Here is a 144,179-nt window from a genome sequence, read left to right on the forward strand (position 1 = left end):
CTACACCCCCACAACCGACACCACCATGCCAAACACCAGAACCCCCAAAGCTCTAAGGTGCATCCTTCTCAGTGTGCTCCCTGCACAGACACGCCATAGAGATCTGGGACCTCCTCAACACCACCTCGCCTGACGACGCCTTCTTCACTGAAACCTGGACCAACTCCACCTCTGCCCTTGACATCGCCACCGCCATTCCCGATGGATACAAGATCCAGAGGAAATACCACCTAACCGCCCAGGAGGAGGACTCTCCATTGCACACAAGTGCTCCCTCGGACTCACTACCTGCACCACGAGCGACTCCCTGTCCACCACCGAGCACCCCCAGTCCACCACCGAGCACCCCCATTTCCTGATACAGACTGGCCCCAAGTCCACCCTACGCGGCATGCTCGCCTACATAACCCGGGACCTTGAACTGCATTCCCCACTATCAACGCCGACCTCGTCGCCCCACACACCATCGCCTCCACGGACTACATAATCATCGGAGACCTCAACTTCCACTTCGACAACCTCAACGACCCCAACTCCTCCACCCTCCTGGACAACCTCGCCAACCTCGGACTAAAACAGTTCATCACCACCCCCACCCACAAGGGAGGACACACCCTCAACTCCATCTTCGCAGAAGGTAACAACATTCACTTTCAGCCCCACCACTCAACCCCTCTGGATGGACCACCACTGTGTAGACTTCCAATTCAACAAACCCACCTCCCCCAATCTGCACCACACCCACTGCGAAGGAACTGGAGCAAGGTCACCGAGGAGCACCTGTAGGAGAGTGGCATCGACTGCATAGTTACCCCCAACTTTTTGCTGATGTTTTGACTGTTTTCTGACTCTAGCCAGGCTGTGGCCCTGCTATCCAGGACCCCAGCCTATCTGCTTCCGCTCTAAACTGATGTAAGTACCCTAGGTACATCCCAATTGGATACTGAGGACACCCTATCAGCCCCTTGTAGATGGTACCCTAGGTACCCCGGGCATGGGTCCCTCAGAGGCCTACCAAGGGCTGCAGCACTTATTGTGCCACCCCTGGGACAGCCATACAAACTGACACCACCAGACCACTACTGTAGTCTGGGTAAGGTGGTGCTTGCACCCCTTACAGGGATATAGGTATCCTGTATCCCACTTAATACAACACATATATCCTCATAGGTCTCCCCTAAGGCAGGCCTTGCTAATCCTACAAGGCAGGGTGCTGAGATATGTGTGAGGGTGAACCCCTACCTGAGTAGGGCCCCTCTGGAACCTTCGTAAAACTACTGCTGGGTTGTTTGTAGTGCAGCCATACCATATACTCTTTACCGCATTATAAGTAATCGCGATAACGTGATAACTTGAGAGTGGCTGCACAGAACCATGACGTGTTTGGTGTCAAACATGTAGGAATCATACCCCCAATCCAACCATGGCAGTGAGGGCATGATTCCCCCCTGCTAGAGGGGCGATATGGTAAAAGCGGCAGATTTTAGACACCAATTTAAAAGTGCACACGTAGTACAAAATGGATGCTACCCGCCACCCACACGACTCTGGCTGCCTGTTGCTGGGCAGAACTCCAGCCACGGCAGCTGGACAATAGGGATCTTGTTGCAGGGAGGTGCTCCCACCTCCCCAGACAGACTATGTGGATTGGAACTGGGTGGGTGCACCATAGGATGTCTTTCAGACCTGCACGTAGGCTTCTCCAGTGCCTACTTCTGCATACAACGCCTCAAACCGGTTCAGGGGCATCCTGTCCCCTGCCCAGGCGGGAAACCACACAAAGGGGAGAGGGTGTAGCCACCCTTTCCCGCCTGACCTCTCATTGGTGGGCTCTGATCTGGACACTCCCCTAATCTTTGGATAAAGGTGAATACAGGGTCCCCAGAGCCTCAGATTATTCTTGGACTTTACAGACTTGAACTTCGACTTGCTGCCGCACAGCTGAATGAAGAAATCTCCCTTGGGGTAAAGGAGTTACCCCCCTGCTTGGCAGGCACCTGAAACACTGCAAGTGGCCCGGTTGGAACTTTGCTGCTCCTACGGACATCAATGACTCCTACCTACCTTGAGGTGAGTTTCCAAGCATCCCAGAGGCCAGTGAGCGTGCACATCAAAGCTTAGCACCGTGGACTGCGTGGGTGCCGAGATCCCCAATCCCCAGGACACCAGCCACCTCTTGCACAGAACACGACCCCGACAAGTGGGGAAGTTGTGCTTATTGAGCCAACCTCTCAGCATCATCTGTGCCAAAGATCGACGCCCTAGCTCGCTCTGGCGTCCCGTGGGCGCATCTTTACTCACGCCAAATTGCTGCCTCCCGCGGTTCCTTGTCTTTCGACTGGTGGGCCCTAGCGGAGGTCAATCTTCACTTTAAAGGGCTCCCCTGGTTGCTCCAGGCCTGCTCTACAGTCTCCTTGCTGGAGACCCCGCTCAGACCTTGTGGGTCTGCACCAGTAGCTGTTTTGTGATTCTTGCATGGGTTGCGGTTGCCAAGGCTTAGTGGATCCAATCCGGACACTAACACTGCAGCGACCCACATCCAGTTGCCCTCTAGAAGCTGGCCTTTCTTGAAGCCTCCTGGAGCCCGTGGCTGCTGAGTCAAGCTACCCATCTTCCACCTGGAAGCACCCGACATTGAAGGGCTCTTTCTGCTGAGCCCCCTGGTCACTGTGCCGTGACCCAAACTCTGTCCCCTCTGCTTTCAGGTCCTTCTCTTCAAGATCTACATCTTCAATCTTCACAACATCGACGACCCTTTTTGCTAGCAGCAGTTCTTCACGTTTTGCCATTGAAAATCAGCCCGCGACCCGACATCGAAAAAAGACCTATGCACCCGGCTTCCCTGGGGCAGGTAACAGTGGTACCTCGGTACTCTCGTGGGTGTGGGCCCTTCAAAAGCTTAACTCTAAAAACTCTTGAACTTGAACTCCTGCTAGAAGTGTTTTTATCTTGTAAAATTCAACCGCAACATTCTCCATAGGCTTTAATAGAGATCCCGACAGTAACTTATACCACTGCACGCGACTCCCGTGGGTCCCCTTCCTCACTACCTTGGGTGGTTTCACAAGGGGCCAGCGACCCTAAATGCCCTAGGCATTGTCTGTAGAATTGTCGTGGTTCTTATACCACTTTTATAATATATGGTTTGATCCCCCCCTGGGGCCCTATGATTCCAGTGCTATTTATTGTAACTATCAATGCTTGTTTGAATTGTATCTTTACCTCCAGCCTCATAAAGAGACTAGTGGGATTATTCTTAGAATAAATACATATATTTTGTATATATACCTGTGTGGACTACTCTTTCATTTGGTTATTCAAGAGGTTATCTATGGTAAAACAATAAGCTTAACACTCCTTCAAGACTTAGCCTGAAGGCTGCTCTCCACAGTTACCACTAGGATAGCTTTCTTTAAAGGTTGTCTTTTAACCTATCACCATAAGAGTCGAATTGGACTGGTGCAAGGTGTCCCCTATAACTAGTGGACAGCATATGCCAGGCCAACTTCTCACAGCACCTCAACCCCACCCTCAACTCTGATGCCCCCTCCACGTCGACTGATGCAAACATTGCAGTCAAAGAACTACACAGATGGATCCCGAACTGCGCTGACGAACTTGCAACCCCAACAGACAATGTCCCAGGAAAGCCACCTGGTTCACCGCCGATCTCCAAGAATCCAGGCGCACCTGCAGACGTCTTGAGAAAAAGCGGTGAAACAGTAAAACGTCAGTAGACCGCACCACATACAAGAACGCAATGACAGAACACCACTGTCTCATCAGATCAACCAAACGAACCTCCATAAAGAAGAAGATCACCGCCAGCAACTGGAAGGAATTCTTCAGCATCATCCCATAATTCACCAAACCCCCCTGCGAGGCCACAGCATTACCCCTTCCCAAGACCTCTGCCCCAATCTCAGCTTCTACTTCCATCTGAAAATCAAGTCCCTCTACAACAACTTCAACGAACGGACTCCGAAACCACTCCCCGTCCAACGCCGCCAGCCAACTCACCATCTCCGCTAGGACCCCAGCCACCACCAAAGACACCGAATCGACCATGAAAGGCATCCACTCAGAAGCACCCATGGACCCCTGCCCTCCGACCATCTTCCACAGATCCGCCGCCGCCATTGCACCTGAACTACGATGCTCCATCAACGCCACCTTTGAAACCAGCACCTTCCCCGGCAACTGGAAATGTGCAGAAGTCAAACCCCAGCTCAAGAAGCCCTCGGCAGACCCTTCGGACCTCAAAAACTACAGACCCAACTCCCTCCTCCACTTCCGGCCAAAGTCACAGAGAACACCGTCAATGCCCAACTATCAAAATTCATCGAAGAGAACTCCATCCTCGACCCCTCCCAATCTGGATTCCGCAGCAACCACAGCACCAAGACCGCCCTACTCACCACCACAGATGACATCTGCACCCTCCTCAACCAAGGCCACACCGTGGCCCTGATCCTACTTGACCTCTCCGCAGCCTTCGACACCCTCTGCAACCACACCCTCACCACCAGACTCCACAATGCCGGCATACGGGGAACCGCCCTCGAATGGCTCCGCTCCTTCCTCACCGGCAGGACCCAAAGAATAAGACTGCCACCTTTCCTCTCCGAACCCACAGAGATCAACTGCAGAGTATCTCAGGGATTGTCACTTAGCCCTATGCTCTTCAACATCTACATGGCCCCCCTCGCCGCCATAGTCAGACAACACAGACTCAACATAGTCTCCTAAGCCGACGACACCCAGCTCATCCTCTCCCTCAATAAGGATCCCATCACCACCAGACTCAGCTTCCAGGAAGGAATGAAGGACGTCACATACTGGATGCGCAAACGCTGCCTGAAGCTTTACTCGGAGAAGACAGAGGTCCTCGGACCCTCCCCCACCGCTTGGGACAACACCTGGTGGCCCACTGTGCTCGGCAGCCCGCCCACCCCCAGGGACCACGCCCGGAACCTCAGTTTCGTACTCGACTCCTCCCTCTCCATGACCCATCAGGTCAACGCTGTCACCTCCACCTGCTTCAACCCCCTCTGCATCCTTCGCAAGACATTCAAATAGATCCCCCGAATCAAGAAAAACCATCACCCACGCACTCATAACCAGCAGACAGGACTCCAGAAATGCCCTCCACGCTGGAATCAACGAGTCTCTGCTTTGCAAACTCCAGACCTTACAGAACACCGCAGCTAGACTCGTCCTCGTCATCCCTTGACAAGAACACATCACCTAACACCTGCAATACCTCCACTGGCTCCCCGTCGAGAAGAGAGTAACATTCAAGAAACTCACCCACGCCTTCAAATGCCTCCACAACACCATACCCCAATACCTCAACAAGAGAATCTCCTTTCACGCACCCAAGAGAAACTTCTGATCCTCCAACTTCACCCTCGCCAAAACTCTGCGCTTCTGCAGAGCCAGAATGGGCCGAATAGCCCTCTCCTACATCATGGCCAAGACCTGGATTGAGCTCCCGATCAACATTGGATGCACCCCCTCTCTGAACATCTTCAGGAAGACTCTCAAGACCTGGCTGTTCAACTAAACGCAGCTGCTAACTCCCCCACCAGCGACTTGAGACCCTCACGGGTGAGTAGCGCATTTTACAATTCCCTGATTGATTGCTCTTCTGGGCGATGCCCCCCCTCCTGGCCTATGGTGGGTAAAGACCCTGGAGACAACCCTACCAGTTTACTTTGCAATGGGTGACAACCCAAACAGTCTCAGTGGCCTCCCACTGGCATGCAGGGTTACAGACAGGGGCTACAGCACCAATGAGATCAGTGACACCAGGCAATGGCAGTGCTTAATTTGTGATGGTGTTTGCTGGGGCTTGGCACGTCACTTATTTCTTAACACAGTGCCTTTTTAGCTTCCTCCACATGGGTGGGCTGTCTGTCAATTTTTTAACAGAGCACTGCAGTACCATTCGGTTCAATAAACATTAAACAATACCAGTTATTTGCATGAGTTTGCTAGTAAGCAGGTAACCTAGCAGTAGTGACCACCTGAGAAACATCTTGGGCCCTGGCACTTATTTTCTTACAACTTAGGTACGGTGCAATGGGCCTCAACCATATATAGCAGGCCTGATTGGGGTTATCGAATTTCAAGAAAGAACAGAGCGCTTTCTCGCAGCAGCGGTTACAACTGACCAGGCACTTCCCACTATGCTCACCAGGAACCACTTACCAGGATCCTTGCTGGGCTTTGCTCCCTCCAGGCTCTTTCCACCTCCAAACAGGTCACACTGGTCTTGGCTGGCAGGCAGAAGGCTGGTGTTCAAGGAACAGGGCTTTATCTTTGATGGCCCCTCACCCAGCTGGATGGCCAGCAGACCTTGATCCCCAGTCCTGGTTGCAGCAGCTCAAAGTCTTGAAGACCTTCTTTCTCCTGATGAACAATGCTGTTGAAAAGTCTAGGACTCATGCGCCCAACTTTATAGTCCAAATCCAGACACAAATGTGATTTAGGCCCTGAGCCTTTAGAATTCGTATTGTGGGCATCAGCTCCTTTGAAGTGCTTTCTCCTCTGCACTGCCCTTTGTCTAAGAGACAGTGGCTACAATTTGATTTACCCAAAACACAGGCCAACGGTGTCACAGAGATCACGACGGGTGTCACCCTTAACTGAAATATGGTCTTATAAAGGTTCAAAGACCTAAGTCTCCCTCTCCATCAAAATTTCCTGTTTCAAAGTGCTTAACCTATCAGTCCCACCCTCTCTTTGACAATGAGCCCAGGACCCACTGAACAGTAACCTTCCTTAAATCAGAGATCTTTGAAGAGCACAGAGGATGCTCTGCTCCCCTCTCCTCAAGGGCGTATGTTCCCAGCCCTCAGAAATGCCAGCAATGCATGGCTCCTGCTTGGGGGTTTGCAGTCCTCACCTCCACAAGCCTCTTCAGGCCCTGGGCTTACAAAATGGAACCCACAGGCCTCCTGGTCATGTACCATACTTAGTAATCAAAGGAGGAATGGATGACTTGTAACTGTAATATCAGGGTCAGGTGTGGTAACCAACATAAAAACCCTCAATCATGTACAGGAGCGAAAGGCAGTAGATCTTGATTCTCCGCCTCTAGAAACGTGAAAGCATCATCATTGGGTTTTTTCATGAAATGCTTCCCTCCACCTAGAGGTTGGACCACTGGTTTTAACAGTAGTGACCAGGAATAGGGTAGAAAAAGTGAAGTGAAAAAAGGCAAAAGTGAGTTAAAAGTGCCTCGCTCTCTTTCCTAAACAAACTTTATTCGGAAGGAGTGGTGGCAAGGTTAAAAACAAGTTGGTGCTTCTATAGAAATGTTACTGCTCCATAGCACTGTGCAGTTCTAGTAAAAGTCAAACGGTTGACATGTTTCAGCCCCGTATTTTTGCCCAGGAGGGGCCGGAGGGCTTTCTTCAGGGCCTACGTGAAACTATAGGGTCTCAAATATTATAAGCACCCTGAAGGGGTGGTTTACTGACTCACCCTTCTTCTTAGTCACAGGTCAACGGTACATGTGACTGACAAAAACAAACAAAACACAGACTTTCAGATGCATTTTGCACCATAAACATTAATAAGGAGGAATATGGTGTTGAGCCAGGTGAAGAGTCAGAAAGGCCAAGGGAACTGTCCTTGACTGAGTCACACCGTCATGAAATAACAAAAAAATTACAAAAAAATAAAAATGAGAGAAGATGTGGTACCAGTACAGTTAGCACTATGGCGAAAGGATGACAAGTTCTACATTGAGATGCAAGATTGACAGTGTGGGTATTTACATTTAACATAGCGTTTGAAAATTCACTGAAACGTATGGTGACATTAACATTTATGCTGGCGATGTAGTAAATAGTACACGCCCTCCTGCTAATTAATGACTTAATTTACATTTAACATAGCCCGTGAAAAGTCACTGAAACGTACAGTGACAATAACATTCGGGCAATGAATCACATCGCAGGCCGATGGGGGTTAAAAGGCCGCTTTTATTTAGCAACAAACCAAAATAATCATAATGCAAACAATGACTTTCAATGAAAAATTACCCCGCCCCCGCCACCCCTCAATGATCTCCCAAGAAAAATCCCAAAACCGATCCCCCAATGAAATTTCCCCCATATCGATCCCCCAATAAACATTTCCCCCATATCGATCCCCCAATGAAATTTCCCCTATATCGATCCCCCATGAGATTTTCCCCATGAATTTTTCCCCCACATAGATCCCAATTCTACCCGACCTGGAATCTCTACCCCAGCCCCTTATCTCTGTTTCCCTTCTGTCCTAAGCTATTCTGCCTGACCCAACCCTTCCTACCTGCCTCAATCTGCCACCAGGAAAAAACCCTGTAAAGGTGTTTTTCCTGTCCCCCCCCCCCGTTCCCCTTTTTTTTTATGATAATCAGATATTGTGTTAAAGCACTTTCCCCAAATGATAGAAAATCATCATTGCAAGAATAACCAGAATTTCTTTAATATGATATATTTTCCCCAAACAAGAAGGAAAGCCGCTAATGCAAACCTTCAACCCCACGGATGCAATCCCAAAATATAAGATAACTTATCTTTGATATTTACAATGTACAATTCATTTGCAATGAACGTTAAATGTACACCATCCGTTCTGAAAAATTGAAAGTCATCTTTACTGATGTCCTCATGTGCCAACCAAGAAATGTCATTGATGAGGCAGAACTGGCGTTGTTCGCTGTTAAATTTACGCCGGGCACTGTCGATGGCAGAAAACATCTCGGCACCCCTCCAAACCCGCCTTGGCACAAGTGCAGTAAAAACAATTTTCGTATTAGACTATGAAAGCACTATTTTGGCTAAGTCAGCTTTAACCTCCAGAAGGAGTCCCAGGCCAGACAACTGTACTAAATCATTTTCGCCCAAATGAATTAATAACACCTTAGGTAGTGGCTTTGAAGAAGCCAACTCGTTTAAACTGGGTAACAGTTGACCCCACTGCATTCCCCTCTTACCAAACCATAAAATGTCTGTATCTTCAAAACTAAAGCCTAAATTTACACCATAGTGGCTGCTGTCTGCTTGTTTGGCTGCCCATCTGACGAAAGAGTGTCCTACAATCCACACATTCGCCATGGAAGTTGATGAAGGTAAGCGGGGACCTAGAAAGAGATACATATTAGCAACAGCGAAATGGATGTTTAACAATGATTAACATTTCTAACATATTTCAAACAACAATTAGATGACCAAGGGCCGAGCCTACGCAGCTGTTGTAAAGAGAAACCCCTTCTGGCAGCCTCCGAAGCAGCTCCTATGCGAAACGAATGCGTTCCAAAATCTAACGGATTTAGCTCTAATGACAACAAAGATTTCCTCAGTACTGCCAAAAGCTGAGAAGCAGTCAGCTCAGAGCCATCCTGGTGTTGAAAAATGCAGTTGCTGTTAGGATAATGAGGAAATTCTTGAAATTTTAACCAGGTGAACCATGGGCATAGAGGACCGCTATGTTTCCACAATACCACAGTAGCCCCCTTACCTCTTTGATCTGTTTTGGATGACTCTAAATAAATTTTCAGTGAATCTGCAGACGTAGATACATTTGAATATCTAAGACCCAGAATAAAAGGCTTACCCAAAAGTTCAGATACTCTAAAGGCACCAAAAAATAACCATAACATGCAAAGTGTAAAGAGCGCAACTTCAAACTTGGAAAAACAAAGTGTGGGGAACGTTGTTATAATCCCTTCAAAAAAATTAAGAGATATAGGCTTACGCAGTATTGTACCACGTTTATTTACCTTGGACCAACCTAACAAAATTCTTCTACCCAACTCTCCCAAGGACGGGTCATAACCCCAAAAACATTTTCCGTAAAAGGATATTCCTGATAGCTTTCCTGCAATGGTGGCAGCTGTTATGCCCCTATCAATGTTGCTCAGCACAAAACGTAGAATGTCATCATTGCGTAGTAAAAAGCCTGTATGATCATTGTTATGATAAGCCGCACCTGACTGTAGAAATTCCGCCCATGCCCTCCTGTAAGCTAAGCGTGTGCTGATAGCCAGAGAGTGCTCCACCAACATCCTAATCGTCAGTCCGCTAGAAGCCATAGCTCCTGAGGAATTGGAGTCTTTTCTGTATCCACTGTGGGTGCCAAACCACGGAATCTCAGCCACTGGGAACGAGATAACGCATCTGCTATATTATTGTCCATACCAGGAATATGCTTCACTCTAAAAGTTATATTCAACAACAAGCAACTCAGCATGAACTTCTGCAATAACAGAAGCAGGTGTTTGTCCCTTGCTTTCTGACCACTGACCACGGTCCTGTTATCAACATGAAAAAGCACAGATTTGCTAGCTAGGAACTTACCCCAGACTGACAAAGCTACTATTAAGGGAACAAATAAAAAAAAAACGCAATACTGCACTTTTCCATGACCCAGTGCTGAGGCCAAGGTTCAGCACGCCATTTCCCATCCCAGAAAAGTCCAAAACCGTTAGATCCTGAAGCATCAGAAAATATCTGTATAGACCACAAAAATTGCTCGTCCATGGACCTAATAGGAATACCATTAAAACTGTCCAGGAAAATCAACCAGACCTCAAAATCTGCTCTCATGTGAAGAGATACTTTGACCCTATGATGAGGTAATGACACACCCACCATAACAAAACCCAACCTCCTACAGAATGATCTCCCAGCTTTTACTACTCTGCAGGCAAAATTCAAATGACCCAACAACCGTTGCATCTCAAATAGAGTCAGTTTTCGTGCTGCCTTAGCATAATTGAGCAACTGCACAATTTCTTGCACCTTGGCGTTTGGTAACCTAGCTTCCATTTTTTCAGTATCAATTTCTATGCCTAGAAATATTAAACAAGTCTCTGGTCCCTCTGTTTTCTCTGCCGCCAAAGAAACACCTAATTCCTGCATCACAGATTAGAAAAATTGGAGGGATTTACCACATGAACGTGAGCCCTTTTTACCCACAAAAAGAAAATCATCCAAATAATGCGACACTTGCATGCAGCCGGACCTGAATGAAAAAAGCCATTGTAGGAAAGAACTGAAATCTTCAAAAAGTTGGCAGGAAACTGCACATCCCATAGGTAACACTTTGTCAACAAAGAAATAACCTTGAAAATGAATACCTAGTAACTCAAAGTCTTGAGGATGCACTGGAAGCAATCTAAAAGCTGATTTTATATCACACTTTGCCAACTCCGCTCTTGAGCCGGCCTTTTGAACTAAATCCAGAGCTACGTCCACTGAAGCAAACTGCACTACAGTATCTTCTTTAGCTATGAAATCATTTACTGATAGTCCTTGAGGCCAAGACAAATGTTGAATCATACGGAATTCTCCCTGCGTCTTCTTGGGAACCACTCCTAAAGGAGAAACAATAAGATTGGGAAGGGGCCAAGAAAAGAAGGGGCCGGCTATCCTACCTTCAGCAATTTCAGAGTCTAATTTGTTAGCAATAACTTGTGGAAACTGCTTTGAAGATTTTAAATTTTGCGCAATCCTACTTTGCCTAGGACCTTGATAACAGAGTTTAAAACCTTCCTTAAACTCCCACTCCAATTTTAAAGCTTTCTCCCTGAGAGGGTAAAATTTTAGCCACTTACATAAGTTGGGAATATCAATTGGTGTAACCGCCTTTGAAAGGAGGCTGGACAGGGGCGCCTCTTCCTCTGCCCTGACCTGAATAAAAGTTTTGTTCACTAAAACATTGCAACACGGAATGCTTACCGCCGCATTTTGAACATTCGTGCCTATATTTGCATGGATACTTTTGACAGAAACCCCTGTTGAAATTCCAGCACGCACCCGTGGCGAAAGCTGCGTTCTTAGCCCATGACCCCACCCCTCCCGGAGTGGGTCTATAAAGAAAGGGCCGTGGGGTAGTAGCCAAACCGCGGGCTGTATGTAATGCAGGAGGAGGCCTTTGGGGATACATCCACTGAACCCACAACTCGTTATCTACCTCACCCCAGGGTTTTTCGGGAATTAACACTAAACGAGCTCAGAACTCCTCGTCATAGTGTAACCATACGAAGCCCCCAAATTCTGGATGAGCCTTTCTAATAGTATCCAAATATTTTAAAAGAGAGACCGAATGGTCTGGAAACTTTTCACTGTAAATGCTTGCAAAAATCAAAAAGGCAGAGGTCCAGGAATCAATGTTAGTGGGAACCCTGGGTCTCCTCGCTAGCTCCCATGCCTCCTCCTTTGAGCCTTCTTTTAGATTGAAGCTCCCTATGTAGTGGTTTAAAAACATCTACAAATTCCCCGCTCCAAATCTTATCCTTAGTATGCTTATTTAAATGTGAACCCAAGGGCATGGACAACCCCATATAAGGCAACCTCTTCAAACCTGTAGTTTTGTCTTTGGTATCCTTTTCTTCTTGCGAAATTGAAACTGGCACTTTAGCTGCAACTGTATCTGCTTTAGGGGATACCTGTTCCTGTGAACTCGCAAATTTACAATGACAACAGACCTTATCGCCTGTGATTGACTCAGGAACTGCTACTTCCTTATGTTTTTTAACATTAAATAAAGAACAAGCATCACCAACTTGCCCACCTGTTTGAAGGGGCTTGTCCAAAGCTGCACGCTTCCTTGTCTGGATTCCTTCCGAGGCCTTGGAAAAACGCTCTAGCCGCTTCCAGCTCCTCTCGGATTCTTGTGTCTGTAAAAGATCAGCTCGAGAAAACTGGTTAACAAGCCCCCCCTGTTTGGAAGGAAAACAGTCATTAGAAACGTTCTCTTGATTGGGGATCTCACCCTCCTCCAGTTCAGATAAGTCATCATCATCATTGTCATAAGAGCTCTGCGCGACACCACTACCTGAAGGCCTAGCCCCATCCCCAACACCACCATCGAAAACCCTCCAGTTCACTGCTTTTTTAAACTGTGAAAGCCTATAATCAGGTAAGGAATTTGGAAAAATCTCTTTAACAGCTTTTTCCTGCGTGGAAAAAGGCGAGCAAGACGCATGAAACTTGCTCAATGGCTGTCCGCTGCACCTGCTGCTCTTTTGCAGGCTTGTAGAAGTGTCAGCCTGCGAGCCGCTACTACTTGCAGACTGAGGGGGTCCTTGAAAATTTCCAGGCACCGCGTGAAAAGGTGAGCAAGACGCTGGAAACTCGCTGCACCTGATGCCCTTCTGCAATCTGTACGCAGAGTTGGCCTGCAAGTCGCTACTACTTGCAGACAGGTGAGGTTCAGGCACCGCAAGACTGCCTTTATTTCCCCCCCCCCACCCAAACCCATCCCCCTGCACCAGGAGGCTCACTCGCTGACCTAAAGCGGCTAACGTCTGCTCTGCCAACAACAGAAGTAGACAAAACATCTTTATTTAATTCCCTGACCGGAAAATCCAAAGAAGGCAAACCAGAAGATACTACAGGAGCAATACTCTCTTCAACCCTTGCAATGGGAACATTTGGCAAACTTGGACACTTCGCTGACAAATTAATGGTATCTGAAGACATAACAGGAGAAAGAGACCGGTCACCAGAAACAGAATTCTTAACTGTTGAATATAACATTTTCGTGTTAAAAATAGGAATATCGCGTTTTACAGGCAATTTACCAGAAACATATTTCACCACATTGCCAGAATCGCAAAACTGCACTACGCCGCTAGATGGCGCCAACGCCTCATTACTAACAGTTTCCACAACATCAGACACCTTGGATATCCCTTTAAGAAAAGCTGGTTTCCTTGCCCCTCTACCCCTCACTGAGCGTGTGCGAGCCCTCCCCCTGCCTTTCACCACAACAGTAGGAGCTGAATGCTGAAAAGAGGTAAGCAGGGGAGCCTCCCTAGATAATTTATTCAAAGACTTTATATTTTCTTCAGGAAACACTTCAGGGGAGCTGTCTGATAATGTGCAGGCAATAACTGCAGCAGACACACCCTCAGAGAAAGCCCTCTTCTTGAGGGTTAACCCAGTCCAAGCCTGATTCAACACACCAGGGGCCAATAAATCCTCCCTCCCTGCTTGGCACAATGCTCTAAGCGCCTCACTGACTTTCTCAGCTGCTTCAGCCATCGCAAAATGCTGACAAACAGCCTACCAGAGCCCTATAAATCAAAACGAGAGGTTCAAAAGCCACGTTCTAAAGCAGGCGCCCTGCCTGCACGCACTCGGCCCTGGGCGATACCATGCACCGAAGCTGCCCGGGGGTGGACATTCTTCGAATGCCACCCCCAAGCCCCCATTAAGCTGGTTATGTAGGTAAATAGTACACGCGTTCCTGCTAATTGATTACTTAACAGAGTGCTCTACGTAAATGCAGCTAGATGTCGCACATCTGGTGATGTTTGTATCGTACGTGTGTCAAATAAACTAAGGCCCAAGTGGGTGAAGCGCTTCACAAAAATATATAGTTCCTCGTAAAGATGTGTTAAACAAGGCCAAAGCGTCCCGTTAATGTCAATTAGGTTACCCTGCTGGGCTGCTATATACCGGCGTGTTCCTATAAACGTCCGTGAAATGCATCTTAGTGTCAAAAGGCTTAGTGGAAAGAAATGCCCCTTCGCAAATATCGCTGCTTCAACGTACCTTAATTATGCCGAAGTGCGGCTTCCTCGGGGGACCGGTGGGTGCAGAGTCCTGCATGCCGGTGTAAAAAGAGGGGATTTAGCAAGTGCGGTGGCATAAAAAGGTCTCCCCATCTAGAGAGGGTCTGTATGCTCACCTGTAGCTGCAGGCCTTCGCCTTCTTGCCCGCTCCTGTGACGGAGCCCCGGTGATGCAGGCCAGTCAGGGGATGGCTTTAAAGGCCATTAACATGCATAGTAATGAGAATACGCGTAAAGCACACTGGGCTATTTTTACTAAAGTAAAAAGATGTTTATACAGGGCACAAGTCCTAAAAAAAGAAGTGTGGGGACACTGACGTCACGAAAGGAAGTGACGTCACGAAAGGTGGCTTGCACCATCAGACTTATTGCCTCCCCTCGCTCACCCCTTAGATGCGATTGCATCAGAGAAGCCAGTGCGTGAGCAGAGCAGCGTTCTGAATGAGCTCTGATCTCGCCCCAGAGAGGCCAAAGAGTGAATGTGTGGCTCCATTTGCTCCAGTTATCGAGCTCCTGGTAAAATAAGTGCGGGGTATATCCAATGAGTATAGTGCGTGCACTGCTATGGTTGTTTTAAGTTTTCTGTGTTTTTTGCTTGAAGGTTGTTCCGTGCGCCTGGGTGTCACTTCTCTGAACAAGGAGTGCATGTATTGGTTATTTTTGGTAGCAAACCCTTTGGAACTAGGGTGTGTCCCCGGGGCACTGGTATATCGGTGTTTGTGACAAAACAGGACCAACAGCTGACCAAGGTCAAGCACTTAAAGTTTCATTACGTGAGATGCATTTTCATCCTTTATTCATTTTCTTCAATAAGAGGATAGGCACACAGCCAACGCGTTTCGTTCCCTACAAGCCTTGGGAACTTCGTCAGGGCTTCCAACGGGTATAGGATAACGTCAATAAGACCCAAAAAAGGTAATACCATCAGAGTGGAAAATCACAATCTCGAAAGGTAAATCAAAAGAAACCAATATCAACGAATTCTTAAAGAGTAATTGCGTGAAGTTATATTCCGATCAACAAAGTAACGCTTCAAAGTCGTGGCCTTTATAGGGCTTTAAGAGATCATATAAGATATCTGAGATGTTCTGTCATGAAGAGGCGCAGTATAATAGCTGGTAACCCCAGGTTCAGTAAAGAAAACCATGGTGTTTTTAAAGCTTTTGCTCATTGTGGAGTATTTAGACACCACAGTCATTCGATTTTGTGTAGTTTTTTCTCTTGGTAATAGAGCTGTGGTTCTGCTGATGGTGTTGCTTCTCATTTCTGCTTGATGTAGAATATGTTCTGGGTATCCCCTTGTTTTAAAGCTTTAAAAACACCATCAGAAGACATTGGCCAATATTGCGTCTAGAACCAAACTTAAACAAAATCTTTGAAAACGAACCCATCTTTGCATATACCAGAGCCAAAAACTTGGGAGAGATCATAAAAAATCCCACCAATCAAGACCAACACACCCGATATAAAGGAACTATAGCATGCTGGAATTGCAATAATTGTAACAACATCATGCCTGGCTCATACATCACACATCCCATGAAAGGACATACCATCAAGTTAAAAGTAACAGCTACATGCGACACTACCAACACCATATATGCGTTAAAATGCCCCTGCGGCAAGATCTACGTGGGACAGACAGAAAGAAAAATTAAAACACGCATAAATGAACATAAAAGCAACATCATAACCCGGAATTTAAGTTTGAAATTGAAAATAAAGGCACAAACACCGATATACCAGTGCCCCGGGGACACACCCTAGTTCCAAAGGGTTTGCTACCAAAAATAACCAATACATGCACTCCTTGTTCAGAGAAGTGACACCCAGGCGCACGGAACAACCTTCAAGCAAAAAACACAGAAAACTTAAAACAACCATAGCAGTGCACGCACTATACTCATTGGATATATTCAACTTTCTGAACCAAAGTACGGAGCACGCCATTGAGAACCATGGCATATGAACAGATAACGAACTTAACGGACATCAGAGCAGATACGTTCGCTTTCTCAGAAGATGCAGCAAACAAGATCTACGCTCTTATACAGGAAGACACCACCGAATCTACATCAACGAGAACAAAAGAACAAAACATACGCCAACTACTTTACCTCTCAAGAAAGGCAATCAACCAGAGACTACACGCAAGCACCATGATTAAGTATCATAAAGCTCAAAGAATCCCTAGAGGACTCAGAATCCCACTAAAACCATCATTATGCAAAAATAATCAACCGTTCAATGACCGCTGCTTTGCGATATTGAACAAATGTTCATTAGACTTAATCCTTCTAATCATAGAAGAGTTATCCAATATATTAGAAGAACTCACCAAAGAAATAGAAATGGTGAAAACTGAACTACAAGCCAACTTACCCACAGAAGACTGGAATAAAATACTAGAAGACATCAACATGCAACTATCTAAACATACTCAAGAAATCAATGAAAGGAAAATCCGAAAATATAGAAGAGACACTATAGATTATAAGTTAGGAGAAGTTTACACCTGGGCGGACATATACGCCAAAAGGAGACAAAACAAACCTTACAATGCAAACACCGATACATCCTCATCAGAAAGCGATGTTCCAAACTTATAGAAAAAACCCACAGAACAAACCATCTCAACGACCTCACAGCACGAAACATCTGCATCTGTCTCTTTTTTAGAGGCAGGTATCATCAACGGGGAAGACCCAGGAGGAGCCAAAGAAAAAACAAAAGAATTACCTCAAACGCGCATGACAACATCCAAACAGAACAAACAGAAGAAGGGGGGGACCAAAAACGACTTAGTAATCAACATTTCAGATTACCAGCTAACCAACATTGAATCCAAAGTATTACAAAAGGGTACTTCTTTTGTCCCCACGTCACACACCAACAGCTTAGAAATGGAAATAAGTTTCTTCAAACTTATGAGAAAATTGCGCCTTTGACATTATTTCGAGAACGTAGTAGAACATACAGTTTCCACTACTGAAGACCCCCTCAAAGGATTGAAGACAAAAAGTACATATATGGCCCCAATCAGTCACAAAAGTCTAGACACATTTGAATCTCTTTTGAAACAAGATCTCCAGAAATTCAACTTTCAGAAACGACAAAAATTCAAGAACCTCACACAAAAAGAATGGGGGATCCTAAAAGCACTAGCCAATAAGACCAACATCACCTGCCAAAAAGCAGACAAAGGCGGAGCACCGGTAATTCTCAACACCAGTTTCTATGAAGAACAAGTGGAAGCTCAACTATCAGATGAAGAAACGTACATGAAATTGGATTCCAACCCCACTGAACAAATCCTAGAAGTTCTCACCAACATAGTCCAGAAAGCAACAGACATGGGCACAATCAATGAAAAAGTAAAGAAATACTTGATTCAAACAAATCCCAAAAGTCCCACCATTTATATGGTACCTAAAATACATAAACATTTGACCAAACCACCATTTCGACCAATTGTATCTACAGGAAACAGTCTTCACGAACCAGTAGGACAAACACTTGCAACATAGCGTCATCAAACTACCTACTTATATCAAAGACACCACAGACTTCTTAATTAAATTTCATGAGACCACCAAAGATATAAATCAACCCATGATAATGTGCACAGTAGACGTTAAATCTCTCTACACATCCATACCTCATCAACTAGGAATAGAAGCAATAGAACAAGCCCTCCTACAAAGTGAGTACAATCAAGATCTACAAATTTTTCTTATGGAACTGCTGGTATTCACACTACAACACAGCTACTTCAAATGGAAAACCGACTGGTATCTACAAAAAGACCGGTACTTCAATGGGAAACTGCTGCCCCATCGTACGCCAATATCTTCATGGGAAACTACGAAGAACAATACATCTTAATGAACCCAGAATGGCAAACTCATCTGAAAATGTTTGTACGTTTTATAGAGGACATATTCATCCTATGGCAGGGATCCACAACAACACTCATGAAACTACTAGAAGAACTCAACACAATAGATCAAAGAATACAATTCACCTCCGAGATCCAAGAACATATCATCAATTTCCTGGACGTCACCATCATACAAACCAATCAAGGTTTTCAAACAGATCTCCACAGGAAAATCACTGACAAAAACAACACGCTGTCATATGACAGCTTCCATCTCAACGCCTTAAAAAACCATTTACCCTTCACCCAAATCTAAAGAGTAAAAAGAATCGTATCCGATCCTGACACCAGGACATCACGTACAAAAGAAATGCTAAACTGCTTCAAAACAAGGGGATACCCAGAACATATTCCACATCAAGCAGAAATGAGAAGCAACACCATCAGCAGAACCACAGCTCTATTACCAAGAGAAAAAACTACACAAAATCAAATGACTGTGGTGTCTAAATACTCCACAATGAGCAAAAGCTTTAAAAATACCATCAGAAGACATTGGCCAATATTGCGTCTAGAACCAGACTTCAACAAAATCTTTGAAAACGAACCCATCTTTGCATATACCAGAGCCAAAAACTTGGGAGAGATCATAAAAAATCCCACCAATCAAGACCAACACACCCGATATAAAGGAACTATAGAATGCTGGAATTGCAATAATTGTAACAACATCATGCCTGGCTCATACATCACACATCCCATGAAAGGACATACCATCAAGTTAAAAGTAACAGCTACATGCGACACTACCAACACCATATATGCGTTAAAATGCCCCTGCGGCAAGGTCTACGTGGGACAGACAGAAAGAAAAATTAAAACACGCATAAATGAACATAAAAGCAACATCAGAACCCGGAATTCAAAATCCACAGTGGCAAACCACTTTCTTGAAGCCGGACACAACATTAGCCAACTCAAATTCAATGTCTTAGAAATAGTCACCAAAGTTGAAGGCAAAGACAACCACAGAGCATTATTACAGCGCGAAAACTACTGGATACGCACATTGAACTCAATGACACCACACGGGATGAATGATCGGATGGAATTTACGTGTTATCTCTAATTGATTGCTCTATTCTATATGTCTAATGATTTTTTTAAAATGTCAAATGAATAACATTTATCATAGCCATATTATCATTTCACACAGTCAGCTTCACCTTAACATAGTCCTCTTTTACTATCCATCGCCCGTAACTAGTCCTACTTCGATTTTCACATACACCCGTACACTTAATATGACACACCCACCCTGACGTCTTTACACTCTACGGAGCACCGAGCACGTCAACACACCGAACGCGCTAGGAAGTTTTCGAACACCGTCCACATCTTAAGTAAGTAATCACATCCTATGGGATCGTTTTCTCCTTTTCTGTTTAGCTTTCTCCTTTACCTCAGGTATCACGCGGTTTTCATAGAACCCCCATCACTTTCATATGCTTGAACCCATCTAGCACGTAAACTCTAAGACGCACGTCTTTAACCGAAACGCGAACCATTTTGTTACACATTCACGCTCACTACCTTTCTTTTAACAACCACATGTATAACGAACATCATAATCACCAACTACTAAGTCGCACTAACCACCACAGGTTTGAAACACTGTTGGTAGTTCATACAATTTGGTGATATCAAGACTGTACATATATTGTTTTTTCTCCAGATAAACCCCTGACGAAGGCTAAATATGCCGAAATGCATTGGGATTTGTAAGATCGTGGCACTTGTTTAAATCCATGCATCTTTTAAAAAAGATGAAGATAAACGTCGTGATGAAATAAACGAACGTTACTAATTGAAAGTCTATGCAACTTTATTGAAATTGAAAATAAAGGCACAAACACCGATGTACCAGTGCCCCGAAAATAAGTGTGGGGGACACCGTCCACCCGCGTGGTACCCCGACTCGAGCCCTGTGTTTATATTTCGATGTTGTAAAGACTCATAAAAGCCAATGGGAACCATATTGACAACACACCGACTATAGGTACTCATAAACAATAAGTGAGTTGTTGAGTAAAGGCAGTAGTCGGCATGGTAGAGAGACTACCTGCGTGATGTCGTTTTGGGTGCGAGATTCGCACGGTAAAGAGATTACGTGCCTGTCATTGGTGATGGGACTGAAAACCTTTCTAAACAATACCTTTCTTCGTATTTGGACCATCTGGTGTGTTTAGGGCAGATGTTGGTGTTGCCAGCGCCTGATTGAATTACAGTTCATAGCAATCCTGGCAGTTATACATGCTCATGGGAGGGTTATTGGTTATGTAGGCACATACCAACATGGGTCTCTCCAGTTTCTAGAGGCAAGGTAGTTCAGCTTAACCAGATGCCCTATGGGTATCATATAGGGGTGTGGGACTCTGTCTGATCACACCGCATCACAGGAAAAGACGGCACCTACGGTTGTGACTGTGTAGGGTGTCTATAGTGATTACAGATGAGGTAACTCACTGTGTGAATGCGTGCCAGGGAATGTCATCGTTCAGGCCTGTTAGGTGTATCTAAAGACAGTGAACCCAGCGTTGTTCTTTTTCATATAAAACTCGTTCTGCATTGTGATCTTTGATCAGTAGTGTTTCAAGAATGACCCATTGGAGCTCCTCAATTGTATGGTTTGCCTCAATTAAGTGGTTGCTCATTTTGGTTGGCACGTTATATTGCTCCTATGCTCGCAGATCCTTTGTTTGATTTTGCGGCAAGTCATTCCAATGTACCTCATGCCACATGGGCAAGTTATCATGTAGATTACATGTGTTGTTTTGCAGTTAGTGTGGTGCCGGATTGTCCAGGTCAGGTTAGGTGTTAGTTGTATGGTGTTGGTTGGTTGGATCAGTTTGCACACCGAGCAGGAGCCACATGGGAAGTGGCCTGTTACGGGGGTCATGTTCCAGGCTGAAGTTAGTGTTTCTCTTCTCGGTAGTAGTTTCTGTGGTCAGGTATGAACAAGAATATCTTTGATATTTCGGGTTCTCCTGTTCGCAAACCTAGGCTTGGGCCAATCGTAGCTTCTGGAAGTGAGAATTCTCCAAATCTTGTTCACTATCTTTTTGACTGTGTTGGATGCTACACTATATGTTGTGACACAGGTAAGGATGTCAGTGGTGGTCTTAGGTGTTACATCAGTAGGGACTTTCTAGGCTGGTTCCTTGCCTTTTTCTGACACTTGTGTATAGTTCTAAGAGGGTAATCTCTATTTTTCAGTTTAAGACAGAGATTGGCAGCTTGATCCTTGTAATCCTCGAGTCTGCTACAGTTCCTCCTAATGCATAGGAATTGGCTGTAAGGCAGGTTGTCTCCGAGGGGTCGTAGGTGGAAGCTCTTGTAGGATAAAAGGCTGTTCTTAGATGTTGGTTTGTAATATGTCTTTGGTGTTCAAGGTGTTGTCCTCCACAAAGATTGTGATGTCTAGGAAGTCTAGTTTTCGGTTGTCAGCTGTGTAGGTGAACTTCAGGAACTTGTCCCTGATATTAATCCATTCCTGGAATTCCGGTACGCTTTCTACAGTGTCATTCCATATCATGATGGTATCCTCTATGTAGTGCCTCCAGAACAGAATCTTCTTGCTGAATGGGTTGCTATTATTTAGAATGTGGGTTTTCTCGAAGTTGCTCATGTATAATCCTGCTACACTAGGGGCGAATGTGCTGCCCATGGAAGTCCCGTGGCATTGTAGGTAGGGACTCTCCTCATATTCAAAAAGGTTTTCTGTCGTCAAGGCCATGCGACAGCACTCCAGTACAAAGTGCCGTGGAGTTTTGTGTGCCCACTCTTGAGAGAAGAGTATGTCTTCAATGGTCGCCAAGGTTTTTACTTGGGGAGGCTCGTATACAGACTCTCGAAATTGAGGCCTACAAGGCACATCGAGTCCTCTTGGTATGGTTAGTCTTTTTAATAGATTCAGTAGGTCTCTAATGTCCTTGTGGTAAATAGGAGTTTTCTGCACCAACGGTTTAAGAAAGTAGTCTGCAAATTGGGAAAGGAGCTCTAACACTGAGCCGATGCCGGAGACAATAGGTCGCCCTGGTGGAGGTATCCTGTTCTTATGTACCTTAGGCGGAGAGTAAAAGTATGGTATTCTTGGTGATTTGGTCTTAAGGAAATCAGCTTCGGTTTTGAAAACCCAAGAGTTCATTTCAGCCTCATCTGCCTTCAATTCTATGGTGTGCCTCAACTTGTCCGTCGGGTTTCCTTGGAGTATTTTGTAGAACTTTGTGTCTCACAGGAGATCTACAGACTGTCTGTTGTATCCTTCCTTGGTAAGAATCGCGTTCCCCCTCCTTTATCCGCCGTTTTTATGACCAGGTCTTCGTGTTTGCGTAATTCTTCTAGGGCTTGTCGTTCAAGTTTGGTAAGGTTCACAAACGGTTTCTTCACTGTGTGTTGAACCTCTTCTGCCTCCTTCATTATGGCTTGTTCATATGCTTGTATCTTGACAGGTACAAGGTGGTGTGGGCGTTTGAATGTTGACTTATTACGTAAGTTGGTTCCCTCGTTGTTGCACTGATCCTCTTTGTTTGCAAAGAAAGCTTTCAATTTAATCTTTCTGCAGAATTCTGCCAGTTCACTTTTGAGTTTAAAAGGTGTCCATTGGTGGGGTAGGTACGAATCCTAATCCTTTGTTTAGAACTTTTAGTTGATCCTCTGTCAGAGTATGGTTTGTTAAGTTAAACACTGACGTGTCGCTGTGCTTGGTCCTGGTCTTTCCTTGGACATGCTGCGGGTCAGTACTTGTCATTCCTGCTCCGTCCATGAGACTCCTTTCCTCCTCCCTCTGTGGTTGTTCTGGCCTCTCCCTAAAAAAGGGGGCCATTATGTTTGTAGTGGACCCATCATCGGTCCCATAGGTAGTGGGCCTTTTAGATAAGGGTTCATCCACCCTTGAAAGTTTGATACGTACAGTTGGAACATAGGTGGAGGATGGTCCCCAAATTGTGGAATATGCAAATTGTTTTGCCACCGGCGATGTTGGCATATGTTCTGTCCTCTGTTGCGCCGAGGGCGCAATGTGTCTTCTCCGCTCCAATTCGAGGTGTTTGAAGAGTTATCGCCTGATGTATCTTTGTCACTCTGTTGATCCGGTGCTGTATAATCATCTCTAGTGTAGGGATGCATTTTTTTTTGTGAAAACCGTTTAAGATCTTTTCCCAGCTTTTGGATTTTGTTCTGTGTGATGTATTCCTTGGTTTCATTCATTTCTCGGTTGATCTATTCCAGTCTCTTCTTATAAACTGAAATTACTACTGTTGTCTTTAGCTTGGCTTCACTAAGTTGGATTTTGATAGCCAGGGAGTCTGGTTGCTGTCTTGATAATCAAGACTAAATAGTCTTTGGTGCACTTCCAAGAGATCGCTGACCAATCTTTATGAAACGCCATATCTTGTAGAAAGATTCATGGGGCGTTGTGAATCCATAGTCCCCTGGGTGCTGCGTTTGCGCGGAGATACTCTTATTAGGCCATGAATGGCTGTCCTGACTTGTTCCTGCTTTGTCTCTGATAGTTCGTCCCATTCATTAGTTTGTGATAGAGTTTGAGTCAATTCGTTATCTTGTAGTAGTGAGGGTGCTACAAGTATCGTGCTAATATCTTCGTCAGTATAACTGAGACCTTGGTGCTCGGCCATCTTCTCTTGGGTTAGATTTGTGTCTTCTATGCCTATTCTAAATCGGTGGTGTAGGAAGTTCTTCAGCCACGATAATTGTCCGAGGCGAAGTCACATTGTCAATTGGGAAAGAAAGCTCCCACAGCTGCACGCTGCTTTAATACTATATAATCAAAGGAGGGAGGAAGAATCTTTGATCCATTCAGCTTCCTGTCAAAGGCCAGTAATCAAAGGAGTAATGGATAACTTGTACCTGTAATACCAGAGTCAGGTGTGGTAACCAACATAAAACCCCTCAATCACGTACAGGAGCGAAAGGCGGTATATCTTGATTCTCTGCCTCTAGAAACATGAAAGCATCATCATTGGGTTTGCTTTCCTCCACCTAGAGGTTGGACCACTGGTTTTAACAGTAGTGACCAGGAATAGGGTGGAAAAAGTGAAGTGAAAAAAGGCAAAAGTGAGTTAAAATTGATTTGCTCTCTTTCCTAAACAAACTTTATTCGGAAGGAGTGGTGGCAAGGTTAAAAACAAGTTGGTGTTTCTATAGAAATGTTACTGTTCTATAGCACCATGCAGTTCTAGTGAATGTCAAACGGTCAACATGTTTCAGCCCCGTATTTTTGCCCAGGAGGGGTCGGAGGGCTTTCTTCAGGGCCTACGTGAAACTATAGGGTCGCAAATATTATAAGCACCCTGAAGGGGTGGTTTACTGACTCACCCTTCTTCTTAGCCACAGGTCAATGGTACCTGTAACTTACAAAAACAAACATAACACAGACTTTCAGATGCCTGTTGCGCCATAAACATTAATAAGGAGGAAAGTGGTGTTGAGCCAGGTGAAGAGTCAGAAAGGCCAAAGGAACTATCCTTGACTGAGTCACACCGTCATGAAATAACAAAAAACAACAAACAAATAAAAATGAGAGAAGATGTGGTACCAGTACAGTTAGCACTATGGTGAAAGGGTGACAAGTTCTACATTGAGATGCAAGATTGACAGTGTGGATATTTACATTTAACATAGCGCCTGAAAATTCACTGAACTGTATGGTGACATTAACATTTATGCTGGTGATGTAGTTAAATAGTACACACGTTCCTGCTAATTAATTACTTAATTTACATTTAACATAGCCCGTGAAAAGTCACTGAAATGTATGGTGACAATAACATTTAAGCTGGTGAGGTTGTTAAATAGTACACGCGTTCCTGCTAATTGATTACTTAACAGAGTGCTCTACGTAAATGCAGCTATATGGCGTGCATCAGGTGATGATTGTATCGTACGTGTGTCAAATAAACTAAGGCCCAAGTGGGTGAAGCGCTTCAAAAAAATATAAACTGGTAAGCCAATAGTTCCTTGTAAAGATGTGTTACCCAAGGCCAAAGCGGCCCGTTAATGTCAATTAGGTTACCCTGCTGGGCTGCTATATACCAGCGTGTTCATATGTTTCTGTAAAGTTTAAATATGTTTTATATATATATAGTCCAACGTGTATTTAAGAATGAGTGGGTGTATGACTGTCTGAATGGATGATTTAATAGTGTGTGACTGACTGTATAAGTGAGTGATTAAACGTGTCTTACTGAATGCTTGGGTTAGTTACTAAACTGTGTGAATGTCTGTATCAGTCTGTTAGTTGGTGTGTAAGCAGCTGCATGGGTTGGTGAGTAGCTACATGAGTGTCTATAGGGGTTATTGATCGGTTGTCTGAGTATCTGTATGGGTGCCTGAGTGTCTGTGTGGGTGGGTGGGGGGGGTGTGACTGTGCGTAGATGTGTGAGTTGGTAATTCACTGGGTGTATGGGTTCAAGAGTGTATCTGTGAAGGGCTGCAGGGGTGGGTGAGTGTGTGTATGGGTGTGTTGGTGAGTGAATGGTTATTTCAGTGGTACATGTGTGAGTAACTATATATGTGAAAGGCAGTATATGTGAGTGTTGGGGTATATAGATCACTATATGTGAGAGTGAGTGATTGTGAGAGTGGCTGTATGGATGAGTGTGTGCTTGTATCAGTGATTGTATAAGAGAGTAAGTATGTGTTAGTATCTGTATGAATAAGTGAGGTGGTGTGTGTATAATTGTATAGGTGAGTAAATGGGAGTGTGAATGATTCTTTGCATGATTGACTTGGTGTGTGAATAACTCTATAGATGAGTGGCGATGTGTGAGTGTCTGTATAGGTGTATGAGTGCAAATGATAGTGCTGTATTGATAAGTGACTGCATGTATGAGTGAATGTATGGGTGAATGAGTGGACGTGTGTGTAGACCTAGGAATCAGTGAGTGGGTATGTAGTAACTGGTATTGGTGTGTCTATGGTTTCGAAAATGGTAGTCTGTATTTTAGAGTGAGTGTATCAAAGGTTATATTAGGGTGTGAGGAGGTGCATCAGATTATCACGTGGATGATGTCATCCGTGATGTTATCAGTGATGTCACTGACCATGTCATGAATGATGTAATATGTGACATCGTCAGCAGTGCATTGCGGGGTAGCGAGTTATAGTTAGCTCAACTAACTATAACTGCCAAATTGCTCAGATTTTGGAAGAGTGAAATGTCCAACGAACCATAACGTCCCTGAAACCTATGGTTTTTTCAGTGAATTTCTATGGTTTTTTAAATGCTAATCCTAACTATAACGTCCCTGAAACCTATGTTTTTTTCAGTGAATTTCAAAGGTTTTTTAAATGCAAATTTCTAACTATAACGCCCCTGAAACCTGTGTGTTTTTCAGTGAATTTCAAAGGTTTTTTAAATGATAATTTCTAACTATCACGTCCCTGAAACCTATGTTTTTTTCAGTGAATTGCAAAGGTTTTTTAAATGCTAATTTCTAACTATGCCTACAGAGGTAGGACATGTGAAGAAAGAGGAAGAAAGGCGCAGAAAGAAGCAGGAGAAATGCAGAAAGAGGCAACAAAAGTCCAGAAAGACGAAGAAAAGTGCAGGAAGAAGTGAGAGATATGCAGAAACAACCAACAGAGGTGCAGAAAAAGGACTTGTTGCAAAGTCATCCGGTGCCCCCAACTTTTTGCTGACGGGTACTGGTGGTAACTGACTGTGCCTAACCGGGGCTAGTGCCAGTCCTATGCTAAAAGACACTTAGAATACAGTGAAAACACCTACATACACTAGGGTACACTATGGGTTGGGGTACCCCTATGCTTTCCAACAGCAACGTCAAGCACTTTGTTCTGCACCAGTATTAGGAACTCCAGACTACACTAAGGCCTTCACACTCTATGTTCACGAGAGGGACGGTTGCGCTCTCTCAGTTTTAACACAGACACACGGTGATAAGCAGCGCCCTTGTGCATATTTCTTAGCTGTCCTTGATCCAGTCGCTCGTGCGTTGCCTGGGTGTTTTCGAGCAGTGGCGGCAACGGCTGTGTCCATACGTCAAAGTGAGGAAACAGTTTTGCCACATAGTTTGCTTGTGCTAGTCCCTATGTCGTAAATAAAGTATTACGCACTCAGAATTTCTATATATATCAATATGATCATGCATAAAGCAAGAGGCTGAGTCTGTGGTATCAGGTTCAAAAGGGCTTTATTCCAATAACTCGAGTCATAGGGAGAATAGTTCCATCACCACAAGGGATCAGGAAGGGTCTTTGCTCAAAATATTCTCAGAATATTCTCAAACTTTATTCACAGAGTACAGTATATATACATTGTAATAATATACGTAAGCAGGAGTGCTTCAGGCGGAGCAAGAGAGAATGAGATAAGAGCATGTGGGTGTGTAGGTAGGCGTGAAGGTGGGCGTCCACTTGATGATAATAGGTGAGTGTCATAGGTGGGTGGATGCCTGGAGGGGGTTGCGTGATCAGCTGGAATTTTACTGGAACTTTGCCTTACTTGTGCTCAACTCGAGCATGACGTGTAAATGACGTGGGGAAGGGTTGCTGTGCAACCGGGGAGTCTGGAAGTGAGGCCTTCAGTGTCAGGACGACCAGCACATCTTGTATTATCTGATATCTAAAGTCTGGAGCAGGGACTGATTTGTGACATAGGTTGCCCATCACCAAGAGCAAATGTGGCATCTATTTCTTCATTTACTGCGTAGGCCTTACATGGGGGCTATGGGCTTTTCACTGACGTGAGCTTTGCAATCACACAAAAAGAGACAGAAAGGCTAGGCTCTCTCCTTTGCTTGACGGGTCGTGTTTATTCCTCCTTCTCCAGGCAGGAATGTGGTTTAGTAGGAGTAAGCAGATAACCGTGCTCAATACTGTCTCGGCACCTCGGACAGGGCCCCTTTGGCTGAGGCCCAAGTGTGCAAGGCCAAGGATACGCAGCTGCAGCTCTCAGAGTGTCTGAGGCCTGAAACCTCTTTTCGGCTCTGGCTGAGCCACAAACATGGGTTTTCATGAAAATGCAGGAAAACATGATGCAAAACGTGTAGGCCTCAGTGCAGATTTGTCGTTTCTCTCATGGGAGACTGGATGATGGCAAGCCACGTTATAGCATAGGCATCATGATAGACAGGCCATGGAGGGGAAATGCATAGGATACATGCATGTATACAGAAAGCGTTGAGGGGCACATAGGGGACATATAGGTCTCACAATTTTTATTTCCTCACCTATTCAGTTGATGCTCTTTTAAATCAAACAAAAACACATTTGACTAGTGCCCGCTTGACAGGATATGAATTGACACTTTTGGCCCCTCATATCACACTGAAAAGATGTTCGACTCTGAACCCTGCTACGTTATTGCCATTTCCAGCCACTCAGTCCCAGTCACAAGAGTTACATGACTGTATATCCCTTACTGAAGAACAAACAAAGGGTCGTATTGACCTACAAGATACGCCCCTTTCTAGTGTTGATGGGGAACTCTGGGTTGATGGGTCCTGCTTGAAGTTGCCTGATGGTACAACATATGCTGCTTATGCAATTACAACACTTCAGACAGTAGTTGAGACAGCTCGCATTCCACAGAAGTCAGCTCAAGCAGCCGAGTTGATAGCACTGAGTGAGCTTAGTACAGAGCTACTTGTTAACATCTACGCCAATAGCCGATATGCTTCTGGAGTTGCTCATGATTTTGGGCAACTCTGGAAGGAAAGAGGCTTTCTTACTTCACAGGGGACACAAATAGTGCATGGGGAATTTGTACACAATCTCCTTACTGCCTTGACATATCCTAAGAAAGTGGCAATTGTTAAGTGTAGTGCACACAAGAAAGTGACTGATAAAATAGGAAACTGCAATGTCTTCGCAGATTGTACAGCTCGTGAGACTGCAATGCAGCTAAGTAATACACCCATGTATGTAGTTAAGTCACATGCTGAACGTTGGCATGATGCCAGGTAAGAAGTACTGGATATGCAACAATCTGCTTCTGTTGATGAATTAGACCAATGGTCTAAGGAGGGAACACTGGATGATGAGGGCTGTTGGAGGAAAAAAGAAATGACTAAATGGAAGTTACCCACAGCCTATTTACATCCTATGATTTATGTGGCACATGGGCCAGAACATGTTGGAGCATCCTCAATGGCAAAGCAACTTATGCAAGTTTGGGATAATCCAGATATTGCTGGCACAGCTAAAAAGATAGTCCAGTCTTGTCTGATCTGTCTCCAATATAATCCTGGAAAGGTAACAGGAACTCCAGCAGGTAGGTTTGCCATACCTACTGCACCTTTTGAAGTCCTGCAAATGGATTATATCCAGCATGAACGCTGTAATAATCTGAAGTATGTTCTGGTAGTGGTTTGTGCCTTTAGTAAATGGGTGGGGGCATACGCCACAAAAGATAATACATCTCTTACTACAGAAAAGGTGCTCCTAAAGGAGTTCATTCCCCGATTCGGCATTTGTCGAGTTTTGTGAAATGACAACGGACCCCATTTCATTGGGCAACTTGTTGATTACCTCATGAAAGGATTGGGAATTAAGCAGAAGTTCCATGTTGCTTTTCACCCACAATCAGCAGGCCTAGTGGAACGATCCAACTCTACCCTCAAACTAAAATTGGCCAAAATACAAGCTTCCACATCTTTGAAATGGCCTGATGCACTGCTATTAGCATTGCTATCTATTAGATCGATACCACATACACAATCTGGTCTCACACCATATGAGGTGGTTTTTGGAAGGCCAATGAATATATGGGGGATTCCTAAGCCACACCCTATACATGATGTACCCTATGTATTGATGAACAACTATTTGTCTCAGTTGACTGACAGTTTGTCTTCTATTTATCAACAGGTTCGGGAGACTCTTCCAGGCAGGTCGCAGGGTGAGGGCCATAATCTACGGCCTGGGGACTTTGTCCTAATGTTGACTGCAGATTTAGATTCCGTATATAGGTTTCCCGATTAATGCCCTTATATAGGTACAATTCACATTGCCCTATTTGGACATAGAAATCCGGACCTTATTTAGACGTTGTCCGTACAAACCAAATACAGGCATGGCCACCTACATCCGTCCATCCACGTCACAACGAATTCTTGGAAAACCAGACCCTTAAGCCTTTAGGAATTTCCCTCAGCTTGAATATTGATTTCTCCAAGAACTCATTAAGTATGCATGAACATCTATTCCTTAGGGGTTCATTCATGACGTTCCTCTGCCTGACTTTTACGTCAATACTGGCATTCCTAGACACATTCAAGGTATAAATATACCAGAACTTGCCCTGGCAAATTGCGGTTCCCGGAGGATTCGATCAAACCCAGACTACGCGGTTCGTCACAGCAAGTTCGGAAGGTGATCGAGTTCCAGCCTGATGCACTGACCTGATGCTCTGACCTGATGCTGCCATCCTCCTCGCAGAGAATCCAGCTCCAGTGCTCTCTGACTTCCCTTGCGGGGGGTTAGACTATCGAGTCCAGAAAAGAGATTCCAACCTCTCTCATTCTAAGGTATGGAGCTGACTAGAACTTAGAGAAACTTTTAGCAACTCTTGGCTAAACTAAAATATAGCTAGCTATACTTTAGAAATGGCACCTACTTCAAAGCTCGTACTGCACTTAGGTTAGGTACACTGGGGTAGAACAATTTAGAACCATCAGATGAGTATCACATTTTAGCTTATGTTATTTATGTATGTATTTGGATTAATATATATGTCATAGCTACAAACCATGCTATTGCAGTATTATTTTATCTTACTGCTAACCTCGTACATATTGTACTTTGCAGTCTGTATTACGATTGTAGCAATTCATTTCTCTTGCATGAGAAATAAGACTGTTCAATAAACCTTTTTATTGAAACACCCGTCTCTCTATTTCTGTGCAACTCTGTAGAAAAGAAGCATGCACGATTGACTGAGTGAAACTATTATCTATTGTTTCCACGATTCTGAGACTGTTCCGATTCTAAAAGGAAACAAAGTTGTCATGTTTATGTGCTTGTCAGAGACGAATCCCTTCTTGTATATTCGAGAAGTTTCTAGTGACCTCTGAGTTAGCTGGCACACAAAAGTAATTAAGTTTAATATACTCGATAGAGACATACTGACCTTAGTCCTATGTCAAATCTATAGTGTATGTTATTCCAATGCGCAGAGCCTATCAGGGATATAGGAACTACACTACATGGCGCCCAACGGTTTGGTAAGGCACTAATTCAACACTAGATACTGAAGTAACTCAGTCGTGCTTTTCTCAGAGACCCTCTACTCATAAAACTCCATAAGACGTCTGGAGTGGGTAGGGATAATATCCGCCATAGCTGAGTAGGACGAAAGTCCTATGTATTAGCTATTTGGTTTTGTTCAACGTTGCAGGTCTTAATGAAGACGAGGTGGGTGTTATACACATCCCACCAAATTTAAGGAGAGCCATCAATCTAAAACGTATAAAACATGGTCTGACACCAAGAGGTTTTCGTGATAGAGGCACATGAATCTCACCATACAGAGGTATTCTATTCATGGAAAGTATTCCCAGAATCAAATCCAGTAACTAAAACATTTCACTTCTACAAAGAAGATGAACCACCTGAGGAATATATTCCTTTCAAGGATATTGAAATTCCACTCACATACCAGGAGCACGAGCTCTGGTTTAAAGACACCCTAAAACATTACAATCACATTACCAGGCTCGGTCCACTAGGTAGACCAGGAGCAACATGGCTGATTTTAGTCGGCTATACACCTCATCCTGACATTGAAACTATGTCAGACGTAGATTTACTTGCTCAACTCAAGGAGTTAATCAAGATATATAGACAATTGGTTCAATATGTCATGCGGACTTTCACAGTCCAACAACCATTAACAATTCAAAATCTAGCACCTCATCAGGTGAATACGTTAACAATTACTCCACAGACTTTACACTCAGTCATGGGTAAATTACCCGCAAAACGCGAACAAATTCCCTTCTGGTTAGCTCAAAAAATTACTCAAATCGAAGCAGTATTTCCTAATACTACCCCTTTTGAAAAAACAAAGAATTTTAACAATTTATTTACCAATGGGGATCACACCACATCTGGAAGCCTGCACCTCTTGGGGTGAAGAACCAGGGCCTTATGGGCCTGGCGGCGCAGGGCACGCCTTAATCTTCTGAGTTCACCTGCTTTGTTGAACAGAGACACAGGACATTCTGTTGAGCGTAGAAGATCAGGTTTCTTAGCTGCAGCTAAGTACAGTTGTCCCAGAAGTACACTCAGTATGTTCTTAGGAGACTGCCACTTTACTCCGTGGCGCACAATCTTTTATAGCACATAGATTCACCAAGAACACTCCCAATGCATACATGGTTATCCAACGAGAAGAGTTTGAAAACAAAATATAACCGTGAGAAAAGCTTGAAAACAAGATATCAAGTAACCCAAATAAACCTCTCTTCCAACTGTTTTTGTCACCCCTCCCCACAAGTTAAACAGTGGTAGTGTCTACAACCCAACTTGCAGGTGGCAGGACATATTTGTATGCTTTGGAGGACAGTTGTGAAATGAGAGAATACAAGTAGAGAATAGCGAAGGCCAGAAGATAAGACAAAGTAAGGAAAGAATGGTGTGAACCGACAGACAGTTGAGACAGGGTTTAGTCAAACCAGACGAGGATTAGTGGACTCAGCCAGTCCCTGACATCAGTCTCGTAAACAGAGGCAGAAGGTTATTTGACACGTCGCAGTAAGATCAGCAGAAAAACTTCGTTCATTGTGCTGCCTGAGTGAGGGCAACACAAAATGGCGGTGGAACACAAAAAATGGTGGCTGAATACAAGCGAGATCGATAATCGAATTTCCTCAGGGGCACAGTCTTTGCTGCTATCTACACAAAAACACATGGTGTTCCGCCAATGGCGGTAATACCTGATGTCCTGAAACAGATTCAAAACGAATACGGGGCAGAGCCTGCTCTGAATTTAGGTATGAAGTTACTTAAAAATTTCGACCAGGTGTCAGCAATAATATTATCTAATATTAAAGGAGAAGCAGCATCAGTGGCGGTCCGCTAGAAACTAAGGGAATTTGATGTAACAGAACAACCTCAAGAACTAGCCAGAATAATTGAAAAATCCAATGAGGAATAAGACCGAGTCAGTCTGGGAAGGAAACCAGTAAAACCACAACTGTCTGAAAGTCCTGATATGGTCTTTCCTAAAAACATTCCTACCTCTTCTAAAAAGAAGTGGGAAAATAGTAAACAGAATTCCAAAGAAGAAGCGTTCTCATTCCCGAGGCAGGTCTCCTCAAAAGTAGCCCTCTGAAAGGAGGTACAACCTCAGGAATAGGGATAATTTGAGAAAACCTGGCAGATATCAAGATAATGATACTCGTTCCTCTCGTACCTTTCAGATATCGTCACAAACATCCGAAAGAAGAGGAAGGTCAGAAAACAAGGAAGAAAGTGTGAAGTCCAAAGACGATCAACACGTTCAGAAAAATAAAGCAAAATCTCAATTCTCCAAGAAAAAGGTAGCAGGTCTGAAGATCAGACATGCCGAGAATACTGAGAATACTGAGAACCCAACTCAAGAACGGAGAATGGGCCCAGACCATGCTGGACAGTGCAGCAGAAGTTACAATAGCTCACCAGAACCTGAAGGGACTTCTGGAGACAGTGGACTTGAATGAAGACATACAAGTTGAGACTGTAGACACCAGGGTTAGTTCTCCACATAGGTTATATGAAATAACACTCCAAATGGAGGGAGACATACCAAGAAAAGTGAAAGCACTCTTTTGGGAGCATCTTTCAAAGGGTTATGATATACTTCTAGCAGAACAGGACTGGCCACCAGAATTTGTCAGGGTGTGCCCATATGGCGAGGACATCATTATGCCTGCCTTCTCCAACCATGTTCCAGTTCATTTAAAATATACATTAGCCAGGAAATGGGCAGTAGCCCAAGCCCCAGCACTGTATAAAAATCATGTAGGATGAGATGAGGATCACTGTTCCAAAGGTGTGGGTGCTAAATAGTCACCCTCACATAGAGAAGAGAAAAAGATGTAGGAAACAACGTGTTAGGACTGAAAGAGATGTAGGTTAAGCCTAGGTCTGGGATCCACTGTGGAAGAGGGAGAACACACTTTGTCTCTTGTTGCCCTCACACACCTCGAGAGGTGCCATGCTTCATCATTGGACGTTTGCTCCTCGTTAGGCCGGCGCTGCAATGCCCAACAGGTCCCCCGAAGGGTCGCTTTGGTGGAGATCGTTTTAAGCGAACGCCTGTATGATGAATGCGGGGGTGTGGGGGGCAATGGATCCTATGTGCACAGTGAGTGTGTGTGTGGTGACGGATAAAAATGGCTAAAGGATACCAGAAAGGACAAGGTTTTAATGTGTTGGTTCCTTTGCCATAATAAAAAACCATAAGGTTGCGCATTACGTCTTTGGGCTGTAAGATGCCCTATGTAACTAAAATGGTCAGGGCCACATGTTTCGCGCCTAAATGGTCAGAATCTTTTTCTCTTCTCTATGTGAGGGTGACTATTTAGCACCCACACCTTTGGAACAGTGATCCCTGTTTTTTGTTCAACGTACTGATAGTGGGGCATGGGCACTGGACCGCAATACGCTCCTGGTCCCCCCTCTCCTTTTTAGGTCTCGCCTGACCCAGCGCATGCAGACTTTTTGAGAGGGCTCCAAAAAGTGCTACCAGGCCAGCCTAAAGCCACAGTGCATGTGCGCGGGCGCGCGCGCGCTGCACTTTTGCGCGATTACTTTCACGGCCGCTTTGATGTTTGATCGCGATCACTTTTGCGGCCGCTTGACATAGCCAATAGGTCTCGCTTTTGGGACCTTATAAGTATTTAGTTATGCAACTGTTGCATGGCTAAACACTTATAAGGTTCAAAGGCGAGACCTATTGGCTATGCCAATGCTTGTTTGATACTGCATTTAGCACGGCGGCTCAGCCGTGGGGCCTCTATATTTTTTCTCTATTCTCATCCTTTCACCTCTCTTTGAGATCTGTGTAAACATGACTACTTCTAACATGGGCGACATCTTAGGATTGGGCTTCGGCGATCACATCGTGGTAAAAATCCTAAAAACTCCATCGCTATTAAGGGGAAAATGGCTTCAACCAGTTTACAAGGAGACTGGAACTCACTGGCCGCCCTGAAAAAGCTACAGGTTAAAATTGCCCTACACGGTACCATTATGACTGAGTATCTGAGAGCAAGTGCAGCTCCTAACGGCTTGTTAGTGAAAACCGCACCACGCATTTTTCTCAATGACCTGATCTTCAGACGAGAATGGAGCCAGATCGCGTTGAAGTGCACTGGCTCGTTCTAATCATAGGTACAGCCAAGCGCCTATCCGAAACCCTCATCATCAAAATAAACATAGCGGAGAATGGCCTCAAGACAAGCATTAGTATATCAGCTTACAAAACTCGGTTGGCTGAAATCAACGCCGAATTGACTGATGTCCGAGACTACCTCCTCCAACAGAAAATTCAGAAACTTCAGAAAGATGGCAAAAGATTTGAAAGAGAGAAGGTGCACCCCTACACCAAGGAGGATTTCCAACCTGCAGACAATGATGGGGCACTGTCTGATGATGGATCCATAAATTCGAACAACTCCAACAGCTCATCTTATAGTAACTCGAGCAACATCAGTTGGGGTAGAAATCAACCCAGACAAAGACTCCTCCAGCCACCTCCCCCACCAACGATGTATGGATACCCAAACCAACCTTTTCCGCTACCGGGACCGATGTGGTACCCAATATACCCTGGCCCACACTGAGGTTTCCCGCAACCATTCTTCCACCACCCTCAACCTCTTTTTCAGGGCAGAGGCAGAGGAAGAAGAAGAGGGAACAAGCAGGTCCAGTGTCAGGAAATGGAGAACCAACGCAAAACAAGGAGCATGACAAACCCCAGACTCGGATTGTCAACCTTTCCAAGAGGAAACTCAATGCGGATGAAAGGGAGGTCTTAGAGATGGGGCTAGGCTTCGTCCCCACTCCAAAAGAGGACAACTTCCACATGAATGAGGAACTGCACCTCCTTTTCCACAAAATACGGTTGAAATCTTTCTTTCTTGACAAAGACACACCAGAACGAGGAGACTCTGGGCTCAGACCTCCCTCCAAATTCACCCCCTCAGCAGGCATGGTACTGAGTGAGGTCCTTACCTTTGAAAAAGTGGTACTTAAAGAGGCAAATGGACTGGAAAGAAAATCCACATTCAACAACCTACCGACAAACGAGCGATCACCTCCCTCACGGATGATGAAAGTATTATAATCAAGCCAGCTGACAAGGGGGGAGCGACCGTGATCCTGAACACCGAGGACTACGAACAGGAATGCCTCAGACAACTTAGGAGTACTCAGTACTACAAGAAATTGGACATTGACCCCACGGACCGCCTCCAGACTGAGAATCCGATTGGCCGCACTCTGCCGACGCTGACTACAGGGACCACAGTTCTTTAGGGTAACACGCAGGTAGGTCAGCAGTGTGTGACCATTTTGGATTTAGTTATTTAGTGGCTCTTTGAGCCGGGAAGTCGACGGGCTTAGGTTACGCACCTGCGTTGCTACGAGAGGTACATACCTGATAATGATTTTAGCAGCCTACACAGCAACCCTGCACTCTTTCCTACTCCCTGCTGACGAGAGGCAACAACCTCGAAACACGTGTCCAGGGATGGCTAACGCTATTCACACTTGCACTCACGACACGAGCATAGGTGTACTCGCCGACGCTGACTACAGGGACCACAGTTCTTTGGGGTAACACACAGGTAGGTCAGCAGTGTGCGACCATTTTGGATTTCGCCTCCAGACTGAGATCAGGATCATGGTGAATGAGGCAGCCAACGAGGGCTGGATTTCCCCACATAAACCAGCATTTCTGGTGAATATGGATCCCATCACTCCGTACTTTCACCTCCTGCCCAAAACTCATAAGGACATCGTCCCACCACCAGGGCGCCCCATCGTGTCCGGCATCGGCGCGCTCCTCGAACCACTGAGCCAGTTCAGCGACATCTTTTTACGCCCACTTGTCCAGGTCCCACCAGCTTACCTTAAGGACACCTGTGAGGTCCTGAACCTCATTGAGGTAATTAACGAAGAGAACACCAGAGCCATCAACCTCCTCATCACCCTCGATGTAGAAGCCCTCTACACGAACATACCGCAGGATGCTACCCTTGAAGTAGTAGGTAACCTCCTGAGCAAGGCAGACCTCCCGACTGACACACCGGTTGACTTTATCCTGGCGTGCATCACCATTGCACTCAAAAACAACTTTTTCATGTACAGGACCACTACCTACCAACAGGTACAAGGTACCTCTATGGGTAGCACCTTCGCGCCCAGTCTGGCGGGGCTTTACATGCCGCATTTTGAGGCCAATCATATATTTACGGACACAAACCCGTTCCAGGAAAATCTTATCACCTGGAAAAGATATATCGATGACGTTATTATCCTATGGAGTGGCACTGAAGAAATCTGCACCAAATTCCGCGAGTGGATTAATCACCTTAATCCCCACCTTCACTTCACAATGACATCATCCAACAAAACCATCCCTTTCTTGGACCTATGGATCACCCTTGAGAATGGCAGACTCCAGACGAAGACGTTCAAGAAGGCCACTGATCGCAACAGTCTTCTGTGTTTTAAGAGTTACCACCCTAAGGCACTCAGGGAGAACCTTCCCTATGGGCAGTTCCTCAGGATCCGGAGGAACTGCAGTGACATCCGTGACTTTGAGGAACAAGCCAAATCCCTCACCAGGAATCTCCAAGAGAGAGAGTACCCAACTGAGGTCATCCAGAAAGCCAAAAAACGTGCCAGGAATAACAACCACCAAGGTCTCCTGGAGACCAGACAACACCAAACCAGTGATGTCATCACCTGTGTCAACACATTCATACCGTCGTCTAACAGGATTAAGCAAATCATAAAACAGAACTGGAAGATCCTTAATACTGGCTCAATGCACATCGAGCAACCCCGATTTGCATTTAAGCGGACAGCCAACCTACAGGATCAACTAGTCCGGACACGTCCCCGACAGAAGAGAGCCCAGAAACTTACGCTGTGGAATCTCCCCCCTTGTCGGGACATTACCCATGCGGTTCCTGCACCTCCTGCCCCACGACTAAACACACAAAAACACTCCAGATAAAAGATTTTATGTGGGAGCAACGCTCACACACGAACTGCAACACAAAGAACTGTGTGTACAGTATCACCTGCCCATGCCAACTGAGATACGTCGGCATGACCACGAGACCGATCAAGACAAGGATCAGTGAACATAGGAGTAAGATCCGATGTGGCCGCACAGCAACCAAAATGAGGAACCACTTCATTGAAACAGGTCACTCATGTGATGAAATAGAATGGACCATCCTGGAAGCTAACCCAGTATGGAGTAACACCGCACTACTGAGACGCAAACAGACACTGCACTAATACGTTCCGCTACCACCAAACGGTCCTCATAGGAGGTCTAGTACCCATGACACCCCTGATTTAATGCTAACAACATCAACATATCCCTATTTATATTTAGTAGTGCCTCTCTCTGCTCCTTCCGGCACCTCATGGGTAATACACTAACCCCAGGCGCAGAAAGCACACTCATGAAAACCAACAGGCCACTGTAGGGCAGTCGGGATTCAGTTCATCCACTTCTCCCTTATACGCATCCACCTTGATTTACACACTATGTCAAGGGTACATACGATACTGAGACACGCACGAGTGTTCCTCACTATATATGACATCAAGAGCATTGGGCATTGATCCTCTCTATTTTACTTGCCATTTCGTCCCATTAAACCCTTTCTGGACTAGTGACGCGATTGGGGACCCCACATTACCACACGTTCCGATTATACATTATCATGAACGCCCAGTATGCTGTTCTCCTTTGTCGCCAGACTGACAACGATTGGCACACTGGACAGATGGCATAACAAAGTAGTTTAGCGGGTTTAACTGTCCAGTGCGCGTGCACAGTTGTTCCCCCTCCTACACATGCGCAGACTTCCACGCTATTCCTCCAGTGCGCTTGCGCAGCCCTTCCACCCCCTGCACAGGCGCAGACTCCCACGCTATTCCCCGAGTCATGCGCACTTACAGCTACTATACCGAATCCCGGAAGAGGGCACCGCCTGCTCCGCCAGGAGAAACATCCATTTAAAAGACAGCCCCTACCTCGTCTGCCAACATTCGGGCTAGGGCCAGGTCGGGTAGGTGCTAAGACGCACTAGTTAAGCTGCGAAACTGTGAGTATGCTTGCATGGACTTTGACCGCTTAGCGGCTGTTACTAGGAGGATGTGATGAGCACTTTGCTCACTTGTCCCCTTGACTACGATTTTACTTGTCTCTCCCCTACTAGCCCGTAAGTGTACGGGTTACCGGCACCCCAGCCCAGGGAGCATCTCTCCATACGACGCAAGGTGAGACTGCGGGACTATTACCCACAAAGTCTGTATATATTCTGCACAACTATGGTAGTCATGCATGGTGGTACGAAGTTAGCATGGACGGGGCCACCCACTTGGGGCAGGGTCAGGATGCATTGATGTGTTGCGACCTCACTGATTCTCGATCGCACACCACCATGCAATACCCGCTTTGGGTGGGGGTGGCAGTTCACTTTTTGAGTCGTGCTACCTATGCAGACACTGTTCACTACACGTTTTTTGTGCGACCCGGGCAGAGGGGGCACTCCTGCACTAGCCATGAGCCTACCTTTTTCAGGTCGCAAATGGGCGAGCTGCCCTTTGGGTGACTCGGACTTACCATCCCCTGGAGATCCACCCCTTACGTAAGAGAGCACCAGTCATGTTACTTGCACAGTAATCAGATAGCGCTTCGCGCTTTCACGAAAAATAAGACACATGCCATATGCCTATGAATAATTGGCGCATTGTGTCTTGCTTTTTCCTTTTTCCTTTCTCTCCCTATCTAGGTCGTTTCTAAGGGGCGAAGCAACAAATGAGTTGTGGCTCAGCTGGAGTTGTTACACAGCGCGAGCGCGCTCCCTAAATACAGGGGATAATACTACCCCTGCACTCTCACTTAGCACTGCACACACTTCTTTTTACTGGTCCTGAGGAAGCGCCAAGGATCATTCTGACCATCTAGGCGTGAAACATGTCGACCTGACCATTTTAGTTACATAGGGCACCTTACAGCCCAAAGACGTAACGCACATCCTTCAGGTTTTTTATTATGGCAAAGGGACCAACACATTAAAACGTTGTCCTTTCTGGTATCCTTTAGCCATTTTTATCCATCACCACACACACTCTCACTGTGCACATAGGATCCATTCCCCCGCACACACCTGCATTCATCATACGGCCGTTCTCTTAAAAGATCTCCTCCAAAGCGACCCTTTGGGAGACCCGTTGGGCATTGCAGCGCCGGCCCAATGAGGAGCAAATGCCCAATGATGAAGCATGACACCTTTCGGGGTGTGTGAGGGCAACAAGAGACAAAGTGTGTTCTCCCTCTTCCACACTGAATCCCAGACCTAGGCTTAACCTACCTCTCTTTCAGTCCTAACAAGTTTTTTCCTTCCTCTTTTTCTCTTCTCTATGTGAGGGTGACTATTTAGCACCCACACCTTTGGAACAGTGACCCCCGTTTTTGGTTCAACGTACTGATAGTGGAGCACGGGCACTGGACCGCAATACGCTCCTGGTCCCCCCCTCTTCTTTTTTAATACTGGATGGGATGAGGACTCACCTCACCATAAAATCCAGTTAAAAAATCAACCGACTGCACAAAGGCAGTACCCAGTTAAGCAAGAAGCTAAAAAACAGGTCAGGGAGATTTTAGATCATCTTGAATATCAGGGGGTGATTGAAACATGCACCTCATCAATGAACAATCCTGTTTCCTGTCTCCAAACCCGAAAATACATATCGTCTAGTTTTGGATTAGAGACACTTAAGTTCTTGTTGCAAAACATTTGCAGTGCAAAACGCACATGGTACAGCATTAATGAATAACATTGTGTGTACAAAATTTAAAACCACATTAGACATTTCAAATGGTTTCTTTTGTCAAAATATTGCACAAGAAAGCAGATATTTGACCGCTTTCTCAATAATGGGGACCCAGCATCAATTTTGTTGACTGCCCCAGGGATTCAAAAACAGCCCGGGGTTATTCTCAGCAAGGGGAACAGAGTTACTCCAAGCTTATGATAACGAGGCATTGTCATATGTCGATGATATATATCTGACAGACGATGACCTGGATAGGCACTTGAACAGGGTGAGCACCATAATATTCGGTTTCGCCTCAGAGGGTTACAAATTCAACTATAAAAAGTCAAGAATTGCCCACCTCCACGTCCTTTTCCTAGGATATGAACTATCAAGTGAAGGCAAAAGCCTGACAGCCAACTTTTTAGAAAAGTGTGCGCTGCTCCAACCACCAAAAACGCTGAAAAATGTACAGTCGGTTCTAGGTTTCCTGGATTTTGGAAGAACTTCCATTTTAAATTACGCAGAATGGGTGAAACCTCTCTACGAATTAATCCAACCTGATTTTAAAATCACACATTGGACACAAAAACACCCAGAAATTTTGCGTTCACTCCAAACAGACATGTTATCAAGGAAATACTTGCAAACAAGCGTAAACGTACGCAACTTAGTGATCCGAATAATTCCGGGTCAATGCGGATTCACCTACTTAACTTTTAATAAAGGTGAACAAGTACCAATTGCATACAAATCCCACTTGTATACACAAGCAGAAATGAAATTCACTTCTACAGAAAAAATTCTGACAGCAGTTCAAACCGCTGTAGCGAAAGAAAGAGCCCTAGCACAGGGGAAACGCATTATGGTTGTGACTCCTGTACCAGCCCTAGAGGCAGTTACAAAGGTTAGCATTCCAAATGCAAAAGCTTTACATCCGAGATGGATACAATGGGTTAATTATCTTGCTGCAACTGATGTTGAATACGTTTTTGATCCATATTTAAAAACAAAAGCATTCCTGCAATATGAACACGAATGTCCTCTGCCTATTGAATTCCTCCCTCTTGACCAGTACGAATTTATAATTTATACTGACGGATCTGCACAGCTACGGGGAGTAAACAAGCTTACAGTGCAGAGTGTGCTATCGTTAAAGGTCGCATGCGAGATGGCAAATTCAGACCAATGGTCACAAAAACCCAATCTCTAGGAGATTGTACAGCTCAGCGAGCTGAACTGCAAGCATTTAAGATGGCACTTGAAAATACAGATCGCGATTTCCCCACACTGATAGTGTGCGATTCTTTTTACTTTGTTCAATCTTACAATTAATATTTACAGAATTGGATTCAGAATGGTTTCAAAGATGCAGAAGGTGGCACAATTAAGCACAAATTGCTTTGGGAACAAGTAGTTCAGTTGCGAAACAGACTACAGAACACTCACGTGATACACACGCTGAGTCACCAACGTGATGGCGTTCACGTTGAAGGCAATTTATTGGCTGATGAAGCCCGAAAGGGTCTGTGCTAACGGCTTCCGTAGCTGCAATCACTCGTTCAAAAACGAAAATAGACAGTGAAATAATGGTGGCTGTCAATGCATCAAGCAAAGGCAGCAGTGTGGCATTACCTAAAAAGTTTCCACTCAAATACTCATATATAATTGATGCGAATGGCGTTCCGTTTGCTCGAATCCCTGGAGTGGGGAATAGAGTAATTCCAAACAGGGAACGTAGAGCAGCTTTGATTTACGAAGCGCATCTGGGAGAGGGTCTGATACATCAGGGGATCTCAAAGACAATTTTAGAGTTAAAAGAGATGTACTGGTGGCCAGGGATGAATACTCTCATTCACATCTTCATCAATAACTGTATAGCATGCAATAGAGATCGCAGTACAGAACGCTACCAGACACCTGACTACAACGTTATACATGCGTCTTCATGGACGAATGCAATCCCAGAAACACTAAGTCTAGGTTCCTATGGATGTGGCCTCAGCGCTCGGCTGACGCTCGAACTGTTATAAAAGATTTGCGAGTCTTTATCGGCACATATGCAATAGGCACACTACATTCTGACCAGGGTCTTGCGTTTAGCTCTAGGGCTTACAAAGAAGCCATGGCCAGTCTGGGCGTAGCATTGCGGTATTCTTGTCCATTCCATTCCATCCTGAGGGAAATTCTGTTGTGGAAAGAAAAAAACCGGGACATAAAGCAGTCTATAGCAGCTAGGGTGTTAGGTTCGGGTGATGGGTGGGTCAAATATTTATATGGGGTCCAGCGCGCAATGAAAGACTTTCCAATAAGTTCTCTAGGGGGTGTCACTCCATATGAGGTCCTGTTTGGGACTAGAATGTTGGTTCCGGATTTAGTATGAAAGGCACAGTGGTGGAAAATGAACAATTTGATATCAAAGATCGTTTGGCTGTTTTGCAGGACTTAAATAAACTAAGAACGCAACAAAGCAACGTGGTCCTGAAGCCAACCACCAGTGAGAAAAATCTGGCCGTCCCAGCAAGGCCTTTCTAGATCCCAAAGCTTGGGGATCTAGTCAGAGAAAAGATCGCGGATAAGAGGGAATTTTGGCCTTCATACAGACAACCAGTACGTGTCCTAGCAATCCACGGATCAAGAACAGTACTTTTGCCGCCACTTGCTGGTAAAAAGGAGAAAAGATTTGTGTCCATCAACCTGATCAAACCACACTATGTGACCGATACTGAACAGAAGGCCAAGTGGACTCCACCAATGTAGCAGACGCACTCCTCTAGCTACAATTCAAGAGGTTCAATCTGAGAGACTCATCACCTTTGAAGATTCAACAGTAAGAAATGGAGGACTAAGCAACAATGCTATGGACCTTGCACCTCTTGAGAGCAACACCTGCTTACAACAAAGTAACAAGTGATCAACTGGTTCTAGCACTTTCATCAAATACGGAAGCAATTCCAACCATTGATAGAACTGCTTCTGGCTATTTCATGAACTTTGATATGTTTTCTAAGGATCCCAGCGACCCTGAAACGACGCCAGTACAAAGAATTTTCAAAGAACAAGCAACAGACTTTTTTCATCTACTGGAAAAAAACTTGGATTGAAGTATGGATTGTTTTGGGAATGTTCTTCGTTCTACTTTGGTTAGCTCTGGTAATAACTCTGGGTATGCTGATTAATGGAAGATATATTCAAATGGACACAGCAAGTAAAAGAGTGAACTTACTTCTCCAGCCACACAAATCATCCCATCGTGAAGCAAGAGACTTGTCAGCAGTGAACATCACAGCGATTCCTATACCTGATGGTATAGTTTGGGACAAAACCGAATATGACATTTTTGGCCCATCGGAGCTTTTGAAGATTCCACATTTATTTAAAATTTTATTAAGTGACTTTATTACCTCCAGTACCTTTTCTGATGATTGGGACTTCGAGACTGTTAATAATATGATGTCTGATCTAGAGATGTCAACTGCATTCACTAATCATGAATATTTACAAGGTTCATCAGACTATAAACAACTGTATTGTTATAACCACTATGTTCATCATTTCTTGCATAAATCTGCAATACCTAGAAATGTATTTATGTATAACCAATGGGAACATTGTCCTACGCCACCAAAGGGTAGCTCGAAAACATTTGCAATGAAATTTCCATATTTTTCAGGGTTTAATATCATGAATGCAGAGACATTTTACTTTAAGAATGTCATCAAGACTGGAATGAAAAATATGTTAACGAATACCAAACAGATTTATTCTACAGCCTTTATTTCCCAACTGTCTAGACAGGGTTAGGACTTTTGGAAAGACAACATTGAGACGAAAACTGTCTGGGGTAGTAACGATTGGCAAGTACAGGAAATAGAAGCTTTGTTTAGAGCCTGTATCATCCCTGAGCAAATTATGTTTTTATACAACACTGTCCAACCAACATCATGCCTTGGAATAGCCAAGATAAAAGACATGAACACTCCATCTATACCTGCACCTACAAGTGAAAGCACTACACAGGGGGAGGTTGACAAACATACTATTTTGAATAATAACAGATCAGATCCTGAATGGAAAAAATGGTTGCTCTGGCCCTTAGACACAAACAACTGTCAAGATAGATTCCTGAACAAAACAGAAGGTTTTACCTTTCATAGGCCAGACCCACGGTATGTCCAAAGACAGCATCCGGGGGTAGTAACAACTTACAGTGTAGGGAAACTTTGCCATGATTGGCTACAGAAAGCTACACTAGAGGATGTAAAACAACACTTAACTTTACTTCAAGAAGGCACAGACCATAGGGAATTCTTGCTAGGACCAAGAAAACGCGTCAAAAACGTTTCATATATGCCAGTATCTACGCTGCTTATAATGAAGCATGGAAGGTCACCCAAGCAGAGACTGCAGAACAAATACGAGAAATTGTATTAATTTAGAGAAATCTCTCTCTGTAGTAGACAATGGGTTAACAACTCTGTCGTCCAGGATATATTCTTTGGACAGCATTGTATCCTCTGTCATAGACATCATGGAACAAGACTTGGTCATGTTGCAACATGGTCAGTTACAGCTACGTTCTATCACGCTATTAGGCTGAACGCTTCAAAACCTGCGTTCTGGCTATGGGCCTTGGCGTTTAATCAATACTACGTCACTGTTTGCAGAATTTAATCTCACTGATAGACAGATCAAACTGGCACAAAGGGGAGCAGACTATACGGTGATGAGCATTGAAAAACTGGAGAAATTACCATTCACAGTGGGAGAAAAAGCAGCTACTGAGTGGATCATACATGGTAAGATTACTCTGCCTATTACGACTTTCCATTTTCAGTATTGCCTAAAAAATATACCAGCAGGCAAATATGAAAGGTTGGGTAAAGAATACATCAAGACATCCTGGTATTTACCCTACACACACAGATGTTGGAGTGGGGGACGTGAAGTGTTTCTTAGCGGTGACAACTGTGAACACTCACTAAGCTGTTCTCTCCTTTGTCAGGGTATTAACTTACATGGGGCCTGTGACAGTTCCACTACAAACTTATCCTGCCACCTGCCTGGTTCACGGGCAGCAGTGATTCATCCAATCTTTGGTCAACTTTCAAATGGGAGTTACATTATGTTGAATGATCACAGCTGCTGTGGCATGCTGCCAGGTATCCCATATCTAGTAACGGTTACATCCAGGGTCACTTGCTGTATGCAAGTCTTGTTTCCCCAAATAGGCATAGTCAGGGAGTCGCCTTTATGGCCTTCACTGAATATCTCTTCTATAAGAGTTGATACTCTAAGCAGAATGAAAGCCATTCTTTTACAAAAACTGTGCCTTTGACCTCTGCCAAAGAAACATATGATCTACAAGTCGCAAGGACTTCTGCAGAGATACATACCCTTTTGTATACAAACTGCCCTGTGCATTTCTCAGAAATGTTAGGTCGTATCTTAAACATGTCTGATACGAGCGGTATTGTACATGTATTTAAGAACGTGTGTGCAGGACTGTTAGCACTTTTTAAGTAGTCCTCAGAATTTTTCCAAACTTTGTGCACTCTGTGTTTGGCGGACTGCCGCTCCTTTTAGCACTCGTTGCAGGGATACTATTTGTGCTCCTACTGCTACGATATGGCAAGCCAAATCACCAGCGACACCCAGTTCACCATGGAAAGAACTCTATTGGAGATGAAGTGCCGTGAGCGCATCGTCCAAATTCTGGGCTTACCTCGTCTTCGAGAATTAAACACCACTTGGTTTCTGTCATTCAGACCAATCTGGCAAGATTGCATCTTACATGTTCTACGCTGGCTGCTATGTGGTGAAGAATGCGTGCTGGACATTTGTCTGACACTCCCATCAGCCATGCCTACGGCTATTGATACTCTGCAGAACCCGATAACGGCCCGTGCTATGTGTTGTCCCCAGCAGCTACCAATCCGGATGGTGGCATTCATTGAGATCTCACAGACGAAACATGGTACTGCTGAGGTATGAGAGGAAACACCAGGCGCGCAGGTAACATCCAATCCGGACATTGCTGATGCTTCCCATGCTGAAGGCGATAGTTCGCATCTATGTGCTGATGATCTTCTACACGAGGTATTCCAACTCTCACCCACAACAGTAGATGACTGGTTGTCTACAGGATTAGAAAATGTTATGTTTTCTCCATCCTCACACACTGACTTTTGATTCAAGCACACAGTGTTCCGGAGAGACTCTGAATTTGGCCTTCATTCTTTTTACAAACATAATACTGACTTTGGAACTTTTTCTATGATTATTTCTTTTTTTCTCATCCCGTCCCAAAGTTGTATTTTTCATTTTTTGTGGCACAGTGATCTGCTTATTGTAGAACTATTAATAGAGAACAGTATTCTATGATAACACTTTCAGGGACAGTATGCCGCCTTGCCATGAATAACAAATTGACTTGTGTAACCTGTTATGAAATGGTTTCGGCCCCTTTTTCCTTCTGTATTTATGAGCCATTTCATCACATGTATATGTTTTGGTTCATTCATTTAGCATTCCAATGTGATCCTATGCTTAGAATGGAACATTGCCTTTAATATGTACATCACTTTATGCATAGTAATGGTTTTGTAATGTATTTTTAGGACATATGTTTTAGATATGTTTTTAGCTTATTTTAGCAAACCCATGCGATAATCTGTTTTAAGATACGTTTAGAATGTTTAGGATTTAGTAACGTCGTTCATACGAAACTGGAGTGGGTGTTGTGTGCTGATTTAGATTCCATATATAGGTTTCCCGATTAATGCCCTTATATAGGTACAATTCACATTGCCCTTATTTGGACATAGAAATCTGGCCCTTATTTAGACACTGTCCGTACAAACCAAATACAGGCATGGCCACCTACAACCGTCCATCCACGTCACAACTAATTCTTGGAAAACCAGAACCTTAAGGCTTTAGAAATTTCCCTCAGCTTGAATATTGATTTCTCCAAGAACTCATTAAGTATGCATGAACATCAATTCCTTAAGGGTTCATTCATGACGTTCCTCTGCCCGACTTTTACGTCAATACTGGCATTCCTAGACTACGCGGTTCGTCACGGCAAGTTCGGAAGGAGATCGAGTTCCAGCCTGATGCAATGACCTGATGCTGCCATCCTCCTCGCAGAGAATCCAGCTCCAGTGCTCTCTGACTTCCCTTGCGGGGGATAGACTATCGAGTCTAGAAAAGAGATTCCAACCTCTCTCATTCTAAGGTATGGAGCTGACTAGAACTTAGAGAACCTTTTGGCAACTCTTGGCTAAACAAAAATATAGCTAGCTATACTTTAGAAATGGCACCTACTTCAAACCTCATTCTACACTTAGGTTAGGTACACTGGGGTAGAACAATTTAGAAGCATCAGATGAGTATCACATTTTAGCTTATGTAATTTATGCATGTATTTGGATTAATTTATGTCATAGCTACAAACCATGCTATTGCAGTATTATTTTATCTTACTGCTAACCTCGTACATATTGTACTTTGCAGTCTGTCTTACGATTGTAGCAATTCATATCTCTTGCATGAGAAATAAGACTGTTCAATAAACCTTTTTATTGAAACACCCGTCTCGCTATTTCTGTGCAACTCTGTAGAAACGAAGCATACACGATTGACTGAGTGAAACTGTTTGTTTCCACAATTCTGAGACTGTTCCGATTCTAAAAGGAAACAAAGTTGTCATGTTTATGCGCTTGTCAAAGACTAATCCCTTCTTGTATATTCGAGAAGTTTCTAGTGAACTCTGAGTTAGCTGGCACACACAAGTAATTAAGTTTAATATACTCGATAGAGACATACTGACCTTAGTCCTATGTCAAATCTATAGTGTATGTTATTCCAATGTGCAGAGCCTATCAGGGATATAGGAACTACACTACACTAACAAAGTCCTTCCAGAGAGCCAGCTCCCTAACACCGAGGTGATGCAGACCGGAGCAAGTCGTTCTGGCTACCAGGACTGCAGTGTGAGTGACCAACCGGAAGAACTGGGTGCACGCAACCCATTGTCAGAAGGTGTTGCAGGAATTAGTGAGCCCAGCTGTGTTAGCAGATCATCGCGACATCCTGAACACAGAGAAAGGACAAGCCATGTCACCTGAAGGACCTGAGGAAGTCTTCCCGGACCACACGATCCCTGGTACATCTCGATATCAGCTGCGACCCCGGAAGAGAGACACTTTATTGCTGAAAAAGACTGTTTGAGCCACTGTCCTGGGTAGTGAAAGACTGAGTTACAAAGGGGGGTACTCTTTTAGTGGCTACTCATCTCAACCTCAGCAAAGAAACCAACGTCTGCCCAGGACCTTAGGGCACCATCTGTTCTGTTGTTCAACGGCAAGATGAACATGTCCGCGGAGAAGAAATTAATTGCTGCAAGAATCTGTGATCGAAAGAGTATGTTCATTATTGGACTCACTTCAATTATTGTTCTGATTGCTACAATAACATGGGTTGTAGAGGTAGTAGCTCTTGCTCGAAATTGACTGACTGCTACCACTGCTGTCCACATTGAGCACCATTATTTCACTCTTCCCTATCATGAGCAGAAACACAGAATGTCCTATCTCAATAATACATTCATTCAAATGTTGCATCACACCCATAATGCTACGAACATTACCAACTGTTGGGTGTGTGCAATGATGCCAGCTCATCAGAAAAAGGGAGGAACGCCTTTCATTCCTCTGCCGTTTTCACACAATGGCTCCTGCAAAGCCTCGTTTGCGCTGCTATGGGCTTCTGAAATTGCTAACATTACTTACGCTGATGTAGGTGGACTGAATGCCCAACTGAACAGAGCTTCTTACCCCGATGAGGATGGAGATCTACAAGCTTAAGGAACTGTATGGGAAATGGAGGAGTATCGCCGAGGAAATTCCTCCACACACTATGTTTTCCCTAACACTCGAACTGTCAAGGGTAATGGACCTCCTGTTATAGCTATTACTAGAGCTCGAACAGATCTTTGTGTGAGCAGTTATGGCAGTATTCCTGTGGGAAAAAGTGACTGTACTATGGTGTTAAATGTTACTGGAATGAACAATAGCAGTTGTTTTGTCATCACAGAACACCTATTTCATTTGTGGAAGTAAAGGTTATTACCACTTACCTATTGGGTGGTCAGGTAGCTGTTATGTGTCCTTTTTGCTAGCACCTGTGTTCTTAGCACCTGCATCCTACCACAAAAACTATTATCTGTATAATGACATTTCTAAGAGCCGATTTAAGAGGACAATAAATCATGATGAGGTAGATCAGACTGATACTGCACTGCAGCAGTATGTTGACTTTAATTTGGGACTATTCTTCTTCGTTGGTGTGGCCTTAAACAGCAGACAGATCATGCACTTGACACATGTTGTAGAGGCTGTAACCAAGCAGACAGCAATAGCGCTTGGAAATATCACGGAAGAACTACAAATAGTGAGAATTGTGGCGCTCCAAAACAGGAAGATCCTCGACGTCGTCCTGGCCGACCGTGGTGGATCATGCCGCATCATCGAAAGCAGTTGTTGTGTCTACATCTCTGACCACGCCCCTTCAGTTTTTGAGGCAATTTCTAAGCTGCATAAGATAGCCACTGAAATCCATCAGGACTTTGACTGGATGGCTATGGACTATGTTTACTGTATGGGGCTGGAAACTATTGTCAGCTCTATGTATATTTGTTGTGATCCTTTTCACCTGTTGCCTATGTATCCAATGTGGCCCGATGCTCTGTCCCCTTTGTGCTTCTACCTGTACCTCATGTATACCAGCTAAACAAAATGTCAAGAATGTAAATGCCCGACTAGTAACAGACCAAGAAATGAGTGAGTTAATGATGATTGATGTCCATGATATCTTCCATGCTCCTTCCAAATCATAGAGATGTCTTCAGCTAATGCTAAAAGGGCAGTCTGTGGAAACCAAAAATAATTGCTGTTAGCATGAGCTGAAGCCATCTTGTTTGCAGCATCCATTTTGTTAGCCTTTTGATTCTGCCATCTTCACTGTTGCCTGCTTTTCTATTCAGCTTGAGTCATCAGCTTTAGTTAACTCCTTCTGTACTGAGCCAAAGCAAGACATGCTAAAAAAGGCCTGTAGCTGCTAGAATGCACCTGCCTAAAAATGTAACTGTCCACCATGTCTTACTGATGTTAGCAGTTTTGTCTCCCCCCCCACTTTGCTAACTAAGTGATATCCATCTGCCCATGTTAGTCAATAGCTATTCCTGTGTATGCTTGTACCTTCTATTTGAGTCTACATCCTTACTGTGCAACAAACTGTGTATAAAAGGCCCATGGTTTCTGTATTCCATGTACTGCCTCCTACAGCGCCTGAGGGTGTTGTCTTGATGTAGTCCCACTCATGAGTGATTAATAAACTTGTTATATTGAATTCCAGCTTCAGTGCCAATCTCTTCTTTGTTGGTTTAACGACCAGTGGACAAGATAAGGGTGACCCCTGCACCGGTGTGCCCCTAAAAAGGCACATATGCACAACACGGTCCCGCGGTTATCCGCATCCTGTGGGAGCCAGCATTGCTTTTGCACAAGGGGAGCTGCTGACATGTAGCTCCCCTTGTGCAAAAGCAGTTCTGCTTCAGTTTTTGGAGGCGAGAGCAGGTTTACTGCTCTGCCTTCCAAAGACCAAAGCTAAGTTTGCCAAGTTTTGCTATGGCAGGGTGGGAGCCAAGCTCCCACCCTTCCATAGCAAACAGCAATGTCCTGGGGTGGGCACCCCAGGACATTGCAGGAGCTGGCCCTGAGGGGTGGCGGTCCCCAGGGCAAAGGAGGGCTCCCGGAGGGGGGCCGCACTGCTCCCCTCTCTTCATTTATATAGCCCCAGGAGGTGGAGGTCCCCGGGGCTGGGAGTCTGTAACGGACCCCCATATTACCATAACCAATGCTCCGGGGAGGTGGTGGTCCCCAGGGCAGTGTGGGGGGGCTCGAGCTTCGTTTTTTAAAAATGTTGTCATCTGGATTCGCGCACCCAGCACAAATGTGGCCGATTTAAAGAACAAAATGCTTTTGTTGGCCCTGGGGGTCCTTGTGGGACCCCATGAGCAGGCCTAGGGGGTCAGGGTGTTTGTACCCTGCCCCCTTTTCTTGTTTTTCACCTTTTACCGAGTCACAAGATGGCTGCCAACACTTCCTGGTTTGGAGTGTAGGCAGCCAAACAGAGTGAAGCTCGTGCCCAGGAGGGTTCGCGAACCCTCCTCGGCGCTCAGATATCGAAAGATTTCTTTTTTTAATTTCTCAGGAACTACTGAACAGATTTACACCATTTAAAACAAGGGCACTTTGTGAACCAAGAGCTACCTTTTTGCCAAATTTGGTGTAATTTCGTTCAGCAGTTCGGGCTATAGCTTTGTCAAAAGTTTCCTATGGAATTAACATGGGGAAATTGCGTTTTGGCACCCCCCATTCTACTCGGCCCCCGCTTGACGAATCACCCCGAATCTTTCAAGCCAGGAGCTGACCGTAGCGCCCTATTAGTTTTGAAAATTTTACGAAGATTGATCAAACGGTGTCAAAGATATTGGCAAATCAAAAAAATGCTTTTCCTATGCAAAATGGTTTATAACTATAACTACCTACTGGCGACCGCCATATATATACCCGTGAACAAGGTCTGTGGACAAACTGAAATGCGTTGGGTTTTGGCTTTGTCATAAAATGCTGTTGCCGGAATAATACTGCAACATACAATTACCAGTGAGTGCGTGTGGAATCTTTCTGGACAAGAAACACTGGAATATATATATATATATAATCTACTGGTGGTCGCCAGTAGATAGTTATAGTTAGGACCTATTTTCCATAGGAAATCCGCAACATTCTATTGGGAATATCTTTGGCGCCGATTGACGAATCTTCGCGAAATATTCCAAACTTTTGGCCTGCTCCGCTCCCACCCTGAAAGTTTTGCGGTGATCCGTGAAGCGGGGGCCGAGAAAAAAGGGGGGTGCCAAAACACGTTTCCCCCATGCAATTTCCCATAGGATCTGTTGTCGCAGCTACAGCCCGAACCGCTGAACGGAATGACACCAAATTTGGCAAAGAGGTAGTCCTCAGTTCGGACTCGTGCCTTTTGCATATTTGGTGTGAATCTGTTCAGTAGTTCCTGAGAAAATTAGGGTAAAAAAGTTAGTGATATCTATGGCCGCGGAGGATCCGCGGACCGTACCCGCACCGTAAGCGCACCCTCCCCGAACGGAGCGCACACCCTCCCGATCGCGCGCTGAATGCTAATTGGCTGTCAAGCGTCTCTCTACATTCGAAACCAGGAACTGTTGGCGGACATTTTCTGCCTCGGTAGAAGCGAGGCTGAAGATGGAAGAGGAATAAGTGTGTAAAAGATATAAAGGGGGCGGAGTGGAAATACTCTGACCCTCTAGATCTGCTTAGGGGGTCCCAGAAGGACCCCCTGTGGCCCCCCTTTTTATAAAAAAAAAAAAGCGGCGAAATGCTCGCACGGTGCGCGCATTCTATCGCGTTGGATGCACGGATTCTCTCGCGGTGGGTTCGCGGATCCAAGAAAAAAAAATGAAATTGTTGGGAGATAAAGATTAAGCTTAAGTGTTTTGTTCTTGAGTGGCTCTAAAAAGAGCCGTCGTGTTCATTGAGAGTTTTTGGTACTTATAAGTAAGTACCTATACAGAGTCTAAAGTTGTTGAGGAAGACTCGGTTTCCTTCATCAGTAAAGTGTACTCCATCTCTCCTATACATCTCTTGCATATGAAAGCGCAGATTGTTATTGTAAATGGACCCCATTCTGTAGTCTCGGAGAAAAGCAGAAACAGATTTATTCACATGTTTCCTAGCTTTCTCAATCTGTGGACAAAAATGATCGGACCAGTTCCATTTCTGCCTTTGGCATATGTTAGAATACACAAAGGCAGTTTTAGGGAAAAGTGAAATCAGTTGTGCAAAGGTGTCCTCATAAGCATTTCCAGACCTACCCCAGTCAAAGTGCCTAGGTCATTGCCACCACAGTGCACTATTATGAGGTCAGGGTGTTGGATTTGCATGAAGGATTTCACCAATGGCATCAATTGGTGCCACTTTAACCCTCTCTGTCCAATCCATTTAATGTCTACATTTGGCAAACCTAGGTCTTTGTGAATGCCTTTGTTTTCTGCATACCTTTAGCTCCAGAAAATGTAGCTGTGTCCCACAATCCACACTGTAAGCATCTTGTAAGGAGGTCTGGATGCACTCAGATGGTCTCTGTAAATGAAATGGCAGTTTGGAAAGTAAGATGTTGCTAAAATGGTGGCTAAGATGCAATTTTGAAAAAAGACAAGAAATCATTGGTTGTTTGACAACCTTCTACACTGAAAGGTAGGGTGCATATTTCTGTTTTTTAAACGCATGATTCTTATTGGTTAACAAAAAGTGCGTGAAAGTAACATTATATATGATAAGCTGATATGTTGAGAAGTCAAGCACACTTGCTGTTTTGATTAGCAACATTGTGTGTGCTGAACTTGTGACCTGTGTGCTCAGTACAGTGTTCCATGACCTGTTTCTATGGTAACGGGCAGAAGGCAGATTGGGGGAAGGGTTGAAGCTTATGTCATTTGGAAAGGGTTGAAATGTTTAACCAATAGAAATGTGTGTTTGCTTTTGAATTTATGTGGGAAGGAATGTGATTTGATGTTTACGTGTATATGTGTGGAAAATGAGAGGGAAACTTTGCCATTCTTTGGTTTTGCTGAGAGGTGCACAGTGCAGAGATTCTGTATAAGAAAATCTGGTGTGTGACTGATATCTGGTGTGTGACTGATATACTTCTTAATCTACAAAACATCTTGAAAGGTGAGTTATTTAATTGTGAGGGGATGTATGTAGACTATTTTTATTTTAATCAGACTAATGTATTTTTTCTGCTAAAGTGTAGGGAGTATTTTTTTTTCTCTACAATCTTATTGACAGTGTGTGTGCATGTGGAAACCATTTTGTGATAAGGATTTGTGTTTTTTCATGTGTTTGTAGACAGATAACTATGCAGTTCTTATATTTTGGTAGATTTAGAAACCACTTATTGTTTATGAATTTGTGAAATGAGTTATGTTTCTGCAGTAAAATGTAGTACTCCTTGTAGATGAAGAAATGTGTTTTGGTATAGGGCAAGGGATAGTGTTGTTTGTCTAGAATCACACAGAGAGCCTGTGTGCATTTGGGAACCACTGTGGAGAAGCGTTTGGTAACATCGTGCATTTGCTGACAGATAACTGTTTTGAAACCTGTCATGTTGTCAAGTTTTAGTAGCATTAGAAGACCGTTATAGCTTATGCTTTCATTAAATGAGTTAGGCATTGACAGTAAAGTGTAGTCGTGAAATATGTAGATTGTGTGCAGTTCCCTTACCACTTCCAGTGTAGTGAATGAGTTTTGTTAAACTCATAGGAATACTGGTGCTTGTCTTGAATCACACTGTGAGTCTGTGTGCATTTGGGAACCACTGTCAGAGAAGCGTTTGGTAACATCGTGCATTTGCTGACAGAAAACTGTTTTGAAACCTGTCATGTTGTCAAGTTTTAGTAGCATTAGAAGGCAGTCTTTGCTTATGTGTTGATTAAATGAGTCAGGCATTGACATTAAAGTGCAGTGCATTGACATTAAAGTGCAGTCGTGAAATATGTAGATTGTGTGCAGTTCCCTTACCTCTTCCACTGTAGTGAATGAGTTTTGGTAAACTCCTAGGGATAGTGGTGCTTTTCTAGAATCACACTGTGAGTCTGTGTGCATTTGGGAACCACTGTCAGAGAAGCGTTTGGTAACATCGTGCATTTGCTGACAGAAAACTGTTTTGAAACCTGTCATGTTGTCAAGTTTTAGTAGCATTAGAAACCAGTCTTTGCTTATGTGTTGATTAAATGAGTCAGGCATTGACACTAAAGTACAGTACCATACAGTATTGTCTTTACTGCCCCAGAACTGAAAATTTAAACATTTTACCCAGGCACTGTCCTAGAAGTAGTCTGATGATTTAGTCAGTTTCTAAGTACTTATGTTGTGAACCATTCATTACCAAATAGACTGCTTGAAATGTCTATGCAGTATGCATGTAGTTCTCTAACCACCTACACAGTTGTTTTTCACACCTTCAATTCTTTAGACAGTATCCATACACTTCCAGGAAACACCCTGTCACCCTCTTTCTAGTCTTCTAGTGACCTATTCAGCACCATGTAGTAATTAATTCACTGTGCCAAAACCCAAACATTTATAAATTCACCAAGACACTCTCTTTCCAGTACTCTAATGATTCAGTTACTGTCTAAGTATTCATGCACTGAGCCAGGACTTAGCACATGGACTGCTTCAAACCCCTATGCACTATGCATGCAGTCTTTTAACCACCTAGAGATTTCTCTTTTATACTTTCAATTCCCTAGTCAATATCCATATAGTCCAGCAAACATCTTGTCACTCCCTTTGCAGTCTTTTAGTGACCTTTTTAGTACCAAGTACTAATTCATTCCCTGTGCGAAAAGTCTACCAGTTATAAATTCATCCAGGCAGTCTCCTTGCTGTAGTCTAGTCATTCAGTCAGTACCCAAGTACTCATGCAGTGAGCCGGGCCTTAGCACATGGACTGCTTTAAATGCCTATCCACTATGCATTCAGTTCTCTAATCAGCTACACAGTTGTCTTTCGCAGCTTCAATTCCCCAGTTAGTATTCATACACTTCTAGCAAACACCCTGTTACTCACCCAGTGTATCTCTTTTTAGTACTGTAATCATTCAGTTAGTTAGCATATAGTCTTTTAGTGAGGTAGGCTTTAGGGCATGAACTGCTTCAAAGTAGTATGCATTATGTATGTAGTGTTTTAATGATCGTCACACTTGTGGTTCAGGGCTATAGTTTTTTAGTCTGTTTTTATATAAAATGTGTTTGAACAGTAATGGAATATTATAAATTTGAAAGTTATTAATATACATTTATTTGTGACTCTTTTTTGCAGATACTGTTTTTCAACGTTAAAATCGAGAAAGTATGCCAGAAAAAAAAAGAAAAAGAAAAGAACAGAGACAGGAGGATTATTTGAAGAAACATGAACCACAAGTATTAAATGAAAAAGATAATGTGGCTAAAAGGAAAAAATCATCTGGTAAGATCACAAAGCAATTTATTAAAAATGTTTGTAGGAGCAAACAGAATGTAGAGAATGCTGCAACTTCAAATAATTTTTTAAGTAAGGAAAAAAATCAAAATAAGAGGAAAAGTAAAAAAGCAAATGTTCAGTCAAAGGAGATAAAGTATGGTAAAAGAAGACAAAATCAGTATAAGGAATTACGCAAAAAAATATTTTACAAGAGAGTAGTGCATAATTTGCTGAAAGGTGTGAAGAAATATAAAAAGAGAGCTTTATTTTATAAAAAGAAGAAGCATATTGAAAGCATTGTGGAAAAGGCTTTTGAAGTAAAATGGAAACTGTTTATTGTAGTGTTAAACAGAATTCGATCACTAGATAAACCAATCCATGTAATGAAGGCCAAAAGTAGGAGGAAAAGAGTTATTAATAAAAAAAAGTGAAAAATTATTCTATGCAGTTGACACCAGTGGTAGAGGTTATGAGGTTAGTGATGGTTGTCCAATGGAGAAAGAGAAAATGGTTGAAAGAAATGCAGAAGAAGTGATAGCTGATGAAGTTTTAGGGAGACGTGCTAAAAACCCTGTGTACACTTGGGATTGCAGTAGTGTTTGTAGTGTACGACAGGAATCTATTGAAAAATTATGTAGTTTTTTACGAGTCTATACTAAAAAAAAGTGTAAAACAAAAGATTAAGCTGTTGCAAGGACTAGACCCTTGCAGAGTGAGAAAACATACTGGTTTGCAAGGTCATTCTCTGGCTTGTCTTTCTAGGAAAGTTTGTCAAAGTGTTTTTCACCATTTCAGAATGCTGGCAGTACATCATACTCAAATGCGGAAGTTAGTGAGAAGGTTGTATTATGCAAAAAGTCCAGCACTAAAGTTAAGTGAGTTGAACAGTGCTCTTTTGCGTGGGTCAGTTTCAGATGTGAAGCAGGTCTGTGAGGATATTGAGTTTTGTTACTTTGGGCCTCAGCAAGAGAGTGAAGAAACTGACACATTAGTAGAACAAAATGTTGAAGACAATGTAGAACCTGTAATTACAGAAAAATTTGAGGATGAAATCACAAAGTTGAAGGTCATTTCAGGTGAAAGACCAAATGTTTCTTGTATTTGTTGTCGGCGAAGTCACTATAAAAATCAGACTAGGGGTGTCAATCTGTATTTAAAAAGTGAAATAGAAGATAATGATAAGTGGATGGAATTTGCAACTTATTTGTTGGTAGAGGATTGTTTTGATTTGGGATGTGAGCAGCGTATTTGCAAATATTGTTATTATAAATTAGATGAGAATAAAATGCCTGCTAGAGCTGTTCATAATAATCTAGATTTGGTTGCTATTGCTCCAGAGCTGATAGATTTAAATACGTATGAGTCTATTCTGATACAATGTGTTCACCCATTTCAGGCTATTGTTCGTATGGAGCCCAAAACAAGTAAATTACCTCCATCAGAGTTGCAAAGAGGATTGAAAGGAAGAGTTGTGTATTTACCATTAGATTTAAGGAAAGATGTTGAAACTATTGGTGTAGATCATGCAGAGCCACTAGTCATTCTAGTTAATGGTGTTCCTACTAAGAATAAGAAAATCTGGCAAGAGTTAGTGGATGTTAGAAAAGTGCAAAAGGCATCATTGTATCTGATAAAAAATAATGAGTACTATAGAAATGTGTTTGTTGGAGAAGAAGAAATAGATTTAGCAGAAGATAGTGAAACATTAAGTGGACAAATTGAAAAAGTGGACATGTCCAGATGTGAAGAGATCTATGAACATTACAGTATACATCCACTTCATTCCAGAGAGGTGATGGGGAATACAATTGAGTTGTTTCAAATGAAAAAAGCAACAGGAAGTCCCATGAGTGTATGGGAAGAGAGCTTGGAAGCTCGTTGTTTCCCGCAGTTGTTTCCAACAGGAAAAGGTGGACGATATGATGAATGTCCTGTGCAGATTCCTGCATCTGAATATCGGACAACAAGATTATATGCAGAAGATCCAAGATTTCGACAATGTATCCCTTATATGTTTCATCTTCTGTTTGAAAGTGACTTGTCTGGACTTTCATATGCAGTAAATCACATTTTAAAAACTGGAATGCATCTGCAAAATGTAACTGCAAAGGATTTTATGGATAACGTGCATCGGAGAGATGATCATTTAGAATCTCAGTTGAATAATCTGATGGCATGTCAGCGTGGGACTAATGAATATTGGTACCGTCGACATGGAGAACTGAAATGCATGCTGCGGAACTTGGGAACTCCTACATGGTTTGTTACACTAAGCTGTGCTGAGTATGCTTGGGATGATTTACTTGAATTTCTTCGAGAGGCAAATTCCAATATAAATAATATTGAATACAAGACACCTGGAGAATTGTGCTCTTTGGATCCTGTCAATGTATGCAGATATTTCAATCATAGATTTGAAGCTATGATGTCTTTCATCTGCAATAAAAAGAATCCTCCTCTTGGAGAAGTTGTGGATTTCTTTTGGAGAACGGAGTATCAAGCAAGAGGTGCTCCTCACATACATATGTTGTTATGGGTCAAGGATGCCCCCAAATTTGGAACAGATTCAGATGAAAGTGTTTTGTCTTTCATTGAAGATTATGCTACATGTGCTTTACCAAATAGCAGAGAAGACAAAAAATTAAAAGAACAAGTCTTACGATTTCAAAGCCATAGGTGTGGAAAATACTGTCGACGAAAGTACAAGTCAAAGGATAAGTTCTATACCAAATGTCGTTTTGGATTTCCACGTCCTGTATTAGCGAAAGGAAGAGTGAACAGTTTCATGTCAGCTGTACGACATACCATCACAAGAAAGTCTCCGAAAAACACCTACAACTTAAGAAGAAGCGAAGAATCAAAATACATAAATGACTACAACCCAGTTATTTTATCCATGTGGAATGCTAACATGGATATTCAGTATGTTGCAGACAATTCTATTGCTGTTGCTCGATATGTAACGTCTTACATTACTAAATCAGAAAAGACTGAATTGAAAGAAATGTAGAAAGAGATTTCTCACGAGAAGACTAAGTAAGAAATTATACAGTTTCAGTTTGAAAATGTTATCGCATCGTGAAATTGGAGCATATGAATGTTCAGATCGGTTATCATCTGCAAGTCTATAGTCCAAAAGTAGAAGAATCATTTGGGTGAGTCTAGGTCTTGCAGGAATGCGAAATCGGGTACTGAAATCTGTTCAAGAAATTGAATATTTAGCAGAAAATGACCCTGAAAGTACAGATATTTTGAAAACCAATATGTTGGACCCATACTATCCAAAGAGAAGTCATCATCTTGAGAACATGTGTCTCTATGAAGTGTTGCAAAACTACACTTTTAAACGGAATATTACAGAGAACATCAACAATGGAAAATATGGAGTGATTGGTTCTGAAGGATGTCTGGTGAAACAAAGGAAAGGAAATTTAATTAATCACAGAAAACTGAGTTGCGACACTGCTGACAAAAGGGAACTGTACTATTTAGCCCTTTTGCAAATGTTCAAACCATGGCGTTCTGAACTGGAATTACTTGGAGATTTTCCCAGCTATGAAGATTCATTTAATGCTTGTAAAGATAGCATACAATGCAGTGCTTTCGCAAATTATGTGAAAATGTTGAATGACAAAATTGATCAAGAAGCTACAATTGCAGCTGGGATTGCTAGAGACAGTTCTCAAGACAGTCAAAGTTCTGCTGCACTGAGTCAAGATCCACTAGGACAACTAATTGTTGAAAATGAAGCAGCGATTGCCATGAATGAGGTGGAAAACAGCAATGTATCAAGCACAAGAAGATGCAATACAGTTAGGAAACTTGGAAGAGCAACTAAATGTTGAACAGAAACAAATATATCAGCAAGTGAAAGAGCAGATTGACCATGGATTACTTAATGAAAAGAGTGTGTTCATGTACATCATTTCAACCTATCCGAATGTATGTGAGTGGTCAAGCTGGAACAGGAAAGAGTTTCTTAATTAAAGTAATTACAAGTTATCTGCAAAAAACAACTGAGTCGCATTTGTCTTGTGTTGTCACTGCTCCAACTGGGTTGGCAGCACATAACATTAAAGGAATTACTTTACATTGTTTACTAATGCTGCTAGTAGAGCATGAGAACAAATTGGAATACCACAAGCTATCTGGAGAAGCTAGTTGTGAAGTTTCAAGAGTGCTGAAGAAAATGAAACTTCTCATTATTGATGAGGTGAGCATGGTTTCAAACTTGATGCTTGCCTTTGTGCATTTAAGAATGCAGCAAATTCTTAAAACAGAGTATAACGTGTTATTTGGAGGAAAACACGTCATAGTTTTTGGAGATCTACTGCAACTGACACCGGTAAAAGGACAACCGGTATTTAAAACACTTGCCCATGAAGATACTAGAAAGTCTCTTGGCAGTGTTGGTAATGTGAACATTTGGACTAATTTTGAATACAAAGAACTCACAACAAATATGCGACAGGCAAATGATGCTGAATATGGAAGTATTCTTCAAGATATAAGAATTGGAATTCTTTCAAAAAAAGGGAAAGAAGCTTTGGAGAGTCGATTACTTTGCAATGTCTTTCCAAATGAAAATGCAGTTGCTGCAAAAGTGTACGTGGAAATTGCTAAAAATAAGTCAGTGATTTGCTTAATGCCGACACTGCATGAGTGTTCAATATTCAGCGAAGAATTATTAAAATTGGAAAATGAAGAAATTGTCAAAATGGAAGCCATCGATAAAATACTACATGAAGGAATCACTATTATTTTAACGGGTAAGTTGAGATCAAAACTAGATTGTTTAGAGAAAAAAAATATCTAAAACTGCTGGTTTGGAAAAGACACTGTATGTGTGTGTAAACTGTCGAGTAATTTTAAGGCGTAATTTGGATGTAGAGAAAGGTTTAGTTAATGGTGCAATGGGCAAAGTGGTGGATTTTGTGAATTATCAGAAAAAAGAAGGAATTGAATTTAAAAAAATTAAATTTGATCAGATTGATGAAGTTAAAGAAATTGGTCGTTGTTCAGTTCGTTTTTTGCTTGTTAAAGATTTATATGTCCGTAGGAAACAATTTCCATTTTCTCTGGCATATGCAGTGACTATTCATAAATCTCGAGGATTAAGTGTAGACAGTGCATTGGTGAACATTGGATCTACTGTATTTAAAGAGGGTATGGCATATGTTGCTTTGTCGCAAGTCAGAACATTATCTGGTTTGTTTTTGATGAGACAAAGGTTACTGCAGATGCAAACTGTGTAAAAGAGTATAATAGGTTAAGAAGGGTGTATGCTCCAAATTTAGGTCAATATCCTGTATTTGATAAGCGTGTGGTTGGTCGAAAAAGAGGGTTAGAGAATATCTGTTCTGAAGGTATCAAGAAAAGAAAAGAACAAGATAATGTTGTGATTGCAGGTAAAAAGAAATTGGACACTGTTGAAGAGATTGTTGGTTATCATTTTGAAAATAATTCTGGTGTCAACTGCTATGCTAATGTAGTGGTCAATGTTGTTTTTTATCTGGAAGGTTTGCAAGCACAAATTATGCAGAATCGGCAAAAAATATTTTGTTCTCTGTTGCATTCTGTTTATGAAAAATTGACAACAGATAGAAGTAAAATACAATCTGTTTCAGATGTTCGTAATCTTTTGGATGTGTGTTCTGGTTCTACACAATTTACACAAAATATCCAACAAGATGCTCAGGAATTTTTAATGTATATGCTTACAATTTTTGAAAATGAAGGTGTAGAAATAGAAAATATTGTTGGCCTTTCTTACAAATGGGAACATTATTGTGAAAATTGCATGTATACATGTAGCACCAATGTAGACACTGAGAGATTTCTGTATTTAATATTACCAGACTGTAAATCAGTGGCTTTCAATAAATTAGTGAAAGGTGCAATTCAAAACATGGAGTGTAGCCAATGTAAATCAGAAATGTTATCCACATTATTGTTAACAAAATATGGAAAATACATAATTTTAATGATGCAACGTTGTACAGCTGATGGAAGAAAATTGGATACTTTAATAAAACAATTTGTAGCAGCACAAATATCAATATCAGGAAGGACTTTTGTAGCAATTGCAATAATTTTCCATAATGGTTCTTCCACCACATCTGGACATTACACTGCCTATCTAAAATGTGACAAAGGCTGGACACTTTGTAATGATGCCCAGTTGGTTTTCAAACAACGTTTGCCTAGGGAATTACAACATTCCTACCTAATATTTTTGAAGCCAAAGTTTTAGGAAGCTAATTCACTCTCTGAGGAATTTATTATTATAATTTAATAGAACTACCATTGGACAGTTTACATAAAGAAGAAGTGCAAAAATATCATTTGGTCTCAAGGAAAGGTATATTTTTGAATTATGGACTTTTTGGTGGTCATTTATTCAGTGATTATTTTAATGTGGCAACATTTACAGTTTTTATAAGTTAAAGTTATAAAATGTTGTAATCTGTAAGCATTTCATATATGTATGATTTGTATTTTCTGGTATTTTACTGAGAATAGTATGTTGGTTTTTTTTTTTTTTTTTTTTTTTTTTTTTTTTTTGAAAACCTTTATTTAACAGTATGTGCAGACAAATACGGGCCTACAACCCTCAGGCCGGCCTCGACAAAAAGGGCACATCAGCAAGCAATTATACGATTCAGCAGCATATCAATACAAGCACGAATAGACCAGATTACGTTATACACCATTGTGCCGCCGAGCGCCAGGATGATGAGGTTTAAGTTTTATAAAGTTTTGAAATAAGTCCATAGCGACAGGTCTGGAAGGATCCGAATCAGAGCAATGCAGTTAGGACTATAGTGGGCAACGATCATCAGAAGAGTCAGCAAGCATTATCCGTAAGGTAATCAATCGCACTCAATAAAATCAGGATAGAAAAGAAGCATATCACATGACGATCCCCAAGCACTACCCACAAGTTCCCAATCCTCCCCTCGACCCAAGAAATAAGAAAGGAAAGAACAAACGCGAAAGGTAAAGAGTAGAAAGGAAGAAGAGAAAGAGAGAAAAGAAAGAAAGAAAAAGGAGGCCCATAGAAAAAAAAAAAACAACAAGGAAATATACCCCCCACCCTACACGCATGCAGAGGCTACGGCCTACCCCCCCTAGCAGTGTGTCTGTCGCCCCAAAAGAGTACCCGAAATGTAGGAGAAGAGAAAGAGAAGAAAAAGAAGAAGAATGTCACGGTTGATCGGAGGAGGGCCAAGGATCTATTCAATACAAGCAAAATCGTTACCCGCGGTCACCCAACCCCAGGCCCCTACCTAACACCCTGCTACATGTACCTCCAACAGTCACAAGTCCCAGTCCCAGCCATATACGTATCAATGTGCAACAAGAAAAACCCCCTTCCTCAGCCTTGGCCCCTTCGAATCTGCAGTCCAACAGAGTCCAATTGCAGTACAGCCAACCTGGACGGGATGGGCCACCATGGAGTCCGTTGCAGCAATCGAGGGGTAAGAGACAAGTCAAACTGGAGCGAAGCTCGATAGTAAAGGACCACAGAATGCGCCACTGCTATGCGGTGGCTAGCACAACAGGGAGCAGGACGATGCATAAATCCCAGAGTAGCGGCCGACCGATGTACAGGAAGCAAGTCCAGGAGGACGCTCAGAGACGTGGCACCAAAGGACAAAGGAGATGGGCAAAACGGCGGCTGAGGCACAAGCTCCGGCCATACCAAGGGAGCAGGATTGTCAGACTCCTCCAGGGCAGAGCCGAGGAGTACCGCAGCGGGCACTGGGACACGTCCCCCCGTCACCGCCACATACCTCAACTCGAGTGATCCACCGACAGTCGACTGAAGACGTGGCTTAACATGCCGCACTGGAGAGTCATCAAGGCCAGCTGAAAAAGTCCGATCAAACCGGTCCTCCAAACCAGTGGCAGAGTCGCGGAAGGCCAACCACAGGTCCTCCAGTGCTGCCAGGATGTCGCGAAGCCCCAGCGGTGGATCAAGGATGGAGGGTGCTGTTGCTTCCGCCATCTTAGGCAAGCAACCATCGAGCGCCCCGGGAAGCAAGCCCCCCTCACCAACCATCGGTATCTGGAAGGTGACAAGCTCTCTGCGGGGCCCCGGTGGTGCAGGAAACGTGGAGGCAGCCGGTCGTGGAAAGGCTTCAAGGACAGGGGAATCTGTGGTGCAGGGAAACCCACCGGCGAGACCAGGGCTTCCGATGCGGAAGATGGCGTCCGCTGCTGTAGGCTGCAACAAAGAAGCGATCCGGGCCCTCTCCCAGCTGGGCCGGGATACAGTGTACGGGAGCTGGATACAATGTTGCGAGCGGGGCGCGCTGGGCAGCCGAGCATGAAAAAGGCTGCTGTGAGAATCCCAGCGCCGCGCTCCAGGTCCGGTGTACCGGCTCCTCCCTCTCCACAGCGGCCGCTGCTATCGTTGTCGCCGCCGGCCGTCCCCACTAAACAATGGCCCGGCTGCGACCGCTTGGAAGGCCGGAATGGAAACCGGGGCCCAACTCCGCCGGGGCAGCTCCGTTTTCGACCGGAGTCAAAGTATCGTGGTCAGGGACGTGGCGCAGGTAAGCGTAGGGCTCGGAGGCGCAGGATTCTTGCCAGGATATCGACGAAGGGCGAAAGGGTCGGCGGAGCCGAAGAGCTAGGCGGCCATCTCGGCTGCAGGCTAGGCTCCTCCCCCGTTGGTTTTTTTTTTTAACAATCTTTCTAATAGTTTTTTTTTTGCCCACTGTTAAGTGATGAGTACCATTGATATCACTATTTCGAGTGAAATTCAATATATTCTGAGAACAGCAAAAAAGGCAAACAAATTACTTTGTGGAAATTATGTTGTGTTGTAAAAAATGTATTATATGTTATAATTTTTATTTTATTTTCTTTCACAGATCCAAATTTTAAAATGAGCAATTTTTAAGAATTTAGATTGGAATGAAAAATAGGCAAAAATGAATAACATTTTTTATTCCTATTACTGTGAAGGTAAGTTTAACTAAGTCTCAATATGCAGAATGAAGAGGCCTGCAAGAATCTACAAAGTTGAAACATGTTTCTAAAAACACTTTGTTTATGTAGTTTTGAAATCTGACCATAATCAGATATCAAGTGACCTGCAAAAAAAGAGATTTGAGGGGTTCATAATATTTCATCTTTTTAGCTGTTGAAGGACCGCAATCATTTCAATCATTCTTCTTTGAACATCTTTGCAGTCAAAATTCTGTGCTTACCTTCTATCATTCGCAAGGAAATTTAAAAATGGAAATATGTCACTTTTTGTAACATAGTTATTGTTTAAGATACTCTTTCATATTTTCAAAGAGAGGAAAAGGCACGTTGTGCACTTTTTATACTCCATGAAAATATAACCTCATCATGCAGACCACTTTCGGTTGAAAGGGTGTTCCTTAAGTGTTGTTGTGCATGATTGCACTTAATACTCATAGAACAAGACACATGTCTAGATTTATTAGAAATCGTAAATCTCGATATGTGTGTGAATGGTGCACCATTCTACAATTGGTGTAGGAAAGCGCAACAAAGAGAATTGTTTTAATTTCTCCACATTTTTATATCTTCAATACATGCTGAAATGTTCAGCATACATTGAAGGAGAAAAATGCATTTTCTCATTGTTTTTGTACAGGAAGGTGTGTCTTCCTGTAGAAAAACAAACAGCACATGACACAGATATCCTTGCACTATTGTGCAAGGGTGCCTGTGTCACCACATGGCTGCAGTTTAAGCAGCCGTGCAGAGAGAAGCATAGATTTGCAACATATTTATGTACATATGTTGCATCCCTCTGCTTCGGAAGTACTACAGCACACTACAATTAAAGAGGTTACTGTGTGATGCTGCAGCACTTCCTTATAGTTCTGCACTTATACATTCACCATATGCTACTAATGCATTCATTCAGTCAATTACGTACTACACATACATTCATCTAAACTTTCACACACTAACAAAGAAATGTTGCTCTTTTTTTAAAGCAGGAAAGTTAGTTCTTACAAGAACTTTTTTTTTTCTTCTTTCTTCTTTTATAATTTTTTGGGGGTTTTCTGAACAATTTTGTGATTTGTTTGGTTTTTCTGAGAAAAAAAAACAAAAAACAAAACAGGAGAAACCAAACAATGGACTTCAGGGAACAGTAAAAAAAAAAAAACTAGCAAATGTGACTTTCCTGCCGGCGGCAGATCAGATCGATCGACTGCTCACCATAGCACAAAGTCTTATTGCACTTAGTGCAGAGCACTTTTAAAAATTGAAATTGAGGACGGATGTCCAAGGTTTGGTCTGATGGATGCACTCTTGACGTGCTCGGCTGCGATGAGGTGGATGGCGCAGGAGCAGGAGTGTCTCTCATCCGTCGGCACTCTTCACGTGCAAGATTGTTTGGATGAAGGCTCCTCATGTGCTTCATCATACTTGCCGTGCCACAAGAGTATTTCTTGTTAGGATCCCCTCTCGATAAGACTCTTCTGCAAATCTTACATGTGACCAAGGTGGCATTGGTCTTATTCTGTCCTTCGGGAAAAGTAAAACATTTCCACACCACTGAAGCAAAACGTTTTGTGTGTGGTTCCTCCGGCAAGAATTCATCCTCAGAGGTTTGAGGTGATGCAGGTGATGCCTGCTGCCCTGAAGCCATTTTTGGTTGCAAAAAGTTAGAGCTAAGTGTATACTTAGTCTAAAAAAATCTTCTTCTCTCCAAAGAGATGGCTCTCCAAAGAAGCTCAAAGAAGAATGATTGAAATGGGTGGGGTCTTTCAGTAGTTAGAACAGGAAGTGTAATGAACCAATCAAATCTCTTTTTTTGCAGGTCACATGGGATCCGCGCACCGTGTGCTTACGCAGCACGCACCCAGCACGTATCCGCGAAATTGAATTTAAAAGGAATATAGGATTAGATGTAAAAACATATTAGTTTTAAGACTAGTTTAGAGTTTGTCTTCAATTAATATTCACATGCAATACATAGATATGTTTTTTTAAATGTTAAATACTTTGCGGGATCCGCGCACCTACCGCGTCATAGACGCAGATGACGCATCGCGGAAGCGCGTAAACGTCGCGTTACGTACATCGAACGTGTCGCGTATAGGCTGGGAGTCGCGTACCAGACGCATAGCGATCGCGCACTAAACACATACCCAACGCATACCATGCACGGATGCTATCGCGTACGGATCGTGAACGGTGCGCTTAGGGTTCGCGGATCCAAAAACATTGAAAAAAAATATATCTAAAATAAAGTTTTGTACATATAGTTAAAAAAATATTTTGAAAAATATAAAAAAATATGTTTGAAAAACTCATTAAGTTCAAATAATATTTTTTAATTTTTAAAAGAATTAATTGGAAAAATATGTTTAAAAAATGGTGATAAAAAGTATTTAAAAAAATAATAATTAATGAAATTGACACTGAATTTTAAAAATATAGAAATCCAATGAAAATCATTAAACATGATATCTTCAGAGATAAGTTATAGATAGGAATTAGCATTTAAAAAACCTTTGAAATTCACTGAAAAAAACATAGGTTTCATGCACGTTATAGTTAGGAATTGGCATTTAAAAAACCTTTGAAATTCACTGAAAAAACCAAAGGTTTCAGGGGCGTTATAGTTAGGAATTGGCATTTAAAAAACCTTTGAAATTCACTGAAAAAACCATAGGTTTCAGGGGCGTTATAGTTAGCTGGACATTTCCCTCGTACAAAACCCTAGAAATCCCCCTGTTATAGTTAGTTCAGCTAACTATAACACGCGCCCCCGCAATGCACTGCTGATGACGTCACATATTACATGACTCATGACATGGTCAGTGACATCACTATGCAAAAGTACTATGTAACGTAATAAATTTCACAAATTACAAGTAGTTTTTAAATAATACAAAACAATTTAACATTCAGAAAGCAACTTTTCTCCCTTTTTTGCTGTCATCAGCTACTACTTAACTTCACTATTCACAGTGATGCCAGTGTAGTTTCATCATAAACAGCAGGGGGAAAAAAAACATTCAACTAGATTGTTAAAAAAAGCAAAACCCTAATTCTCTCAAATATAATACAAAATCAACACAAATAACACATCCAATAGTACTTCAAATGTTCAAAGCTTACCTTTACTTCGTAGATTGTCTGCAAATTTACCCAATACGCCAGATAATGTATCAAAAATTTCGCTTTGAAAGCATCCAGTATGAATTCCTTAAAGATCTTACGTAGTTTCTCTGCACATTTTTCCAATACGCCAGATAATGTATCAAAACTTTCACTTTGAAAGCATCCAGTATGAATTCCTTAAAGATCTATACACCTTCCCATTAAAGCCGAATAGTTTATCTAAAATCTTTGTTTCAGAAAAATTAAGTATGAGTTGGGTAATTCATAAGGCAATCTCAGTTCAATTTCCAAGTGTGTATCATTACAGTGACTCCAACCATTATTACACTTTAAATAAATATATAATGTCCCCTTGTAGTAGTACTTCCAGCATGGAAAACAATAGCAAGTGTTGCAAAAGTTCTTCCAGAAATAGATACTTGATTAGCAACAACATTTTTAATTTTGGTTTCTGCTTTTCATCCATTTGGTCGACAGCGTTGCAGCATTATAATCAAATATTTTCCATATCTTTGTTGGCATAATGCAGACAGCATTCTTGATTTAAAACAAGAACACATCATCTCATGATCAGCTTCTTTTACTAATTTGGAAAATGGTACAGATTTGCAGTCAGGTATTGTTAAATATAAAAATTGTTCTCTGTCAACTATAGTGCTTGAAGTTAATGAACACTGTTCACATTTATGTTCCCATTTGTAACTGAGTCCAAATCTGAATTCCTTCATCTTCTAGTACTCCAAGCATAACCATCGGAAATTCTTGTGCATCTTGCTGTATATTAGCACTGAACGTTAAAGATCCAGTACATGTATCCAACAGTTGGCGAATACCAGAAGCAGAATGAATCTTCCTTCTATCAGTTCTCAATTCTTGAAATAAAGTGTAAAGTGCAGACATCAGCACTAACCTTATTCTCATCAAAATCAATTAAATACACACCAGACTCGAGATAATGCAACATATACCATTCCCTCTTTAAACACAGTTTTTCCAACATTTACCAAAGCATTATCTACACTTAAACCTTGTGATTTGTGAATAGTTATTGCATATGCTAAACAGAAGGGAAACTGTTTTCTACGAACATACGAGTCTTTTACAAGCAAAAAACGTGCGGCAGAACGTGCAATGTCTTACCTCTGCAATCTGATCAAATTTAACTTTCAAAAATTCAATTCTATTACTATTTTGATATTTCACAAAATCAACAACTTTCCCCATTGCTCCATTCACTAAACCTTCTTCTACATTCAGATTACGCTTCAAAATTACCTGACAGTTTAAGCATACATCTACATTTTTTTCTAAGCCAGCAGTTTTTGATACAGACCTTTCCAAAGAATCCAATTTATTCTGTAGTTTTTCTGAAAGAACAATTGTTATTCCTTGATGCTCTATTTTATCAATAGCTTCAATGTGAACTATTTCTTTATTTTCCAATTTCATAAGCTCTCTATTAAATGTATAACACTCATCCACTGTAGGCATTAAGCAAACTATAGACTTTTTTTCTTTCATTTTCTTGTACATTACTTCTGCTGGTGTGTTTTCATTTGTAAACAAGTTCTTTAGTAGACAACTTTGAAAAGCTTGTTTACCATGCTTGCTTAGAACACCAATTCTTACATCTTTTAGAATATTTCCATAATCTTCATCTCTTGCTTGTCGCATATTCTGAGTGAGTTCTTAAAATTCAAAATGTAACCACTGATTCACATTTCCAATACTTCCCAAAGATTTCTTAGTGTCTTCATGTAGAAGAGTTTTAAACACTGGTTCTCCTTTTACAGGGGTTAGTTGTAGCGGATCTCCAAATACAATTAAACGTTTTCCCCCAAAGAGAACGTCGTAATCTGTTTTTAATACCTGTTGCATTCTTAAATGTACAAAAGCAAGCATTAAGTTTGAAACCATGCTCACCTCATCAATAATTAAAAGTTTCATTTTCTTCAGCACTCTTGACACTTCATAAGAAGCTTCTTCAGGCAACTTCTGATATTCTAATTTCTTATCATGCTCCACTGGTAAACATCAATAATCTATGCAAAGTAACTCCTTTAACATTGTGTGCAGCTAATCCAGTTGGAGCTGTTACCACACAACATAACTGTGAACCAGTAGTGTTTTAAGATAACTGGTCAAAACTTTATTTAAAAAACCTTTACCTGTCCCAGTTTGACCACTGATGTACATCAGAAGAGGTTTAAAAGATGAACACAGACTTTCTTTTTTTTCAAGGAACAAACCATGTTCTATCCGTTCTCTCACTTGCACATATATTTCTTAATGTTCAACATTTACTTGTTCTTCTAACTTTTTCAATGTCATATTCTTCTCATGTGCTTGTTGCATTGCAATTTCGACTTCATGCATAGCAATCGCTGCTTCACTTTCCAGCATTGGTTGTCCAACAGGATCTTGACTACATGGACCACTACTTTGACTATCTTGAGAACTTTCATGAGCTATTTCAGCTATAATAGTCTTCTCCTGTTCAACTTCATCATTCAACATTTTTAAATATGTAGGGAAAATTGGACATCGAAGACTATCTTTACAAGCATTAAAAGTATCTTCCTAGCAGTCAAACTCTCCAAGTAATTCATTTTCGCTACGCCATGGTTTAAACAGCTACAGAAGTGCTAAATAGTAAAATTCTCGCTTATTTGGAGGTTCACAACTAAGTTTCTTGTGGTTTACAAGATTACCCATTGGATGGTTTACTAAACAACCATGACATCCAACTACTGCAAACTTTCCTTCTTTTAAATTCTCTTTAACATTTCTTTTGAAGCTGTAATGTTGAAGTACTTCAAACAGACATAGCTGTTCCAGATGTTGACTCCTTTTCGGGTAGTATGTGTCCAACATATTAGTTTTAAGAATGTCTGTACTATCTGGCTCATTTGCTGCTAATTGTTCAATTTCTTCCAATGATTTCAACACTCTATTTCGTTTGCAGGCAAGACCTAAACTTACCCAATTGATTCCTTGTGACTTTGAATATAAACTTGAAGAACACAAGCAGTCTGAACATTCATACGATCCAATTTCTATTGGGAAAGCATTTTCAAACTAAAGCTGTACAATTTTTTGCTAAGACTATTCTCTTGTGCAATTTCTTCCCACATTTGTTTCATCTCTGTTTTTCAGATTTTGTTATGTACGATGTAACATAACGTGCAACAGCAATTGAGTTATCCGCAACATACTGGATGCCCATGTTCGCATTCCATATTTTTAAAATGACTAGATTGTAGTCATTGATATACTTTGACACTTCTGTTCTTTTTAAGTTGTAGGTATTCTTTGGAGATTTCCGAGTTATTGTGTGCCTCACAGAAGAAAACAAATAATGTACTCTTCCTTTACAAATGACTGGACGGGGAAAACCAAACCGACATTTGGTGTAAAATTTTCCTTTAGCCTTGTATTTTCTTCTGCAATACTTTCCACAACGGTGACTTTGGAAACGTAAAACTTGCTGTATCAAGCTTCTATCTCCTCCTTCCCTTGGAATCTCACATGTCACATACTGTTCGATGAAAGACAATACTGTTTCATCAGAATCATTTCCAAATTTAAGTGCATCCTTGATCCATACTAGCATATGTATATGAGGTGCACCTCTTGCTTGCTACTCCTTTCTCCAAAAGAAATCAGTAACTTCTCCAAGAGGTGGATTCTTTTTAAGACAGATAAAAGACATCATACCTCGAAACTTATGATTAAAATATGTGCACACATTTACAGAATCCAATTAACACAGTTCACCATGAGTCTTTATTTCAACATTTTTTATATTAGAATTCGCTTCTCTTAAAAACTCAAGCCAATATTCCAATGCACACACTGCACAGCTAAGTGTGACAAACCATGTTGGTTTACCTAAGTTCTGTAACATACACTTGAGTTCTCAATGATGACGATACCAATACTCATTTGTTCCACGTTGACATGCCATCAAATTGATTAATTGTGCTTCTAAATTTTCATCTGTTTCTTGAACTTTCTCCACAAATTCTTTTGCAGAAAAAAGTGATTCATGAACTCCAGTTTTAAGTATATGATTCACTGCATACGAGAGAGAAGACAATTCACTTTCAAACAAAAGGTGAAATATGTATGGAATGCACGGTTGAAATCTAGGATCTTCAGAATATAATCTTGTTGACCGATATTCTGAAGCTGGAATCCGTAAAGGTCGGTCATCATATCGTCCACCTTCTCCAGTAGGAAACTGTGGAAAACAACGAGCTTCAAAGCTTTTCTCCCATACACTCCTTGGAGTTCCCTGTGCTTTTTTCATTTGAAATAACTCAATGCTACTTCCTATCACTTCTTTTGAATGCAAAGGACATATTGTATAATGTTCATAAATCTCTACAGTTCTTGACTTGTCCACTTTCTCTATTTGACCACTTGAAATTTCAAAATCATCTTCTAAACGTATTACCTGTTCATCTACATTTACATTTTTGTAATAAATATTGTTCTCTATAAGATATAAGGTAGCCTTTTCCACTTTATTAACATCCACAAATTCTTGCCATATTTTCCGACTCTTTGTGGGTCCACCATTTACTAAAATAACTACTACCTCATCTTCCTCTTTCCCTCCAGCAATAGTTTCAATGTTTTTCTTAAAATCCAAAGGTAAGTACACCACTCTTCCTTTCAGCCCTCTTTGCAAGTCTGTTGGTGGCAGTTTACCTGTTTTAGGCTCTATCCGAATAATAGTTTGAAAAGGATGAACAGATTGAATTAGAACCGACTCATACGCATTCAATTTGGCCAGCTCCTGCGGAATAGCTACTAACTCCAACTTATTATGCACTGCTCTAGCAGGAAATTTGTTCTCTTCTAATTTGTTGTAACAATATTTACATATACGTTGATCACTACCCAACTCAAATCGGCCTTCAACAAACAAGTACGTTGCAAATTCTTCCCACTTACCATTGTTCTCCTTTTCACTTTTCAAATACAAATCAACATTCCTGCTTTGACATTTATAATGAGTACGTCGACAACAAACACAGTTTGGTATTTCAGAGCACACTACATTAAACTTTCCAATTTCTTCTTCAAACTGATCAGTGCTAATCACTTTCTCATCTCCTCCGACATCTGTAATTGTCAAACTTTCACTTTCTATGAACTGCTCTTCTGAACCAAAATATCGCATTTCGATATCATCACACTTTTTTTGAACATCTGATAAAGCACCATATAAAAGACTTCCATTCAGTTCACTTAAACTTAATGCAGGACTTTTTACATAGTACAGTTTCTTTACAAAGTTCCGCATTTCTGAATGGTGTACTGCTAACATCCTCAAATGATGAAAAACACTATTACAAACTTTTCTTGAAAGACAAGCCAGAGAATGCCCATACTTCTCAGTATATTTTCTTACATTACATGGATCTAGTCCTTGTAACAACTTCATCTTCTGTTTTATACTTTTCTGACTATTCAATTCAATTCAGCTTTATTCGGTACAAATTAATGTCCATAAAAGCATACACAATCACAGTCACAAATACAAAGTATGAACAACTTATAGCAGACATAATCACACATCATTAAACAGTATTATTAGTTAAAAAACAATAATTTACACCTTTAAAATTACATGACTACATCTAAAAACACATGCTTTTCCTCAAATTGATGCATTTGTTTAAAAAAGTAGCAGTATAAAAACAAATATCAGCAGTTTGTAAGTTAAAAATCAGTTTCATAGCTTGCTCAACCGTACGTGTACCATGTTTAACAAACATGGGTTTTAGCAGGATAATACGGAAGTTAGAGTAGAGCTTGCAAAATAATATAAAGTGCATTGTGCTCTGCTTAGAAATCCCGTCACAACTACAAGGACCTACAGGGTATTTCCTCGTTACAGGTTGTGCCACCAGATGATGCACTGTTCCAAATCTCAATCTGGTCAGCACAAATTTATGTGTCGGCCTGGTGACAAGAGTTAAATAGACAGGAAATCCATCCATGGACAGGTATCTGTTATAAAACATTACAGTGGACAAGGTACCAGCAATAACTGTTCTTTTCCTCTCAACAAAGGCTAGAAAAACCCTTTTTAACTCGATCTTAGGGATCAATAAAACAGCATTCGGATCAGTTACAATATTCAGGTTAAAAATATCCGAAAAACACATAATAATGTATTTAATCCAGGGTATTGCTATAGCTTTATCTAGTCGCATACAATCCTGGATAATAGCCCTAGTGAAGGATTTTTCTTCATTCAGCCAAATAGACCGCCAAACCATCAGAGGTCTAAGTGACAAAAGATCGGATAGATAGTTCACATTTAATTCTTGGTGACATAATGCATTAGAGGCCGAAGTGGGTAAACACAAAACTTTTTTAAGGAAAGAATTCTGTTCCAGTTGCAATTCATGTACGCCACTGTAACCCCAAATTCCTGCCCCATATAATGCAATTGAAACACATCTAGCCTGATAAATTTTTGTCATATCTCTGGTCCTATGATCCCCAATTTTCTGGGCAAATCTAAAAATTCCATGTGCATTTCTAGCCATTTTATTGCGTATGTTATTAAATTCGTGTGTCCACTTTTTATCTTCAGAGAAAGTTATACCTAAATAACAGAATTTGTCCACCTGCTGTACTTTTAACTTGTCAATATAAAACCCTTTTGCTATATGTTTACATTTCTTTGGGCCACAGATCATTGTATATGTTTTGCTTTTATTGATAACTAATGTTTTATCATTAATAAAAGAAGCAAAACTATCCATTAATCGTTGTAACCCTATCGGGGTTCTTGATAACAATACAGCATCGTCGGCGTATAATAACACCGGTACTGGGACACCGTTAATCATGGGAGCATCTGCGGGTACTTCTTTTAAAATTGCATCAATGTTATTTATAAATAAAATAAATAAAAGCGGTGCTAAAACACAACCCTGCCTTATACCTCGTTTAACGCTAAAGTTCCGGGTACATTCGCCCTTCCTACCAAAACGTACACATGTTTTTAATCTCTCATACATCCTGGCAAGAAAATAAATTATGCCCTTTGGCGCCCCTATTTCCAATAAGGTTGACCACAAAATAGAGTGGTCAACCATGTCGAAAGCGCTGCTTAAATCTGCAAAGCACATATAAATATGGCCAGATTTGGCTTCGCTGTATTTCCCGATCAATAATTCTAAATTAATGCATTGATCGAGTGTACCCCTACCTTTCCTAAAACCATATTGGCTATCTGACAAAATACAATCCTGTTCTACCCATTCTTCCAGTCTAACTAGCATAATCCTACTCATAACTTTTACCGAAGCATCCAATAATGAAACTGGTCTGTAGTTTTTTGCATCTGACCTGGATCCTTTCTTATATATTGGTACGATTATAGACTCCTCCCATGTTAACGGAGGGTCTGTGCAAACCGCGGCGTTAAAAACAACAGCCAACAGTGGACCCCATATTTCTGGGGCATCCTTATATACATCACTAGGGACCCCATCTGGTCCTTGGGCCTTCCCTCCCTTGCTTGCCCTAATCCCCATTTCCACTTCTTCCACAGTAATATCGAGTGGTATAATCGGCCAGCCATCTGACCCGACGTTACTGTTTTTATCTGAATCAAAAATACTTGAGAAGTGGGTAATCCAGCCTTCACAGGAGACATTTGATGTTAACTCAGGCATATTTGTCTCCTTAAGGAATGGGGAGTTGACTGTTGCCCAAAATAATACAGAATTAGAAAGTTCTGCCGCCTGGTTAAGAGAGTCCCATGCCTGAAGCTGTAGAACCTTCTTCCTTGCTTTAATAGCACTTTTATATTCTAGCCTCAGAGTAGTTACTAGTTTTTTCTCCCTTGGTCTTATTGCTAGGGCCTGTTTAAGATTGGTCAGGGCAGTGGAACAGGTTTTGTCAAACCAGACCAAACCAGGTTTTTTACTACCCCTACTACCGCTTGTAAACTTAGCGTTAATGGCAGTGTTGATTTCCTTAAAACTAGATAAGACCCGCTCATGATCTAATCTATTTTCTAAAATAAAGACAATGTCTGCTAAATTCTTCATAATAATAGATTCAGTTAATTCAGATGCTTTTGCACCTATCCACCTCAACCTTACCCCATTAGCCCGGTGTGCTTCAATATTTCCAACCATAGTCCCTGTCTCTCTATCATTCCCTTCCCACAAAGTCATGGGCACAATAATACAATTGTGGTCACTAGTGCCCATTATCTCCATTTCCAGTGGGGCAAAACAATCAGCAATACTGGAGGATACCAACACATGATCGATTACAGAATTGGCACGCCAATTCCTAAATGTGGGGATAGGTGAACCATTACTATCCCTGCAACAATCCAAAATTTCCAGGTCAAGGCACCCCATTAATGTATTCAGATTTTCCCCATACATATCATGCCCAAAGTGTGGGACCTCCCATCCAGCATTATTTGTAACCCCACACGCCTTTGTGGATAATAATTCACATAATGAGACATTGAAATCCCCACACCAGATAATATCAAATACTTCGTTGGAGTTCAGACTTAGGTTCTCAATAGCATTGGCAAATTCAGTTACAATTCTGCCCCTGGTGCTATCAAAAATGTTGTTATAATAATTGATCAGAAGGATGTTACGGCTTTTGCCTTCTCGGATCCAAATCATCTGTATTAGATCACCTACCGGCACATACTTTATCACAATCATCTGGCGGTGGACCGATACAAGGGTGAGTAGACCCCCCTTAGCTCTCCCGGGTCCCTCTCCATATGCTGGTAGGTTATATGAAACAAACCCCTCAAAATCAATATTATCTTTGCACCAGGTTTCCTGAAAACATAGGATATCGTACCTATTAATGAAGGAATTCCAATCCGGGTCTCTGCTTTTGGACTTCAAACCAGCTACGTTCCAGCACACCAACCTGGAGCATATACCTGTTCTGGTGGTAATCCCACTAGTGGGACCTCGGGCGTTTCCCTCCGTTGGGCCAGCCTCATAAGTTTGACCCAGTTCGCCTGTATTCATACTACCCTCTTGTGTGATCTCGGCCTCATTCTGATTAGACACAAATCCAGGGACCAAAGTTGTTATTACAGATATTACAGATGTACACTCCTCTCTACAGTCCTCCAAATTGGGACCTTCTTTCCTTCCTGTACACATCCCCGTCTCTTTTGTGCGTCAATCGTTAGAGTCCAGAGTACTAAGTGCAAGAAATCTATTCTGTGTAGGAATATCAATATAAGGTTTGCAAGTATGCGGATAAGTAGAACTTCTAGTATTGTCCCTCCGATTTTCATTAAGGTGATTATAAAAGTATCCTAGTGCTCGGGCACATACATTGCCATCTGAGAATGGGAGGGATGCCGCTCTTAGGAGAACTGTAGTAACATGCTGTGGGTATTTAAAGTTAATAATTACACAGTCCCCCTTTAATCTTTTCCTATCGCTCCCAATCCAGTTGGCTCTCCTGGTTGTCAAAATATTATCAGAAAAGTTCAATGGGAAACCACATTGTCTATTTAGCCATGACAGGCATTTGTTTTTTAGGGAATCACGGGTTTCTTGAAAACCCCTGTTATCTAGCGGTGGCACATTAGTAAGTACCACCACATAAGGAGCACACTCAGGTGGGAGATTAACAGCGCCCTTAACGTTATTTTCCTTCCACCCATTTATGTTATCTATAGCAGGCGGAGTATTGCTAATTGAACGCGTGCTCGTTTGGGGTATTACCAAGATGGCACCATCATTCCCTTTATTCCCTGTGGCTTTCTTAGCAGTGTCTCCCTGTGGTTGGCTCTTATCTTGATTGTTAGTGGTGTCAGTTACAGCAGTTGTAACAGTAGTAGCAACAGACACCTCTCCTTGTTTGTCTAAGACCTTACTCAGCAAACCACCCAGTCTGACAACTTCTTTAGTTAACTCCTCTATTTTTAAAACCAGTGGATCTATAATATCCCTAATCTTGATACCAATAATCTCCTCAATGCTAGTAACAATACTATCCTCAGTCCCACCCTTATTAATTTTCCTCAGGGCAATATTTTCCGCGTCTTTATCTGATGGGACAGCTGGTTTCTGCCCGTTACGCAGTGTCCTCTTTTTACTCGGAAGTTTCCTACATGTTCTAACTGCCCGTACTTTTGGGGAAGGTGAACATTGCTCCACCATATCAGGACAGTCATCTATTATTAACTCATTAGGGGTAGTTTGTGCGGTCTCGAGATGTCCCCTCTCTGTTGACTCTACCACTCCCGAGATACTAGTGTCGGAGTGATTGTTCGCACTTTCCGTGCTAGGGGTTGATAGACCTCTTACAGGGCTCTCTAGATGCGGAGTACTACTTTTCCCCAGCGACTGTCGTCTTTCCGAATTAATCTTATTGACCTTCTGGACCAAGTAATTATCCATTGTACGTGGTCCCATAGAGGGTTTAGATTTAGACATATTGTGAAGTATAAATCGTCACACCCCCGTCAAAAGCTTACTGAATTGATATAACGTTCAATCCGTTAATATTTCAATTAATTTTCAAATTTTAAAATACCTTGGCTACAGCTAGCAAAGAAAAAAAAACTCATATCACCCCCACTGCCTCGTGTAACCCCTGTATACAGAACCAGCGTCTCTGGCCCAGTCCAGTCTCTTCTGGCCTCTGAGGGCCACAGAGGGCCCGCCCTTTGCCCGGGCTTAGCCCGGCGCCGCCCGCGCGCGTCCCGCGAGGCGGAGGGAGCCTGACAGTTTTAAGCGCCTCAGGGCGCGCAGGAAAGCGGAAGCGGGAAATGCCGCTAGGGACTCTGGGGGCTGTAGTCCCCTACGCGGCGTCCAGCGCGGTCAATGGCGGCCCAGATGAAAATCTCAGAGTCCTCGGGCCCCCAGGTGATGCAGAGTGCGCAGCGGAGCGTCCTTCAGCCAGGTAAGCTGCTTCGCAATGTCCTTTTCTGACTATATTCTCGTAGCAAATTTCTCATTATATCAATGGATTCCTGTTGAATACTACAAATGCTACTACAACTCCACTTATACACAGGAGCTTGTGGATGTTTCCCTTGCACTTCTTCAGCTATTAACTCTTCTGCACTTTTACCAACCATTTCCTCCTTTGGAAGAGGAACACCATCCTGAACTTCGTAGCAACGACCTCCAGTATCAACTGCAAATGATAAACTATTTTCCTGGAAGTAACTTTCCTCATTAAAAAAAGGCTCAGTACTAGAAGTATGTCTCCAATGTCCACTAAAGATTTTACAAAAGTTGGTTCTGTTCACAAGTCTTTTTTTTCTACTTTTGTCTTTCAGTACTTTGACTATTCTATCCAACACTTTAATTCTCTTTAAAATCAAAATGAACAACTTCTGTTTCAAATTGAAAGCAGTATTCACTATACTTTCAATACGCTGCTTCTCTTTGAATTGGAACATTCTTCTTTTCTATTTGCAGCATGTTTTCAATAAATTCTGAATCACTCTAGATCGAAAAAGTCTCTGATGAATTTCTTGAAATAGTTTTTGTCTCCGAGTACCAGATACTATTTCATCATCTTTCCTTTTCCTCGTATTTGAAATTGAACTCTGCTTCACCTTACTTGAAAAATTCTTCTTTTGCTTCGTGTGATGTTTTTCTCATTAAATGTTCGTAATATTTTTTTCAAAAATTGTCTTTTGCTTTTACTCAAACAAACAGTTTCTCTACTAGTCGCATTTTTTTCTACTTCAAGATCTTTCCTTTTCGTCAAATATATATTTTTCTTCTCTTTTCTTTTTTTTCACTTCTAGGCATTTCCAAATTTCAATCCAAGCGAAATAATTTTCTGAAAAACAAAAAATAGATTAAATTATTTTTCACATTTCTTCACTATGTTAAAATAATAACATACAATTGCAAAACTTCCACTAACCACTTCCAGACCCAGTGCTGCAACGTGATGGAGCACGACAGATGAGCACTAGGATGACAAGTAGTGCCATAGAACATACAGCAAGTATGTATTTAATTATTTACATACTCCTTTACAATTTATATATAACTGCACTACCTCATACTTTTCACCTCTCCGCCACACCCCACCGCACTTTCTCTGCAACCCACCGCCCACAACTTTATAAATAGTATTTTTGAAAATTTTAATCTATGTACTTAGAATGATATTATCACCCAAACAGCACACAAACATTTCCATTATTATCTAACAATTTTATTAACAACTTCGCAAACATAACACTGCACCCAAGGCTTTATTTTTGGGAGCCTCAAAACGGTTGTTTATAGGGCTCTATTTTCCAACCTCACAAACGTAATCCGTTTTTCTTTTCTTTATTGCACTGCAGTGACACTGTGATAGCATGCACATTGCTCATTACTTAGAAGTGCAGACCTCATGCCAAGTGACTCGCATTGTAGGAGAAGGGAAATCCTTTAAAGAGAGCCCTTTTCTCTCAGTATTTCCCTTCCCTTTTTGCAACGCACCAGGAACATCATCGTGGGATGATTAGCAGACAGACCACCAGGCGCGCAACGCCCATTGCCCCAGACTCTCTGACACAGCTTCCCGGGTGCACACACAGAGCCGCACCCAAGTACTTCACCGGTCTTCAAAACATCATTTTTTGGTAAAGGAGACTCTGTTCTTTTTCACCCCTTTTTACAACCCCTACATGCCCACTCTGCCTTTTGCTGAAAGAATTAGGCTCCCCCGAAATTTCCCTCTGGTTGCGCCTCTGCAAATGACCACAACAAGGCAACTCTAGCACAAATCTGCTCTCACCTTACACACGGTCTTGTTTTAGTGCTGCGAAAACACACACTTTGCCTGCCTCACTAAGTTCTCACACCCCCTCTTTAATATGAACATAAAAGCTTTCCGATTACTTTCATATTCCTATACTGTACTTCACATGGAAATATAGAACTCAAGGTTCTCACCACCCCAAATTAGCTCTCTGGTATACTTTCTCAAATATTAGAAGTCACGGCCACTTTAAAACAGTGTACCTATAAATAACTCAACAAAACGTTATGTTTCTAAATGAATGTATTACACTTAAAAGCTCCTTTACATTTCTTACGCTAGATGTACCTTTGTTTAAAACACCACCAGAGAAGGGTGTTGAAGTATACTCCACAAAGAGTAACTCAAAGCTTTGTTATTCTTCATAAAAAAATCTGCCTGTCAATGCTTTTCGCAAGCCTTTTCAATGCCTTAAGAGGGTAGCTGGATGAGTATAATACGTTGTATTTAGGATCGGGGCAGACGATGCACGGAAATAAGAACGTATAGTTGAATAAATGGCGAGCGGATGCATGGCCAGATGCGTCAATTGATAGATACATAGATCAATGTATCAATGGATGGAAGGATGAATGAATGCAAAGACCGGTACTTACGATAGGCGGGTGGGCTGATAAATGCTTAGGATTGATTCTGGGACAGATATATCTATGCATATATAGGCGTATCGCAGCATGAATGGCACCATGCTTACTATAGGCGAGTGCGCTCATAGATGCTTAAGATAAGTGGACGAACAGATTTATGTATATATATATATATAAGTAGGAATATATGCATCAATTAAAAGATGGTTGAATGGCGCAGTGCTTAGGATGCATGGTCACTGCGCTTTAATTGGGCCGGTTCTGGGGACCGGCACTTATTTTCAGGCAGCCTCCAAACGAATCTCTACCAGGCTCTATTTTTGGCCCTCTCAAATATAGTCTTTTTTTTTTTTGTTATTACACTGCAGTGACAGCATGCACATCGATGTACGCATGTTTATTTTGCTCACTACTGAGAACTGGAGACATCACGCTAGGTTACCCACGTTGTAGAAGAAAGGGTAATACTTTAAACAATGTTTTTTTCCGAACCTACGATAATTGGAGAGGAATTTCTAAAGCACACAATGATACTTATTTTGATTTAGACCACGCCCCAACTTGCATAACCCCTTTAAGAGCTTTGCACCCCCCCTTTTAGAGTACCCCCACTTTTTTTCTCCCACTTAGAACCCTAACTACACCATAGTAACAAACAAACAGTGTAACCTTCCATTAAAATCTACAATGGCACAAAGTTTCATAATTTTCCATCAACACTCTCAGCCTTCTACCACAGTACAAGAGTGTCTATCAGCACGAAGATGTCTTATCCACAGAAATGATGTGTAATTTCTGTACCTGTCTGCTGGAACACTCATCACCAAAACGCATTAAAACATGGCAATTGGCCAGAAAAACATATACCATACCATAAACCGATTCATAAATGGGCACACTGACACTGTACCACCCTCTTCCCCATCCTTCCTTGACTTCACAAAATTAAAGAAAGAGCCACACCAAACCTAGTAAACACACTATACCAATACAAGAACTTAATTTCAACAACCGTCTACCGAAACGCTCATGAGCAAAGCGTATTAAAACATACAAATTTGCGGGTAAAACATATACCATGCCATAGGGCACTTTATAAGTGCTCCCAGTGGTAGTACATCACCTTCAGTAGCTCGACATCTGCACGTTACTAAATTCTGTGTTTTAACCAGAAACCTACCCACCTCCTCCACACCCACCCCCGCCCTTCCTTAACCGTACGAAATCAAACAGAAACCCCCACCATTCCTGGTAGCGCCACTATACCCATACACAGGCTTCATTTTAACAGGTGTGTGCCAGAACACTTATCAACAAAAATTATTCAAACATGCAAATTCGGGGGAAAAACATAAACAATACCATAGCACAGTTATAAAATAGGCCCACTTAAACTACATTACCTTTACTAACTACACATGCCCAAGTTACCAATGTCCATCTTATAATCAGCAACATACGCACATCCCCCACCCCCACCCATACCCATGCTTAACCTTACGAAATCAAACAACGAGTCCGTGCACTCCCGTTACCACCACTATAGCCATAGATAGACTTGATGTCAACAGGTGTCTGCCGGAACGCTCATCAGCAAAAGCTATTAAAACTTACAATCTTGCAACTCAAACATACACCATACCATAAGACGGTTTATAAATAGTCACAATACCACTACACCACCTCAACACCCGCCCTTGCTTAACTTTACGCAATAAAAGAAAGAGCCCAAGCGAACGTAGAAGCGCCACTATAGACGTTAATTTTAACAGGCATCTGCTGGAACACTAATCAGCAAAAAGTATTCAAACATGCAAATTGGCGGGTAAAACATAAACCATCCCATAGCACGGTTTATAAATGGGCCCAGTCGAACTACACCACCTTTACTAGCTAGACATCTATATGTTACGAAAGTAGTTTAAACACTCTGTAGAGTGTATAGCAGGGCATGGGGAGAGTAAACAAAGTTCTAATTCCCAAACTTTTGACATACAGTCACTTTACTGTATCTATATTAAAGATATTAAATAGAATGAATAAATTGATGAGTGTCTCAAAAGGGATAGTGGAGCTCACCATCAGTAAAACACGAACCACTTCAACACCTACATATATCCGCCACAGCCTGACAAATAGTATCACTTATAATCACATGTAGTTCTCGAATGTCAACAAAGTCATACAGAAAATAGACCGCACATTTACATTTTTTTATCTCTCACACATTTATAAAACATCTTTTCTAAAGAAGCACTCCCCAACTGCTTCTATTCCATAAGAACAGACAATAATTAATACGTTTACTACCATATATTTTAGTACATCTATCTTTTTATTATTCACTAGTCAGAAACTACAAAAACTATTCACTATACCCAAATGCAAACCAGAAACCATATTCATATTTATCTCAACTTAGGATCACATGATTAAAACCATGCGTACATATAAAAGGAACGTATCACTTTTCCTATCTCCATCTCCTCTCCATGTAATCTCCAAACACTGTACACGGCCCCACTGTACAACAACCTACCCCGACTTACATTCAAACCTACCTCTCAGTGTCAAAAATAAGACCACAACCTGCCCACATAACATTTCTGCATTTCGTTTTATCGCTTTTAACTTAATAACACATATACGTCTCCTACCACCCCCACCCCACTATTTACACAAAAAGTATCAGTTGCAAACGTGTGACATTTTCTCCCCAAATACATTACAAACTCAAATTAACGCTGTACCTCATTTTCAAAACAATACAGTCCTATAAAGATGACAAACTACAATTCTTCTCTGTGAAAAATTCCTAAACATATATAAAATACTTGTATAACAACAGCTCAAATTTTATGCATATTTCATAACCAGTATCAAACACCACACTTTACTAACACTATATTACTTTGAAATAAAAAATACTTTCAAAATTAAAAACATCACCTCAAATACTTAATCAATACTATAAAACACATAACACACCTTGTTCATTTCTAACTCACCTTTGAAGTTGTTATCCAGATTTCAAATGACACACGAATACAATTCTCTCTTTCTCACATAGTACATGTAAAGCTCCGACTTCATCAAGAATGAAACCAGGGATGGCACAATTTCTCTGTCGCTCCACACATAAATACATGTAAAGAACACATCAGAATACTTCATTCCTTCAACGACATTCCAAAACTTACCTCCATTGGTTAATTTTGAATTTTCCTTCTGAAAAGCTATTTATTATTCTGCGCCACATACAGGTCACAAGTTCAACCTATTTTATCACCACGCTTTCTGGAACCTTCTACGACACCTGCAGGTTAAAAGTCCATCATTTTTTTTTAACCTAAAGATATACTTTTGCAACATTTTATCGAACATTTAACGGCACGTGCACGTTAAAAGTTCACAATAGGGGTCAGTAGTTCATCAGCTTTATTCCCAACTCCAGCAGCACCTCACCTTACGCCCCCAGCGCCATCAGACCTGTAGGAGTCAGTGCTTTCCACTTTCCAAATACCAAATTAATTTCATACACACAAATTTACCTTCGCACTCCCTATACAACACCCCCTAAGCACCATATACAAGTAACAATATTTGAAACAAAAGTTCCTCCAAGTAGCTACAACTACATGCTGACACTACTTGCACAGATGTGGCACAGCGGCCAGAGCACATGACTTCACAGCATATGACACACAGTTTGGTTTCACGCTTTCATCCCCGAGTCCGGCAGCAGCTCAGCTTAGCAGCATGAGACTCTACACACTACCTCACATATTTTCCGTACCCCAGAGCTTTCAGACCAGTACGGGTCAGTAGTTCGTCCTAGTAGTTGTAAACACATGCTGACACTACTTCCACAGCTCTACTGCAGCGGCCACGGCACATGACTTCACAGCATAAGACACACAATTTAGACTCATGCTCTAATCCCCGAGTCCCACACAACCTCACGTTAGCAGCATCACACTCTAGGAAATACCTCACTTAATTTTCGTAGCCTAGCACTTTCTCACCGGTAGGTATGATTAGTTCACTTCGCACCCCCTCTAAAGAGCACCCTAAACACCCCACAAAGGTTACAGTGCTCCTACCCTCCTATTTCCCACTTTTTTCGCCCTTTTTTCCCCTTACTCGCTTCAACCGAATCACAGAATGGCGGCCAACACTTCCTCCTTCCATGAGACTCTAGACAATACCTCACATATTTTCCGTACCCCAGAGCTTTCAGACCAGTACGGGTCAGTAGTTCGTCCTAGTAGTTGTAAACACTTGCTGACACTGCTTCCACAACTGTACTGCAGCAGCCAGGACACATGACTTCACAGCATAAGACACACAGTGTGGGCTCACGCTTTAATCCTCGAGTCGCGCACAAGCTCACCTTAAAAACATCACACACTAGCCAATACCTCACTTAATTTTCATAGCCTAGAACTTTCACACCGGTAGGTATGATTGGTTCACTTCACACCCTCTATAGCACACCCTAAACACCCCACAAAGGTTACAGTGCTCCTACCCTCCTCTTTCCCACATTTTTTGCCCTTTTTCCCCCTTACTCACTTCAACGGAATTACACAATGGTCACCAACACTTCCTAGTTGCAAACGCTCGCAGAGCTCGCAGCCAATCAGCAGCAAGCTCGTGCTCGTAACGCCTCAGTCAATCAGATGGCAGAATTACCAAATATCGATATCTGTAAATTTTTATATTTCTCAAAAACTACTGAATGGATTTATACCAAATAAACAAAAGTGTGCTTTCTAGACCAAGACCCTTCTCGCTGCCAAATTTGGGCTAATTCCGTTTACCCGTTCGATCTGTAGCCTTGTCTAAAGATTCCTATGGAAATGAACATTGAAAAAACACATTTTTTACCCCCTTTTTTCTCGGCCCCCCCTTTACGAATCACTCCCAAACTTTCAACATAGGAGCTGATCTCAACAAAGAATTAGTTTTGAAAATGTCCTGAAGATTCATCAATCTGCGCCAAAGTTATTGCGAATAGAATGTTGCCATTTTCCTATAGTAACTAGGTCCTAACTATAACTACCTACTGGCGACCGCCAGTAGTTATATATATATATATATATATTCTGCACCGGTACGTAGGGCTCTGCGACCCAGGTGGTCTTTCTGGTTTGGCGACAGGCCTTGCGGCGGATAGGGTGGTGGAATACACTGACCCGGGAGACCCCCCTATGGAACAATGGCCGCCTGCCACAACTAGCTGCACTAGCAGGGTTTCGGGGCTGGGATAATATTGGCATCTCTACCCTCGGGGATGTCATGAGGGAGCTAATCCTGAAGTCCTTCCAAGACCTACAAAACGAATTTCAAATGCCTAAGTCCCAATTTTATAAATACCCCCAATTTCGCCACACCCTCTCCCCTAGTCTGGTGGGCCTGGAGTCATTGGCTGAATTCAGTCCGGTAAAGGCCAAAGTATTTATGGGGGATCTCCAGGACCACAAAATATCCAAGATTTATGAGTCTCTAGTGACACACAGCTCGCCCACATTGCAAAAACTCAGAGAGGCTTGTGAGGGGGATATTGGCTCGCTCAATGAGAAGGACTGGATGGAGGCTCTGGCCTCCACGCAAGGGGCGGCCATAGCGGTACGCCTACGTCTTATCCAATTGAAATATCTCCACCGGGTCTAATTCACAAGGGTCCGGCTGTGGAGAGCGGGTATGGTGGCTTCCCCGGTATGCCTTAGATATGAACAAGAGGAAGGGACCCTGATACATACGGTCTGGCATTGCCCTTCCTTGGCACGGTTCTGGAGAGGGCTGATGTCCTGCCTTTCAGAGGTGCTGGGCTGGGAACTGCCCCGGTCACCAAAGTTAGTGTTGCTACATGTCATGGAGGGCATTGGGGGCAACATTTATAAACGCCATCTTATGTTAATGGGGTTTACATTGGCAAAGAGGGATATCGCCAAGGCGTGGAAGGCGCCGGCGACACCCTTGGTGTCCGTATGGAAGAGGGGCCTGGACTTTTGTATGGGCTTAGAGCTCCCTATCTTCACAGCAAGAGGGTGCCCGCAGAAACACTTTAAGATTTGGAAGCAGTGGACGGAATATCGGGAGCTGTTGCTGGAGGCGGTTTCTGAGGGGGTCCCTTTCATCCAGATTGATGTTGCCCTGTTGGTGCCAAGGATATGGGAATTGTATATATGAGGGAGTGGGTGCAGGTGGTGTGGGGCAGTGCCGAGTTCCAATTGGGACTAGGAGGTTGTTAGTGCGACTGGGGGAGGGGGAAAGCATTTTTTTTTTTCTTCTCTAAAAAAGGTCTTTTTCATCTGTATCGCTTTTCTACATCCTTGCTCCATTTTTTCTTCCTAAAAAAGTCAAAGTCATGATGTTGTATATTGATTGTGCAGAGGCCTCTGGGTTACAGAGGCCTGCTATATATGTGTCATTTGATAAATAAAGCCTGTTTAAAAAAAAACAAAAAAAACTTGCATGCGTCCGTGTCAAACATTAGATAAGAGTGGCAGAGCATATATGTATCTGTATACATATATATACATATATATATATATATATATATATATATATTCACTGAAAAAACCATAGGTTTCAGGCACGTTATAGTTAGGAATTAGCATTTAAAAAACCTTCGAAATTCACTGAAAAAACCATAGGTTTCAGGGGCGTTATAGTTAGCTGGACTTTTCACTCGTACAAAACCATTGAAATTCCCCCGTTATAGTTAGTTCAGCTAACTATAACTCGCGCGCCCGCAATGCACTGCTGATGACGTCATATATTACAGCACTCATGACATGGTCAGTGACATCACTCATGACATCATTATTTTTTTAAGAAGGAGGGCTGTGTGGCCCCTCTTCTTTTTCTAAGGGTCCCCAAGGCCTTAATCGGCCCCGGGGACCCCAACCCCCGGGTCATGGCCTTTTTTTTATTTAAATTCTTTAGGAGGGGGCTGCGTTGCCCCCCTCCTCAGGCCACTTATGGCTCCGGGGACCCCATCCCCCGGGGCCGGCCTTTGTTTTTTATTATTTTAAAAATATAGATATTTATAGAAACACCTAGGACATGCTGGACAAACCGTATGTACCTATCACCATGACGATTTGCGTGATATTCATTAAAATTTACACCGCTAGTGAAGCTCTGACGTGTCTGACGCCCTACCGTGCCTAATCCCGGCGCCCCCGCCGCTGGGTACTCTCCAAGTAGACACCCTTGTCGTTTATTTATACAAACATGGGTAGCTATTGACGGGCACATTTAATATACACGCACACCAAGCCATTCAAAGGGGATTCGACAAAAATTCGACCAAACTATGCAAGAAACCCCCCTCACGGTTAATAAAAAAACACATCCACCGCCGGATGTGTAATACTTTTTATTTTACTCTCTGGAAAGGAGACAAACCTCACTTGAGAGTCACAGCGTGCTCCTGGCTGAGCCCAATGCTGTGTTACACCCACCAGTGCCCGCCGATTGCCTCACACCTCTGTGTTGTATTCTACCAGCTAGTGCGTATGCTATGACACTCTCTAGCCCATGTGCACCGTAACACCACCCCGTGAATATGTCATGCCACACTTGCCTTCGCACGGGTTATATTGCCCCATCTAATGTGCCTTCCTCGATGTGTATGTTATAACGCACAGCGCTATGCCATACATATTTCAATCTGGGATCCATATCTTTGTCACAGTGCATATGCAACATTACACTCCCCAGCACATATTTTATATTACAACTTTAGAGACTAGTTATGTTACACAACACTGCCCTGTGCATATTACACTCCAAGGCGCATATCGCATTGCATGTGCTAGTGCCTGTGCTATCTCGCGCTCTCCAATGAATCTGTCATTGCGCACAATGTATTGCATATTATATTTCACGCCCCGGTTCATCTTATATCACACTTTTTGGTGCATAGTTTATACCATATACTACATCTAGTTTTCATTTTCAATCGTGCTCTCAGGACTATGTTCTATATAACAATGCGTCCACCTACCCTTTTCACGGGCATTACATTTTGCGATGGGGGTGGAGGGTCAGGGGGTGTCTCTGCCAAGTGAGCCCGGAGTCACAGTCACAAACGTCCTCTTCTTCCTGAATAAAAGTGAGATTATGCTGCATGCTTGTTCATATTTTAAGTAGTTCGCACAGACACACATTTTAAAAACAATAAAGTTCCTAATACCCACCTTCTCTGAACAGTTAGCTTGCTGCCCCATCCACCTCCTCCCTATCCTCTGTTGTCTGAATCCATGGACTAGCCTCCTCCCTCCTGCCATGCATGGTCTGATGTGCTGCCACTGCCCTCCATTTAGCATGATGTACCAGTCCACTCCTCCTGCCCTCCATTGCCCAATTCTATGGCCCGTCATTGACCTCCTGCTTAGCCTCTGTGCTTAGCTTGCTGCCCCTATTCTCCTTCCCCCTGCCCTCCGATGTCTTTGTGCATGCCCCTGCTCCATCCTTTTTGCCCACCATGTTCCATGGACCTGCCACTCCTATCTACTCTGAGTGTTCTGTTGAGCTGCCACTCCCCTCCCACCTGCCTAGCATTGTCAGATGACTGTAACCTGTCCCTGCCACCTCCACCCTGCCTGTCCACATGCCATGCCCCTATCCCCTTCCTCCTGTCCTTCATGGTCCATTTTACTGCCACACCCTTCTGCCCTCCCTGATCTGTTGTGCTGCAACTGCTCCTCCTGCCTGCCCCGCGTGGTCTGTTGTGAGGCCCCTTCCCCTGAACTCTCTTGTCTGTGCCCAGTTCCTGACCCTCCCTTCTAGCCTCCATGGTCCTTTGTGCATGCCCCTGCACCCTCCTTCTTGCCCATCATAGCCATTGTGCTGCCACTAACCCTCCCGCTTGCCATGCATGGTCTTCTGTGCTGCCATGGCCCTCCCACCTTCCCTGTGTGGTCAGCTAGCTGCCCCTGACCCCCTCCCACCTTCCCTCCATGGTCTGTGTGTATGCCACCATAGTATCATTGTTGATCTCCATGGTGTGTCTTGTTTCTAGTGCCCATCCTGCCTGACCTCCATGGTCATCTTGCTGCTCCTGCCCTGCCACCAGCCCTCTGTTTCCATGTGCAGACCCCCTATTCCCTCCCTCCTGGCTTGTCTATTCCATTGTAATGCCCCTGATCCGCCCCTCCTGCCCTTTATGGTCTGTTATGCTGCAGCCTTCTCTCCTGTCTGTCCATTATGGTCAGCTAGCTACCATTGCCTCTTTCCCATCTGTTCTCTGTTGTCCATGTGCATGGTCCTGTCTCCTCCCTATTGCTTTCTATGGATTGTTGTGCTGCACTCCCGTCCCGCATGCGCTGTGTGGTATATTGTGCTGCTGCAAACCCTGATACCTGCCCTGTAGGGTCAGTTTGGTGCACCTCTCCATGTCCCTCCTGTCCTCGGTTATCCGAGTCCATGTCCCTACCCCAATTCCTCCTGCCTACCATGATTCAATGTACCATACTTGCAAACATTTTGAACTTGGTAAGAGGGAGATTTTGAAAAAAAACTGGGGTATTGATTTTCCCCTTTGAGTTACATTGAAAAAGAGGAGATTGTAGACAGGAGACAGATCAAATAAAGCCCATTTCAGCTTAAAAACATTTGACGTTTCCTGGCTGAAACGGGTCTGTTGGCATGTATGGTTGTACTACCACTGCCTCTTCCTTCTGCCCACAATGGTCTATTATATTGCCACAGCCTCTCTTGCCTGTCCTGTATTGTTGGTTTGTTGCCCCTGTCCCCCTTTCCACTGCCCTCCATAGTCTGTTGTGCTGCCACTGCCCTTCCTGCCTGCCCAGTGTGGTCCAATTTTTGCCTCTGCACTCTCCTACCTGCCTTCAATTTTCAAAGTCCGTGCCCCTGGCCTCTGCCTCTCAACAGTATCCCAATGAACAACTAGATTGCTAACATTCTATATTTATTACAAAAGTGTGGAACGCCTGACGGTAGATATATGAGAGGGTCTTATTTGCATCAAAATTATGGTTAGTGCTCTAAAAAACTAAAATGAGGACATATTTTCTGATTTTTTCAATTAGCGACAAAGAACTTTCAAATTATTTATAATCTTGATTTTTTTTATCCAGTTGACCACTTGATTAAATGTTGCACCTTGGCGAGAGGATGTGGTGTTACTTCCAGAGGGGAACAAGAGTGATTTTGCCTCACCCTCTCTTTGTTGTTGTGATATTTTGCAACGCACAGCTGCGAGGGTACTCCCCTTTTTTGCCCTTTGATAGCGACTCTTCCTATCCAGTAGCATGGAGAATCTTGGTCTCTCGTACTCTAATGAGGAAGTGGATGCCTTGTTGGCAGACCCCTCACTCTTCTCTGATCCCTCGATCGCTCAGACAATCTCACAAACCACAGAGTGGGATAAACTCAGTGAGCAAAAAAGAGGGCATATACGTACCATTCTTCACGGCACTGTTCTTACTGAATACCTTAGAAACAACATAGCACCCAAGGGTTTGCTGGTTACTAATGCCCCTCGCATTTTTCTAGATGACGCACAATTTAGAAAAGAATGGGCGCAGATTGCTTGGCACTGCACCAGGGATTGGTTGGTGCTCATCATAAAGACAGCTTTAAGGCTTTCGGAGGCTATAATGGTAGAGATCCAACTTACAGAAACTCACTTCAGAACCACCTTAACCGGCTACAAGAAACGGCTCGATGAATTAAATAAAGAAATGAATGAGTATAAGGACTCCCTCACTCAATCCAAAGCCCAAAAATTTCAAAAAGATCTGGCGAAATGGTCCTACCCAAAAGCATACCCCTCTGCAAATCCAGACTATACCCCGCCTGTGAGGAATGAATACAGCACTGACAGCTCATTTGATGGTTCCACTGCAAGCGATTCCAGTGGCGATAGCTATAAGTCACGCCAACGTGGAAGAGGCAGAAATAGACGACAATACAATAACCAGACCTGGCATCCATTTCAACAAACGCCCTTTCAACCACCACCTTTCCACCCTATGATGGGCTGGAACCCAGGTTTTTTACCTCATCCCCAGTTTCAACAAAATCAATACCGCCCCCCTTTTTTAGAGAAGGGCAGGAGAGGTTGCGGCAGAAGGAGAGGCGCCAATCAAGTCCACTGGCAACAGGACAAAACAGTGGGGGACAACACGCGGAGCACGGCTCAACGAGCAGGCCCCAGCAACCAACGAGTCTGATCACAAACCTTTCCTCAGTGACCCTTACAGTTGATGAGACCTCGGTCCTCGAGAAGAGGTTAGGTTTTATACCCACAGCCCGTTTTGACCGCTTCAAACTCAAATGCGAACTTTCTGAATTCTTTAGGAAACTTAAACTCAAGAGTTTCTTTGAGAAACAGCCTCTAGATAACACCCAGACTAATGTGAGTGATACAGGGCTCAAGGTAAAATCTACTTTCACCCCACCCCCCCATGCAGTCCCTCCAGAGATCACAGCCTTTGAACAGGCAGTCTTCAATGATATTGAAGCATTCAATGAACCTAACCTTTTTAAGAACATGAAGGCTAGCGAGTTCCAAGCTTTGCATTCATTACAATCCAACACCAACATTGTGATAAAACCAGCTGACAAGGGGGCGGAGTAGTAATTCAAGACACCGTTGCTTATGACACGGAATGTAGACGCCTCCTGGATGATCCTATCAGTTACACGCCCCTGTTGGTGGATCCTACCCCAGAACTCCGTATCACTATTCATGATCTTGTGGAGGATGCTGAACTTCAGGGTCTTATCACTAAACAGGAGGCTACTTTTCTAACAACCAGTAAAGGCATCATCCCCTATTTCTATACGTTACCTAAAACGCATAAGAACAGAATACCCCCTCCTTGGCGCCCAATAGTGTCTGGGATTGGTTCATTGCTGGAACCTCTGTCACGCTACTGCGACTTTTTCTTAAAACCTCTTATCCAGTCACCAAGCACCTATTTGAAGGATACCAAAAGCTTACTTGCACTTCTACAGGAGATCATCGTCCCTGATGGAGCTTCTTTTCTGGTCACCATGGATATAGAAAGGCTCTACACATGCATCCCACAGGATGATACTATTAGTGTCATCAGAAGTACTCTAGAGTCTAGTACTTGGAGTTACAAAACTCCGCGCGAATTCGTGGTTACTTGTGCTGCTCTTGCACTGAAACGCAATTTCTTTGAATACAAGGGTGACCTGTTCCTACAATCAACAGGCACATCTATGGGCAGTACCTTCGCGCCGTCGGTGGCAGCACATCCTATCTCCACATAACCCTTTTTCATCGAATATATTTTTCTGGAAAAGATATATTGATGATGTGTTGATCATCTGGCAGGGATCTGAAGAATCTCTTTTGGAATTTTACAATTGGGTAAACACCTGTGATCCTCACCTTAAGTTCACGCATACTCATGATAAGGATGAGATGATCTTTCTGGATGTGGTCATTACCAGAGTAGGCAACGTCCTACATACCAGAACCAACTATAAAACTACGGCAAAGAACAACCTGCTGCACTTTTCGAATTACCATCCTCGCCCATTGAGAGAGAACCTCCCCTTTGGTCTGCGACGCAATTGCAGTGTAGTTTCTACTTTTAAGAAACATCACAGGAACTCACTATGAAGCTGAAAGACCGGGGCTACCCTGACAAGATCCTCTCGAAAAGTAACAAAAGAGCCCGCAACCAAAACAGGGATGCCCTGCTGGAAGTTAATGTGAGAGATGACCAGGACACAATACCTCTCACATGCGTAACCACCTACAACGCAGCGTCTAATGCAGTAAGCAAATCCATCAGAAAGCATTGGAACATTCTGAAGAGCAACAAACACGAATGGGAAAAACCCTTGTTCTCATACAAAAGGGCAAGAAGCATTAAGGATACCCTGGTACATACTCGCCCCAAAGTACAGGATAAGAATCTGGATAAGTCCATTGTCAGCGCGTGGGGTCTTCCCCCAGTTGTTGGCCACTATCCTTCTGGTTCATGCAGCGTCTGTCATTTGACTTCTCCCTCTAAACACTTAGCACTTGAACAAGGGAAACAATGGTTACAGAAAATGCATACTAACTGCAATTCCACAGATGTGGTCTACTTAATAACATGCCCATGCGGACTAAGGTATGTTGGCATGACAAGCAGGAAAATCAAACCGCGCATTTGCGAGCATCGCAGTACTATCCGTTGTCGCAAAGTGAGCATCAAACTCACTGAACATTTTCTACTTTTGAATCACACGACAAATGACTTGAGATGGACAGTCATAGAAAAATTGAACCCAGGACCGAACATCCAACAGTTACTCTTTGAGAAAGAACAACGCTGGATTTATCGCTTATCTACACACCAAGTAGGATTGAATGATAACATTCCATGGAGCTCAGTACTGAAGCGATGAGTTGTTGACTCAGTCGATCCATTTGGAATACTGCCATTCTTAGCCTCCGTTTAGCTCAGCTTAAACTGAATCAAGAACATCGTCATAACACTTTGGTCTGCACCATTTCAAGTGTTTTTCTATAGTTTGTTGCCTTTCCAGCCCCCAATACAAGGGTTAATTGAGGATGTTTTTGCTTATTCGTCCTCTCAACCCGCGGCAATGCAGACTAATACATCTTTCAAAAAAACTACAACATACTCACATTAATTAAGTTTAATGTGTTAATGTGTTTGTAATAACCAGACGCACCACTGTTTTTCGAGCGAACTTCGCTGCAAGTTATGTGTTCTCTGTTGATCTCATGATCCGAATAAAGTTCGTCTGTTCAATACCTTGCATGAAGTACACGCCCCCATCTCTGACACCATACGCATACGCACGTATTGGACATCACGTGACTGGTGTCACGGAGTAGTTACTTCCGTGTTTACCCAGTACTCACTAACATCCGGGCCGAGCAGGACTGATCCAGGTCTATCGCGGGAGTGTGCGAGCATGGAAGTAAGTTGGGGGTCCCCTCTCATAGCTTTAGGTTCCCTCAGCCTTTCAAACAGTATCTCCCAGTCGAGCAAGATATATTAACCTTTTGCTTGTCACCCTTACAGATACTATAGCTCACTACCCCCCTCTCGGACCCATGATGTTAGTTGTACATTGTATACGAGTAAGCGGACCATTATTTTTCCATGCTACTGTCTTTTAAATCACCACTGTTAGGCATGCACTGGAGCAACGGCGCCTGGCAACTACCATGGGCGCCCTTATCAGCATGCATGACACGTTCACGAGTTAGTTATCATTTCTTTCAACACAGCGGCTAACAGCCACTACTTATGCATAATGTCTGTTGAACACACAGACCATTATAAATCTGACGCAGGCACAACAAGTGTACTGAGGTCATTAGAAACACCTTCGAGTTTTTACATGCTCACTGCTAAGACGAGTAACGCTCGCCTCTGGGCGTTAGTGGCTAAAATTGCGATTTACACTCACTCCCGCTCCACAGCACGGGATTACCAAATTATTTGTTCACTCGATTTCGTAAAGGACAGCAATGTAACCAACAAGTCATATGTACATGTTCTTTATGTGTGTTTTGTCTGTTTTCCCTTTCCTTACAGACTTTATTAGCCCCGGAATTGTAAGAAGGCTTTTCGGTAGAACTGGAAGTTATACCACTTGATCTCCACAGGTTAGGGTGCGCCTTAGCGTGCGCATACCGCCGTGGTGGTCCACCTGGTCCTGAAGAATGCTTAGCCAACTGGGCATGACAAGCAGAAACATGTCGACCATTTTTCTTTCTCACTAATTAAAATCGGACGAGCTTTGGTTATCCTAACCAACCAGTTCTAGTCCGTCTCACCTGTTTTTATTGGTTTTTGGTTTGCCTTGATTAAATCAGTTGTTGGTTAAAACCATTAACCTTTTAAATTCACACCCACCTTCCCATCAAAAACCAGCTCCGCTGTAATTCAGGCGTCGCAGCACACCAGGGAGGCATTCGGCATACTTGGTGGGAACCCGATGATGAAGCATGTCACCAACTAGGTTGGTGAGTGAGGGTTCTTTAACAAATCCTTTTGGTTTTTGCCCACGCTGTTGCTCTCCCTTTGTCCCCTTTTCCCTATTCACTCTTTTGTTGTTTAATAAAATTTACCAGGGGGAACAAGAGTGATTTTCCCTTACCCTCTCTTTGTTGTTGTGTTACTTCCAGAGCTGCAGACTTTGCAACTGGGGAACCAGGTTGGAGTTTCTGCCTCAGCTCAACATTCTGTGATTGTGGTCAAATCACTAAATCTCCCCATTTCTACAACCAAAATGAATTTGATCTTGTGTGATGTAACCAATGCTCATGTAAAGCATTCCAATACCTGACAAGTCTGCACTATATAAAACTGCAAATACACAATAAATAAGTGTTTTGCACACTTCTGTCATTGGGCTACATGTGGGCTACATCTGGGTGATATTTGTGCTGCATTTAGGCTCTTTTGTGTCTGGTGGCCATCTTGGGAGATTTATTTGTTATGAAGTTTCCTAATTTCCTCATTTACTGCAGTCTCCTCAGTGGGAATACTTTCAGTTTTTTACTTTGATTCCATCAAGAAGGCATTCAGATGTGTCACACATTTGCCATATATTCTGAATGTTAGCACTCTAGTTGCTCATTAGATCACTGTAGTAAAGCTACTGCTCACCAGGGAAGTCTGCTGCTGGTATTGAAAGTGAATGTTTCAGTCTGCATGTCAGAATTTTTTAATGAAATAGAAGAGGATTTGAGAAGTCACTCAAAATGTGCCCTAATTTTTCTTTCTGCAGCACTAATCATACTTTCTATGACAAAATGAACCCCCTCATTTTGTTCCTTTTTAAATTAAATGTTTTAAGAATTACCACTTTATTCCAACCAAGATGGCTTCAGGTGTGCCATACGTTTGTCATAAGTAGGACTGTTAGCGCTCTAGTTGTTCTTTAGAACACTCTGGGAAGCTGCAGTAGAACACAAAGGAATCAACTGACAGTCTCTGCCCTTGTTGGATGTACATGTTTTATTGAGAATGTCAGAGAAAGATAATGTGAATTTACAGAAAATATGCTCTCAGTTAGCTTATAGATCACCTTCCAAACCTCTGTGGGAAAAGCATGAGAAAATAGTTCATGATATCACAGCAGAAGGCTTTTTCACATGGTAAAATCACCTTAGAACACACCACAATTCCTAAAATGAGTATGGTACCATCAACAAATGATTTATAATGTAACTAAAGTCTTAAAACCTTGTATTAACTGCAATGCTTTTTAATGAGGTGCTATCATGTATATTGGTCCCAAGATGGCTGCCAACACTTCTTGGATGAAGTTCTGACAGCCAATCAGATCTCACGATGAGATGTGTGGTTAGGCTCCGCCCAGATATATATGTGATTTTACTTTTGATTTTCTCAGGAACTACTGAACGGATTTACACCATTTAAGCAAAAGGCACATGCCTGACCTGAGGACTACCTCTTTGCCAAATTTCAAGTAATTCTGTTCAGCCGTTTGGGCTGTTCCTTCGACTAAAGGTCCTATGGGAAAATGCATGGGGAAAACACGTTTTGGAACCTCCCTTTTTTCTCAGCCCCCTCTTGACGAATCACCCCGAGACTTTCAGGGTAGGAGCTGAGTGGAGCGCCCCATTAGTTTAGAAAATTTCACGAAGATAAGTCAACCGGCGCCAAAGTTATTCAAAATAGAATTTTCAGATTTCCTATGGGAACTCGATCCTAACTATAACTATCTACTGGCGACCGCCAGTAGATAATATATATATATATATATTCACTTAAAAAACCATAGGTTTCACACATGTAATAGTTAGGTGGATATTTCACTCGTAAAAAACCAATGAAATTCCACCGTTATAGTTAGTTCAGATAACTATAACTCGCGCGCCCGCAATGCTCTGCTCATGACATCACATATTACATCACTCATGACATGGTCAGTTTTTTATGAGTGAAATATCCACCTAACTATTACATGTGTGAAACCTATGGTTTTTTAAGTGAATTTGCAAGGTTTTTTAAATGCGAATTCCTAACTATAACGTGTGTGAAACCTATGTTTTTTTCAGTGAATTTGTAAGTTTTTTTAAATGCTAAGTTATGTATGTATTATTTTTTTTTTTACATATTTATTTTTCAATAAACTACGTATTAACAATTTTTTTTTTTTTTGCTTTTTCTCCATGCGCGCACCCCCGTGATTTAAAAACATTTTTTTTAAAATGTTTTTTCCTGCCTTCGGGGTCCTTCAGGGACCCCCTGACAAAGGCTAGGGGGTCAGGAACTCTCTACCCTGCCCCCTTTTCACGTTCGCCACCTTCCTTTTCCACTCTCGCACTGAAAACAAACAAAATGGCGGCCGACACTTCCTGATTTCGACCGATTCGAACGTTGTCTGACATGTAACAACCAATCAGAATTACGCTCGCGCACGTTAGGGTGCGCGCACGGTGCACGCATATAGATATGCATGTGCTTTTAACTGCAATTTTCTCAGGAACTACTGAACAGATTCACTCCATATATGCAAAAGGCACATCCCTGACCAGAGGACTACCTCTCTGCCAAATTTCAAGTAATTCTGTTCAGCCGTTCGGGCTGTACCTTCGACTAAAGGTCCTATGGGAAAATGCATGGGGAAAACGCGTTTTGGGACGCCCCTTTTTTCTCGGCCCCCGCTTGACGAATCCCCCCGAGACTTTCAGGGTAGGAGCTGAGCGGAGCGCCCCATTAGTTTTTAAAATTTCACGAAGATTTGTCAACCGGCGCCAAAGTTATTCAAAATAGAATTTTGAGATTTCCTATGGAAACACGGTCCTAACTATAACTATCTACTGGCGACCGCCAGTAGATAATATATATATATATATATATATATATATTTGCTCCAAGGTCTGCCACTAGCTCCCTCACTCCCTAACGGCTGCACTGTCACGCGAGGGGAGTCTTGCGTCAAATCTCCAAGCTCCATAAAGAAAGACCACCACTCCCAGGGGGCGGTAAATCCTCATACGGACTTATTTGTACTCTCTAAAACAAACGCGTTATAGCGGTTCACCTTCTTCAGTGTTGGGGACCGCTGCGTGAGTGCCTCTTTTATTCCATACACGGCAAATATTTCCATTGAGGGTCAGGCATTTTACAATGGCGCCATCTTTGAATGGTGGTTCTTAAAGGCAGAATTCATTATTTACTGCGACTCTCGCAATGTCGAAAAGATCGGCAATTCAATTATTGCATTTTTAAAAAAATGAAAAAAACATTTATTACATGATTTAGATATATTATCTCTATTCCATGTAACACCATATTGTAGCGAAAATTGCACATCTGTTTAAAAACATTGCCTATTTGCCGCTGGTACATTTCATGATACATGTTATGCGGTGAAACAAGTAGCCAAAATTCAGCCCTCGATGGGCAAATACTGTACACATTAATCATCTATTCATACACCTAATTAGTCAAAATTGAGCCCTGGATGGGAAAATACCATTCTGTACAAATTCTTTACCTACTTGTACATTCAATGTCACTCAACAAATAGTGGTTTAACCAAGATTGACTTCTATTCAGCCCTGGATGGGCATACATCATTCAGTATTTCTATACATGTCAATCATACTCTCATGGATTTACTGAAATCATTGTAATTAGTTTTGGATAACTCCCAGATCTGATCCACCTCGTGTTGCCTTCCTCCTTCCCAATTATAGGTGCACCCCCAGTTCCTCCCCAATATTCAGTCCTAAGGATGACTTTGGTACCATATCTAGGATGTGTTGTCATTCTAATCTGTGCAGCTTTTTTTTTTCTCCATCGCCTCCTCTTAGGTCCCGCGGCACATGATCAATACAAAAGTATTTGAGTAAATTCCTATTGCTCTGGTGATGAGTTTGGAAATGTCTTGCGACGGGGTAGCTGGGATCTTTAGTTCTAATCGCTCTTTCATGCTCTAGAATGCACATTTTTAAGGGTTAATAGTACTCCCCACATATTTCAGGTTACATGGACAGATTAGGCAATAGTCTACATAAAATGTATTACAATTCATGAACTTAGTGATGCGAATCGGGTCTTGTAGACCTCGAATCATATAGGAAAGAGACCTTATTGCTATTTGCACATGCCTTGCATCTATCACAAGTGTAAAAGCCTGTTATTTGCTGTAAACCTTTCTGTATTCTAACTGGTGGAAGATAGCTCTCTACCAATTGATCTTTTATTGAGAGTGTCTTTCTGAAAGTTAGGGAGGGATAGGATGGTAAATCTTGCCCTATCACTGTATCAGATTTCAGTATGCGCCAGTTAGTCTGCATTATTTTTCTCACACTACTGGCTGCAGTCGAAAAGTTTGTAATCAATCAAAAGGTATCTTTCACATTGATTTCTTTAGTTTTAGACTCCTCTTTCAACAAATCTGTCCTGTTCTTCTCCTGTACTCTCTTCATAGCTTTCTTTAAAACTCCCTTTTGAAACCCCCTCACTACAAATCTTAGTATGCTCTCCTGTGCATCTTTCTGAAAATCTTCCTCCCGCGAGCTGTTCCTTTTTATCTGCAATAGTTCTGCAAATGGGATACCATTTTTAGGTGTCGCCTAGCAAAAGCAGCGCAGTCTCGCTATTGCGAGTACCTTTTTGAATTGATTCTGCCGAGGGCTTTTATGCACGCGCCTGCATGGACAAACATGGCTGCTCTTGCCATTTGTCCATAGCAGACAGCATGTGCGTGTCCTTAGGGACTGTGGACAGTCCCACACCATTTTGTTGCTATAGCAGCGAAAATGCCGCTTCGCGTGTGCTTTGCTTTTATTTTTGCTGTCAGTTCCCCCGGGGCACAAGCAGGCATCCACTTCTGTGTTTTTGCTGCGATCCGCTTGTTTACTGTCTGTGTACTGCTGCTTAAGTCTCTTGACTGGCTGGCTTCTATGCTCCCATGCAACTATTCTTTTTCTGATTTTTAAGCGCTTTATGAGATTGCTGCGCGTTCTTGCCTCTGTGTATCCACGTTGTTGAGGTTCTGTCTGTACGTTGTATTATCTAGGTTTGCAACGTGACTCGTGACTTACTTGTCTCGCAGTTGAATATTTTTGCTGCTTCCTTAGATATCTCTTCAGGACTGAGCATTCGTAGAACGGTGGAGTTCCATAGATCCATGGGAATTGACCTCTTGGACTACTGCGATGTCTAAAAAAAACACATGAGAGACTGCAAAGACTCCACTGGGTTCTTGTGGAGTTACATTATTGTGGTTTTACATAGATACGTTTCTGTAGTTGAAGGCATTATCTGGTCACCTCGTTCTAAAGTGCTGGTGACGTGCAGGTGAATTGCGTATAGAAGTCATGCTGAGATCAAAGATCTGACCTGCTACAGTCCTGCTGACATGCAGCAGGAGGCACACTTAGCCCTGACATGCAGGATTCCTGCAGGGCTCTAAGGTCTGACAGGCAGGCGGCATAAACTCGGAGCTGTGATGAGAAGGCCTCGTGCTCAGTGCTCCGACTCTCAAAGGCAGCACATACATAGAAGACATGGTTGATTACAATAATATATACTGTTGCAGACTTTCGGATGCTTCTGAACGGAAAACTTTGCAGTAAAACTTTGGCATAATTTAAATGAAATGCTTGAAATTCGGACATACTTAGAAGGTTGCGCTATTTTTTTTTTTTACAGGCGATGACAGCCTGCTTGCATCCCAGGGGTACAGCATGCGCGCCCCTCGCTTGTTTAGAAATGCGAGACACACTTAAGACAGCCCAGGAGGCTCAGCACGTGCTGCTGGGCCACATGTATCTCGTAGATCACAGATATTATTAATGCTTGATAAAGTGACTGCCCCAAAGGCACTCATTATGACTGGGACTGACTTTGGTGTGGATATACCGGGGTGCCAGAATCTATATTACCACCTGGTATCTCCCCTGGAAGTCCAGGTATTACAAGTTTTTTTCCGCCGAAATGAGGAATGACTGCTCGGACCTCGAGTTACCAGGTGCTTAACTGAGAAGTTTTAAAACCACTGGCATTTTGGCAAGTGTCAGCCGGAGTACCCACGCGGTCTTGGGGGCTGAGGTGGGGGTGGGCAGAGGTGCTTGTGCCTGTCTGGGGAGACTCCCTACTACTCATTCTCTACTCACTCTCTACTACTCTTTACTCACTCTCTACTACTCACTCTGCTACTCTCTACTACGCACTCTCTACCTCTCTCTCTCTACCTCTCTAGGCGCACACATATGCATATATATATATATATATATATATATTACCTACTGGCGGTCGCCAGTAGGTACTTCTAGTTAAGACCAAGATTCCATAGGAAGAGCATTTTTTGTTTTGCTTAAAACGTTGGCGTCGTTTGATGAATCTTCATGAAATTTTCCAACGTATTCTTTGTTCATATCAGCTCCTATGTGGGAAGTTTGGGGTTGATTCGTCAAGGGGGGCCGAGAAAAAAGGGGGGTTCCTAAACGTGTTTTATCCATGTTAATTTCCATAGGAAACTTTAGACAAGGCTACAGGTCAAACGGGTGAACGGAATTACCCCACATTTGGAAGGGAGAAGGCTCTTGGTCTAGAAAGCACGTTTTTGTTTATTTGGTGTAAATCCGTTCAGTAGTTTGAGAATTATCGAAATTTACGGATATCAATATTTGTGAATTCTGCCATCTGATTGGCTGAGGCGTTACGACCACGAGCTTGCTGCTTATTGGCTGCGAGCGGTTGCAACTATGAAGTGTTGGCCGCAATTTTGTGATTTCGTCAAAGCGAGTAAGGGGGGAAAAAGGGCTAAAAGAGTAGGAAACAGGAGGATAGGAGCACTGTAACCTCAGTGGGGGAGTGCGATGCGAAGTAGTCACACCTACCGGTCTGAAAGTGTGGTGTTGCTCGGAGTGACATAGTGCTGAAATGAGATGGTGCTACAGTCGGGTATGTAACCTAGAGCCTAAATGAGGAGGTCATTGCTGTAAAGTGATGTTCTCTGGTGTTTGTAGGATACCTGTGAGATGGTGCTCCATGGGACCATGATGCTTTGTTTAATGCATAACTACAGAATTAGTATAAACGCATACTAGCACTACTTGCACACATGTGGTACAGCAACCAGAGTATAGTGAAGAGGCAGAGGAAGCCCAAAATCCAAAAAATATAAATCCTACCACAGGTAGGATCACATAGCTCGATCAGCCGACGACCCTGGGATGAGTAGAAACAGATTCACCAAGAAAACGGGTCTTCAGCACACGACCCTGGGATGAGTAGAAACAGATTCACCAAAAAAACTACTGAGCTCTACCGTGCGTTTATACTATACCGGAAGTGGGAAGCTAAGTACTACGCCTACCGGTGTGAAGACTCGGGGATCAAACCGAGCTGGTTGTTGTAAAGTGATGGGCTGTGGGCAGTGTAGCATACTGGCCGCTGTAGTATAACTGTAAGTAGTGTTAGTATGCGTTTATACTATACAGGGAGTGGGAAGAGAACTGCTCACCCCTACTGGACTGAAGACTCAGGGATTAAACTGTGAGCTCATTGCTGTAAAGTCATGTGCTCTGTGTACTATTTCAATGTAAGTCATAGTACAATGTTAGTATGTAATGATACTATAATGTAAGTGTGTAATGTTAGAATGTAGGGCTGTCATGAGGGGAATCTTGGGAGTTTGTACACGGTGCTGGAGAAGACGGATGCCTTCGTGTCTGGTCCTGTTGGTGGCTGTTTAAGCGGTCTTCTTTTCCTGCAATAAATCTACTTATCAGGTCCACTGCTGTCTTCCTGTTCACTACATAAATTTGGCGACGAGCAGGAGAAGGAGAAAAGAAGGCAGCACTCACTAAGATTTTGCAATTGCTTGCGTTGTGCTGAAGCTCGTTTTTTTTGGTGAATCTGTTTCTACTCATCCCAGGGTCGTGTGCTGAAGACCCGTTTACTTGGTGAATCTGTTTCTACTCATCCCAGGGTTGTCGGCTGATCGAGCTATGTGATCCTACCTGTGGTAGGATTTATATTTTTTTGATTTTGGGCTTCCTCTGCCTCTTCACTATACTCTGGTTGCTGTACCACATGTATGCAAGTAGTGCTAGTATGCGTTTATACTAATTCTGTAGTTATGCATTAAACAAAGCATCATGGTCCCATGGAGCACCATCTCCCAGGCGCAGGTCATACAATGTCCCGGGGTGTGCAAGCGCGGGACATTTAAGTTTGCTATTACAGGGCGGGAGCATTGCTTGCACTCTGTGATAGTAAATTATTGTTTGCCTTGTTGAAACGAGAGGAGAAAAACCTCGTATTGTTTCAATAAAGCGGAACCGGATGGTAAAAATGGAGAAAAAAAAAAAATGAAGCAGGGTCTCACCCGTTCATTTAAATGAGCACACTGGTGAGTAATGTTTCGGGGCCAATCCTATTATTATATTGCGGGGTCTCTGCAGCACTGGGGATCTTAATCTCACATGTAAATTAGGTGCAGGAGGGCACAAAGACATTTCGCAGACTAGGGGATCAACCCCTCCCCGGGTATTGTTTACGAATTGTTGGGGGACTTCGAGGCCAACTCAAGACCGGGGATTGGCAACCTCCGGGGCTTTATTTAAATATGGAGGGTGGGCCTCGCCAGGCCTTGAAGCCTCGGCGGACATAGGCAGTGCCTTATTGGTTCTGAAATCACACGGGCAGTACTCATGGTGTTATAAAGTGATACACTCCTAGAACTCTTGCGGTTGTACAATTACCCAGGCTTCATTTGTGTAATAGTGTGTTGGTTTATATTTGGTAGGTGCACCGGAAAATTAAACAAAATTTCCCTTATAACCTACTATCAACCGCCGATTTTCACAATAAACTACAGACAAGTGTTGTCAGAATAAGAAGAGCCATACACTCAGTTATTTATTGGTAAAAAAAAATAACTTTTATTAACACAACACAAATAAATGGAAATGTAACTTTATTAGAACAGTAAAACATAAAAGAAGTGGGTGGGACTCCTCCGGAAGCAGCGTGCAAAACCTACAAGACAAAATAAAAACATAAGTATGTGTGCCATGTCTAAGAGAAAAAGAAAGGTAGTGAGAATGAACGGAGGAAAGTGAGAATGGGACAGAGAGCGACTGGGTGGAAGGGAGAAGGGGAGGGAGAGTGAAAAGAACAGAGGGAGGAGGAGACAGAGCACCGGCCTACTGCACCCTGCCCTCACTGTTCACCTCTTATCACCCGTGTGTCTGGGACGCTGGGGTCCGCGAGAAAGAGTGCGGTCCAGCAAGTCCTTAAAATGAAACAGAGATATGAATGAGGCCAGAGATTACATTATCATCTATGGCAACATCGCTTGCCTGCACCCAGGCTGCTGCACCCCAGCCCCTTCCCCCCCCACTGTGCTCAATTGCAGCTCCTGCGCGCCGAGACTTGACTTCTCACCTGCCACAACCGGCGTGTCCAAGGACGTGCCGGTGCGAGCTCCATCTCCAGGGTGCCGCTATCAGGGTTGCCCAGCAGGTTCGGTCGGGGACGGTGTCTTGATACCACGGTGGAAGGCGTCAGAATGCCCAGGGCATCATCACGGGGTGAGCACCCGCTCCGCCCATTTTGGCTCCACTAACCCAGTGTCTGAAAAGGAGGAAAAAATATAACGTTGGAAACGTCTTGAGGTAAATGAAGGTTTCTTTCAACGTTAATAGAGAACACCAGTTGAGTGAATCCTTCCTTCTTGAAGTACGATCTTTGAACTGTTAGTGGTAATCGTGGTTCAAAGAGGAGTTGGAGTGCACGAGAACTCACAAGGTTAAATAATATGTTATTCCAACGTTCACATACAAAGGAACAGAGCACATGCTAGAAGTATAATGTGCGTGTGTAATGCAGTGGTGCAAGCCTGTGTGCATGTATACTTAGTAATTAGCTCACTACAGTGCCCCAAAAGCCAACGCCACGTGTCTGTAGGGCAGCGCTGCCCGCTGGCTCAGGCCTACAGTACGGTTCAGCAGGTCCTTAAAATGAGACAGATGTAACTAAATGAGGTCAGAGATCACATCGGTACGCAGGGTAACATCGGTTGTTCACACCTTTGCACACAGGCTGATGCACCCCACCCCTCCCGCAGCATCACGCTCAATTGCAGCCCCTGTGCACCCAGGCCCCACTGCTCACCTGGTGTCATTGTTGTGTGTCCAAACACGACGGGCAGCAGCAGTGTTCACAATTCAGGTGCACAGTTGATTGCGACGATGGTGTACGCCTCATGGATCCCTTTTTTTATTGCGAATTGTGATATGCGAGGTGGATGCGGCCATATCACCTGAGGCAGCGTAGAAGAACTGGGACATGTGGCATCGTCGTTATCCTATTTAAACGTATGCAAAGTGGTCTGGGCTTGCGTACGCCAGGCGAGCGTAGCGGTGTGAATAATAGTTCCGGGGACCCGGGCGTTGTTCAGTTCCTGCCTGGCCAGGAAGTGTCCTATGTGTGTTTCTATTGCAGTTTTGACGTCGCAGAATGCGCAATTTATATTAATGTAGCATGTACCGGGAGGGCGGCAACTATCGCTAATGAGATGCTGTTCTAAAACATTGAATGGCCAACATCACATGTCGTTGTCAAGGTTGTGGATATGCGCAGACACTCATGTGAATGGTGTACGGTATTATTGAAAGTGTTGCTACCGCGAAGCGCACACATGTGAATGTGCTCGGATGGAGGGAGGATCAGCAGTGACGCTACGTCATAAATAGCGAGTACGTTCATTATAGTTAAGCAATGCATGCCAAACGTGAATCTTAAAGTCTCGGATATGACACACTACTATACCGGTAAAGCCTGACAGCAGAGAATACAGCAATACAAATGTATAAATTACGGTTTACTGTTAGTCACATGTGATCTAGGATGTGCACTCTGCCCGTGGCTGATGATACCCCTTTGGGCCAGCAATACCCAGGCCAAAAGGCAGCACAATAATGTGCACACACACACACACACACACACACACCAGGGGCATCGTGTAACACACATTTGATTTTTGATGTAACGTTTGAGATGCATGGCGATCACACGTGGAAGGCTAATTTACAGACCATGAATATGGATCAAGATGATCGTTGCATGTTGTGTGTACTAGAAGATATGTGTACAAAGCAAAAAAACGTTTCAAAAAAGCTCTCTAAGCAGAAGGGGTGTGTCTCATCAAACGCTGTAGAGAGAATGACTAAAACGGGTGGGGTCCTCCAACTGTTACAATGGGAAATGTTATGAACTAATCAAATGCTTTTTATTAAGGTGACATGGCAATCGCGGATCGAGGGCGCAAGGAGGCTGCACCCGACAAAATTTTGAGAAAATATATTTATCATAATATAAGTTTATTACAGTTAGAAATATATAAATGTTTAAAATATTTTAGATTATTGTTTGCTCTCATATACAGTTTAAAGTTATTTAGATATAGTTTTGAGACATAAAAGAAACCAAGGGAATGGCGTACCCCGCGCGACACCATACGTCTATGACGTAACACAGGGCCTGGCAGCGTGCACTCGTCGCATACGCAACGCGCAGCGGGCGCGACCTCATACGTACATGACGTAACGCGTGGCTTGGTACTGCGTACCCGTCGGATACCTATGTAGCAGCTGGCGCGAACTCATACATACATGATGTTACGCAGGACGCGGTGCCACGAATCCGTCGGATACGAAATGCGCATCCTTTACGAGTTTAGCAATATGGCGGATAGGATTCACGTGGTGATGAAGCTTGGTACACTACCGGTATGGGAGTGCAGTTTTCTCAACAACCAAAAAAAAAGATATACATATTTTTTGGGGAAGACATAAAACATTAATTAATTTTTAAAGTTAAAAAAAAAAGTATAATAGAGTTGCAAAATATTACAAAAAAAATAGAAAAAAAATATAGGTTTTATAAACATTAAAATATGAAATTAACATTTAAAAAACCTTCGAAATTCACTGAAAAAAAACCATAGGTTTCAGGGACGTTATAGTTAGTTGGACATTTGACTCATATAAAACCAGAGAACTTTGCCCGTTATAGTTAGTTGAGCTAACTAACTCGCGGACCCGCAATGCACTGGTGATGACGCCACATATTACATCACTCATGACATGGTCAGTGACATCACTGATGACATCATCCACGTGAAAATCTGATGCACATACTGATGGCCTAATATAAACTTTGATACACGCACGCTAAAATACAGATTACTATTTTTGAAACCATACACACAACAATGCCAGATACTACATACCACCCACTATTTCCTAGGTCTACACTCATACATGCAGTTACTCATCAATACAGTACTATAATATGCACTCATACACCTATACATACAGTCACAGTCCGACACTCATCCATACTCACACAGCTAGTCAGTCATGCAAAGAATCAATCACATAGGCATTTATTCATGTATACAGTTATACACACCAACTGTGTTATTTATGCACACACCACATCACTTATTTATGCAGATACTAACACATACTTACTGTCTTATACAATCACTGATACAAGCAGACACTCTTTTATACACCCACTCTTCAAATAATTTACTCTCACGTATAGTCATTTATGTACTCCAACACTCACATATACTGCCTTAAAACATATGTAGCTACTCACACGTATACCAGTGAGACATTCATTCATTCACCAACACACCCATACACACACTAACTCATCCATACAGCCCTTCCCAGATGCACATTTTAATCCATACAACCAGTGAATCACCCACTCAGACATGTATGCACAGAGTCACATCCCCCCGCACCCACCCATTCAGACACTCAGGCACCCATACAGACACTCAGACAACAAATTAATAACCCATAGAGACACTCATGTAGCTACTCACCACCCCATGCAGCCGCTTATTCACCAACTGAGACTATAATACAGACTTTCACACAGTTTAGTCACTAACCCATACATTCAGTAACACATGTTCAATCACTCACTTATACAGTCAGTCAAGCACCTACTAAATAATCCATTCAGGGACTTGTAAATCCACTCTTTCATCAATACACCTTGGCATAGATATATATGAAAAATATTTAAACTTTACAGAAACACACATTCACTGGATAATGTCATCAGTGATATTATTTGAGATGTCATGAGTGATGCCATCAGTGATGTCACTGACCATGTCATGAGTGATGTAATATGTGACGTCATCACCAGTGCATTGTGGGCGCGCGAGTTAAAGTTAGCTCAACTAACTACAACGGGCGGATCTCTCTGGTTTTATATGAGTCAAATGTCCAACTAACTATAACGTCCCTGAAACCTATGTTTTTTCCAGTGAATATATATATATATATATATATATATATATATATATATATATATATATATATATATGTGCATATGCATTTATATATATGTATGTGTATATATATATATATATATACATATACATCTGCATATCTATATAAATACAAATATAAATGCATGCATACATATACATATACGCATACATATGCAGGTTATGTTAATGAAAGTTTAAAAAAACACTAATAAAAGCAAAGCTAAAAAGCCACCTAATTACAAACAGAATTGTTTTAACTTAAACGAGGGCGAGACCTATTGCATTTTCAATGCTTGTTTAAGTTAGTGGGATGACTACTTTTTGCATGCAGCACTGAATTTCCTGCCGTCGATTTTCTAAGCAATGCCGTGTGGACCTTATTGTCCTTCACAAATACCCTTAGGTCCAAGAAATTGACCTCGGTTGCGCTGATCTCACTGGTGAACTTTAAATTCAAATTATTGCAGTTGAGATATGTGATGCATTTTCTTTGGCTGATTCCTCCGTTCCTCGCCAAATCACAAAGAGATCATCGATGTAACGTCTCCAACTAATGGTTCTCTCAACCCATTTGATATGAAGTTATTTCCACCCTCTGTGGAAAAAACCTCTGAAGACACCCCCTAACATGTGTAATACAGTAGGTGGAAGGGTAAAGGAGTCATTGTTTGGTGTAGGCAGGGCCCTTGGCGGTGCTACCTTTACATCTACCTTTGGCGCTATTACCTCTGTATCCTCCTCTGCAGTAGCCGTGGGGAGACGCCTGCTGAGGTTGTGGTCTCTGAAAGGTGATGGAGGCCTAAGGAGGGGTAGTTTTGAAGCCGCCACGGTATTGGGAACTGTGAAAGGAACAATGGGCGAATGGTGATCAAAGAGGTGCTCCTCATCGAAGGGCAGGTTGATCAAATGCTGCTGGACATCTAGCTTGAAGCCAGAGACACGCAACCATACCTGTCTGCAAATAAGCACACTAGAATTCACTCCGCAAGCCACGGCGTCGGCAGTGTAGAGGGCACAGAGAATGGTGGTGTTGGAAACAAGCTTGCCCTCTACAAGGAGTCTTAGCCTTGTTTGTGGTACTGGTCCGGGAGGTAATGGAGAAGCTACTCCATTTCATTCCAGTGGACTCTGTCATAACAGGAGAGCAAACTGACCGAGCTGGCGAAGCACCAGTAAGTGGCAGAGGAGGAAGTGACGCGCTTACCGGCCGAGTCTCAGTTTTTGCTTTCCTTATCTGGTGGGGTGCATTCCCCCATGCCCTGGACATTTTCACGCTTATGGGCAGTGTAAACCTCCAGGGAGTGTGGGGGTAATTTACCCCTGATGTATCTAGGGTCCAAAGGGGCACTATGTGCTTTTTTGTCTAGCCTGGCTTTGACTGACTCCTTTATTATATTGGTAGCGGATTTCAGCATGCCCTTGAGCATGGGGACGTACAACATGGAGTGCTGGGTGAAGGATAGCGGCTCCATGAAGAAAACTTCATCTTCAGGGATCTTGTGCATTTCCACTTTGTGGTAGGTGGCTGCCCTGTGGAGCATCTTGTGGTAGGTGGTGATGGGCGGGCAGGGTACAAGGCAGGTTCAGTGTTCCCTGGGAGTTGGATATCACATTCAACCCAAGGCTTATCTTGTGGATGGGGCTCAAAGGGCTGGTCATAAAGGTTGTGAGGAGAGCCTGGACTATGCCCTCAAAACCCTGAATGTGGTAAGCCCTGTGGTGAGAGAGGCAGATAATCAAGCAGTGGTAAAGGAGAGAGAGAGGGCAGGTCTTGTAATGGAAGAGGGTGAGACTGGTGGAAGTTGAGGCAATGAAGATGGACTGGTTGCCTGGTCATGTCTCATCTGGGTCTTCGGTCCCAGCTGAGGTGAGAAGTCTATAGCATCCTCGAAGTTGAGCTTGCACTTCAGCTGAATAGAGTCCTTTGGCAGGAGCCGAGGGAGGATTCGACCTGCTTAAATATGAATATGGATTTGCTTTTGTCAAGCTTCTAGATCCTCCTGTAGCCGCAGAAGGATATGCTGCTCCTGGTCTTTGGAGCCGACGGAAGATGGGGCCCAATGCAATGAGTGTTTAGTCTCCAAGGAGGCCTTGAGTACTGTCAGCACTGAGGGCTTCAAGTCTGAAGCAGTTTTTGACGTTGGTGCCAAAGTCTTTGGGTCAGATGAGGTTTTTGATGTCGGCACTGAATGCAATGTGACAAATACACAATACAGATAAGAGGAGATGGTTCGAACGAGTCCGGAGACAACACCATGAGGCGTCGACCCGGAGGTCACTGAAGCACATCTAACCCAGACGGTGGTTTAAAAATTAAAAATAAAAATCCAACAAGGGAGTTGATGTCCATGTGCATATCCTCTAATAGGAGCCACTACTCCTTGTGACTCAAAAGACTTCTAAAAAAAAAAACACAAGTTGCACATATCAGAGTCCAACATTAGATAGTAGGAGTATGTACAGCATGAGTATCTACAGCTTCACATGCCATGAACATATATATTACATGGCATCACTTTGAAGTAGCCTGTTTATTGAAGGGTGTACCTGAGGAAAATAAAGATAGATGACGTAGTCTGGTTACATCAATCTTGCTTTCCTCTGCCAAAGTTTGTTTGAGGCGAGCCACTGTCGCCATACCATCATTCAGGTCTCTGGAATCTGACCCTTGAGGGTCTAATTCTCCCTCTACTGGGACGACAGTAAAACAGAATCACAACAAAACTGGTAAAACAAAACAACAAACCTCTGCAATCCCCACCAACGGGGAAAGAGCCACCCATGATAAAAACTCTGAATTATGCTCTGTCCTGCAACAGATGACTGAATGAAAACTGCCAGCTTATAGCTATTTTTACCATAGCCATGCGGCTCATCAAATATATATACTCAGAAAGCAACAGTATGCATAATAGAGTGATCCATGGTGTTGGGAATGTCTTACATACAATTATGGGGATGGCTGTGTGACAAGGATGTTGCTATTCAATAGACCCTCTACAATTTAAAGGCCTCATGTGGACATCAAGGTCCTCACCTGGATGCAGAGTAGTTCACCAGGACGCCTAGGGCCTCACCATGACATTAAGCAGACCCTGACGTTGAGAGCCCAATGCCATCAAGGGCCCCCCACAACATCAAGGGCCCCTCTATGATGTTGCTTACCTCTTTGTGACGTCAAGGGTGACCCCATGGTTTCACACAAGCATGGTTGGGGAAGAGCGGCAAGATGTCACTCGGGGACCTTTCCTGAAGTATCAGAAGAAAGGTCAGAGTGTTTTTTGTAATAGCTTATTTTCTACATTGCCCCTTTTTTAGCCTGACTCTTGTGCTGGTTAGAGAATCAAGCAGCTCTTTAAGTTCACAGACTCCAGCCTAGCAATAGCTTTGTCATTTTTTATTCAAAATCCTACATCTGTGGAGGAAAAAAAGACACTTTTCTCTACTCAGAAAAACTGTTCATCAAGGGTAATCAGTGGGAATACAGAAGTATTCACCACTATAATCGCCAAATGAGTAAACGTCCTGACAGAAAAAGTGCCCACTGACAGAGAAAAAAGTAGAGAAACTGAGCATAAAACCAATTCACCTGGCAAAAGGAGTTCAAAACTTTGTAAAGAGTAAAAAATACAAAACAGTGAGTGAAGTATTATGCGCTTGGATAACCTATCGGGTGATTAGCCACACATTATAAATCCTGATTGATTAATTGAAGCATAAAGAACAAGATACTTACCCAAGGTAACCCTCTTTCTTGTGGATACTCTCTCTTACCACCGTTTCCTCACCTTAGAATATTCCCCAGGCACCATACAGTAACCAAAAGCTTTTCTCTAGTAATGCTCCTGACACCGCTAGGTCGTACAGTGCAGCTTCGCCTTTGTTTGGTACCGTCCTGGAAGTGACGGAGCAGAGCCTGATATCACTTTATTTTTTGCCCCTTCCTGTGTCGTCAGACACAAAGCATGAACAGGTTCTATCACCAGTGTACTGACTCCTAACTTGGGACATTTTAGATATTAAAAAGAGGACACGCCACAGAACGGTGAGGTGGGAGGGTAACAAGCAATCTGTGGTTAGAGTATCTAAGGTAAGTAACTTGCTCCTCTGATGGAAGCTTATCACAGATTCCTCACTTTAGAATAGATACCAAAGCTGTACCTCCCCCAGTGGATGGGCCGAGAAGTGGACTCAAACCAAAAAGTCTTCTAGGATCCAGTGGAGGAAATGCTCTGCTCTTTAGACCTGGCTGCCACGGTTGTAGTGTTTCACGAACATATGGACTGATGCCAACATTTCAGCCTGATGGATGTCAAGAACAGACACTCCACCTGCCAATGCATTGGCGGCGGCCTTAGCTTTGGCGGATGTGCACTCAGACCTTCTAGTGGCTGCTTCTAGGCAAATACACAGCATATCTTAACGTAGAGGACTAGCCACCTTGAAAGGGTCCTCTACTGCAGTCTTCCATTTCTTCGCCCCAGGGACCTGCACAAATAGCCAATCATCCACACAGTGTTTCTTTGTATGATCAATATAAAAGCGTAAAGCCATTTTGGAGTCTAGCCCATGTAGCCCCCTCCCTCCTCTTTCGATGGGCAGCAAAGAATGCTAGAAGAGAAATGGATTGTTCCAATCATTATTACCCCAAGGTTGGGTTTGAGGTAACAAGAGGGGATATGGGTGGTCGCAAGTGTGTGCCCTCCCTACCTATATATTTATCACAAAAATCAGACAGCACACTAAGAATTATTAAACAGGTCTTTTTTAGAATGGTATTACCCATGTAATGAATACCTGGACGTCCGTGTAGTCTGGAAGGAATTAGGAACACCAAGAATTAAAAAAAAACAAAAAACTGCAAGGCCTTACACACTACCTTTGGTGTCATGCTTCTAGTGACAAATGGGCTTTTTGTGTTGACAAGGAGAACTTTAAGTGGTATGGGATCCCGAGTGTTACATGGGTATACCTTTCTAGGAGATACATGTATAAGCACTTACTGTCCCACGCATATTTTTTATGATTAAGAGTTATAGATTGCCCACAATGGAAGGGAGTTACGACATTCGGCAAGAATGCCGCCTGAGTCTTCAGCAGCAACTTGCCAGATCAAAAGGTGGTGTGTGTTGGTTGCACCAACAGTGCCGCAAGTTCACTCACATGATGAGCTAAAGAAATCGCCTTGAGAAAGACAGTTTTTGAAGTCAGGTGACGCAGTGAGCAGCTATGCATGAACTAGAAAAGCAAACATGAGAAACGCTAAGACCAAGTTAAGGTCTCACTAAGGTACTGTGGGAAGAAACATGTGTAAAACCTTTTATATATATCACTCATCATAACAGGTGATATAAACAAGGAAGGTTGGTCTGGTAAACCTAGGATAAAGCCTACTGTGAAGCCTTACTGGGCCAAAGACAAAACAAACAAAAGAACATCACACAGCTTTACTTGCAAATGGTCAGTTTTGCAGAAGCCACACATGCTGCAATTTTTTCCCCCAGTGCCTGACATAAATTAACTTTGCGGGAGGGCACTGGCAACAAGGATGACATACACCCCTTTAGGTGACAGATAAAACACAGTCACCTGTTGCAGCTCAACCTCTATGCATTGAGGTGTAGATTGCCCAGATTCGGGAGAAGGACCGCACCCTGCTACTGTGGCAGTCTTCTGGCCCAATCTGGAGCCAAAATTATTATTTTGGCCCAGTCACTCCTGACCTATGAAAATATCTACCCAGGGTTCCTCCCAATGTTGGGAGGCACCTGGCACAACCACAGGATGTGGATGTCATTCGCGATTTGTCTTCTGAGCTTGTCTGCTCTGGCAATCAAGGACCTTGCCAGATGGTTCACAATCAGTGAAATGCCCCAGCACTCCAACCATATCCAGGAGGTGCAGAGCGTATTGTCACAGGACCCAAAACTCTAATCCTCCCTGCTTGTGACAATAGCGCATGGTAGTGATGTTGTCCATGAGAACCTGCACCCGCCTCTCTTTGATGGGTGCCAGTAAAACCTTCAGAGAAAGACAGCTGGCCCTCAACTCCAACAGATTGAGATGAAGCTGGGTATGCGTCAGAGGCCAGAGTCCTCTGATCTCCACATTCCCCAGATGACTTCCACGGCCTAGCTGGGATGAATCTGTCACCACCATTGGCTCCGGGAGAGGGAGGGGAAGGGACCCTCCGTTAGACCAATAGACCTTGAGCAGTCACCACTGCAGATAGTGAGCCGTCTCCTCTGAGAACTTGATGACATCCTTCAGATTTCTTTGATGCTAGGCCAACCAGACCTTCAGATTCCATTGTAGAGCCCACATGTGCAACCTGGATGTAATAGATAAGAAGGATGCAGGGAGCTGGGAGACCAAGAAGACACACAGTTACTCTCAGAGATCCAGGGCTGAGGCCAAAACATCAGGATCTTCGCCTGAATGTCTTGGAGTATTTGCAGCATAGAAAAGGCACTGAACTACATTTCATCCAGGATAGCTCCAAGAAATGGTAGCCTCATCAGAGGAGTCTGGTGTAACTTTGGCTTATTTATCATGAACTTCAATGATGACAAGAAGTTTGCCGCTATATGGAGGTGGTCTGCGAGTTGGCGGGTCCGCCATCAACAGCCAGTCGGCAAAGTAGGGAAAAGCAGGTATCCCTGACTTTCAAAGGTGGACCGTGACCACCCCCATCACCTGTGTGTACACCAGAGGACTCTGGTGAGGCCAAAGAGGAGCACAACAAGTTGAAAATGCTCCTGGCCTACTTTGAACCGCAGAGGACAGTGGGATTGCAGGATGGGTATATTAAAATACACATCCTGCAGGTCCAAGGACACCATCCAGTCCCCAGGGTCCAGAGCAGACAGGACATGGGCCATGATGAGCATTTTAAATTTGCCGTTTTGCAGGAAGGCAGTTAAAAGTCGAAAGGTTCAAACAATGGCGGTAACCACCATACTTTGGCACAAGGAAATGGCAACAGTAAGAATGTTATACTCTTTCTGAGATTGAAAGACTCCGAATAGAACATTTTGATACACACGTCTCTACCTGTTGTACCAAACTGGACAGGCTCGCCTCTGAATTTCGCTGCCATGTGGGAGGAAGAGTTGATGGAGCAAAAAGAAAGGGTAGAGCATAGCCTTTTTGAATTTGTAGGACCCATCTGTCAGATGTGATGGATCGCCACCCTAGGAGGAAGTATTGAATCCTGCCCTCCACCCCCCGCCCCCTCAAAAAAGCTCCCACATCTGCCTCCACCCCCCTCCGGATGGGTATGCGCTACTAAGGGCAAGCTAAAGTGGCTTGATAGTGGTTGACGAAGCAGAAGGGACAGGGAGGATTGATGCCCTTGCTGAGCTGTGCGCTGCCCGTCAGACCCAGATCCTCAAAAAGTCTAGGGTGCTTGATGTATTGGTTGGTGGGACTGTCTTTGCCTGTATCCCAATCATCTGGAGTACCATTTGAACCTTTTGAACTAAAACGGGAACTGCTTGGGAGGGGTCTACAGACCCTGGGAGCGCTTCATGGATCTACTGTGTAAAATGCACCCTGGTGGAACAGCTTTTTTATTGAAAAGGTCTCAGCAATGAAAGGGTATATCCATTAGAGAGGCTTGCACATCGCCAGAAAATCCAATGGAATGCATCCTCGTGTATCAGCGGAGCACAACACTGACCAACCACCCACCAAGAATATTAGTAGTGCAAAGGTCTTCCAAGATCGCTGGTGTCAGGATTAAAAAAACAGCTGAGTAAAGGTACCCAAGGTATCTTATCTGATAAATTGGAAAGCAAATTTAGAAAAGTGTATGCAGCACCTGTTTTATAACCCGACATCACCAAAGAACCATTCACTTAGCTGCAGCTATTTGTGGAGAAAAAAATAAAATAGAGATGGCCTCTGAGGTTACAATTTCCAGCACCAGATGTAAAATGTTGCCACTCTCATGATACCTGAACGTGGAGAAAACAAAAACTGCGCACAAGGCAGCTGCGTTGCACTGCTCCACAGTTTTCATGTCGGTAGCGTTTGTTTACCGTATATGCGTGTTCATCCTTAGAGTTTGCCCTTCGCACGCAAGTTCTTTTGACGAGATACGTTATTTCACAGTTGTGTTATGGAATTATTGCCTACTGTAGTATCTCACGGTCTAGTTGTTTGAGGACCACCCCACTACATCCGCGGGCCAGGCGTGGCCTGTGGGGTTACAATAAAAGGAGTCGCCCGCTCGGGGGCGAGGTCTCCAAGCACAGCGCATGTGTGGGCTGAGTCTGTTCGCCGGCTCCACGCTACGCGGCCCGCTAAATACTCTAGGGCCTAGGATTAGGCCCACATTACATTGGCGATGAGCGGGGGATCAAAGACCCGCGCACCAGCTGCTGCGCACCTGCCGCGTACTGGGAGAAGAAAAAAAAAAGAGAATCGGAGCGCCGGAAATCGAAAGGGAACATGGTGAGTGCATCCTCACGCGTTCACCCCACGGGGACAGCCAGCCCAATAAAGAGGAGGGCTGCAAACAAGCACAGGGCCAAAACCAGCACCTGTGAAAAAACCCCAATAGGGAGTCGAGTCCCAGGAGAGGCTGCTAAGGAAAAGAAAAGAACACAGGCCCACAGCACCCCCCCCCCCCCCCCCCTTGGAGAGCCACTGCCACCGCACTGCAACAGGCCTACAGCAACACAGGGTCACACAGCAAGAGGCCTAGTCACTCTCTCTAGGTTACCACAACCGATACAATACAATAAGCAAGCAAGGGAGGGGTAAACCACCTGCCCCACGAGGACAAGGCAGCAACTAACAATAAGCACAATGGGAGACAACGACCAAGGGGCAGCACCAGGCCAAGCAGCAGCACTGGCCCACGTGCCATTCCAACACGCGGCATCAGGAGTCCTACCCCCATTCAGTGAGCTAGAGGACCCCGCCACAGCTTCTCCCCGATGGAAAATCTGGATAGAACGGCTCAACAACTACTTTATCGCAACCCGGGAGACAGACGATGCAGTGAAAAGATCCCTGCTCCTCCATTATGCAGGAGACGAAATCTTCAAGCACTTGCCCAACACAGGAGCAGCCGCCGATTACAACGCGGCGGTGGCCGCACTCGACGCCCATTTTGATCCACAGTTGAACCCAGATTTTGAACGGTTCAAATTGTGCCAAGCCCGGCAGAGAGAGGGGGAGTCGATGGACGTATTTTATGCCCGGCTTCGTGAACTCGCCAGCACGTGCACAGAAGATGACCAGCCAAAAGAAATACGAGCACAACTAATCCAGGGGTGCCAAGATAAGACGTTGAGAGGGCTCATCCTGCACCAACCGAAGATCGCGCTCAAAGACATGCTAGTACTAGCAAGGTCACACGACCTGTCGGTAACCAGAGCAAACGAGATGGACCAAGCACTTATCAAACCCCAGGGACGGTCCGAAAATATCAAAGCAGAATGGGCAGAAGCTCTCAGAGTCAAGCCAAGAGGAGACCCATTCAGAAGTCCAAAGCCGGAAGGGGCAAAGCCAAGGTGTGGATACTGTGGACATGAACCACATGCCGCAAAAGACTGCCCCGCGCAAGGGAAAACGTGCACCATCTGCGGAATACCCAACCATTTTGCCTCCGTATGCCGAAGACGCACCAGAGGTCGCGAGTTCCGAAACCGAAGGCCCCCGACAAAGGCAGTACGACAACTATCAGTAACAGAGGTGATGCCACCAGAAGACTCGAAAAGGAAGGGCAGGAGATACCAAGAAGCGAGTGAAGACTCGTCGGACGATCATGACGGAGAAGCGTACCTGATCTCGTTTGCGCTGGAACTCAAGCTACGCCGCAGGCCTTAACCAACGTGCGTGATCCACATGGCGGGAACGGAAGTAAAAGCAGTCATCGACACTGGTGCCACAGTTAATGTTATGGGCCTTCAGCAATATCGAGGCCTACGGCCCTGCCCTCCAGTGAAACCATCCAAAACCAAAATCTACGCCTATGGAGCGGACACCCCCCTTCCATTGAAAGGAAAAATCACAGTTCCCGTCAAGGTAGACGACCTTTAAGTAACAACGACAATCCACGTCATCGATAGGGAGGCGGACACCCTACTAAGCAGCCACACCACAGAGGACCTTGGACTGATTTCTTTCGCAAGGAGAATCCAGACCCACCAAGTAGAGGAGCTGCTCAACCAGTTCCCTGAACTCTTACAAGGACTTGGACGCATCAGATGCGATCCGGTCAAACTACACATTGACAAAACAGTCGTCCCAGTCGCCTTGCGACACAGGAGAGTCCCGTTCCACCTGCGGCCGCTGGTGGAAAAAGAGCTAGAGACCCTGGAAAAGCAAGGCGTCATTGAAAAAGTGTCGGGACCAACGCCCTGGGTGTCCCCAATGGTCATCGCGGAAAAGCCTAAGCAGCCGGGATCTATACGACTTTGTATCGATATGAGGCTGCCGAATAAAGCCATACGGAGGGAACGCCACATCACGCCAACAATGGATGATATTATCGCAGACGTAAATGGGTTAAAGTGGTTCTCAAAGATCGACTTAAACGCAGGATACCACCAGCTCCTGTTATCAAAGGAAAGCCACTAAATCACCACCTTCAGCACCCACCTGGGGCTACGAAGATATAAAAGACTCGTCTTCGGAATATCTTCAACGGCGGAAGTGTTCCAAAATACGATACGAGAAATGTTATCAGGCTTAGCCGGTGTGTTAAACGTCAGTGACGATATTTTAATCCACTCAGCGACGGCCGCGGATCACTACAAACATCTTCGCAACACGCTGACATGCCTCAAAGAACACGGGGCGACCCTACACAAGGACAAGTGCCAGGCTTTCCAGCCTTCTCTAGAGTTCTTTGGGTACGTGTTCAACCAAGAAGTCATCCAGGTAGACCCAAGGAAATCACAATCCATCAAGGACGCACCCGCACCGACAGAAGTGCGCAGTTTTCTAGGTATGGCAACCTACTGCGGGAGGTTCATCCCAGGATTAGCCACTCGAGCAGAACCCCTACGAGCCCTCACAAGATCAGACACAAAGTGGCAATGGGGGCAGAAAGAGGATGAGGCGTTCCAAGGAATAAAGGATGCCCTTCTAGGAGAAGCCACGCTGGCATCCTTTGACCCAACAAAGCGAACGGAAGAACTCGTAGACGCAAGCCCAGTAGGGCTCAGCGCCGTGCTGGCCCAGGAACACGAACCGGGTCACTGGGCAGCACTATCCTTCGCCAGTAAGTCCCAGACACCTACAGAAACCAGATACGCTCAAATCGAGCGAGAAGCGTTGGCTATCAAATGCGCCTGCAACCACTTCCATCTATACCTAAAAGGACAACCGTTCACGATGGTCACAGACCACCAACCACTCGTGCCACTCTTCAAAGGGACGGCGCCTCACCCACCTCCGCGTATCGAGAGATGGGCAGTTCAGTTGCAACCGTATGAAATGGAGGTGGTATACCAGCTAGGAGCTAAAAACCCCGCAGATTTCTTATCCAGAAACCCCGTTCCGATCGAAATACAGGAGGACACGGAAGACGTCGAACATTACGTTCACCTAGTCTCCACAGCAGCCTGTTCCCTGAACATGACCCTGGAGGATATCAAAGAGGCGGCCACCACAGATGCGGTATACAACAAGACTCTGAAAGCAGTCCAGGAAGGGTCGTGGACAAACTATCTGCGGCAAGCTAACTCCTGGAGTCCGGAAGAACTAGAACACATAGCGAAGATGTGGCACACACTAAACGAACTCAGTGCTACAACCGACGGGATTCTGCTCAGAGGACCCATGCTGGTGATACCGCGAGCCCTGAGACACAGAGCAACACAGCTAGCCCACGGAGGGCATCAGGGAATCACAAAAATGAAAGCAAGAATGAGAGAGAAAGTCTGGTTCCTGGAACTGGAGAATATGGTGGAAGAATATGTCCGGCGATGCCCATTGTGCCAGTTGACCAGCAGCCTAGAAAAACCTGCTCCGGTGACCACCGAAGACGCTTGCACCGTCCCATGGTCAAGAGTAAGCATGGACTTCAGAAGCTTCCCCGGAGGGAAACATACGCTGGTGCTTGTGGATGCATTCTCGTAGTACCCTATAATAGAACCAGTAACAGCGTTCGCCCACATAGAACCCATCCTAGAGAAAGTGTTTGCCATGTTCGGGTTCCCACACGAAATCCGCAGCGATAATGGATCACCATTTCAGGAAGCCGAATTTGCCACCTTTCTAAGACAAAGAGGAATACATCACCGGCGGATAACCGCTCAGTGGCCGCAAGTCAATGGCGATGTGGAACGCTTTATGCGCACACTAAACAAGATGTTTCGCATTGCGGGCGTAGAACAAGCGGACCCGGAAAAGCGACTCCATGAATTCCTGCGGGAATACCGAAGCTCGCCACACTGCACCACCCAGAGGAGCCCGTGGGCACTGATGCTTCATGGCCCACAGAGAGATCTGTTTCCCACCTGCCCGGGGTGGTCACCACCCCAAATGGAGGCGGAGGACGTGCAAGACCGGAGAGTCCGCCTAAATCAACGAGCAAGCCTCCGTCGCCGGGCCACACAGAGGACACTCCACACGGGAGCCACCGTCCTCCTGAAGGACTACCGCCCCGGAGGAAAGTTCAAAACGAACTATGAGCCAGGGCCCTGGACAGTCACCACGAATCGTGGGACCATGGTAACCGCCCAAAAAGGAGGAGAGGTGTCCCGAAACGTGTCCTGGTTCAAGGAAGTGCCCCCAGGACACCACGGGGGGCCCACGGAGGGACTAACAGGTGGCGCACCTACCCAAACACCAGAGACCATGGAGACCATCACCGTGCCTATGTCCAGCCCAGCCCCAGAGGGCGGACCTCCAACCAGTCCGCGGTTGCGAGGCTCTCCGCAGCGGTACAATCTGAGGCCGAATCCTTGCCCCAGTCAGCGGTTGAAGGACTTCGCCTGCTGAGAACATCCAGATGCTGTAGGCGGAAGACACGCAAGTACCACCACCTATGTGGTTGAACTGTCTGAACAATTTGAGTTGTGGGTTTTGTTTCCCTTGACCAAGTTGGATAGGGATGTAGTATCTCACGGTCTAGTTGTTTGAGGACTGCCCCACTACACCCGCGGGCCAGGTGTGGCCTGCGGGGTTATAATAAAAGGACCTGCCCACTCGGGGCCAGGTCTCCAAGCACAGCGCATGTGTGGGCTGAGTCTGTTCGCCAGTTCCGCGCTACGCGGCCCGCTAAATACTCTAGGGCCTAGGATTAGGCGCACATTACACCTACTACTGACAGATTTTGGGACACTACTCAAGAGTTTGTTTCGGAAAATAAGAGTTTCGTACCTAAGAAAGGCTTCTTCAGAAATCTATATTTGTAAACCAAATTGGTTTCACGGAAAGTAAGTAGTTAACTGTATTTTTTGAGGGACACGGTGAAAGACAGAGCTCAGGAAGAGATTCCCATGATGAGCGTTGTGCAATAACTCCTAAATCGTTTTTTCCAGCCACGCCACTCACACAGAGGTCTGCCGGTTTTGCACGTTTCTGAGAGCGTCATGTTATTGGCCACCGAGTCAAGAATAAAAACAAGGAAGGATTGTAAGGTCCCCATATTGTAAATATTATAAGACTCCGCAAAAGAGACTTTAATAACTGGAACATGTACATATTAGTTACTAGAAGGAACGGTGTTTTAAAAAGGAGAGAAAAACTGGTAAATAAATGAGCTACAGACATTTCAGTGCTACACTTAAGACAGTAAAATTACTGTTTTCCCTGGGTACGGCAGTTATGGCAATGTAATGACAAAAAGACAATTAAAATTGTTTGTCTATATTGTGAACATAATGCATGAACCCAACCCGTTTATTTTCAGTTTCAAGCAACCTACACATTAAGGAAAGAAATAGAAAACATTGGTAGTGGGTGGAAGCTGATGAAAGCTCATGAAAAACAGAGGCAGTCGCTTTTCTATACCTCTCCCATAACCCCCTTCCTAACCACCGAACACGGTTTTCATGCCGTATAGAGATTGAGGGGGAGCGTGATCTAGCATTGGGAACTAGGCAACATTCTGCTCCTGTGAAAGGTAGGGACATGTATCTCTGTAGTCCTTACAGCCTGCAAGATATTGTTGTCCACATCCCAGTAGGGGTGTGTATGGACCCACTAAACATACTGTATTTACCGATCTCAATGCCAGGTACATACGTTTGGCAAATACCTCAATCCTCTTGGATTTCCTGTACGGAGGAGTAGTGGGCGAATGAACTGAGATTCCCATAAATGGTTGAAGCCTGAACCCCAAGGCTCTATAGTGTAGGATCTTTATTAAGAAAATCAGGGTCACCATGCGCCGGTCTGTGACGTCTGGCCACCTGCCTATTCACCAGAAGCAGAAACAAGCCTTTGACCAATGACTCATCATGGTATTGATAATGGCTTGGTAAAGGGGAGCAAGGGCTCAGATGCTGCTGAGACAGGCTGTGCTTTTGTAACTTCTTGTGACGTGGGTCGAGATTCAGGTGAAGTCCATTCGTGGTCAGAGACTGGAGCACTGGACACTCTTCCTGTGCGAAGGGTGTCGCTACTAAACAAAAACAAGGAGATGATGGACGGAGCACTGAAACTTTTCAGACACTCACTCCCAGTCATAGATCTGGGTTGAATCCACCATTGTTCTTTAGCTCACTTCGCCACCCCAGTTCAGACACAGCTATATGCAAATCAGTCTTGACCCTGTGCCTCATGGGAACAGTCCAGCCCAAACTGCCAAGCCATGTCTTCCCTGGACCGGAAACTAGCATTCTGGGACCGGTTTCGGGCTAACAGCCCTCATCAGCCACGCTAGCTTGAATCCAGTGGCAAAGTGAGCAAGGGACCCACGTCTGGGCATACCCTGCCAATTTACGGAAAACAAAGCAAACACGTTAGTCCGGTGCTCACTACACCACTGGATTCAAGCTAGCCTGGCTGATGAAGGGTGATGCCCTGAAACCGGTCCCAGGATGCTGGTTTCCGGTCCAGGGAGGACCTGGCTAGGCAGTTCGGGCTGGACTGTTCCCACAAGGAGCAGGGTCAAGACTGATATGTATATGGCTTGGTCCAAACTGGGGTGGTGTGGTGAGCAAAAGAATTATGGATTTAACCCAGATCCTTGTGACTGGGGTGAATGCTTGCATTGTTCAGCATTCTGTCTATCAATTGTTTTTTTGCAAGGGTGTCGGTCGGTACTGGCATATAAGTAGAAAGGCCCGGCGCAGGTCTCTCAGCTGGAGAGGAAGTCTGTATTGGACTCCATATGGACCCGAGTGGGGTTCCCGTGCGGTTAGACAGCTCCAACGATGAAGCCACCACTGGCAACTCAGCTTGACTCTTACAGTTCTCTAGGATCCAAAGTTGCACCAAAGGGAACTGGAAGTGCACCAAAGTCTGCAGCATAGTTTATTTGAGGGCTTCTGTTTGCTGCGGTGTCACTGATAGCCCAGAAAATTTAGGGCAAACAAAGATCAGTTGGGGAAATCCGTGAATGTAGACTCAGAGGGGAACCGACACACATCAGGACACCCTCACACCTTCTCTTAGGCAACAGTAGCGGGATGGGGTTGAGTCCCACTTCAATTTATCGTGTTCATGACTACGACTTTGTGCTTGACGTACGCTTGGAGCATCACTTATGTTTGGCAGCATACACCTATTGTTCTACGTCCTGGATCACCTTTGGGTGCATTAATGTGCAACTTCAAGTCGTGTCCAGAGCCCAGACACCCCTAATGCAGGTCCGTTAACGACATCTGCTTTCTACACTTATGCAAGGCTTTGAAACCGGTCATTTTTCGAGTCGCCATCGTTCCCTAGAACTCTGGATTTAGTTTGGAAGTCATCAAAAGACTATTAAATTGGGAACAGAGCTTCTGATCCGCATCAGAAGGCGCAGAAAGGAACTAACTTCAGTGCATAGGGGTGGTGCTTCTGTGGTTTTCCCCTCAGTCACTTCTGTGGTAGAACAGAGCCAGCGAGGAGCCAAACTGCACCACCTAGGGGCTTACAGGAGCATTGCTGGTGAAAGGTGTACAGATCTAATGTGGTGTCATACGAATATTCTAAGGTGAGGAATATGCCCTTAGAACAAACACACTTACGCCTCCAGCTCCATTTTTAAAAACAAAAAAATTGCCCTACTAAGAATAGATAAGAAAATGGAGAACAGCATAAAGGACTCTAAGCTGGAGTCTCTCTGGGCCAATAGCAAGATCAAATACAAGGGAAAATGCCTAGCCCTTGACACATGGATAGAGAAAGGGATCTCCTACCCAGTCCAACTAGAGGAAGGGGGCTACCCCATCATGTTTGCCATACTGAAAGCTAGACATAACCTTCCTGACACTGAGTTCTACAATTTCCTGAAAATCAAAACAGCCTTAACCAACGCCAAACTATCGCCTGCCAACCCGTCAATCATAGAGTATATGGCGAAAATCAACAAACTAGGCCACCAGACATCACACCTCTACAAACTTCTATGCCCAAACTCCACCAAACTTAACGATAAGTCAATTAACTACTGGGTAAAACAAGGCAATATCTCACTTGATGAGCAACAGCTGGCTATGTTTTGGACCTCTCCCTCACGTAATAAAATCTCCCCGGTACTATCACAAAGTTCTGGCTACTTCACAAGGCTTTCTGGAACCCTGCTCGATTATTCTCACTAGGCCTCAGGGAAGACGATCTATGCTGGAACTGTGGCAAGGAGAAGGGGGATATAGCACATCTTATCTATTACTGCCCAACACTCAAAACGTTCTGGGAGAAAATCTTTGATTTTATAAATAAAGCACTGGGGTGCACACTAACACCCGAATTTTCCTCCTTTGCCACCGCATTCATGACCACAGAGCTAAGTTAACGGCATGACAGAGACCTACTAGACCTCCTACTGACTGCGGCAGTGAAACTGGTCCTGTCCAACTGAAAGGACACAACTAAGATCTCATACAAAGGCTGGGTCAACTGGGTGACGTACCTCAGAGGCGCGGATAGCATTGCCCTACAAAACTCACCCTGGAGACCAGCAACCAGGGGGATGTGGAAGTCAATCAACACTTATCTAGACTCCTACGAACCCCCGGGAAGCCACTCCGACTCCCTAGCACCCACCCCCTCCAATGGGGTGTCAGCTTTGACACAGGGCTATAAACTCAAATTAGGCTCACCTCTATAGAACCTCTCTTGTATCCTCTCTTCACCCTTTCTTTCCTATTCTCTCTCTTTCTATCATCCTTTGTCTAATTTCCCAGCAAGTAAATGTCGAGGGGATTAGCTAAACATGTATACCAAAGTACCTGTGTTACTGCAACACAAGCTAATTTTGGCTAAACCCCGTAACAGGAATGCTAATGTACTTGTTTATAAAATTAATAAAATACTTTGAAATCAACAAAAAGAAGTGTCCATCAGAAATATGCCTCTCACAAGCATTCTGATAAATGGGCACATACCTTTGAAGTGATAAAAGAGAACTGGAGCACTTCTCGTCTCAGTCTGGTATTGTAGTGGTCCAAAGATAGCCTTAAAATGATAGCTCTGTTTCTCTCTATACTTGAAGTATTCCATTGAAAACAATGTTAATCACCTTTAAAAACGGCAAAGGATTAAATGTTTCAGAGCAGCATAGCTACTGTATATTTTTTAACCCCATATTAAGTTTATTTTGGGATTTTGATTATTTAATTTCCGTATTTAATGTTTAAAAGTGCATAAATGTAACACAACAGAAGTTTGTTCATTAGTGTTCCATTATTTTGCTTTCTGGATAGTTTTTTCACTCCACTTTTCAGGATCCTGCGAAAGTGACAACTCAGTGTTCATGGGTATTAATGAAGATCCCTTGACAGAACAAGCATTGACATAGCCAATGGGTCTCGCTTTTGGGACCTTATAAGTATTTAGTTATGCAACTGTTGCATGGCTAAACACTTATAAGGTCCCAAAAGTGAGACCTATTGGCTAGGCCAATGCTGGTTTCTTTCTCCTTTGCTCTCCCTTTTCTACTTTTTTTTCGCTTCTCTGGGTCGAATCTGATCATGAAAATAAGTTCTAGTTTCCAAAAATGAGTGTGGGAACTCACCACCACCTGAAACCACCAGCACAAATAAAGCACTTCATCCAGGTGTCGCTCATATTTTAGATGTCTCTTAAAATAGGATGCCTTAAGGCAGGTGAATTCCGGTTATGGGAAGAAAGACCTTGACTGCCCATGGGTAATGCAGTAACAAGCATGCCTGTTGTTATATTTTGCTTGCGGTTTCAGGGCTTTCGCGGCTTCCTGCAGCAACCCAATTCAGTCGTGAACATGTTTTCTAATGTACTAAAAATACAGTCAAAGTGAAACGCATCACACGCCGGGGTATTGAGGGAACGGAAGGCAGAGGGAACAGAAAAATGGCCGACACCCCGAGGCAATTCCATGTTTCAATGTTCCAAGTTTAATTCTTTGTTGCTGCCCAGCACGTGCACAGCCAGACACAGCGCGAACCGCTGACGCTGCTGCTCAACGTACGTTAGAAAGCTGTTTGTTTACAAGCACTCTATATAAGACAGTGATAGGTTGTGTTTAATTATTCATGCTGATGCTTATTCACCGGAGGGTTTATGCGCTATTGTGACAGTCGTGTTATACTCGTTAGGGAAAAACAAATGCATTTAGTGGCCTGTGTATTTTTTTTTGTGTCAGCTAAGATGAAGACCGAAGTCAGGTCAGGTGCAGAGACACTTGTCTTTGCGTTTAAACAGCAGCAACGGATGTCATTGAGCCATATGTTGCCCATTAAATATTTAGCAGGCGGCCCATCCAGAGGGCTTTTAAGAGTCGGTGCATGCACTGCAGATAAAGTGAGCGTTGAAGAGGCCTGTATTTAGACTCTCGTGCATTGCAGGCCGAGAGATCATGGGCGCATTCCCTTTTCTGCTGGTATGTCCCTGCCTACTCTGTGCTGAGCGTAGGCAGGGACATACCAGGCGTGGTGGCACGATGCACGCGATTGTGCGCGTGCTCACCATGCAATCCACTTTTGGGAGCACTTTGAAATGCCCCTCTTACTAGAGTCTCGCATAGCGATTGCGTAAACGCAATAGCTAGGCGAGACCTAAAAATGGTCATACCTGTCATAGGCGATAGGTTTTAGAGCACTGACAGTCTTTTCTGGACAGGTTGAGGAGGGAGCCTTAGCCATGAATGAGTTTGTGTTTTACAGAACAAAATAGCTACCTATCTGTAGGAGTAGTTTTGAACCATGAAGGATTTTCTGGATTCACATGCTGAGCATTACTGAATTTTCTCCTTGTATAGTAGTCCATTCTTGCTTTCCTTTTTATTGGGCATTAATGATCCTGACCATTTGGTGCGTGTTCCAGCCTCCTCCGATGTCATACGTGCTCTCCCGAAGTCCCAACTCTTCCTCACCATCTTCAGATTGCGATGATTGTATATTTTAATGTACCGTGGGTTTTCTTTGGCTGTACTCTAAAATGTCTTCTGTTTACTTGCCTTACCTCATTTCTTGGGAGGCGGGTATATCACATGTGAATCCAAAAAATTCTTCAAGCTGCAAAACTACTCCAACAGGTACGTAACCATTTAGTTTTACAGCATTAATCTTTTCTTTATTCACATGCTGTGCATTGGTTTTTTAGTGTTTTTTTTTTCCATTGTGGTGGTTAGGTTGGAGAGGAGGTTGAGCTTGTAAAGTTACTTACCTTCAGTAATACTTTTTCTGGTGGATACAGTATCTGCCTGTGGATTCTTCACCTTTTGAATTACCCCTACGCCAGCATTCCACTGAAACTTTTTTCTAGCTCTCCCACGTTGACAAGGACGTCATAATGGCATGGCTTCGCTCGCGACTCCGTATGACGTCACCGGAGCCACAAGAAGACCTTTTCGGCGTGCTGACGTCAGTTCCATCCATTTTTTGCATGCCTCCGAGGCAAACGGGTGGACCGACAACATAATTGGAGTATACAATATATACATAAATAAACATAGGAAAAGCCACAGAAACCAAGCATTTCCTAAACCAATAGTAAGGCAATCAAAAGACAGAGAAATAACCATGTCAAGTAACTAAAAACTCTTGGTATACGAAGGTGGACAACAGGGAGGAGGGTGTGTCAGTGAGGAATCCATAGGCAGATACTGTATCCACCAGAAAAAGCATTACCGAAGGTAAGTAACTTGTTCTTCTGATGGATACATCTGCCTGTGGATTCCTCACCTTTTGAATTGAATCCCTCAGCAGGCCCACTCCCGCAGGAGGGTGTCCACCTACTCATACCAAAAAATCCTGAGGCACAGTGTGCAAAATGGCCGTCCCTCCTAAACTCAGAATCAAAGCAGTAATGCTTCGCAAAGGTGTGGAGGGAGGCCCAAGTTGCTGCCTTACAAATGTCAACAACAGGAACACCTCTAGCCAAAGCAGAAGACTTAGCTCTTTTTTTTTTTTTTTTTTTTTTTTTTTTTTTCTTATTCCTCATATACCACCAGACGGGGAAGGGCAGTCCAAATAGGGAAGCACCCTCCCCTCAACCCCCACTAGAAAAAGTACGATTCGGATTTTAGGACCCTGGGGGGGAGAGGGGGAGGGGTCTAACCTCTCTGGTATTTTACTGTTTGCTCTGTCCACTCCAACGTTTACTCACTGAGAGGCCCATTGATGGTGTTAGAGAATGAGCCCCAACAGTGCCCAGGTAAAATCATCGGAATACTTCCATCATCTATTCCGCCATGCCATTAAGGGTGCCCATACCTTTGCTTCACTGGAGGGATCGCAGGCAATATCTGACTCACAGGTGAACATGATATGTTTCAAGCAATCTGAGAAGATAGGTGCCTTCTCGTTTTTCCACGCCCTACATATTTCTCGCCTTGCTAACAACATAATATAAAAAATAAGTTTAGATTCAATGGCACATGTTTGATGATCGTTAACTAACCCAAACAAAATTATCTTTGGATTTATGGTAAATTGTACATTTAATACTGCTGCAATGAATTCACCTAATCTAGCCCAATATTGCGCCAAAGAAGGACAATCCACAAACATATGTATGTCATCAGCGGCGAGCAATCTACAACGAGGGCACCGATGTTCCAGATTGGTGAATCTTACAAGTTTCTTTGGTGAGATATATACTCTATACAGGGTGAACAGATGGTTCCTTTTAAGTGCAGCTGGCTTAACCACATTATGTAGCATAGCAAAGGAATCCTCCCACAGCTCCTTAAGATTATTATAATCCAAGTCAACCTGTTCACCCCATAATTTTAAGAGTTCAATCTCCGGAATTTCTTCTGCTCCCATCATGGCCCAATACCAAAAGGCCAACTCTCTTTTCCAGGTCTCTTTCTTGCTTATGAGGTCAAAGCTTGAATTAGATGTACAAGACACCGGCGCGAGAGTAGCCCACCAACCTGATAGTTGATAATATTTGAACCTGGTGAGAGAACCCTTCGTCAGGGTATAGAGAGAATCCCAATCAATAAGATGTGTACCCTTTAGAAGATCTCCCCAATGTGTGATACCAGCCAACCTCAAAGGACGAGCTAGCTGATCTTTCAAACACTCTGGGGTCCCTGGTGATTCCCATATCGGGGCCTGGGGAGCATAATAGGGGATTCCCAACTTTTTCCTGAAAAAGACCCAGTTCTTTAGGGCAGCTAACAAAATCTTCAATCTGACTTTTTTTAAAAACCTGGGATCACCAAATTTGAACAAAAAGTATTCCTGACCCTGGGGTAGATGATGTAACAAAGCCTGAAATAGGGAGCCTAAAACAGTAGTGTCTGCCTTATCTGCCAATCGTCTGAAGTTTTTAAATTGGAACGAATGGCAGTAGATAAGTAAATCTGGAAGGGCAAGGCCCCCAACTTTTAGTTTTCTCGTCAATTTTTTCCAAGATATTCTCGGCGATTTAGAGTTCCAAATAAATGAACCTATTTTTCCCTGCAATTTAGCTATGTCTTTTGGATCAAAAGATAACGGAATAGAGTTAAATAAGAAGGTAATTTTAGGCAAAATAGTCATTTTCACGAGGTTCACTCTGCCAAATATATTAAGCGGAAGCCCCGACCACCGTTGAAGGAGATGACAGATTTCCTTATAAACTCTATCGAAATTTATTTTAGTTGTCTGATTTATATCTTGAACTAGATATATTCCCAGATATCTCATCTTAGATTTAACAGCCAAATGTTCCTCTACCGAATTCCAGTGCATAAGCTCGGTTTTATCTCTGTTTATTTTATACCCAGAGATTGCCCCAAAGTCTTCTGCCCATGCAAAAAGTCTAGGGTTTGATGTGAACATTAAGAGATCGTCCGCATAGAGAGCAACCTTCAACTCCAAACTCGCGATATTAAAAGGTTTGAAGGTCGAGTCAGCTCTCAATTTAACAACTAAAGGCTCGATATACAAATTAAACAAAAGAGGGGAAAGGGGACATCCCTGTCTAGTGCCACGGAATATGTGTACCCACTCAGTGAGAAAACCATTTACTAAAATTTTTGCTTTGGGACTAGAATATAAGGATCGAATCGAGGCTATAAAGTTCAAAGGCATACCGAATGCAGCTAATGTTTCCCAGAGATAAGGCCAACTAACTTGGTCGAAAGCCTTTGCGGCATCAATGGCCACGATAGTTAGGGGGGACTTTTCATTAGTCCCTACATCTATGGCAGCGATGGCCTGAAAGGTAAGTTCGTTTAGCTGCCTACCCGGCATAAAGCCTCTTTGATCACTGTGGACCACTGATTTAATAACCTTGGCCAATCTCGTTGCCAATACGCCTGCAAAGATTTTATAGTCAGTATTCAGCAGCGAGATTGGCCGATATGATTCAACCATCAGAGGGTCCTTATTAGGTTTTAATATCAAAGTCACTGTTGCCTCAGACCATGTTTGTGGCACAGCCTCGCCGGAGCGGTGTATTTTATTGAATAAGGTTGTAAGGATTGGTACAACTAATTCTAGGTTTATTTGATATGCCTCAACTGGGAGGCCGTCCGGACCCGCTGCTTTGCCTTTTGCCATGCTCTTTAATTGGTTATAAACTTCACCCTCCTTAATTGGTGAACTCAAAAAGACCCTATCTGCTTCTGTAAGATGTGGTAAGACTAGTTGGTTAAGCCACTTTTCAGCCTTCTCTGAAGAGAAGTCTCCTTGTTCTGCATACATCTTTGACATATAATTATGAACTTCTTTTGATATCTCATGGTTGTTGTAGGTCAAAGTCCCTGAGTCTTGTAGGATCAAACTCCCAATTTGGTTCTTGGCTCGATCTGTTCTGGCCTTCCAGGCCAGGAAACGACCACACTTCTCCCCATAAGAGAAATTACTTAGTCTGCTCGCATTCCATCTTTCCTTAATAGCTTTATCAAGGAGAGCCTGATATTCTGCTTTTAAGGAATTTAACTCATTCAGTAGTACATCCAGACTAGGATATTGCATTAGGGAGGCTAATTGAAGTTGTTGTTCTTTCAACTTAATTTTTATAAGGGAAGACTTAGCTCTGGTGGAATGAGCTCTATTACCTTCAGGTGGTTCCTTCTTGGCCAAGGCGTAGCAGATCTTGATGCACAAGATGAGCCACCTGGAGAGTGATCGCTTGTGAACAGCCTTGCCTTTCATTCGTCCAATGTAGCCCACGAAGAGCTGATCGTCCAGTCTCAGATCCTTGGTTCTGTCCAGATAGAAGCTGACAGCCCTCTTAGGATCCAGACGATGAAGTCTCTTCTCCTCCTTGGAAGGGTGAGGGGGAGGATAGAAGGTAGGCAAGGCAATATATTGTCCTACATGGAAAGGAGTAACCACCTTAGGCAGGAAAGGAGCCCTGGTTCTGAAAACCATCTTTTCTGCATGAATGGTTAAAAACGGAGGTTTAGAACTAAGATCCTGAAGCTCACTTACCCTCCGGGCTGAGGTAATAGAGATCAGAAAGAACGTTTTGAAAGAAAGAAGCCTCAACGGACAACTATGAAGAGGCCCAAACAAAGAACCCATCAGGAAAGTGAGTACAAGATTTAAATCCCACTGAAGCATAATGAAAGGAATGGGAGGAAACATATTGGTGAGCTCCTTAACGAACCTCATAACAGGATATTTAAATAAAGACGGCTGGTCCGGCAAACAGATGAAAGCTGACAAGGCCGACAAATATCCCTTTACTGTGGCCACAGCACAACCCTGCTGAGCCAAGGAAAGTGAGAAACTCAGCACATCAGACAAACAGGCCTTCTAAGGGTCAATAGACCTCTCTCCACACCATTTCACAAATTTGGAGCATCAGGAGGAATAAATAGATTTGGTGGAAAGTCTCCTGGAAGATAAAATAACGTCCACCACATCCGGTGGGAAAGAGAAAGAACTCAGGTTGCCCCGTTCAATCTCCAGGCACGAAGGTGCAGGCTTTGGAGGTAGGGGTATAGAACCTGCCCTTGTGATTGCGAGAGATCGGTCCTTAGAGGGAGACTGAGCGGAGGGTGCGATGAGAGGTGAAGTATATCTACGTACCACACCCTTCTTGGCCAATCCAGAGCAATCAATATAACTTGGGCCCGGTCTTGACGAATCTTCCTCAGAACCTGAGGAATCAAGGGTATGGGAGGCAACGCGTAAAGGAGCTGCGAACCACATTCCGACTAAAACATATCCCCAAACGCTCCCTGCATCGGAAACTACAGAACGACGGGCAGTGAGCGTTCGTGAGTGGCAAAGAGGTACAACCGAGGAAACCCCCACATCCTGAAAATGTGATGGACCACCTCTGGATGAAGTCACCACTCGTGATCGGCCGAGAAACGCCGACTGAGACGGTCTGCACGCACATTTAGAACTCCTGCCAGATAATGTGCCATACCACAAATCTGATGGTCCTGAGTCCAGGACCAAAGTCTCAGAGCCTCTCTGCAGAGAAGATACGACCCTACTCCTGCCTGTTTGTTTATGTACCACATCGCGGTAGTGTTGTCTGTCAGGACCTGAACCGACTTACCGCAAAAAGAGGGAAGAAAGGCCTTGAGAGCTAAACGTATCGCCCGCAATTCCAGCAGGTTGATGTGAAGCAACCTTTCCTCTGGAGACCAAAGGCCTTTGATCTCCAGATCCCCCAGATGAGCACCCCACCCTAGAGTGGAGGCATCTGTGAATACTGTGGCCACTGGTGAAGGGAGATGAACAGGCTTTCCTTGCAATTAATTGCCCCACAAACTCCACCAAGACAGATCCGCTGCAGTGTCTCTGGAGATCCTGACCATCTCCCTGAGATCTCCGTTGTGCTGATACCACTGCCTGCGGAGGCACCACTGGAGTCCCTCATGTGCCAGCGTGCATGGTTGACCAACAGAATGCAGGAAGCGAACAAACCGAGCAGGCGTAGGACCTTCAGGACTGGAACAACCGCTCCATCGTGAAACAAAGGAATCATCTCTTGAATGTCGAGAATCCTCTGCGGAGGCGGGAAAGCTCGACACACAATCATGTCCAGTACAGCCCCTATGAACAGGTTGCGCTGTGAGGGCACCAGGTGAGATTTGGGCACATTTATCAAGAAGCCCAAGTCGAACAACAGCCATGCTGTCACTTGCAGATGATGAAGCACCATGTCTGGCGACTTCGCTTTGTGCAGCCAGCCGTCCAGATAGGGAAAAACAGGAATTCCCGACTTCCTGAGATGAACTGCCACCACCGCCATCACCTTCGTGAAGACTCGAGGCGCGGAAGTAAGACCGGACGGAAGAACTGCAAATTGGTAGTGCTGAGACCCCACAGTAAAATGGAGATACTTCCTGTGCGACTTCAGGATGGGGATGGGAAAATATGCAGTCCTCTTGTTGCAGCGCCTGAAGAAGCTGAGCTAGGGTCAACATCTTGAATTTCTCCTTTTTGAGGTAAAATTCAAGATCCGGAGGTCCAGGATAGGCCTTAATCTGCAGTCCTTCTTGGTAATCAGGAAATACAGGGAGTAGCATCGCTGACCCCTTTCCTGCTCCAGAACCACCTCTATCGGCCCTTTCTGTAATGAGACAAGAACCTCCTGCTGCAGAAGCTGCAAATGGTCCTCTGAACACCAGCCCTGGCGAGGAGGGTAAGAAGGAGGAAACTCCCGGAAGGGAAGGGCGTACCCATTTTCCAGAAGATTCAAAACCCAAAGGTCTCATTTACAATCTTGAAGAAAATGGGACACCCGACCCCCTCTAGGACAAGCATACTCCAAGATAGGGGATATAGAGCTGCTTTCCTGTGGCACCAGTGGTGGGGGCAGGAGAGGAAGAAGAGGAGAAGGAGAGTTGACGGGATGCACCTCGCAGACTACCTCCATCCTTTCCTCTGTTATATCTGTACAGAGGATTCTGCTGCTGCCGAGGCTGCTGTTGGCCACAAAAGGAAGCCGCCTTACCAAAACCACGGTATCCCTTATATCCGAAACCCCTGGTTTGAGACTGAAAGACCCAATGATTTTGCAGGGGGTCTACTGTCTTTAAACCTCTGCAGTGCAGAATCAGGCTTTTCTCCAAAAAGCTTGGATCCATCGAAAGGAAGGTCAAGGTGAGTAGCCTGCACATCCGGAGAAAACCCAGAAGACCTAAGCCAAGCATGCCTTCTGGTGGCAACAGAAGAACCCATCACCTTGGCCACCAAATCAGCAGTATCCAGACCAGACAGGATAACATGATGAGCTGCAGCCTGAGTATCCACCAGCACTTCTAAAAAGGAACCACGAGCACTGTCTGGTAACTTGGGAGCCAACTGCTTGGCCAAATCCATTAGAGCGTGAATATATCTCCACAGCAAGCATGTAGCATCGGTGGACTTCAACACAATCCTAGAGGAGGAGAAGACCTTCTTGGCAGTCTGCTCCAATTTATTAGAGTCTGTCTGCAGGAGCCTGAGGAAAAGATCCAGTTGACTGCTTAGAACAGGAAGCCTGCACTACTAAACTTTCCGGAGAAAGATGAGCAGAAAGAAAAGTAGGATCACCAGGAACAGGCCTGTACCTTCTTGCCGCAGACCTTGAAACAGCAGGTAAAGAAAGTGGCTTCTGCCACACTGTGAGAAAGTGCCATCTTTCTTGCATGGTATGCCCCCACCTTTTGCTGAATTGCTGAATGTACTTTGACTGAGTGTGCCCTGGGCTCCTGCCAATCAGGTACCCAGGGCCTATATTCCTTCCCTAAAAACTGTGCTGAAACCTAAACCCAAATTGGCAAACCCTGGCCACATGTCAGCCCCTGGTAAATGGTACACTAGGTACCCAGGGCCTTGTGACCAGGGAAGGTCCCTAAGGGCTGCAGCACTTATTGTGTCACCCTTAGAGGCCCTGTACCCTGACACACACACTGCCCTTGCAGGCGGAGTGTCTGGGTACAGAACAAAACCTAGTCGACATGGCACACTGCCCTGGTATACATCAGCCACCCCTCTAGCTGGGTGCCCTATGCCAGTGGTGTGGGTACAGGTGCATGAGCCCTGTGCCCCTACAGTACCCAGGTCCATTCCTGAGCACTGTACGTGCAGTGCTGCCATTTAAGAGTATATGGTGCTGGGAGATCGTCAACACGAACTCCACAGCACCATGATGGCTCCACTGAAGACTGAGAAGTTTGGTATCACACTTCTCAGCACATTAAACCCAGTACTGATGCCAGTGCAGGATTCAATGTACAATGCACGACAGAGGGCATCTTAGAGATGCCCCCTGAACCTAATCTACAATCATCGTCTTGTCTGAGTAGCTGCCTAGGCTGCCACACAGCAGACATGTTGCTGGACCCCTGGGTAGAGAGCCATCCGCTCTCCTGGGCCTGCAACAATGCACATCCTGGTAAGTGCTAGGTCTCCTCCCCAAGGATGGGCAGGGGAAGCATCAAAGGCATGCCGCCTTTGTGAGCTTCTCCAGGCCACTTGCTGTACTCCGCAACTGGCCCCTACCAGTTCTAAACCCCCACTCTGGCGGGAAGACTGGCCAGAAACCCCAAGGAAGGACGGGGGTGCCAGCCTCTGCCAACCCCACCATTCAGGTCGGGGAGGCGAGGTGAAGCACATCTCCGAGCTCTCGCCATCTTGAAGATGGGGAGCCCTGCCCAATCAGGATTAGGCCACTGCCCCCCTCCCACAGGAGAGTGGCAGAATAGGAGGTGTACCCACCCCAGGGCAGGGACCCAGTGGTCCCTGCCCTTTACCTACCGGTCACGCCCCTAAATTTAGTATTTAGGGGCACCCCGAACCTTCCTTCCTTAGATCCAGATTCCGAAACAGCAAAGAAGATCAAGAGACAAGAAGACCTGCCTTGCAGCTGCTCACAAGAGGAAGACACCAACTGCTTTGGCCCCAGCCCTACCGGCCTGTCGACCCTCGAACCTGCTCCTGCTAAACTCCAGCATCTCCAGTGGCCAGCAACCTCACAAACTCCGGAGGACCTGGCTACCTTGTGACTCTAAGCAACTGGGACTCCCACGAGCAGTGGTACTGTTCAAAGCAAGTAACTGACCCCTGGCATCAGCCATGAACCGCGAACCCTGCACACTCTGCACCCGCCAAGCCTGGCCTGTGCTGGAGTGAACAAAGACCCTGAGGACGTCTCCCCGGCGACTGTGACCCCGAATCCAGCACCCACCTCGATGTTCCGGACGACGCCTGCAGCCTCAGAACCAGGGACCCCTCCAACCGCGACCAGCAGAGGGTAAGATTTCCCGACACCAAAAGGCACCACTGCACCCGGCACCCTGCGGCCCCCTGTGCCCAACTCCTGGGTGCCTACCTATTCTCCAACTACCCAACTTACCTCTCGAAGTGGTGGTCACACCTGAAGAATCTTCGTCCCCGAGCTTGCAGCCTTTTTAGTTTTTGAGCCTCTCAATTGCAATCCATTGAGCGCTCGACGGCTCAAAAGCACCCTGCACCCAGCCGCCCGAGTGCCCCTGGCAGTGCAATCTACTCTACTCTACTTCCCCATTTGCCCTGAGCAAGTGACCAGGAGCCCAGCTCCCACAGCCGCGTGGCCTGCTAGCCAGCACCCACCAACCAAGGGCCCCGTGCCACCCATAGGATAACATCGAGCCCATCTCACTCTGCACCCGGCTGCACCTGTGCCGCTGAGGGTGTAACAACTGTACTGACCTGACCCTGGGAGACCCCTGAGTCTATGCCCAGAACCTCAACTCTGCCAGTCGAGTACTTACCCAAAAGCCGATAACTCTTTTCTTCCATAGGGTAACATTGACTGGTTTCACTTGGAAATTCTTCTGAGTGTGGAGTTTAAAATATTCACCTAAAATCAACCAAGTAACGAAAACGAAAATACTCACCTGCTATCAGGAGAGATCCCAGGGCTGGATCTTGGTGCCCAGCACTGACCCTGAAAAGTTATTATAACCATACTTACCGCTAACCCAATTTTCTTCCATAGTAAACCATTGACTGTTTTTCTGTGAAATTTCTTTTAAGTGTTGATTTTTGCAAACTACAAATATTCTTTAACCCCTTCAGAGCGGCGCGGATTCCCGCGCCACGCTGAAGGTTCGTTGCGCGGGCGGTCTCATGACGGAACGGTTCCGTCATGAGCACAGCCCAACCGACGCTCATGACGGAACCGTTCCGTCATGAGCGTCGAAGGGGTTAAAATCGCACCCACTGTGAAAACGTAATTACTTACCTATTATAGATAGATGTCCCAGTGCTAAACCTAGGAGTCCAGCACTGGATTACAAAAGTAACGAGGACATACTTCACCTGCAACTTGAATTTCCTTCCATAGGATAACATTGCCTGGTTTTTGCTGAAAAAGTTTGTCGATTTTGCAAACTTACAAATATTCGTTAAAAATCGCCTGTATAACCGAAACATATTCTTTCAACTGTTTACAGGTGGTGCCCCAGTGCTGGATCCATGATCCAACACGGAGTTAGAAAAAGTAACAATAACCCCACTTGCCTGCTATGTGAACTTCCTCCCATAGGATAATGTTGGTGATTCTATGAGAAAAAGTTTCGAAGTGTCAACTTTTAAAATACCAATATATTGCTTAAAAATCACTACTGTAAACCAAAACGCTTTTACTCAACAGTTTACAGGAAATGTCCCGGGACTGAATCCTCAAAGTAACTAATTGCATTTAATTAGAAATTCCCATTGAGCTCAATGTATTATTGTGTTTGAAATTGTGTTGCCTATAGTAACAACTGTGTCTATTGCATTCAAAAGCCTACTGCATATTGAAAGTATTTATATAAAGGCTCTCATTCAGAGAAAGTATATTTTGAAATCTATTGTTGGTTCTAAAATAAAACAACCATATATTTTTATACAAAACCATTGGCCTAGAGTTCAGTTCTTGAGTGTGTGAGACCATTTGCTGACTGAGCGTGTGCAACAAATGCTTTACACTGTCCTCCGATACTGCCTTACTGCTCAACCAAGCTACCACTTTAGAGAGTAAGGTTATATCCAAATTTAGCCTCTGCCAAACATCTGGGGACTGTGGACTCTGTGCACACTGTACCTATTTGGGAACAGTATATACAGAGCCACTTCCCTACACACACCTCAAGGAATGGCTCAGTCAAAGCCTCATTAAAAGGCAAAAGAGGCTCAACCACAGAAGATAGGGAATGTAAAACTTCCGTAAGAATATTAGGCGTGAAATCAGCCATGGGCAACTGAAGGTCCAACAGTTCAGCAGCCTTCTTTATAACAGCATGGGAAGGTGCCACATCATGTGAAGGAGAGGCCTATGGTGGTGGAATCTCCCACTTTGGGAAGTGTCCCTCAAACCCATCAACAGACTTTTCAATTTTGCCTTCTTCAGCTTCCTCCCTCTGAAATTCCTCCTCTTACAACAGCCTTTGGGCCTCTCTTCTAGACCGCAATTTTGGGACCGGCAGCGTCAAGCACGGCGCCGGAGACACCAGGGCTGGTGTCGATGGAAGAACCTCCGATGTAGGCATCGGCGACAAACGAAGCCGACAGGAAGAAGGTCCACCAGATGGCGCCGGAGACTGAGAAAACGCCATTAACAAATCTCGGAGCCGGAAATGCCAGGACGGCACCGTCGGCATAAAGGGCACGAAATGTGCCTGGGCGTATTGCTGAGGAACGCCCAAATTGAAAGCAAGCGGACCCACGGGGCCCTACGGCGCACCGGAAGGGTAAGCTGCTCTGGCAAACATGCCATACATCGCCTGAATCCACTCGAGGCCGAGTAGGCGTCGAGGCTGTCGGACCCAAAACAGGTGAGGTTGCAGGCACAGGAAAAGGCAACCTAGGCTCCTGAGAATCTCTCGGCGCCAGAGATCACCTTGGCGCCGGAGAATCCGTTGGCGTCAGTGACTAGGCCGGAGAACCCCTAGGCGTCAGAGAATGATCTGGAGTTGCTTGAGGAGAATGAGGCGGCGACAGCGAGATGTAGTCTTTAGAGCGACGTCGCAAAGCCGGAGATGGCGACCTCGAAGCTCTATCCTTCGATGAACGACGTCGGGAACCGTGCCTTCTCCTTCTTAGGTTTCCTTGACTTCAAGGTATGCAAAGTCAACGACTTCGATTTTAACCTTTCAGCCCCTCTTCTCCTTTTTTGCCTTCGCCATATAAAGTGTGCCTCACGCTCCTTAAAAGCCTTCGGATTCATCTTCCGACATCTGGAGCAACCTCGGACGTCGTGGTCCGAAGAGACACCACAAACATGTACAACAATGCAGTAGTTTTTTGCGAAAGTGTGCACGGACTAGAATATGGCTGCCAAACATATGTAATTTACTGGAATATTAGCCAGGAAGACTGTTGTCGGTCCTTTCTTTCTGGTCTAATGTGCTCTTGGTTTTGTCTCTAGCTGCATGCTAGCCATCGTGACACATTTGAATTGTCCAATTTATGCATCTTGCAATAGTGCTCTTTGTAACTGGTTCTCTTTTGTTATTGTCTGTGAACGATATAAAGAGTTGCTTTCCTTTCTGCGACCTGGGGCCCCACCGAGAGCCATCATTGCCCGTTTCTTTAATTATCCGGATCAGGACGTGATCCTGTAAGCCACCCATACAAGGGACTCCCTGCTTTTTGATGGTCACCCATCGACATTTACCCCGATTATACACAGCGGGTGCAAGACCAACGGAGAACCTTTATGGCAGTCAAGAGGCGATTACGAGATGCAGGGATACAGTACAGCCTTCTCTTTCCAGCCAAACTACGGACTGAACATAAAGGCAAAGCTCTGTTCTTTTTTTCCGTGGTGGAGGCATCTGACTGGATGGACGCCATGTGGGAGCCTGGCACTTACCGAAACTCACAATCTAGATCAAAAAAGGTACCAGGACCATCAGATCCTACAGCGAGACGAAGTCGACCATCGGAGGGGAGCAGCAGGAAGACGTTGGCAGTTCTGGACGTGTTTGGGTGTGTGCAGATGGCACCCTACAACTGGCAGAGGTGTTGTCTGACTCTGATATGGCCTCAATAGACATAGTACCCAACTCTAATGCTTTCCGGGATAATTAATTGAAAGGAGACACACAGATATCAAAAAGCTCAGATAAGTACTTATTGGAGACTCACGTCAAATGTGTTT

Source organism: Triturus cristatus, chromosome 7 (assembly GCF_964204655.1).
Source record: "Triturus cristatus chromosome 7, aTriCri1.1, whole genome shotgun sequence".
Classification (NCBI taxonomy): Eukaryota; Metazoa; Chordata; class Amphibia; order Caudata; family Salamandridae; genus Triturus; species Triturus cristatus.